This window comes from Neopsephotus bourkii, unplaced genomic scaffold (assembly GCF_033783945.1).
Source record: "Neopsephotus bourkii isolate Nb327-2 ecotype Australia unplaced genomic scaffold, CSIRO-AGI_Nbou_v1 NB_1820, whole genome shotgun sequence".
Lineage (NCBI taxonomy): Eukaryota > Metazoa > Chordata > Aves > Psittaciformes > Psittacidae > Neopsephotus > Neopsephotus bourkii.
Window position 1 is genome coordinate 5,038,165 of NW_026902293.1, and position 124,531 is coordinate 5,162,695.

General features: G+C 39.2%; 1 long non-coding RNA gene across 1 annotated transcript; it reads right to left on the reverse strand.

The window, feature by feature from the left end:
* Window positions 1–39,331: 39,331 nt before the first annotated feature.
* Window positions 39,332–105,254, reverse strand: LOC133206793 (uncharacterized). The gene is made up of 6 exons (XR_009723883.1): window positions 104,990–105,254; window positions 57,420–57,511; window positions 57,091–57,330; window positions 41,214–41,366; window positions 40,271–40,392; window positions 39,332–39,417 (listed from the first exon to the last, which is right to left on the reverse strand). It is a non-coding gene; the product is annotated as an uncharacterized LOC133206793 (long non-coding RNA).
* Window positions 105,255–124,531: the final 19,277 nt, after the last annotated feature.

The following is a 124,531-nucleotide window of genomic DNA, read 5'->3' on the forward strand; positions in this document are numbered from 1 at the left end:
TAAGCAATAAATATATCTCTTATTTGTACTTATGTTGGGAATCCAAATACAAATCAGCTGAAAGAATACTGCTGCAATATTGCTGATGAAGTGCAAAAAGTATCACACGATCACAGAGGAGCTGAAGTTGGAAGGGACCTCTGAATGTTGGCTAGTGCAATCACTCTTTGCAGGCAGAGTCAGCCATAGCAGGTTCTTCAGGATTATGCCCAGTTAGGTTAAGATTTCTCCAAGGACAAAGACTCCACAGCCTCTCTGGGCAGACTGTGCCAGTATTTTAACACCTCTACAAAAACATGGGAAGGATCACCTTCTTCCACCTGCTGGCATTGCTATGCCTAATGCAGCCCAAGGTATCAGACACCTTCTTTGCAGCAATGGCACATGGCTGGCTTACAGAATCATAGAATAATAGAATAGTTAGTGTTGGAAAGGAATTTAAGATCACCAAGTTCCAACCCCCCTGCTAAAACCCTATGACTAAACCATATCAACCAAGGCCTCGTCCAACCTGGCCTTGAACACCACCAGGGATGGAGCGTTCACAACTTCCCTAGGCAACCCATTCCAGTGCCTCACCACCCTTACAGTAAAGAACTTCTTCCTTACATCCAGTCTAAACTCCCCCTGTTTAAGTTTTAACCCATTAACCCTTGTCCTATCACTACAGTCCCTAAAGAATAGTCCCTCTGCAGCATCCTTATAAGGCCTTTGGACACTGGAAGGCTGCTATGAGGTCTCCATGCAGCCTTTTCTTCTCCAGGCTGAACAGCCCCAACTTTCTCAGCCTATCTTCATATGGGAGGTGCTCCAGTCCCCTGATCATCCTTGTGGCCCTCCTCTGGACTTGTTCCAAAAGTTCCATGTCCTTTTTATGTTGAGGACACCAGAACTGCACACAATACTCAAAGTGACGTCCCACAAGAGCAGAGTAGAGGGGCAGGATCACCTCCGTCTACCTTCTGCTCACACCCCTTTTGATGCACCCCAGGATATGGTTGGCTTTGTGGGCTGTGAGCACACACTGAAGCTGGCTCATGTTCTGCATGACCAGCACGCCCAAGTCCTTATCCTCAGGGCTGCTCTGAATCTCTTCTCTGTGCAACTTGTAGCTGTGCCTGGGATTGCTCCGACCCAGGTGTAGGACCTTGCACTTGGCATGGTTAAACTTCAGAAGGTTGGCATTTGCTCACCTCACAAGCGTGTCAGGATCCCTTTGGATGGCATTCCTTCCCTCCAGTGTTTCAACCGAACCACACAGCTTGGTGTCATCAGCAAACTTGCTGAGGGCGCACTCAATCCCACTGTCCATGTCACCCACAGAGATGTTGAACAAGACCGGTCCCAACACCGACCCCTGAGGGTCACCACTCGTTATTGGCCTCCAGCTGGACACTGAGCCATCGACCACAACACTTTGCGTGCAGCCAGCCAGCCAGCTCTTTATCCACTGAGTGCACCATCCATCAAAGTGATGTCTCTCCAATTTAGAGACAAGGATATCATGTGGGATAGTGTCAAACACTTTGCACAAGTCCAGGTAGATGACATCAACTGCTCTATCTCTGTCCATCAGTCCCATAGCCCCATCTCAGAAGGCCACCAAATTGGTCAGGCAAGATTTCCTCTTAGTGAAGCCATGCTGGCTGTCACCAAGCACCTTGTTGTTTTTCATGTGCCTTAGCATGCCTTCCAGGAGAATCTGCTCCAAGATTTTGCCAGGCACACAGGTGAGACTGACTGGTCTGTAGTTTCCCTGGGTCTTCCATTTTCCCCTTCTTGAAAATGGGGGTTATATTTCCCTTTTCCAGTCATCAGAATCTTCACCTGACTGCCATGATTTTTCAAATATGATGGTCAGTGGCTTAGCAACTTCATTCGCCAGCTCCTTCAGGACCCGCGGATGGATTTCATCAGGTCCCCTGGACTTGTGTATGTTCAGGTTCTTAAGATGGCCTTGGAACAGATCCTCTCCTACAGTTTGCCCAAGGTCTTCATTCTCACAGTCCCTGCGTCTGCCTTCCAAGACTTGGGTGGTGCGGTCAGAGCCCTTGCCAGTGAAGACTGAGGCAAAGAAGTCATTAAGAACCTCAACCTTCTCCAAATCCAGGGTAACCAGTTCTCCTGATAGCTTCCAGAGGGGGTTTATGTTGTCCCTAGTCTGTCTTTTATTCACAACATACTTCTAGAATCCCTTCCTGTTATCTTCTACATCCCTAGCCAAGTTTAATTCTAACTGGGCCTTAGCTTTCCTAACCTGGTCCCCAGCTTCCTGGACAACATCCCTGTATTCTTCCCAGGCCCCCTGTCCTTGCTTCTGCCTTTTATAAGACTCTTTTTTCCTTTGAAGTTTCCTCAGCAGCTCCTCACCCATCCAAGGAGGTCTCCTGGTCCTCCTGCTGAACTTCCTTCTAGCTGGGATGCAACACTCCTGAGCTTGTAGCAGGTGATCCTTGAAGACCAACCAAGAGTCTTGGGCCCCCCTGCCCTCTAGGGCTATATCCCGTGGAGTCTTACTAAGCAGGTTGCTGAAGAGGCCAAAGTCTGCTCTCCTGAAGTTCATGGCAGTGAGCTTGCTGCATGCTCTTCTCACTGTCTTGAGGATCTTGAGATCAACCATTTCATGATCGCTGCAACCAAGGCTGCCCTGGAGCATCAAGTTTGACACTGCCCTGGCCCACCAGGCTCTTCTCTGTGAAGCTGCTTTGCAGCCTGTGGCCCCCAGCCAGTGCTGGTGCCAGGGGGTTGTTCCTCCACAGGGGCAGGGCTTTGCTCTTGCCCTTGTTGAACTGTCAGGCAATCTCTCTAGCCTGTTGAGGTCCCTCTGTATTGACACATGAACCTCTGGCACATCAGCCGCTCCTCTCAGTTTTGTATTGTCTGCAGACTTGCTGAAGGTGCACTCTTTGTCACTGACTAGTTCATTAATGAAAATCTTATAATATTGGACCCAGTATCAACCTCTGGAGTACCCCTCTAGTGCTGCTGATGACAACGACTTGAGCCTCAATAAGCAGGTATTTGTGTTTCCTACTATTGCTGAAGGAGTTAACTCCTTAGCTTGGAGCTAAGACCAAGCAAATTTGCTTAGGTTAAAAATTACTGGATGAATTCAACAACTCTTTACTTGCAAAGCTTAAAGATTATAAACATATATAGTAACAGCCTGTATTATTTTTCTGTCAATGCTGTCATTTATGTTCTGAGAAAAGTAGCACTTTGGAAGCATGTTAATTCAGAAAATATAGGCATACAAAATTTGTCAAAACAAGTGCTATTTATATAAGCAAGAATAGTGATTTCATTCTCTTATTTCTTTTTTTATTTATTAGCCCAGTCTGAACCCAGATCAGGTTTATTTTCATTCCTTCTGCTGTTTGTTCTAGTTCCTAGCTGGATCTATTTGAACCATGGTTACAGGTACAAGGTACGATTCTCTCATCTTTGTACTAAAAATTAGTTTGCAGATGCAGCCCCACTGAAGCTAAGCAAAGCTGCTTGCAGAGTAAGATATTAATGAGAAGTCAGAGTGGCAGAATCTGCATCATTGCTAATAATTTAGGATTAGACTGTGCCAAAAGGATGCTGCCCATATGAGTCAGTGCCACATTGTGCCATCCCAGAAAATGAAGGTCTGTGTAATATAATGAACTTGCTACATATCTCTGAGATCAACAGTTCCTTGTGGACATGTCATTCCAGCAATATTCCTCTGTCTGGCTCTAGTAGATTGAAAAATGGAAGACAGCTTGTAAATTTTACACAGACCACAACCATTTGAATGCTGTCTATTCTCAGGAGGAAAACCAGTAAACCCCTTTTATTTGCAGCCATATGCTGCGTGCCCTCAGAATGTACCATGCTGGGATGCAACAAAGCTTCTAACTCACAGGGTTGAGGAACACTGGAAACATCCCATGTCCTGAATTCCACCAAAACGGATGTAAAAGCTAGCTCTACGCAAGTACATACTAGAATATCAGCTATCCGAAAGTCCATCAGGTTACACAGTCCACATATGTGACATCCAGGAGGACATAAGATGAATAACCTGCATTCTCCTCACTATTCCTTGCAGATATTTTTCTAATCAGTCCTCATTAGTTCCCGTGAAGGCATTTTTATTTTTTTTATTTTTTTTATTTTTTTTTTTAGTTGAAAAGCTCTTTGATTTCATCACTGTCAACCCATGGCAGTGTTTGGTTGTGGTAACAATCCAGAATGGGCTTCGCATGACACTATGTCCCAGAAAGCTGGATATGTGGCACTATCCTCAACAACTTCTTGTGATCTATGGTCTGCTCCAAAATTGACTGACTCATTTTATATTATTTAGAATAGACCAGTAAGGAGCAGAGAATGAATGAGAGCAACATACAAATCAGTCATGTTTCCTCTTCTTGCACCTTTGCATCAATGAGCAAATAAATTACTACGTCATCAAAAGGCTGTAGCTGTTAGGAGTGTGAAGAGAAGGAAGCAAACAAAATTAGAACTCCATGCATGATCTCCCATCTCGTGATCTTTTGAGGTCCCTTCCAATCTCTAACATACTGTGATACTGTGATACTGTGATCTCCACTCCCTGTCTTTTTCCTCTTCTGTGGAATGTTTGTCTCCAGAAGGCAAATCCAACTCAGCTTTCAGACAGAGGATCAGGTGCATCAAACACCTGTCTGTCTCAGAGACACCTGTGAATTGGGAAATGGTTCAGGGGCAGCTCCTTCTTTTAAAAACTGCAGGCTCCAGAAAGCTGAGAAAGGACAGGGTTAAAGACAAGGAAAATGGGGAAGTTCTACATTTTGATGATTGAGCATCAAACTGACATAAACAAATGTTTACTCAAGACAGAAGAGATAGCAGCTGCCTGAAGCATTTTGCTTGGGTTTCCTAAGTGCCTAAAAATAATGCTGTGTGTTTGCATTTAATATCAAGATAACTGCAAAGCACAAAACTGCAATTGTTTCAGCTGCTTTGCACATGCTCCTTCTTTACTTTCCCTGGCATAGCATCACTCTTTTTAGCTGCTTGCGGGTTCTTGAACAGGCTCTGCCTCTCTCCCTCCTCCCAGTAGTGTTTCTTATGAAACTTTGGAACTGTTTTGTGCCTCTGCAGCACTGCAGCCCATCACCTGCCCCCAGAACAGGCCGCAAGGACAGGCAGCCCTCTGAGCCATCTGGAAAAATGAATTCCAATTGGGTAAGGACTGAGGCTTCACTGCACAGCGTAAAAAGCTTTCCCTAACTCAAAATACAGTCCCAGGTTCCATAGAAAGCCCATTCCTCTGCAGTCAATTATTATTATATAACAATCAGCTGAGTGTTTCTCCTGTATATCAAACTCAGCTTTTAGAGATATTTGTTCAGATGACTCTGAACAATAGTAATTTACTGGATGTGCCTTGGCAGCCTTCCTCTAAATCAGTACAAAGTAACAGTCTCTCTCTTTTCTCAGTATGAGCACCACTGTGCTTTCGTACCACATAGTCATTTTCCCTACTTATTTTATATTGCTTTTGAATGAGTCCATGAATCCAGAACCTTCTACCCTTATTTCTTTCTGCAGCATCAGCATTTCAATATATTGCACTGACAATAATATGTTGGCTTTCGTTCTGGGAGCCTGATCGTGAAACCCTGGCTGTATTGATGAGGGTAGTCACCTTGAGAAGTTCCCCTGAAGTCTGACAAGGAGAGGCTGCAGAGTCTGTGCTGTACCACAGTGGCTGAAGAATTTGGCTGTCATCCTCTGTAGGGAAACAGAGGAACAGAAATGCTAAAGGACACACCTCAATTTTATAACTTGCTGCATGCTGGAAGTAGGACAGGTAAGGACTCTTTTCAAAATGGGCTGTATTTTAGCACTGATCTGTTTGAATCCTCAATAGTTTTAATCCTCAGCATCACATAAATCCTTTGTGTAGGATTCTACCTTAGGAGACAAAAATGTTATATCTGAAAGCAACTGAATCCAGGATGGTGCTTAGCACCTCTTTTGAAGCAGTAATAGCTTTGAGTTCAGCATCAGCTAGAAAGGATTTGCAAACTTTTAATAGCAAGGTAACTGAGATATTCAATACTCAGGTATTGAATAGGACAGATTCATCCTATAGTGGGAGCTGCAGACTTTGAATATCCTCTCCCTTAGAAAATACCATAGCCCTGGCCTGCACTCCAAAAAGCAGGTATCATTATGCCTCAGGAAGTTATGTTTTAAAACAACCTGTTCTGCCTAGCTTGGTATCTGGTCTTAGATGGTAACTGAAAGGTCTGTGTCCTAACTGGATGGAAATTATTTAACTTTGAATGGGAGGCAGAAGTTTCAGATGTACCCCTGTGCCTCCCGTTGTGTTCATTGATGATATGTGTCTGCCTGGTAGAATGCTATGGCAGGGGGGTTATGAATGAAGGTGCAGATGAAGGCAACTGTGCCAAAGCAGCCCACAGGGAGACTATCTCCCAGGTTTTGTCTTTTTGTGATGCCTTCTGTGTCCAGGGGCTTATTCTTTCAGTGCTTCAAGGGGAAGGCAAACAAACAATCTCTCTGGGTTTTTCCCAATTGCATTAAACATCGAAAAGCACAGAATTGTACTTATAAATAAAGTAGCCAGACAGGTTTATTCCATTTTTTTAAATTAAACATACATATGTAGCCTGATGCTGCTATGGAAATGGGAAGGAATTTTCTTTTTTCTCTGTTTTCGCTTATCCTTATGCTCCACTGATTTCAATAATATAGTGGAAAGAAAAAATGGCTTTACATCTGTCTGGTACATCCTCCTGGCTGTCTGTGACTTACGCATATACAGGCAGCTTTAAAAATGATCATGAGCAGGGTAAAATTCAGTATTGCCTTGAGCTTTGCCATGATGCAGGGTTTACAACTGTTTGATTCTCTCAGACAATCACCAAATGTTCTGGTAAACTGTGTATCATGTTTGTACACAAGAAATGACCAGGCATAAAATAAAGGGGGGAATGAATTACTTATAAAATAGACTGTTAGTCGCTGCTGTGGAATTTTCCAATGCAGCATGAAAATCCTATTTGGATAGTTACAGGGCCTGAAATAATGCAACTAGGAGAGTTTTCCACTGGGCAAAACAATCATTAGCCTTCTTTCCTCTTTCTTCATGTACTTAAATTTCAGCAGTCCCATTTCTGTTCTTCAAAGGAGGTGCTTAACTAGAAGTTGTGTGAGCAGGAAGACTTGCATAACAAGGATGTATTTTTTTATGGTTTAGGGTTGGGTGTTTTTGTTGTTGGTTTGGTTTTTTTTGTTTGTTTCTTTTCTTTTTTCCTTTTTTCTTTTCTTTTCTTTTTTTTTTTTTTTAATGTTCTTATTGCTTTGCTGACCTAGATACTAATTCAAGGGACTAAAAAACTGAATAGCTTTGTGCAATGAACCAGACTTGCATAAACTCATTTCACACAAGAAAGAGTTGAAGATTGCACAGTACACTGTGTGGATGCCCTACATCTTTGTTTAAATACACTTTATGTAAACTACAATTTGACTTCTCAGATTTGAACTCATGTTAGGTGACTGACTGGATAAAGCAAAGTGCTTTGTTTCGTGTTAGTCCAAAGACAATTTTCAAAGTTATCAGAGGTTAATGAGAAACAATTTTTACTCAGGCAAGGGGTTCTGAAAGGTAAAAACAACCAGGGGAAATAACCCCAGATGATTAGTAATTGAGATGGTAATGTTTCATGTCATGTTGGTATTGTAACAAATTAAAGTAAACAGCTGCTTATTTATTTATTTATGGGGAAAATTATATGCAGATTTTGGGAGAGAGAAACATTTGAACATAAATTTTAGGCTCTTGTTAACTAACTTTTCCTACCCAGTGGTTTTTTACTTATGTGTGAAAACTACTGATATTACATTTTCTTTTACTGCTTTTGGAGAGCAGTTATACAAACTAATAGGCAATTCAATAGAATTATTCTTATTCTCCTCCCATACAGCTAAAATTTCTCAGATACAGGCCAGAATTGCAGTATTCCCAGGCATTAAAGGTCAGACTATACCTCAGCAATGCCAGCCACAAAGCATAGTGACAGAGGTGTTTTTACAAGGTTTTCACTATTTTCAAAAGCCTGATGCTATGAAATTCTCAGCATCACTTTTCTTGGAAGCAAAAATGAAATTTAAGAAGGCGGATCAGTAAAACAGTGCTCTTCTGCCTAAGGTCTATCTCCTGGTATCTATGTGGCTGAGATTGAGTGGGATAATTGTAACAGTGATGGCCATTGTGTAAAATGTGGAATTCTCTGAGTGAACCACTGTTTAATTAGTCCCATGATATATTGAGAAAGATGCTTTCAAAGTACGGAGGGACAGGAGTGCACAGCCCCTCATCAGTCTCATTGAACATTAACCCTTATTGCTCCCACCCATGCCTTTGAACTTCCACCATTAATGCTTCTCCTTGGTTCCAGCTGAACTTCCTTGAAAACTGTAGCTTAGAGCAAATGTTGCAGATTGAGATAGGAATCCAAAATCAGGCTCAGATCTTTGCTCTCTCAAATCATCTATGTATTGGTGTATTTCCAAAACCACACTCATGAGTGTGAATTCTACAAATTACACTGTGATATTTCTGCTGAGAAAGTTGGGGCTGTTCTGCCTAGAGAAGAGAAGGCTGCATGGAGACCTCACAGCAGCCTTCCAGTATCTGAAGGGGCCTTATAAGGATGCTGGAGGGGCTCGTCATTAGGGACTGTAGTGATAGGACAAGGAGTAACAGGTTCAAACTTAAACAGGGGAAGTTTAGATTGGATACAAGGAAGAAGTTCTTTACTGTTAGGGTGGTGAGGCAGTGGAATGGGTTGCCCAGGGAAGTTGTGAATGCTCCATCCCTGACAGTGTTCAAGGCCAGGTTGGACAGAGCCTTGGGTGGCATGGTTTAGTATGAGGTGTCCCTGCCCATGGCAAGGGGGTTGGAACTTGATGATCTTAAAATCCTTTCCAACTCTAAATATTCTATGATTCCATGAAGGCTGTTGAAGGATGCTACAAAAAATATTTGGGGATTTATGCCTCATGAACTATGTAATCTCAAATGAAATAGATATTGTACTAAGACATCAAAGCAACAGCTTTAATTTGTTTTCCCTGTTTCAATAGTTCAAGAGCTGAGCCTTATCAGAAACTGCTGCTGCTAATGACAGCCTAACATTCACTATATATTTTCCATTACCTTTTACTCCTATATTTATCTCGGATAACCTATTTAACCTATTTTTAAAAAGTGACAGTTTGTCTGGTACAGGATGGGTAAGGAGTACAAATTCTCTTGTTTTGTACATCCAGGTAGCATATTAAAATTCTGTATTGTGGAAATGGTACCTGGTGACACTGCAGAAAAAGCCCCTGTTGTTTACCTGCAGTATGAATCAGATGGAACTTTTAAAATGACTCCTGTAAGCTCATTCCCGTGATTAACTATGCACATGGTTATGTGTAAATTTCTGTGTCTGTTTTCCTAGGTTTGGGACAGATGGTACTGAAATTCATATGGTTTCAGCTAAGTGTAAAAGCAGTCTTTATACCAATATGATTTTCCCCTGCCCAAAGAACTGGCAAGTAGAGAACTTTGCCCCACAGCACTCATTTCTCAGGGTAGGAGAGTCCTAATTTCTTGCTTTCTAATTTCCCTTAGTACACAGTGGGTCACACTCAAAACATTTACTGCACAGCTTCCGGAACACCTGGTTTTCTGCCCATTTTTGTGGGGAAGGCTGTATGGAATACCATGCAGAGTTCAGAGATGCAGAATAACAGGTTTAGGGGTTTATGCTTGATGTCTGAAATAGGTGAGCAAGTAAAACATATGTGGATATATGAAACAAAAATAAGTTTATGACAGAACAAAGAGATGCCACCCTTATTTGTGCATAATTTGAAGTTTATGCTGATGTATTTCAAACCCCAGCGTCACTTAAAAATATAAATGTTGAGACTGCATGATTAGAGGAGTAGAAGCTGCTTTCCTGTCTGTAATATTTCTTGTGTTAGGCTAGACTCTAATGAGGGTGAACTTTTGTTCATTTTGTTTTGATTCTGTTTTGATGGTGTTGTATAGTACCCCAAGCACCTCAGTCATGCCAATGGGGCTTTATAAATAAGTTATTAATTATTGTTTGCATGTATTAAAAAGGGGAACTACTTCAGAAGAAAAAATAATCTTCCCACTTAGAATTGCTTTCCTAGAAGAAGTCTGATTAATAAAATGTTTCATGAATTTTTAACTGCTTTTAAGATGATTTAACAGCAGGAATCAGGCAGATAAGCCATCATCATGAGATCTGTCTTCCCTCTAAAGTCTCTAGTAGCAAGCCCTCTGCAGGACACAGATGGACTGTGGGCCAAAGTTTCAGAACTGAAGCCCTAATCAATCAAGAGCAGTAAGACAGCATCATTAATCATTTTGGAGAGCTCGTTCTTTCATTCACAGAACTCTGACACTGGTTTCTCTTATAAAAGAATATCCCTTTTAAGAAACACTTTAAAAAGCAATCGTCAGTTGTTTCTCAGTAGAACAAACTTTCATATATCTTAAAATTTCCCTGTAGAAAAAAAAAAAATCACTTTTTTTTTGACAAACTGAGACCAGAAATGAATGAATGGAAATTCTGCTTTATAACATGCAACCTCACCACCATATGACAGCAGAGTAAAGTGCTAATCAGCTCAAGGCTCCTGTTTCAGAAAGCTCTTGTGCAAATCATTGTTTGGCTCATTAATAAATGAAAGGAAAGCTTTAAGAAAAAGTTGACATCCATTTTGAATTATCCCAGTTCAAGCCAGCCTATCACAATTATAAACCATGTGAAAAAGATTTGCAAAGGAAGAAGTAAGTGAGAGAAAAAAAGTTAAAAGAAATATTAAAGAATTCTTAAAAAATTTAAATTAGAAAAATACAATAAGGTATTCATATGAGAGTAGATGTAAGTTGTTGGGTTTTGTTTTTCAGAGACTAACCAAAATGTTTTAAGACTTCTTTTCAATAGCTTCTTTCTGTTTGGCCTTCAGTCTTGTTCCCAAGATAACTAGCAAGCACTTATTCCTCCATCAGCAAAGGAAGAGGAATAAACTGATGTGACCTGATATCATGGTGAGTAAGGCCGAGCATCTTGTGGGAGCAAAAAGTCATAGGTTAATATCTGCACTGCTGTTGGTTCTACTTCTTGTGTGAGTACCTGGCTTCCTGCTGACAGTGTTTTTACCCATATTAGACTAAAAGTGGTTCCAAGTGAATATTTTGAAGGCTGGGACACTTGACATATTATTTTATTTCAATTTTAAATAGCTCTTGCCATCAGAGTGTGTAAAGGGCACAAACCATCTAACATTTTTGGCATGCAGAAGTCTAACCTGATAGTCCAGATTAAGTGCAGGACAATTGTTTCCAAGGCTGTCTGAAAACAAAAGCGCCTGCCTCAGGCTGTCCATAGAGTATGGTTGCCTGTGACTGCTTGTTGCACATAGGTCTACATGCTGCCTGGAAGGGAAAATTCACTGTTTCTCCTGCTAGGGTCTCCTTTTTGCACTGTACTGTGAACTCTGACAGTCAACAGAAGTAGGGTATAGGAAGGTTGTGAGAGATTTACATAGTAAAGATTGAGTTTCCCAGACAACTGTATTTTGAGTTTCCTTCTTCTGGGGGAGCATCAGTGGTCTTTCTTCAGCATCATAGGAGAAAGCAGTTGAATTTGAGTGTCCATAGTAGGACGTAGTATTCAGGCTGTCTGACTGGGTGATCTGAGAAAAATAATTTAAAAATAACCTAACTGTCCCCCAAAAAGTGGTATCACCTCCTTTCCCCCACTCCTTCTCTCACTTCCACTCTACAGTGATCATGTGTTTTCTATAAGCTAACAACCCAGGCTCAATTCTGAAATATATATTTATGCTGAGGAAATATATATTTATTGCTGAGGAAAATTCAAATTAAAAAAAGAGGCTTATAAAAGGCGGAAGCAAGGACAGGTGGCCTGGGAAGAATACAGGGATGTTGTCCGGGAAGCTAGAGACCAGGTTAGTAAACCTAAGGCCCAGTTAGAATTAAACTTGGCTAGGGATGTGAAAGATAACAGGGAGGGATTTTACAGGTACATAGCAAATAAAAAACAGACTAGGGACAACGTAGGCCTCCTCTGGAAGCTATCGGGAGAACTAGCTACACAGAATTTGGGGAACACTGAGTTTGAATGACTTCTTTGCCTCAGTCTTCACTGGCAAAGGCTCTGACCGCACCACCCAAGTCTTGGAAGGCAGACGCAGGGACTGTGAGAATGAAGACCTTGAGCCCACTGTACGAGAGGATCTGGTTTGAGACCATTGTAAAAACCTAAATGTACACAGGTCCATGGGACCTGATGAAATCCATCCACAGGTCTTGAAGGAGCTGGCAAATGAAGTTGCTAAGCCACTGGCCATCATATTTGAAAAATCATGGCAGCCAGGTGAAGTTCCTGACGACTGGAAAAAGGGAAATAGAACCCCCATTTTCAAGAAGCGGAAAACAAATGACTGGGGAATTACAGACCAAATTCTCCTCAAAGGCATGCTAAGGCACATGACAAACAACAAGGTGCTTGGTCACAGCCAGCATGGCATGACTAAGGGGAAATCCTGCCTGACCAATTTGGTGGCCTTCTATGATGGGCCTACAGAACTGATGGACAGGGGTAGAGCAGCTGATGTCATCTACCTGGACTTGTGCAAAGCATTCGACACTGTCCTACACGACATCCTTGTCTCTAAATTGGAGAGACATCAGTAAGATGGATGAACCACTCAGCGGATAAAGAACTGGCTGGATGGCTGCACACAAAGAGTGGTGTCCCTCAGGGATCAGTGTTGGGACACAAGTTTGCCAATGACTCCAAGCTGTGTGGTTCGGTTGATACGCTGGAGGGAAGGAATGTCATCCAGAGGGACCTTGACACGCTTGTGAGGTGGGCTGATGCCAACCTCATGAAGTTTAACCATGCCGGGTGCAAGGACCTACACTGGGGTCAGAGCAATCCCAGGCACAGCTACAGGTTGGGCAGAGAAGAGATTCAGAGCAGCCCTGTGGAGAAGGACTTGGGGGTGTTGTTCAATGAGAAACTGAACATGACCTGGCTTCAGTGTGTGCTTGCAGCCCAGAAACCAACTGTGTTCTGGGCTGCATCAAAAGGAACGTAGCCACAAGGTTGGATGAAGTGATCCTGCCCCTCTGCTCTCGTGAGACCTCACTTGGAGTATTGTGTGCAGTTCTGGTGTCCTCAACATAAAAAAACCATGGAACTGTTGGAACAAGTCCAGAGGAGGGCCACAAGGATGATCAGGGGACTGGAGCACCTCCCACATGAAGAGAAGGCTGCGTGGAGACCTCATAGCAACCTTCCAGTATCTGAAGCGGGCTTATAAGGATGCTGGAGAGGGATTATTCTTTAGGGACTGTAGTGATAGGACAAGGGGTAATGGGTTAAAACTTAAACAGGGGAAGTTTAGATTGGATATAAGGAGGAAAATCTTTCCTGTTAGGGTGGTGAGGCACTGGAATGGGTTGCCCAGGGAGGTTGTGAATGCTCCATTCCTGGCAGTGTTCAAGGCCAGGTTGGATAAAGCCTTGGGTGAGATGATTTAGTGTGAGGTGTGCCTGCCCATGGCAGAGGGGTTGGAACTTGATGATCTTAAGGTCCTTTCCAACCCTAACTATTCTATGATTCTATGATTCTATTCTATGCTATTTTAAAGAACCCCTACACAATTAGAGTGCACCTCTGTATTCACAGTCTGTAATACTTTTCTCTTTGCCTCTGTCATGAATGGATTTTTCTTTAGATGCTGATGTTCCTCAATTTCACTTTTTGATTTACCTCAATCGCTGTCACTGAGAATATCCCAGGGATCAGAATGATCCCTGTAGAAAAAATGGTGTTCAGCGCCTCTTCAGTTTCATTGGGATTATGGTCCTAATCCCACATTGGCTCTGAATCAGCCACACAAGGTCAAAAACAGGGACTACACAAGAAAATGGTGGATTTGAAATATTTTCATTGCCTTTTTTTGAAGAAAGATTTTGCTTTCTGAAAACTAAATGTGGAGTCATTTTGACCTTATGGGGTTCTGCTATGCCAATAAAATTTTCCCTGGATTTTTTGTCCTGAAAGCTTTTTTCCAGGAGGATTTAGTAATCCAAATGTTTTGCTGTTATTTCACCTTCCTAACCTTAATTACCCACAGCAGAGATCCAGAATGTAGAAGGAAACCTTTGGTAGTTTTCCTAGGAGAGCCTCAAGAAGAGAGAGCTGAGCTTTGCCCTGATGCCATTGCCTGCTTCTGTATGTTCCCAGATCAATAACTAAAAGGGTGCAAAGCCAGTTGGCCACCAGGGCAGCAGCATATCTCCTCACTAATGAGAGTGACCTTTCCACCCACTGCTTCACATGACTGAAATCAGGGGAAATTAGTTTACACAACTCAGAACTTATATAACTGGTGATGCTAGGGCTGAAATTCTTGCTCATGGTGTGATGAATACATTTTGGATCTATTTGAAAAAAAATTGTAGAAATCAGACTGAAGATAAAAGGATTGCAACTGAACCAGCTAGATCCTCTGTAGTTTCTGACGGATAGGTGAAGAATAATGATGTCTCCGAGGTGTCTGTCCTTCCGTTTGGTGAATTACACATTTAACTGGAAAAATCACTGCTGCTGAACCAAAGGTCCTGCTGCTTACACCCAGTACAAAGGCACTTAAAATTATGGACAAGAACTTAGTTTTGTGAAGAGAGGGAAGCTGCTGTGTGGGTTGAAGTGTAACGTTTAAAAGCTTTACTCATCCTAAACAGGCTGCATCACTTCTCATTGGCTGTTATACTCAAGCTTAAAAAAGGACCATGAGATCTTACTTACATACTTAACTAGCTAGTTAACCAATCTAGTACTAAACACTTATAAAGTAGCTGACGTCGAATATTATAAATATTTTTAAAAAACCCCAAGAAGTAATTTTATGCTACTTATATATTATCTTATGAATAAAAATATATTTACAAAGCAAAAAAATTTCAGATAAAAGTGCTAAAAATATATTCCAAACTGAAATAAACATTTCTTACATAGGGCTAGCAATGCTGTCACTTGAAACATAAATTAATAGGTTACTTATTATAAATATAAAATACAACAAATGAAACTCAAGGAAAAAAAAAATCTTCCTTTTGTCATGTGGTATCGATGCAGTCATAATCGGTATAGGGTAAGATTTAACAGGAAATTCTCCACGACTTCCTTTTCAGAAGTTGTCTTTTCAAATTTGCCAAAAGTAGCAGATAATCTTAGTGCGCATAACTGGTAAAACACATTTTGGTGGGTCTTACTGACCTATTCGTTCTTCATTCTTCCCTTCAAATACTTGGGGAAAAAAAACTGCATGAGTATACAGTATAAAGTACCTACATTTCCTTAGTCTAAATCCTTTAGTTAGTTAGGGGACTATACAAGCAATAAATGGTGGGGTTTTTTTTTAACAGCTAGGAAAGTCCACTTTACTTGTCCTACAGCATTAAATTCCCCAAAATGATAATTTAGAAAAATACAAGAAATTTAGAGGCTCTGTACTTGTTTAACAGATGTGCCTTTATTTGGTACTCCTGAGACTTGTTGTATCCCTATGGCTTTAAATACTTCAGGCTTTCTAAACTCTACATATGGTAAAGCTGTGTCTGACCTTATTGGTTCATGAATAATTAGGATACATAACATTTTTTCCTTTAAAATTCCAGTCTGCTGTGAGTTCAACTTAACAATGTGTTCAGGGCACTAGAATACATTAAGGGTTATCTTTAGATGAATGTGTAAAAATATATCCTTATTTTAGTTAAGTACAAAATCTATTGTTTGATGACAGTATCTCCCAAAGCTCACTGTTAAGAAACAGACCTGAATGAGCAATTCAGAACAGAAAATTTTCAAGGGTCAAGGAATAAGAATATGGTTTTGAAATAGATGTTGGCAGTTGATGTATGTTTCGCAGAGTGACATTCTGAGATGTACAAGCCAGCCTTCCTTCAACTTCTATTGCATGGCCAGAAGCCCCCATGGAATCATCATGCGGTGTGTCAGGGTTTAAATGCAGCTGGCAACTAAGTATCACACAGTTGCTTGTTCACTGCCCCCTCCTGCAGTGGAATGGGGAGGAGAATTGTAAAAGAGGTAAAAACTGTAGGTTGAGATAAGAACAGTTTAATAACTGAAATAAAGTAAAATTAGAAGATCATATCTCATATAATATAGAAGCATAGAATCAACTAGGTTGGAAAAGACCTTTAAGATCATCAAGTCCAACCTTTACCCCAGGACTGTCAAGTCCACCACTAAACCATGTCAATAAGGGCATCTACATGGTTTTTAAACGCTTCCAGGGATGGTGATTCCACCAGTTCCCTGGGCAGCCTGTTCCAATACCCGATCACCCTTTCTGTGAAGTTTTTACTAATATCAAATCTAAGCCATCCCTGATGAATCTTGGTACCTTTATATCATCATATCATATCATATCAATCATATAATATCATGATATAACATAAGGGAAAGAAAGAGAGCAATAAACCACAAGAAATACAAGCGATGCACAATACAATTTCTTGCCATTTGCTGACCAGTGCCCAGCCTGACCCAAGCAGCGATCAGCCCCTCCCTCCAATTTATATACTGGGCATGACATGCTGTGATATGGAATAACCCTTTGGATAGTTTGGGTCAGGTGTCCAGTCTCTGCTTCCTCCCGGTTCGATGTGCCCCTCCTCACTGGCAGAGCATGAGACTGAAATGTCCTGGACTTAGGGCAAGCGCTACTTAGCAACAACTGAAACATTGGTGTGGTATCAAAATACAGCACTCTACCATTACTTATTAAGAAAAGCAAAGCAAAATAAAACAATCCCAGCTGAAACCAGGAAAATGAGAAACAGACCTCTATTCTCCACATCTGATTTAGAGTCCTGCTTCCTCTTACACAGCTTTCTGGACCCTGCAGCTTTCTTTGACCAAGATCTCCTGAGATGGATATAAACTCAGAAACTCTTAGAACATAAACTGTTAGACAGTAAATATGATTTTTCTTATAACATTTGATTACTCTTTATAAGTGGATGGTGTTTCCCTCTAAGACCTCTCTACTGGGTACTATGTTTTTTTTCAAACTTTCAATCAACTTTCTTTACATACAGTCTTACATGTAACGTAAAGACATTCTGCTGGCTCTTCTCTTCCTGGATGTCTAGGACTTTGTGACTTTAAAAGGACTGCAGCACCCATCAGTCTCTTTCTTAATCTCCTTTTCTTACTAAACTGCCTGGACCATACCAGATTCCTATCTTTCATTGTTTATGTCGTCCTCAGATTCTTCCGTCAGTAAGAACCATCAAAGTTACTCTTTGCTGCCCTGATCTGGATGAAGTACAGCTCAGCTCCTGAAAGCAGCTAAAGGAGGAATTTCAGATAAAACCTAGAATCCATAGCATTTCTGTACATTGTCTCAGCCATTATCCCACATTTGTAAGTTTCTCAGTCTGCACTCTTATGATTTACAAATCACAGGAGAATTTTGAGCCATTAAAGAGCTGATACTTCCAGGAAGTTGTCACCCAGCTCTGGCCTACAGACACCCAACTGCAGAAACATTTCGCAATGAATTTGGCTGTCTGGTCTCAGGACTGCTACATAGGTCTTATGAGAACTCATTAGTTAGTTATAGCCAAAATCTCTGAAGACCTCATAATGGAAAGCACTGAGAAATTCAAATGGAAGCAAATGTAGAATTATATAGGTTTCATAAGAGGTAACCCTTTAAATAGTCATTAAGTATTTTCTGCTCAGTAAAATCCAAAAAGTAGAAGTAATGTGCAGAGATGCAGCCAAGAAGAGGTTACAATTGCATTTCTCCTGTTGAGCCTGCAGATAGTGAGTCTGGCACAAACTGCTGTTTCTCTTGAGTTTGATAGACATTGCACTGTCACCCTGTAGTCAAGACCATCACTTCTCAGCCTGGAAGGTTTTGTGTGGACCATAGGAAAATGTCCACTTGTACCTGTTGGCTTAACCAATACACATTTAACATATGGGTTGTTCGGTAAGCACATGCAGAATGGAAAGGCTAAGTCAGTATGCTACAAACATGGACCACATCCAGCACTGAGTTCCTCTGACTGCAGGCCTCAATGGGGAGTCACCTGTCTCTGATGGCAAAGGTAGTCATGCTGCCTGACTGACAGTCCTGGTGGGCAGGCTGTGTATTGTTATGCTGCAGGGCTCCAGTGCGCAAGGTCAGGAGAGGCTGCGGGTACCCAGCCAGACCCAACAAACCTGGTAGGGTTGCTCTGGATGTATGGAACAGAAGGATGAAAAAGCCAGCAGTGCCAGGTGTATCACTAACGAAAAAAGCTTTGACAGCTTTGCCAAGAAACTTCCAGTCCCTCAGAGGAAAAGATGGAGTCACATCACCTACTACACTACCTTTCATCACATACCATACTACTAGAAGGGCCAAAGATTTACGACTTTGGGCATTGCCCTGAGATTCAGCAGTAGTAAGGTGATACAGTTTGGTCCTATAACTTGAGCCTTAATATAGCCTACCACAACTGCTGACTATGTTAAGTCTTCCTTATTTGTAAAAGCAAACCTAACTAAAAACAGTTGACAGCCTTACTTAAAATAGCCATTTAAAATTATATATGTTCTTTCACCTCAAAATTAAAATTATAAGGATTCATTAGTATAATATTTAGAAATTAAAGTAACAATTATACATAGTTTGGGCATCTCAAAAGTTTTTTGCAGACATTTAGGAAAAACACTATCTCCATTGTAATTGCACTTATGCAGTACAGCACTTTTCCTTTCTACATACATTCAAAAGAGATATTACAGTTATTTCAGGGTTTTGTTTTTTTTTTTTTTTTGTCCTTGGTATGGAAGAGTGACAATCTTCATACAACTGACAGTGAGTTTGATGTATCTTATTCAAAAACCTGTTGTCTGAGCCTTCTTACAAGAAATTTTAGCATTTCCAGCTACTTCTATCTCTTTGCTGTGCTTCATTTGCATCTGTCCTGGGATGGACGTCGCCGTGGACTGGTCCCTGGCCGTCCGGCTGCTCCTCACCGTCCTGGCCCTCGCCCTCGCCTCCGTCTTCGTGAGGCTGTGGGGAGCTGAGGGGGAGCGGCCCGGGGAGCCGGCGGCTGCTGAAACTGCCCGGGAGAGTGGCCCCGGGGACCAAGCGGGAGTGGGGCCGGAGGCCGCAAGGGGACGGCTGCCAGTGGAGGAGGTCAGGGCGGTTGAGGAGTGGAAGGAGGCGGCTGCCGAGCAGCGGGAGAAGGCGGCGGAGGAGCCGAGCCCCGCGGCCGAGCCCAGCCCCCCGACGGCCAAGAGCATTTCCCGGAAGCCGCCCTCCAAGCCCCAGGAGGATGCAGGAGACCCCGCAGCATTTCCCAGCAAGGCAGAGGAGAAAGAGCTGAACTCAGGAAAAGAGAAGCCGATGGTGGGAGAGCCGACAAGCACAGCAGCTACACCAGCCCCAGCGACAAGTACAGCAGCATCATTTGAGAGTTCTGAAGGTTTTGAATGGCATTTGGGTATCCTTGGGACCTGCCTGCTGACTCTGATAGTGTTCACCATGTTGGCACACACACAGAGTGTGTTTTACCCACCACCATTTTGTCTGATCTCGAAAGTTAAGCAGAGTCAGGTCTGGGTCTTGTCTGGGGTTAGACGATGATATGGGGGGACCAAGAGGTTTCCCCCAAGGCCGGACAGCCATGAGTGGCAGGGCATGTGGGACAATATGGGCAAGTATCTAGTCCACTGGGCCCCTCCAGTGCTTTGGAAGGTCGGAGTCCCCAGCTCAAGCTGCAGAAACTGCTGAAGGGGACAGTGAATTATTTTGAGCCTGGTGGGCCCATGACCCTTAAGGCCATCAGAGCAGAGATGCAACATAGAGATGGACTCATGATCGAGGGGTGGACTTAGCAATGGACACTATTGCCCAGGTTATTCACGAGTGTGAACACTGCACATAGCCTCTTGTGCTCTGAAAGACTGTTACAAGAGATGGAGCCTGACATCATGGACCAGATGGACTCAGCAGCTTTATAGGGACTGGTCCATGCACTAAGATGAGAGTGCACTTAGATAAGAGTGATGGTATATTGAAAATGTGGGATCTGAGCATGACGTGAATGGTATGGAATAAGGGGTGGATAATGTCCTGGGTTTAGCAGTAGCAGTCATTTTTCTCTTTCTTGGTAGCTGGTGCAGTGCTGTGTTTTGACTTTCGGGCTAGGAACAGAGATGAAAACGATGTTTTAGTTTGGCCAAGGATTTTGTGAGGCTCATGGTCTGTCAGGGAGGAGGGAAGCGGGGAGGAAGCAGGGACAGGACACCTGACCCAAACTGACCAAAGAGGTATTCCATACCACAGCACATCATGCCCAGGATGTAACTGGGAGTTACCCGCTAGGGCTAAGTGGACTGCAGGGTTGGAGGAGGTATCGGTCGTTGCTTGGTCAGGCTGGGGGGGCGAGTTATCAGTCGCCTGGTGATGAGGTGTTGTATTCTCTTCCCTTGTTATTTCCTTTATCATTACTATCATTGGTGGTATCAGTAGTGATTTGTGTTATACCTTAGTTACCAAACTGTTCTTATCTCAACCCGTGGGAGTTGCATTCTTTTCGGTTCTCCTCTCCGTCCCTCCTGGAGTAGGGGGAGGGCAAGAGGGGGGGGAGGAGTGAGTGCACAAGCTGTCTGGATGGGGTTAAACCACGACAGCACCTTTAAAAAAAATCCTAAAATTTTACAATGGATCTTGTAATGACATTCATATGAACAGCATCAATTGCAAGAAAGGTAAGAAAGTATGTATGAAAGAAAGTAGAAAGATTTATTTACTTACTTAAGAACATTAAGACTCAGTATTAGGTCATGTCTATACAGCTCTGTAGCAGATATGTAAGACCAGCATTTAACATTGTCATTATCATCTCTGCAGAAAGCCTCTTTGAACTTGAGAAAGGTATGGCTCCTGTTCAACATGTTTGTCAGTGCCAAAGAAGGGAATGACTTTATAACCAAGATAGAAGACAACTTGGTGAGAATTATAGCTGTGCAGATGGACAAGAAGGACTCTTGCTTCAGAGAGATAGTGTAGAAAGAATCAGAAAGTACAGTTTCTAATTGGCTTAGAGACAGCACAATATAAAGAATGTCCAAAGTGTAAGCCAGTTTAATGGTATCCATAGTACAGCACGTTTTATTATATGCATTGATACAGAAAAATTGTTAAGACAATTGGCAAAAAAATATGCTACTAAGCTTGAAGTGATTCTATATCATTCAGACTTCTCTTAGCAGAGCCACTTCATCCCAACTGAAGTAATTCATTTAAAGGGCAAGTGTCACAGATGGAGCTGACAGCAATGCTCATTTACGTAATATGATACAGACAAACCTATGTGTGAGAGTCTGAACTGGGGATACACTATAAAAGGAACTGATTTTGTTTTGTTTCTGTAAAGAACTTTGGGGAGACACGTTTTGCAGAAGCGGTCTGTAAATCACTAGAACAAGGAGCAATCAGTCTTCCTTGGCTTTGTTACTAGTTTAACAGTTTTGGGAATTCTGCAAATCAGTGGACTGATATGGAACTTAAATGACCTTAGTCCTTACTATTTGAGATAGGTAAACAGCTGTCTGGTCATATCTCTTGAGATTTTTTCTGTTCCTCCTTGTAAGTATGTGCATACCAAGATCAGGATTTCAAAGGGATTTGAGAACCTAATTGAACTTACACATTTATTTTTAGTCATACTGTATTTATATTAGGTGCCCTATCTGCATCTTTAGGTGACAAAATACTTCTTCAAATGTGAAAATACTGTCATGAAGGTTTTCAAGATGCAGTTTAGTGAAATTTAGTGAAGACACCGATTGATTTTGAAGCTCATATCCATTTGTGCTCACCCAATTAGTCTCAACAACGTCTGTAGAAAACGAACAAAAAAAAGAGGATACATGGGTATTCATTTACCTTTGAAAAAAGCAAAACTGAAGCAGTCTATTTATGGAGTGTTAATTGTTTTTATTTATCTTCTGCCCATGTTACCAAACTTCGTTCACATGTTCAGAACTAGATATTAAAAATTATTACATGTACCTACATGCCTACATTTATGGGCAATAGACTATGACAGCCAAGTCTATCTCATTTATGATCTTTTTGCTAGGCTAAATTTGTGCTGGAGCCTAATCTTTGAATGAGTGTCTGATCTGTGTATGTACAGAAAATATTTGGCTTTGTTGCTACAACATGTGTCACTCTTCTTATTGACTTGGTTACCAGTTGATCTGTCCTTCACTGTGGATGAATGGATGTATTTTCAGCTGGAATTAAATGAGCACAGGTACTATGAACCAAGAGAAAGTTGTCTTAAAGTGTGTTACTAATTATTTATGCACTTCATCGAGTGCTCAGTGCTCTTACTGTGCAGCCCATAATCCTTGTCTAGCCATGGCCCTATCCATTTTTAATTTTTCCTTTTTTCCCATAATAGTCTTCTAGATAAAAATAATTGGGTACTTAAATATTTCTAAAGCTAGCAATTAAAAAATACTTTATTGCAAAAATAATATATCTTGCAATGAATATATTATGGGAAAGAAGGCTGTCAAGCAGTCCACAAACTAGAATCCAAATACAAGTGCCATGTCTCCTGCATTATTGAAGCCACTGATGAGGTAGTGCATATATGGTCATTTACTGTGGATTCTGACTTATGTAAATGAGAGGCAAAAATGAGTTTAACTTGCATGAGTCTCTGTCACCAAAATATAAAAAACGTACATATCAGGGAAATATATTTTGTGTCTTCAACTCAGAAGGTAGGCATGGAACTGTTGTACTTTATAAGAAGTACATGTATTTGTTAGTTTTGAATCCACTAGTTGTATCATTATATATGCATAGCTGTATTCTGCATAAGCTCCTGACCTGCAATTACTGGGATATTTCAAACTGTTAAGGAAGAAAACTTATCCATCAGTGGTCTAAATTGCTATTAGAATGAAAGAGTAATTTGTGATAGGAAAGGATTTTGAAACAAGGTGAACTCACTCTCTCACCTTCTATAAATTGCAGTGGAGCAATTACAACAGGCCTAACTATCTGAGGACACAGGAAGGATTTATGGGAGATAATTAGTAATATGAAATATTCAGACTACATAATTCCCACTTAAAATACCTCAGGTGGTCTGCAGAACTTTTTAGAAAGGCTAACAGCTAAGGGCAGTTTTCATTTAACTAAGGTTACACTACCCAGAACCCTCTAAGAGGCCTTGTTATGTAAAAGAATAGCCATATTTAATGTTACGGTAAGAATATTCTACCGCAAAGATGGGGCACGACTCTGTATCATAGTTGCAAGAGCACCCAGCAAGCCTCACAACTTTTCCCAGGATTACTAATGTATTTTACCATTTGTTGCACATAATGTATAGGAACTGTCTTTGAAGCATGGACTAGACTCATGTCTCCAGGCCCTCTGCTTTCTGACCCTATGACTCTTTTCTGTGGAGCAGGTTAAACTGAACAGAAAGGAAAGACTGCATTCCCCTCCACTGTCTCTCCTCCCTTCACTGTTACCTCCACAGTAGCCTGATAACAGAGAAGCACTGCTGTGTGACTATTCTTCAGGCTAAGAGGGGGTATAGTCTGGCTACCTTCCACTCCCTTGGGCATGAACCACAAGGCTGCACTGTGAAAGAAGAGTTAAAACCAGCTCTGTTTCCTGCTGACATTGCACTGCAATGGAAAAAGTAATTTTTGAATGAAAACAGGTATCTCACTACCTTCAGGAGAGTGCATGAGGTACCTCTCCACAGCCCTGAATAAGTGGAAAGTTTGAAAATGTATGCTTTTGCTTAGAATTTTCAACTGTCAGACTTCAAGCACCACACATTACACAGTCTGCACATGTATCTGATGCTGTATCTTCTCTGCTTAGCTTCCTAGCGCAGTTTGGGTTCCGTCCTACCACTTTATGTACTTCCATGCACTGCCTAGAGACCTTAAATGCCTAATTGTTGGTTTCCGTCTACCACATAAAAAGCCAGATACCATAAAGACAGATACCTGTCCAAGTTAGCAGCCAGAGGCATTTTGTGCCATATCCCTAAGAAACTGTATAATCCCAATCCCTTAAATTCACCAGGACTGATCTCCTGAGGTTGCTTCAAGTATCAGAATTGGTGATGTCCTGTACACACAGGCTGTCTGGCTAAGCTGCCCCACTTGATACTTTAAGAAAAATGAAGAAGTTGGGTGTAATACTTAAAATTTAAAGAATTCAGAAAAATATCTACCTGCAATCTAGAAAAGATAACTTCTGGAAAAGTTGCTTTTTTTTCCTAATTGTCATTGGAAGGTTATTAGATTTTCTTGTTGTTTTTTTTTTTTTTTCTGGTCTCCACATAAAAGGAGAGAGTTGCTTAGCTGGGCACACAACCTGGATAGGCTAGAGCTGGTCTGCGGAGGTGGCTGCTAATTTTCCAAGCTAGACTTCTGAGGGCAAAAATTTGTGCAAAAAGGGAAAACACATTAATACTAATGTATCAGGACTTAAATATGCCATCAGAGAAAATATTGGGGGTTCGATAGATGTTTCATAATGGCTTCAGTTTATCTTCCAAAGGCTAAGCACAGCTTCAGGTATTTTAGAGGAAAGGCAGTGAAATGCTACCGTTAAGAACTCCCAGTATGATGAACAAGATGTTGGCAGTGTATACAGTGACTCCAAGGACATCTTCACCAGACATCCTGATACAACGCCAGTATCTTTCACATGTAATGTTTGGTTTCCTCAGATACCACTCATCATCACTTCAGGCATGTAGAGATCTTATCTGAAACTATAACATTTACTACAGTATACTATTTCACCTCACTAAAAGATATGTCAATAAACTCTTCATACTCAGCCATAGGAAGGATTACGGTTATAAAATCAAGCACACCTTTTCATGATTAGAAGGTTCTTACCTGAGTGGCTCACTAACTATGGGACATTTTTTATAAGACTGGGTAAAAGAACGTGACATTGGAAAAGTGATCTAAGGAATTTTTGGAGGTAATTTTCTTTTGCAGTTTTATAGTCAAGGTAGTTAGTGTCTTTGATGCATTCACTTAATTAAGCTGGGATTCCTGGCTGTCCACTTACAATTTTCTAGACTAAAAGACCTGGTAGAAATTTATTTTAAGCAGAAGACCTGGCATGTATTGCTTTGACTTGAGCCAGTCATTGGTATGAATTCATGGATTGAATTTGGTTTGGTGGTCATCACCCATCACACCACTCTGGATGTGCCTGGCATGTTCCAATTTAATTTCCTAATGTGAGACAGAAATAAGTATTACTACAGTTAGCAGTACATCCAAGTTTAGGAAAAAATTGTAATGCAAATTGTGTACTTCACTGACATATTTATCCAAAACCCTGTTAAGAGAAACCCGGCAAAAGAATTTCCATCACAATAGAAATCTGATGATGTAAATGAAATTATAGAGACTTAAATGAGAATGAAATTATAGAGACTAAAAATGTGAAGACCTATCTGGACTACTATTGACATTACATGCTCTTGAAGTATGATGTGTAAATGCAATTTGCAAATGCGTAAGTGTGTGTTTTGGTTCTGTTGTGTGGTGTTCTGTGTTTGTTGTCTTTTAGGGGTTTTGTTTGTTGGGGTTTTTTTAATCTAATTAAACTATTAACATTTTATGAGTAAAGTTTCTTGAAATTCTTTGATCTTTGGATATCTGTGGTCTTGAGATTTGCAACAATTTCCAACTAACTATAAAGCTGAATTACAAATTAGTAAAGATCCACAAACTTCTTGGATTAAACACTCATATATAGGTAGGTCCAGTAGAAAAATACAAGCTTGAAATTAAATATTTAACCATAGGAAATTCTTTAAGCTTCTAAAACTTTTTTACATGATAGCCTATTAAGCTTCTTGTCTGTAATTTAATGATGTAATCTTGAATGCTTGGCATATTACCTTGCTTCCAGATGACTGAGAGTGAATTTTCAAAGTGGTGCTTGAGACACAGGGACACAAATCCTGTTAGCAGTTAATGGGATTTTTTTACACCTCCTGTGCACCACACTGAGAGACCTAGCCTTGAAATTTTCATTATCTATATTTGTTCAAAGATGATGTCTTGTAAATACAGGCCCTTCTGAGTTGGCCAGATGACCTGTGTTTGACAGGTTAAACCCATAATTACTAAATTGATCTTACAGATACCTAGTGTTGTTCCCTATTCCTTTCCTTACCCTTCCCTACTTTATTTCTCTCACAAGAAGAAAATGAGATACCTACACCCATCACCATCAGCATCTTCAAAGGGAGTGGGACACAAGACATGTCAACTTGATTACTTTCTCTAATAAAAGAAACTCAAGCTTTTCATAGCTATGCTTAAATACACACTTCTCGTCAAGAATACAAGTAGTCCTATTCAACTAACAGGCACAGGGAGATGAGACAAAATGTGTAGAAAGTAATAGAAGTTACTTCAAATATTTACTGCTGTGGTAGATCTGGTGCAAGTGCAGGTAAATCTGATGATTTACCATAGGTATTTGCATTCTGTATTAAATCTGTCCACCTGTGTGACTCCTGCAGATGCTACAGAAAATCATAGGCAACAGCCATGTATTTGCTGAGGCAACTGAGTATTAGCATTATGTCTTCAGAGTCATCCTTAAAGCTTTTCTGCTTTTTGTTTTTCTAATTCTTGATATTCCTTTTGCCCTAAGAACATCCAATCTCTTTTATTTCTTTAAAAACTACCACATCATAATAATACCTTGATGAAATTGTTGTCATGGGTTAATTCATATCTCAGAAAAAGAAAAATAAATCTAGTCTATTTGTTTTAAAATGTTGTATGACAAAAACATGTTGGGAACATACAATAGCATAAATGAGTCACAGTTGTACCTTGAAAAATATGTAGGCAGGCTTACTTCATAGCTCTTGATGAAGAACATAAATTTTCAGATAAGATCTAAAAACTTCTCTGTGACCAAAATTATTGCTCCTAAAGTTGACAGTGGTTTAGTTTATACATTCAGAAATTCCTTGTTATTTTTCTACACAGCCGAATATATTTAAGTGTTTGCATAATTATACATATTTGTATTTGATTCTTTTAAGGAAAATGCAATTTTTTTTAACCTCATTTCATTGTCTTTAATAGAATAAAGGATTTTTTTCATAAGATTAGCTGTTTTATAATTTCATGTGCACCATTGTACACATTTTAAAGCACACTTCTGTAAGACATGTTTTGCTCGTGCTTTAGAAAATATGTTTATTAGTAACAGTGAAGTAAAACCTACTCCTTAACAGTAACAAAAAAGGATAATGATAATATGCATAAAACTTGTAACTGTAATACTTGAAGCACTAAAGTACTTCCGGTTAAATCAGTGTGCAGTTGTCACAATCCCCCATTTTTCAAGTTGCTAAATATTAGGTCTCTCTTTCCATCAGAAAACAATTGTGCTGAAACAAAGAGAGTATTCCTGACTGATGCAGCAAATCACTGGTAATACCACTTGGGATCTCCTGACGCTCAAACCATTCGTTCACCCTGACTAGACCAAACTTCCTTAAGAAAAAAAAATATTTTTTTTTTAAAGTTTATATTCTTTCTGAGTATCTTCTTAGGAAACTGATGAAATAAGATGACTGCTGTCAGTGCTCTTCTCTGTATTTTCAGACATTTCTTTATGGAAATATCATGATTGCTTGTATCTTGCCCTGTGGTTGTTTTCCCCCCAAAGTCTGAGGTGGTGAGGAAGATGTAAGAGAAGAGAAAGGAGGTGGCAAGCAGTTTAAAGTTCTTTCTTGAACCTGACAGTGACAAAAGGAAAGCTTCAATAACTTTGGCCCATTTGTCTGCTGTTGACAAGATGCTTTGGAATTATACATGGTTGCAGATGTTGGTGCTGATTGCCCAAAACAAACAAAAACCCCAGGGATTTTTGATAAACAAACAAACAAACAAACATTTATTTATTTTCTTATGAATTTAAACTTCAGAATGAGTTTAACTCTTACATAAACTGAGGGGAATTAAAAAAGCATTGGGGAAAGTGGGTTCAAAGCAATACAAAATATTTCTCATCAGTTTTGTTCTGTTCTCATGTCTCAAGAAAACAACCAGAGACTGTTTCATGGTTAAAAAGATAGACATTCTATTATTGTTGCATATTTTATCAGTATTTCAAAGCTTCATTCTGAATTCTGCCTCTTTGGGCACAAATTCTTGGTGGTTACAATCCTCTGAAAAGCATTTAGGGAGTTACAATGCCATAACAACAGTGCTCTTCTGAAGAACCAAGGTCTTTGAGTAGTCATCTCACTGCAAAGCAGTAATGTGTCATCCACCCAAATCTCACAGCATATACCAGAGGAGATAGATACTACTTGAATTGTTGCTTAAAGCATGGATTATGTTTTACGTACCATTCAAACAGGAAACTCTCAACATGTTCGTTTGCCTGTGCCATAGCTGATGCCTCAAGATAGACATGGATACGCACTAATAGAAAGTTAGCTATCTCTTAAAACGTGTTTAAAATTTGAAAGAATAACTTTATGAGATGTTATCACACAGGACTGCTAAATAATGCAAAAAGAGCCTGAGGGGGGTTAAAAAGATAAAGAAAACAAAATAAAACATGTAAAAATGGGGGGAGAGGTGATTAAATACGTATTAAAAAATACCCTGTGCTGGCAAAACTATGTTCTCTTGAGGACAACTGAAAATTTGTCTACTGACTAAAAAGATTGCAGAGTGTGTAATAGAGATAAATGGTCTGGAAATGTCTCTTTAATCAGTCTCCATCTATCCAAGTTCAGTTTTCATTTGAAGGAGTAAGGGAAGCCATGGTAAAAAGTGAGAAACATCCTGATAACTTGGTGACTAACGAAAGAATGATTGCAGCAATACTTTCATTTGATGATTACAAATTATTAATAGAATAGTTGAATTTTTTGTAACTGAGAATAAAGCCTGAGTGTAACTTGTAAAAAACTTAACTAGAATGTAACTACAATTGGAGAAAAAACTTTTTATTTAAGACTAACCACTGATTTGGAAGCTACAGTATAACAGATATGCTTGGATTCATAGGTTGTTTTGAAAGCCCACCTTTTTGGTGCTTCCCAAAGTACCTATGCTTTCAACACGTGCTTCATTTCAAAACTCAGAGCAAGCCTTCCTTTCAGGAGCTGCGCTGTGCTTGGTGTGATCTGGGACACACTGCAGGTGTGTGAGTTAGAAAGTTCAGAGCCACTGCATAAAGTGCAGGCACTGCTTCGACCTGAATAAAAAGCAGACTCAATTATCTTTGACAGATGATTTTATTATTCAGATAACGGATTCGCTTAATAAGGAACAGTTATAACAGAAAGTGACAGCCTCTTGATTAACCAGGACAAGTCCAAAACCATCAGATATTCTGGCTGTAACTGCTGCCTGAATCTTTTTAAGTCTGAAAACTCTCCATGCCTGACCAAAGGGCATAGCTTCTCCTAAACTATGTTATATCCAGAAGTTTCAGCTAAATTTTAAACTCTCTCAGAGCATCCCTTTTCTTATTCTGTTTTAATTTCTTTCATCATCTTCCAAATGAACTGAAGATGTTAAACTGCTATGTTATTAGTTTAAGAAAGAGTTGAAATGAAAAGTTTTTACTTCGAGTGTTAATTAAAGCAAACCAACATGTCAATGTTGCTTTGTTTATTGGTACCTATTACGACACCAGATCTGTCATGTACATAAAAAACCAATTCTGCAAAGGGTTTGGACTCGCAAGTCATTAACTTCCAGGTACACTTCAAAGGAAGATTCTCTCTTTCTCAAGGGTATACAGCTATCCATAACCACCAGTTATGTGGTGAACCCTTAGGAAAAGAGGAAGAAGGATCCCTGAATATGACCCACATTGTCATGAAATTGCTCTTAACATTAATATTCAATGAAGGTTATGGCGCATCTGTAATCAGATTTTCTGTGTTTTCTGTTACTGCCTGGTGACAATTAAAAAACTCAACATTTCAAGAAAGTGCATCTTAAACCTCCTCAATAATGTCAAAACAAAGGAGAGGGTTCATAAAACCAAACAAAAAGACAAAGTGAAAGAAACATGTCAAAACAGTGCAGTTTTCCTAAATTCTCTGCTGAAGGTGGAAATTGCCAGTCTGACACAACCGCTAGTCTGAGCTCTTTCGGTTAATAATCAGTTTAACCATAAAAATAACTCTTTAAAACAATAAGAAGGATTCTCTATCTATTCTGAAATTTCACTGCCCCAAAACTAATCTGTTCTCCTCAAGAATATTTTTTAACTGGTATTAAGAGCCATTATGGTGGTAAATTTGTACTTGCAAAATGCTAGAAGAATGTTTTTTGACTTTTTTTCTGGATTTTTGTTGAGCCTGACTTGAAGATTTCAGTTTTAGGGAAACATTTTAAGAGTTAAGAGCAGGGTTAGTTATGAATGGAACTGACTGCCCAAGGAGCCTGCAGTTTCTGGAAGAGATCAGGCTTAACAAAGGTAGCCTGCTGATAAATCAGAATACCAAGTACAAAATTCCAAGAGATGTCATTTAGTCTCTTCCTATGAGGCTATGAATTCTCCCTAACTATTGCCATGTTATAGAAATTACTGATAAATACTTAAGAAATTATTTGGTTACGGATTTTTTTCTGAGTGTTATGAACAGTCGACTAAGTAGGGCAGGTAAAACTGCTGTAGTGATACACTGGGTCTTTCAAGAACCCAGGCCCATCTAAGCTCCAGGGTCTTTTCAGCACTACGTGCCCAAACCTCTTCGTAACTTGTCTCAATACTTGAGAAGATCAGCTTGCCCAGACCTCTAATTTTATTCAATTTATTCCACAGACCCTGAGCAGGTATCCTTCGAAAGCTGCTTTAGCTTTCAAATTGCAGAGGTTTTGGTATCCGCCATTTTGCATAAGAGCAGCTACACTTAATTTACCCACCACTAGTGATACGTGAGAACACAAATCACCAAGTAATTTGTACAGCTGTTCCGGGGTATTAAAGGCTACAAGCTTGGTGTCATAACTTAAAAGCAAGCTGTTTAGCCATGCCTTACTGACTGGTGGGTAAGGAGCCACTGGCTGCTCAGAGACAGTTCTCTCTCCACAGACTGTGGAAGATACAGCAGGAGGTGCATGCATAATGTAACCAGAGAACCAAAGCAAGTTCTAGAGCTCATAAGTCTACAAAGAACAAATTAATTAAGGTAAATATAGTACAGTTTACACAGATGAAAGTCTTGCAATTTTTCTAGAGCTTCAAGAGGTGCCTCAGAGTTGCAGGCATTTTCTTGTGCACCCTAAAATTGTGCTTAGAAGAGATTCTCCAGACTGCATAGAAAGCACTCATGTATGACGATGGCCAGGAGCAGTTTGTGCAAGCACATTACACTCTGGAAATTAGAATAGGTTTTGCTGGAGGTTGTGGTGGAGAAAGATTTATATTAGCTTTATTTTAAAGCCTTTATGTGCTTCTTGTTTCTTAGCCCCTGCTCATGAGGTCAGACAGAAAAAAAATTGTTGATATATTTCTGCAGATCATATCTGAAGAAGAAAGAAGAAAATTCCCAAGCAAGTTCACCTTTGTCTGTTATTGCACAAATATCCATCTTGTCCTTTGATATGGCTCATTTCAAATAATAAATAGATGCTTTTGTCTGGAGATTGAGTCAATACACGCTTCCTTTTAGCTGTACAATAAAAAGATGTCATGCCATGAGAGTTATAGTGTTCCTAATTTTCCACAGTCCTGGCAGATATTGATTGTGCACATATCAATATTTACGTGAATGTAATCAAGCAAATGTAGTAGCTGACTACCATTTCTTGTGGAACATGTCCCATGTATATCTTATTTGAAGTATGTGACTCAATTTTAGGATTCATCTGATCATAACAATTTTTGGTGTGTACACCTATGAAGCAGTCAAACATGGTTTGTGAGATGAAAAAAATAAATCCAGAATTGAAAATCCAGGATGGTTCCATGGGAATCTCCCATCCATGTCCACATAGCAGAGGAGCCCTTAGCCATCTCCCAGTAGTTCAAAGTGTCTGTGTGCTTGTTGTTTTGTGGGGAAGGCAGTATGTGCTTCTTAGTGCAGTGGACCAGGCATGCCTCCAAAGCAGAAATATGGTCCTTGTTCATGTTCTACCTCATTCTGCTACCTGAGACAGATTATCTATTAATGAAAGGAAAAAATACTATTTGGGTTGGCTTCCTGAGTTCTGTGACTAATGCTCTGTGTCTCAGGTCAGTATTTTTGATAGTGAGTCGGTCTTTTTCAGAAATACTGAGCCTAAATTCAGGTAGTCTCATGGACACCTAAACATTCACTTTATAAGTTTTTAGTTTTCCTGGTTCTAAGAAGAAGAGCAAATTTAATCTAGAACTTCAAAAATATCACAAGGCAAGAAATCCTCCATTTACACCATTTTACTGCTTGTAAGTATGTATATTAGAAATCCTCTTTAATTCAGAAAATTTATTTCCAGAGTAGCTGTGGCTGTAACTGAGATTATAAAAGCTCACAAATATCTTTGAACATCAGACTAATTCTTTTTAATACAGACCTACCAATTAATGGACTGTAAAGATGCACAGTTGTTTGATAAAGAATATCTTGTGTCCTATACAACTTAAATCTTTTGCAGAAATGAGAGCATCATCAGCTACATTTTTGATGTAGCTTCTCTCCGATGATCAGTAAACAACCCCTCAAGAAACCTGCAAATAAAAATAAAGGTTATTTTGCACCATAAACTGTAATTACTTTAATTATAGGATGATTATATAAATAATGTGTTTGAACACAGACTTCGTTTTTTTCTTTGTTTTCTAAATATTATCCTCTTTCTGTATTTTCTGATGTGTAAACAAGAAACAGTTAAGTTCAGATGAAGAGCAGGTGAACTGCCTGCAATACAAACTGAGACAATCCAGTGATGATTAAGCTATTGAAAATTACCTGACTAATGGATAATTTTTAAGTCAGCAGGTGTACTTAGTTATTATAACTTAAAAACTGAAACTATGTTTAAGTTCTAACCCCCTGTATGTTGACAGGACCAGCCTATCACTGGCAACCATGCCAGAAAGTTCTGTGCAGTGTTAGAAATTCAGGTTTTATTCACAAAGTGTCAATGGAAGATTAAAAGACTTCCAGATGTCTTCCTTAGAGCAAAGATTTGGGATTATATTACTGTAAATATGTGTTTCTATAAATGGACTGTTTCAGTATCCAAAAGACCAGGAAAAAAATAAATATCAATGCCCAGCTAATGAAAGCTTCATTCTTGACCTTGATTTCTATACCTTTGTTTACCACCTAGTATGCTAGATGTGCAAATGTCACATCTTGTGTAACTCATGGTCCTTGGTATGATTATAATAGGTAAATTCACTTGCATGGCACTTAAATGGGTAAATCCACGAGGTGAGTTTCACACGCCTAATAGTGATTGATAGGTGAGCTCCATACCATCTAAATCTGAAATAGATAAATTTTGTTTAAAATGCATTTAGCTGTGACTATCCTACAAGCTTAATGTTGAGCAGAAATGCCATTTACATCTACTTTAGGCTTTGCTGTATCACATGTTAAATCATCACTATTAAATACAGTGCCTCTATATATAGAGATGCCAAAATTCCTTGCAACCAGTTCCCATTGATGTTCAACCCACTCACATTCTCCAAGATTTTGAAATGGGTTCTCATCAACTGTTTAGCAAACTTAAGTTGCATGTGCAGCTTACTAAATATCAATGTGCTTTCCTAAAAAGATAAGATAGAAAATTCTGATCAGTGATAATCAGTATGAGAAATTAATGTAAAGACTGAATTAATCCAGCTAGTGAGTAGCTGCTAATACCGCTAAAATTGCTGTAAGACTGTACTCATGCAATCTTCCTCTTTAATGGCATCAAAAAATATTTTACAGCATAACTGCAAATGTTTCATGAATATATCTGTTGGTTGTTATTTCTAAACTGAGAAAACTCAGTTTTATTACAGCTCTCAGTATCCGTATGAGCTATAAGCATATATGTTTCTGGATTTCTTTGTGAGCTGTATTCTATCCTAGACACAAAGTTTATACTGGGGTAATATCATGAAATTTTTTTTAGGTAAAGATATCTTGTTGGGCAATTGGCAGTGAAATCACTTCTAAAGGGATCATGTCAAAAGTCACATGCAAACAAAAGAGAATTCAGCTCCAATTCTGAGCCATAAACAATGGCTTATCATTTATCAGCCGTGTTTGGAAATCTTAACACTAAAACGGGGTTTTGCTGCTGTTTTGCACTCTCAGGGGTGAGATTCTGTGCCAACACACCCAATGCAAGTCTCCACAGATCTCTGTAGAGGTCACAGAACCCACAAGGACTTCTCATTTTAAGGAAACATGTAAAAATGCAGAATGTGCCAAGCAGCAGACTTCCTTGCCCTTTTGGAAAGCATCCAGCCACTCAAGGCACTGGTTTATGCTACGTGGTATAGCTGAAACAAACATTTACTGTTTATCTAGCAAATGAGACAACCGCCTATGACCTCCCTCTGCTGCTCTAATGTATAGCTACACACACTTCAGTACTTGCATACTGGTATTACCGCTAACATAGAACACAAACAGCAAAAGAACTAAGCCATCCTATCAGCAACAAGAATCTCTTCTGTATCTGAGGTCTCTTCATTCTTGTGAGTTAAAAACACAGAGCAATAAATATCATAAAGACAGAACTAAGGGCAAGAAATGCCCATTTACATTTAATGGGACTTCACAGATTTCCTTGATCTGACCACAGTGATGTAGTGTGTGAATGATGTCATTTTACTGATCTAAAAGGAGTTTCTTTTTTATCAGAAGCAAGCCATCATAAGCTCTGAAATCACCAAATCGCATCATTATTTACCAGGAAAATTTTATTCTAAAAGTCTGAGTTTATTCTTTCAAGCATAGTTAACACATATGTAGTCACAGCACTTCAAATTTTGCTTGGAGCATAAATACAAAGTTAGAGTACTGAAGAAGAGTTTTATGCATCCTTAAAATTTATGGCTTATACATCCCTAAAATTTATGGTTTATGCATCCTTAAAATTTAATAATCAGGAAGTGTTCCCATGTATGAAGATTAGGTACTTATTTCCTCTGCAAGCTGATGGTCATGGCTTTTCTGATCACAAACTGTGTACTTTCATTTTCACTCTTTCTGGTTTTATTCACCTCTCTATTGCTAAACAATTAAGTTGCAGAAACTGTTAATATTATGTTAAAAAATTCATCCTATTTCACGGCTTTTTTTCCAGTCTTGTTCAAGTATTTTCATGGGAAAACATGGATGGAAACATTTAGTAAAACAAAAGACATACAAAATATCAGAAGTAGAACATTTGCAGATAATCTTCAAAACTAATTGCCATATGAATTAAAGAACTGAAACCACCAACACACTGCAGGTTCTAAGATTTTTTTCTTGCAAATATAGAAACATTTGTGTTGCTTTAAAAGATGCATGTGCATGAAGCATTTCTCAATAAAAAGCATCAAAATCATGCCCAAAAGGTCATTCTGAGCTCTCTTATATGCATGGTATCATCTGCTACATGAAATTAGGTAAGCTAGGAGGATAAGCAGTTTCCTTTAATGGGAAAAGATGGCAATTTCTCCAACAAATAGCTCTGTATGATGGTAGTACCGCTCAGAGAGAGGAAAAAATTGAGGGGAATAATACTGCAGAATCAACATCTTCTCCAGCCCCTATGGGAAAGAGCTGTCCTTTACATCACTTGTTCTGACTGGATTTGTGAAGTGCAGTATACGTCCATGTCAAGGATAGATTTATTTATTTGATTTCTCCAAGATTTAGGTACCAGGTTCATTAAGATTATGATTTGCATACCTTCACTCAGTATTACTGTCTTTGTTTATTCTTTGAAGGGCACTTACTATACTGCAAATGCAGGGTAACATGCACTATATGCAGATTATAGCTATAAATAGATATGCTGTTGCTTGGTTTTTCTTTAAAGTTCCAAGAAGCTACTTAAAAGCATCAACATTGTACTGCAAAAATATGTCTAATGAATTATTGTGTAAAATGTGTGTTTACCTAAAGTATGACAATAATGCTGTATATTCACATGTAAAACAAGAGGCTTTTCAGCAGGTTATTAGTAAACATCATGCAATGATAACAGCAGGTGTACTCCTCCTCTGACCCTAAATTTTATTATGTTTATGGTCTCTTATCCCTACAGATCTCTAGATATGACCTGAAAATAAGAGTGCTCCCTCCAGGTAAATAATGGCACAATCTATTTAGACAATGGTAAAAAATCTTGCTTTTTCTTACTTCAGGAATTCTGAGTTAACTAGACTTGGCTGATTTAAATATCTGGATTACCATTTGGAAGTAGAATGTCATGACATCTCAATGTAGCTGTTCTGGAAAAGGAACTGCAGGATGCACCATAACCATCTTCCTCAGGAAAAATAATTAAATGTAATTGTCTGAAACCATATCTTCACACTGTTGTTTTTAATAAATGGAATCATATCAAATTTAAACTAGGGTCTCAAAAGTCACATAAATCAGAGATCATGCTAATGTCTTGTGGCGTTCCAAGATAAAACTTATGTCTTTATGTTTTGCTGATTCTTTTCATAATGTTTTTAAACTTAACCATTTTCTTTTCAGAAAACCATTTTCTTTTCTTTTTCCCCAGCTGAGAGAACTTGGGGGGGGGGGTATTCAGCCTGGAGAAGAGAAGGCTCAGGGGAGACCTTATCACTCTCTCTGCAACTATCTAAAAGCAGGTTGTAGTGAGGTGGGGGTCAGTCTCTTCTCCCAAGTAACAAGCAATAGGACAAGAGGCCTCAAGCTGCACCAGGGGAGATTTAGATTGGATATTAGGAAAAACTTCTTCACAGAAAGGGTGATCAGGTATTGGAACAGGATGCTCAGGGAAAAGGTGGAGTCACCATCCCTGGAAGCATTCAAAAACACGTAGATGAGGCCCTTATTGACATGGTTTAGTGGTGGACTTAGAAGTCCTGGGATAATGGTTGGACTTGATGATCTTAAAGGTCTTTTCCAACCTAGCTGATTCTATGATTCTATGACTCTATGTAGTACCTTTTTTTGTCATGACTTACTGGAGCCTTATTTGGAGTAGATTATCCATTCAATACCTTAATGCATTATACAATGGATCTCCATCAACTCTAGGAATTTTGGTCTTTCAAAACGCTGAGATATAAAGTGTTGAAATACAGCTAAGTATAATAAAATTATTCTTTAGTTTGAATTTGCATAAACATGGTAAGTTTAAATGTGTGACTAGAACTATGGTATAGAGTCAGATTCTCAGTCCCAGAAATGCCTGTTTGCATCTTTCAATCAACAAATAGGGTTTCTGCTAAAAAATGCTGGAAGGTAAGCAAGACACAGGACAAGATCCATTAGAACAAGATGGTACAGAGAAAACAAGCTAAAGAAAAATTAACCAGCAAACGGTCATAATAAAACATACGTAGGAGCTAATCCTTCTCCCACTAAAGGCAGTGGCAGTTCTACAGTTAGGTGCAATTGCACACATCACTGTGATAAGGTACACAGAAATAATATTTAAAGAAGGGAATGTGACCAATTCAGTGTTTTATGTCAAAACACTCATATACTAGGGATATTAGGACCCCCCAAATGAAATTGGCTTTTAGTTCACGACTCATTCACAAACCACTCTTGATTTGTGTCAACACATTCCTATTGTATGTCTTTAATAACTGACTCAGCTAAATGATTTTTAGTCACTGTTTTGTTCATGAAATGCTCATTTTGATTAATCATTATTTGTGGGATGTTATTGGTCATAGAGTGCATTTTCTGCTTCTTGATTAGATAACAAGCTTTAACAAAAGATAATGAGTTACAACCAACAAATAATGAACAATGAGCAATGAACAATGCATTTCAGGTACAAATTTGGAGAATACTGGTAATTCACAGACACTTTTTCATATTGTGAATACTGCCCCACAAATGTTTGGAAACATTTGTCATGGTGGCAAGAGTAACAACAAATCTAAGATCATCGATTACTGACTATGTTGTAAATGTATTTGTTGTATCATTCCACCAACTCTAACTCTATATACATAAGATACATAAACTTAATGCAACCTATTTAATAGATGCACAGGAGTTCAAACTGAGAAGCGATTCTAAATAAACTCCTCAGTGCCATTCTCAATTGGTTCTTTTTCCATCTAAAATCTTCCACAATTATTCTTTTTTAGACTAAATAAAAAATCTACCTCCACCTGAAAATAAAACCAGATACCAGATTTTTAAAATTACATAAAACAGGTTAGTTTTTAACAACTGGTTGCAGCTCCTGGATTGACTTTACTCTTCTCAGATTATATTGGTGACATTCCGGTGTGTTCGTGATAAATACAGAATGAAAGGCTCTCTTTGCTACAGTAGTTAACTTCTTACAAAATCTAATTAAGCCTTTATACTCCCTATTAACAATGTTCCTTTAATAAGCACTAAATTAGGCATTTATACCAGATATTATCAGGAAACCAAGCACAGAAGGTCAGGACTTTTATGACTTCTTGTTACATTTGAGTTACAGAGGCTACATTAAATTAGTCTTTCCCTGGTTTTTAATCCTTGATGGGGTATTTTGAGTTAAGACTGAAATAAGAGTAGGGTTAACTTCCACTAAATACAAGCTAGCTTAAGCATTGTGCTCCCTTATAGGAGAAACAAGTAGAAGAAATACAAAACTTGTTGTAGTTTCATGAAACCCATCAGCAAGCAGTGAAATTCTTTCTGTTTCTAAGCAGTCATCATGTAAGATGCTATAAATACTGTCTCTAGCTATGTTTTCTGGAGTTTCTGTGTTTGGTTTTATTTCGGGGGGAGTTTTATTATTTCTATTTTACACCATGGAGGCTATTCTGAAATCTATTGATTACAAGACAAAAAAACATTAAGGCATGCAGATAGAATCTCACATTGGAGCTGCAGCGTTCACTTATTTAGGAGCTGAATTTGGATAGCTCTATTGCAGGAATCAAGTCAGAATTTAAAACAAACCCTTAGAGTGGCTATGCTTTCTATGCTGGTCTTTGTTCAGTCAGGTAGATTTCATTCCTGCTCTTCACTTTCTCTGATGTTTAAAATGGCTCCTAGGAGGATAAATCAGTTTCTCTTTTCATACAGAAAGTTAACACAAACACTAGATAACTTGCAGAGACTTCAAAGGAAAATGATAAAAATGCTTTGCAGATATAAAAAAAACCTAAAAATCCTCAGCAGTCTTCATCCTCTCTGCATTTCCTCAACTCTACAATGAACAGACATGCTTAAGAAATTTTGGCTGAAAAAGGCCTACTGAATTTTCAGAAAGCATTTTGTGTTCAATTCAGTGCTAGAGAAAATGAGCATGGACGTTTTTCTAATCTTAGGATCAAAGTGAGTATCCAACTGTTTCTGAAATTTAACCCTGGAATTTAATGAATATAAATACAACTGGTGGCATACTCTGGTTTTGAAAGCAAAATTGAATGGGCTTTTCTTTATCTAATTTAAAAATCATTATTTCTTGCATATATATATATATGTATGTATAATATATATATGCATATATAGATATGGCATAATCATGCTTCTCCCAGACAAGGAGATTGAAAATCTAACATGACCTATTCTTTCTGTGTTTAACCAAAGCACCTGCCTCATTATAGAATTTATTATTCAGTTTCTTAGACATACTTCCATATCATGGCAAACAATTTTTATTTATCAGCAAGGTGCATTTAACAGTATATTTCTGAAGTGGTGAAAGATGTTTATGCTGCTCAGCCAGCATAAAGCACTCAATTCTTAGGATGAGCCAATACAAAGAACTGACTATAATTTTTTTTAAACTCAATATGTGACTTAGGTTAACCTTTAGATAAAATTTTAAAGTTTCTGTGGCTAGCAGGAGCAAAGAAATTTAGAAAGCAACGTGGGACACCTAATGTAGCTCTTCAGTACCTTGAAATATCCATGGTTTTGGATCCATGTTACAGTGTGAGGGCCATCCATGTCTGCATGAAGGCTATTTTCTCCCCATATACAGAAGATTTCTTCTCTGAATTTTTCTTATGGCCAAGGACCTGTAGATGGGGACAACGTAGAACCTGACATTTCTTTATCCTTACGTCTTTCAGTAATGCTGAAATTGCAAAATATGTTTATTTTTCCTTGTTTTCATTTTCTGAAATATGCTCCTCTTTTCTCAGCCCTTCACACAGAACCAATCACTCAACAGGAACAGAAATGTCTAAGAAGGAGCCCTGAGAAAGCATAATCCACCATTTTTTTCCTTCAGTCTGCAGGAAGATGCTCTTTGGCAAACTCTGGTAGCAGACAAGAGAAGTCTGTGGCTATGTCTGTGTGTTATTTATGCAAAAACTTGCTGCTGAATAGCTGCAAAATATATAAATCATAACTATTTGTAAAGGTCTGCCTCATGTCCCACATGGAAGGGAAGGTGCAAATTGCTCAGATGGAGGAGCTCTCTGCTGTAAAATGCTTTGCAAAGATGAGATGTAGAAGAAAGCTGATATAGCTGTAACTCACACACGTTTGTTTCCGAAAAGCCAAAGGACAAAACCAGTGAAAAAGCAACCCCACTGTGATTTTTGCTACTGCAAGGGAAGACCAGTGAGCAGCCCAGCCATTGGGCTTTCATTGTGAGTTTTGCTGCCTACAGATGTGAGGAAAATCCACTCTCTAGCCCTTGATTTTCTGCCTTCTCTCTCCAATCACTTGCTAATTTTTGCCTCATTTTTAGATTTTAATTATCCAATGCAGAAGACTTATTATGCCTCATTTTATTAAATTAATAATTAAATTAAGGTGTGATCCTTACATCTGCAAATGAAGTGTGTTCTATGGTACATATATAACTTGCATTATCTGCAACGGTCATTACCTACTTAACCATCTCACAGCTTGATGGAAACTAGGTTTCAGAACACCACAGTAAGCTCCTCCAAATTTCTGGTTTGCAGTGACACAAGGACCCTTGGAGGTTTAACCACTCATGGAATAGTTTTTGCCATGGCCTTGTGTGACACAAAGAAACCTGTGAATGAAGAGGAGGAACTAATTTCAGCTGCTTTGTTTCTCTTTCATTAGCTTTCCTTGTATGTATTTGTAAATGCATGCACATGTATTTACATGCATACCTCTGATCATACATATATGTGTATTCATGCATGGATATATTAGTGTTTATATTTATATTTACTTAACCCCCGATATTATATATTCATAATCATTGTGACCATTTAGGCTAATTCCAAAAAGCTTTCACTGAGATTCTGGTTTCTCAACTCCTAATGATATATTCATGCATAACTGAGCATGTAAATCAATGACTCACATTTAAATACGTATTTCTTCCCATGGTCTTTCAAACAGTAATTATTTTTTTTTAAAACTTGATATAAATATTATCTTCTTGCACTACCTTGGTTGGCAGTGTGTACTGAACTTACTGAATATAAGTCATGTTGGCAGTATTGAGTTAATTTATTTTAGACATTACAGAGTCCTGGGCCTGACAAATATTTGAGCTAGAGGCCATGTAGCAATTTCAGATACTATAGGCTCAAGGCAAATAATTAGAGAAAAATACTAGATTGAGGAAACAGAGTTGAAAAGCTCTATTTGAGCGATAGTGGATGAAGAAAAAGCAAACAAGAGGCTGAACTGCTGTGAGGTCTTATTAAGAAAGCTGGTATGTATAGACTGTCTGCCCCTGGCTAAATGGTGGGATCAGGGAACAACTCCCAGCTCACAGGCCCTGTTCTGTACTTTACATATATCCCAGCTCTAGATTCAGATGAGTCTAATTCGTACACTTTTCTCCCTGTCTTGATCTTCTGTAGGAGAAAAACTGAAAACCAGCCAACAAAAATGTAGAGCAAAAAACCTGAAAACTCTAGCTTGGTCCCCACTGGTGCCAAGTTGCACCAGCCATGCACCATACTGTTACTTTACATTCCTATATTGCTTGAGGGAGTTGCTTTATACACTGAGAGCTCCACAATTGAAGAATTTATCTGAAATTTACATAGCGACACCCTTCCCTTTGCATGGTAGCTATCTGTTTCCCGGTGTTATATTTAAAAAAACCAAACTTATGCTTTCCACAGCAAATACATGTCTCTAGCTGTCCCCCTTTCCTTTTTTTGAGAAATAGGTTAGTGTAATATGTATTTACCATTCCAAGAATGAGATTAAGGAAAAGTATGCTGTTATGTCTATTTTCACAGCCATATTGTGAGAAATGTTAATATTTCCATTTTTTTGCTGTAAAATTGAAACACCTAGCAAGAAAACAATCTCATGTAAAAATGTACTTTTTGCAGATCTGCTAAAAAGATCCAGCAAAACTTCAAACTTGGTCAAATTACATGACTTTGAAAAGCATATCTTAGGGTGCCTTTAGAGGTCCATTTTCTGAAGATTTTCCCTTTAATAAGGTTTGGTGTAACTGTGGAAAAACTACATCTGATCCCCACTATATATGCTTCATCACCACAAGCCATCAGAAATTTGAAGTTTGAAATCTGGAAGAGTAAGGCTGGGACTGTCAAAGTGGGCAAGAAGCTTGTGGCATACAGAATCATAGATTCATGGAATAATAGAACAGTTTGGGTTGAAAGGGACCTGCCGTGGTTTAAGCCCAGCCATCAACCCAGAACCACGCAGCCACTCGCTCACTCCCCCACCTTCCTCCCCCTGCTCCCGGAGTGATGGGGAGAATCAAAGGAATGTAACTCCCATGGGTTGAGATAAGAACAGTTTAGTAACTAAGGTATAACACAAATCAATACTGCTACCATCAATAATAATAATGATAAGGGAAATAACAAGGGAAGAGAATACAAACACTCACCACCCGCTGACTGATACCCAACCAGAACAGAGCAGTAACCTCACCCTTCTGGGTAACTGCCCCCAGTTTATATACTGGGCATAACATGCTGTAGTATGGAATATCTCTTTGGATAGTTTGGGTCAGGTGTCCTGTCTCCGCTTCCTCCCGGCTTCCCCTCCTCCCTGCCAGAGCATGAGACTCAGAAAGTCCTTGGTCAGAGTAAACATTACTGAACAACATCTAAAAACATCGGTGTTATCAGCGCTGTTCCTAGGCTGAAAGTCAAAACCACAGCACTGCACCAGCTACTAAGAAGGAGAAAAATGACTGCTACTGCTGAATCCAGGACAGGATCTTAAAGGTCATCTAATTCAAGCCCACCCCTGGATCTTAACCTAGATCAGGTTGCTAGACCTCCTTCCAGCCTGGCCTTTAAATGTTTTCAGGGGTGGGGCATCTACTGCCTCAGGAGATGATAGTGTAGATCAGTAAATAAAGTATTCAGTTCTAACCAAGCTTAGCCCATTAATTGACAGATGGTGTCAAGTTCTTGAGTCTTCATACCTTACTTTGCACACACTCAGTGTTCCTGGAATGTATATTAAGGATTGCATCTGGGCTTTGCTGGTGATAAAGTCTTCAGTTGAAAGAAAAGTTATAGTATCTCAGTGTGGTTGAATAAGTGGACTTACTCAACTTATGCGGAATTAACTTTTAGCAATAAAACACTGCCATATTATTATGAAATCAAAATGCAATTACACAGAATCATCCTGTCCTCCATACGTATGTTGCATCATGTAAGATTTAAGGCCATAGAAAACCTAGTGAAATTAAATTCTAAGTGCTTTTTCAACTCTCATCAAAGACAGAAAATGGTATTGGGGTTTGGCCAATGAATTTTTGCTATTCAGTCTTTGACCAACAAATCATAAAATAATTCTTTCGTGGCTGTGTTGATGTTTCTTGAAGCTACAGCTCACTGAAAAATATATGTTAATTCTTAAACTTCATGAAAAATTCCTTCTGAAATTTCAGACATTTCCAACATGATGTAATCTGTTCACTGGCAACAATTGCACAAAGACAGACAAAGTGTACCATGGGCATTTTTGTGCTGTGCTGAAATAACAAACAAGGTATGTGACTTGCTATACTGAATATGAGCTTCCAGTAAGTGTTGTTAATAGGTCAGTAAAGCCTCTGTGGTATTGTGGTATCAACAAGAATTCGAGGGGTAAAATGCATGAGATAATATCAGTCTGTCATGTTTTTCACACTCTTGGGTGAAAAAAGTCCTGGACTACTTGTGCCCCAAGAGCAGGAGTTATCAGCATTCTGCTTCTCACCTCCAAGGTTAGGATTAATTTCCTTTTTTTCAATACTTTTACCTAAGAAGAATGAACTAAATAAATGGAATAGACAGACAAAGTATTTTATGAATAAATTAAGAAGTCTCTCCCTCCTGTCATTGTCACCCCTTGAAATGACAGATTAGCTGCTGATCTGAAATCTATCAAATGAATTCTTGAGCTAACGCCCTCCTGCCCTCCCCAGAGAAACGCCTAGCTAAATAAAAAGCAACTATAAAAAGATCTTTCCCACAGAAGGCTAAAGATGCTGAACCTTGGAGCTGCACGTCTCACTCCACCACACAGACTCAAACCTTACATAGGTATTTTCTGCTAGGAGCAGTAATACTTCTCCTTTCAGAAAAGCAGGATTTGCAAATCCTGACAGATTCCACAGACCTCCTTATTAGTTGACATTCACTAAGTTTTAACTAAGATCTAAATCTATGCTGTTTATTCACACAGAATGTGCCTTTGGTCTTTATTGCTAATTAGTTCGCTTTACAAAGTCATCTGCCTAATGTTTTAAGTTGTTTTACAAACAGGAGGTTCAAAGTTGAGGCTGCCTCTTTATCTTCAGTGTACCTAGCTAGGTATACATGTTGTGGCACATATGGAATGTAGCATCGTTCATTGATCTAACACGCTCAAAATGTGTAGACACCAGGGAACAAATTAAGGGCAAAATCCTCCTCTCAGATCTGTTGTGCATGGATCAGAGATAAGCAGTACAAATTAGAGCTTTTCTCAGCTGCAATGCACCAATGTTCCTTCATGAGTTCCCTTCTAGGCTTCAAAAAGCGGTTGCACCAGTTGTGCAATAACATCCTCTTTGGGCCAGGCAAATCTCCAAGGGTGTGTGGTCTGGCCAAATAGAAAAGACCATTTTATCTTTCAGGCCTTTGCTCCCATTAAGCATTTGCACATACACACTTCACTGAACATGAGATCGAATCAATACATGCAGGCCTGCTCAGGAATGAAACATGAGCACTCAATAAAATAAATAAATAAATATATACATATGTCTACAGTCCCCAGCCTGATGAAGAATTCAAATTGCCTCAGAGTGGTTTTACAGGTTTATACCTAAAGCTTGTTTAAATTTCCTTTAATTCCCTGTGTTGTGTGCTTATTGCAAATTACTTTTACTCTAATTAAAATAAAATATTAGTCAAGGTTGCTGTGTTTATCCTTCATCAATACAGCCAGGAGAAAGCCAGTGCATGGGTTAATGATGGATTTTCAACTCACTTTAATGTTCACAGTGACTGTGAATTTAGATTTTCATGTGATTAAAAGGAAGGTTGTAGTGTATGCTGAAGTACATGTGAAGCACGTCTGCTCTTGGTCTCAGTGTTATACCATAGTTTGCTGGTCACTGAGGTAGTTTCTTGTCAGGCTATTGCTGCCTCGGAGCCAGTAGACAGTGGCTACACTTAGTGAGACAAATGCTGTGAGATTTGTTCCTATGGTACATGTAATGCTTGTTTGTGTCAGCCAGAATTTTGTTTCTCATGTATGGGAGGGGGGAAGAAATTTTGTGTTTTGTCTTTGAAATAAGATGCTCTGAAACAGCTGAATATATTGAATGCATTCCAGATATGGCATCAGCGACTGATACACTGTTAGATAGGTGTTCACAGTGTTTATGCTCTAGTAATCTGCTCCTGGTAAAAGATCCATCATTTCAGTGCTCTGAGGCATCTGGGCTTCAAGCTCTGGGAGGGATTTGGGACTCCTGTCTTGGAAATGGGTTTGATCGATATAGTGCCTAGGATGTGGGAATAGCAACTGCTCCAGTTTCTAAAGAAAATTCTCCAGCTCCTGTGAATATTAAGAATAGCTGAAAACCAAATTATAAATCCAAGGTCATGTATAAACTGCAAAGCAGTCTTAAACCTAGTTCCTGCTCTGAGCAAAAAGCTTTTCTTCTTGCCTCACTGAATATTCCTCATTGAAATAATTGCAGCTAGTCTGGATTCCTCCTGTTTTGCACATGTAGCCAAAATTAACTTGGACCCTAAGATTTGTATCTTTTGCATTTACAAAAAAAAAACAACAAACCCAGTATTTAATTTTAAAATGTCACTATTGTCCTGTACTGTCAGTAGAAGTCTTTTGAATACCAAGGTTGTTGCATTTTTCTCTTTCAGCTTTCAAAAATCTGTTTTTTTGCACAGGGACAAGTGCATGACTAGATAATAGTTTGATGCCTTTTCATGATAAAATACTCCTTAGCTGAGGACAGAAATATGCCCTTATCTACTGACATTGTTTATGAAAGAAATACAGCTATCCAGAAAGATAGTGTCTTTTGTGGGTTTTTTTAAATTGTTAGTTTAAAAAGACACTGATCCACTGATATACAAATAAATGTCCCATGCTGGCATCTCTTTACCTAGTTATCACTCCAATTTCTTGAAATTACTAAGCCAAAAAATAAAGGTGGGAGGCAGAGTTTCTGTGGGTGAAGCATAGCATTTCAGATATCATCACAGAGCCTATTCACCAAATTACTGCAGATAAGAGACTTTTCTTTGCATAAAGGGCATTTACACTCCTCTCAGAATTGTATTTTTATCCCCCAAGACTGAACAATACTATTAGGAGTACCAAATTTGGTACAATTAGGTGTACAAAGAGGAGGAGGGAGACAGGGAGACATGGCCTCATTCACATGCATTTGCTTCTAGAAATTTAGAGTGCACTGTGTTTTTGCAAACATGCACAGATATTAGATAGAAGACTATAGATTTGTCTTTGACTAAAAACTACTTGGAAGATCATGATCTTATCTAGCCCAAACTTACAAATACAAAAGTCATTTCACTCAAAATACTAGTTGTAAACAAGTTTTGTAAAGTCTGGAAACCAGCAGAGATTTCTGTAATTTGATATACTAACATTTTAATGGAAACAAAACATTTTGAAAAGAAATCAGCCTTAGCAGTGACAAAAAATGCTCACCTACAAATTGCTGAATTAGCAAAAATTCACAATACCCTCTTCAATTTGAGTGTCAGTGGGTGAAGAAGCCAAATTTTAATTACTTTAATCTGGGTTTAGAGTGCAGAAAGCATTTATAAAGTGGTAGAGGTACAAATATACATGTTTTATTTTAAAGTAAAATGAATTAAAACAAAAGAAGATAGTCTTACTCCTGTAGTTTCCAGAGTAGCCCCCCTCCCCATGTAAGGCAAGCAGGATGTGTATTACAGTTGACAAGAGGGAATTATATATCAACAAATGACAAGCATTTGAGACTGCAAGGAAAACTACTGTAAAAAGAGTGGCTGCAAGTATTTCCCAGTCTCAACAGTTGCAACAGGAATAGGTTTCTGCACTCAGCCTGATGTCCATCAGGGTCTACAATGGCAGATCTCTACCCCTAAAGATTAGTTTTGAAGCTTGATGACAAAGTTATCTCCAAATTTCGTTCACTCCATTCATAGAAATAGGCCTCCAAAGACAAGAAAGATGCTGATATATGGAGATCAAGCTTTGGACCAGTGTACAGAAGAAGCATAAAAAGTGAGCAACCATCAACGCTAGCAAAATAGTACCCTTAGGAATTATCTAAAGGTCATAGAAAATGAATAAATATTAATGCACTTATCATGAAGAATCTGAGAAATGTGCTGTTATGACTGAAATATTATTCAAAGACAAGTATTGTAATTAAGGTTTTTCTTTTCCCTAGGCAGTGATAAAGAAATGCTGGGTTTATCCTCAGCCTTTAGCAAGCAAGTGCTTTTTCCCCCCCCTTAATTCAAATGTGAGTTCTTAATGCAATAACCCTTTCAAATTGAATGAATAGCTAGTTAATTCTTCAAAAGTGTGGCATTCCTGTTGCTAAGCATTTAATTTCCCCCCTCCCTCCTTTTCTCTTACTTCCAGGTGCATTCCTGGGCTACAGTACTTGCTAGTTTGTGTAACCCCATGAAGTCAGAAGGCTTAAGAGCCCCTAGAGCTAATACAAAATATATGAGCATGCCATATCTCAAAATTCCTGCTGTCGGAAGTGCTGTCTTGGAGGGGAGACAGGAAGCCTGAAGGGGAGAGGCAGAGAGAAGTCCCAAAGGATAAGGAAACAAGGAGAGGCAGGGAAATTTAAAAAGAAAGACAAGGCAGTTGAGAGTGTAAAGAGCACAGAGGGTGGGGAAGACCAAAGACAACAGGAGCTAAGGGCTCAACTGAACGCAGAGATGCTGGCTGTAGGAAGGGAGGCAAACCTCGCTGAGTGATGCTTACCCCTCTTTCTTCCAAGAAATATACTTCTCTCACAGAAGGAAGCCTGAGCCCACCAGGGGATGCTGCAAAATGACTGCAGGTATTACAACTTTATGCTGTACGGTCAGGCTGGCACCAAAGAGTACACAAAAGTCTGTCCCTCCTCGCACCCAGCTCATGCTCAGAGGCAGCAGTCACACATACAATGCAGCCTGTAGGACACATATAACAGATAAGCCTTCTAACACAAAAGCATCAGCTGTATTGAACTATCCCATTTTGAATGTCAGTGAGGACAGACAGGTGCTGATGACTGCCTGCATTAAGTCTGGGCAAAAATGATGTGGCACATGCTTGAGGCCTCCAGGACTCTCATAGTTGTCTGGCCACCCTCTCAGATGGGGGCACTCCAAGAGGCTAAATAAAACCCAGGTCTGCAGCTGGCAGGCTCTAACGCTGCCTTCTGTAGTTTCTGCTTTCTTTGGTGCTTGCTTTGCCTGTCTTGCTATAATGAGGCAATTAATATTGGCTATGCATGTCATGTGGGCTGCAGGAAGGTTGGCAGATAGTGAAGCTATCACACGCAGAGGCAGCTTCAAAACCACGTTGGTTTTGAAATTTGCAGCATTTCACTTACTGAAGTATTCACTGAGATAGAGCTCAGATATATGTTGGCTTAACTCAAATCTTCCAGTGAGCAGCCAAGGTAGTAGATGAAAACACTATCTGTGTATACATGTATGGGCAGGAGCTATCTCTGAATGGTATGTTTTTTACCGTGTTATTGGCAAAGCACTGGGTTGGAAGGGAGAGAAAAAGTAAGGAAAATAATAGTCTACTCAATTGCTGAGGCCTTTTTGGGAAGCCGACATGTTACAGGAGGATTCCTAAAGGTAATTTTTAATTGTGGAAGTGTGCTGTTGTCATTAGTTACTAGGAAATTGATTTATTAAATTATCATCTTCCTTCTTTTTCACCTTTCTTCCTGCCTGCTTTCTCCTCTGTTAGTTAGACATGCTTCTTTGGTATGGGTTCAGATAGTAGTAGTAGGAACTGCTGTTTATTCAGGCAAACCACTTTGGCCTGTTCTGCTTTATGCTGATTTCTGGGAAAAAAAGACAAAGTGGAGGGACTCTCTGAGGTGCCCTTTTCCATGCACAATAGGACATCTGCCATCAAATCTCCAGAGACATGAGAAAACCGGGGCATACAGAGTGGCAACAGGGCATGCTCACAAGGTTGCTGCAGAGGAGCCAAGGGCTGCAAGGCTTTCTAGGGCCAGAGATGTGTGAGGTCCAGTCCCAGAACAGAAATGTCTGTGTGCATAGTGTTCCTGATCTGAGTTTTGATGGAGAAAAAAGCATCTTGGAGGATGATCTTATCCAGCCTGACCTGTGCCATCTATAGCTTTGTAGATCCTGGTCCATGCAGTGACCCCCAGGTTGCTGCAAGACCTAAATCCCATTACAGATCTTAGAAACAAAACAACCAAGAAGCAACGCTTATTTCTTGCTTCAGTGGGCTTTAGTGAGGACCCGGGCTATACCATGCTTGTGTGGAGGGGCAGAACTACAGAGGAATATGCAGCATGTTTGCTTTGTACCTCTTCTGCTGTTGCATTGCAACAGGCCAGAAAGAATCATTTGCTTTTATGACAGGAGTGATGTGGTGCATGTAAACAGAAAACTCTTTCCCTTTGCCAGAGCACATGGACAAAACCCAAACTCTAAAAGTGATAAACACGCTTTTTCATTCAACTCTTCCTTGTCCCAGATTTGCTCAGCTGCTGTCTTTGGGATATATGATGCATGCCCTGCTACTCCCTTAGCATCTGCTATGGGCCACTACAAGAGACAGAGAAATGGACTAAGGGGACCTCTAGTTTGAGCCAATATGTGCTTATGAGGCAGGTCCTGCTTGCACTGTAGGCAATCCAACATGTGTGCTGTCTGTGCAGCAAAATGAGGGCTCAATTAGAGCATGAGCTACTATAATTCTGCTAGGTCGTTGAGACTGGTATAGGTACAAAAAGCACTGAGAGTGCAACAGAACTGGCTCTACAAAATGCAAATCCAAACATATTGCTGCCGAGGACTCATTGTGCCTCCTCTGGTTACTAGAAAAGCTGATGCCCATGCCACTTTATGACCCTTGCTACTGCTCTTTGTGTGAGCTGAGCAGCAGATATGAGTCTGCATTTTCACATAGGTGTGCAACCTGTCTTCAGGATCTGTGGGTTTGCCTCTCTTGCCAGCCTTCTGATATGTGCGTACCTCAGCATTCAGTGTCCCTGGCTCCCTCAGGCTACGTCTGTACTAATAAAGCAGGCAGACACAGAGCATAGCCCCCAGCCTGGCACGTTCATGCCCATACACTCGGGTTGGCTGGCACAACTCCTGCTGCTGTTTTGGTCCACACTAACTGGTTCTCTCACAAGCAATTCCTGGACATAGCTGTGAGTCAGCACAGGCCAGAGATCATTCCCTGTTGACAGTTTGAGGCTATTTTGGAGGGTAAGAAAATACAGTTATATATATATGGTTTTGCCTGGTTACTCAGGGAAAGGGGAAATGCCCTGGCCCTGTTTAGTTTATTAGCAAGAACTAGCCTAAGCCTGGGTTTGGAAGAGCAGTCAAGTTCATGGGGGAAAAAGGTAACCTGGCTTTTCTGAACGTTAGGACTTATTACCCTGCAATGACACCTGCATTTTGCTTGCTCTTTAACCTTGCATTATATAATGCACAAATGATCAGTCCAGATGTCAGCATAAAAATATATGGTTTTGATAACTATTATGTTACCAAAACACAGAGAGGAGAATTGAAGGGGGTGAACAGGATAAGAAGTAACCTTGTGGAGTCTAGAAATGGCCACTCATAAATCACAGGCAAAATCTCAGGTCCATAGGAAAACACTTACCTGACACTAGCTGTCCTAAGCCACCAAACTCTTCCAAGCAGACTACAGGATTTCAGGCCTTTTAGTATAGAAGACCAAAACCTTTAAAATCACAGTATGCTCTAGAAAGGGAGAAACTGGACACTGCCATAACTGAAGGTCTCTGAAAGAAGAGGGAGGCAGTGAAGGGAAAATGCCCAGAAGACCTGAGGAAGAGCAGCTTAGTGCAACAAAGCTGAGGCAGAGGATATGAAACTCACAGATGTCAGACACTGCAAATAACGTGGAAAAGCCAAACCCTCCTTCTGCTTTCATAGTTGCAAAGTTATTCAGCCCCAGATAGACTCTCTGGGGCTGTGTTTTTCTTCATTCAGTAATTCTATTCAATGCAAGAGGGAAGTCTGGATGTGAGACTGTACACGCAGCTCTGCAGCTCAGTTTTTCAAACCCAGACCATCATGCCTGGCTCAGAAATGCTCTCCTATTTCTGAATCCTGGGTCTTCAGCACTGCTCAGAGGCAAGACTGGTACATTTCAAAATTGCGTAAAAACATGTTTTAAAAGTGATGGTGGGGATAGAGAGGTAAGTCAGATTTCAGAGGGTGTCTGACCTGTAGCAATGCAACAAGCACGTGATGGGATCCCCTTGCAGCACAGCAGCTGGCTGCTGCTGGAAGAGGCACAGACAGGATGGCTGCACTTACAGTGTTAAGCAACCTGATCCCACAAACTTCCTGCAAGCAGAACTGCTGAATAATGGAGCAGCTGCACCCCAAGAACTTAAAGACCTGGATGCAGAGTTGATGATGACAGCCTGAAGTTGAATATCTGACTGCCTGCTCAGGTAGAAAAGCAAGCAGGCAAGCAAGCAAGGGAAAGCCCGAGGAGCGAGACTACATGACTTACCTCATTCAGTGCACTGTGATTTCAGGTGTCACCCGAGTCAATACTTGGTGGAATGCAGCAATGTACTGGTCTGGTAAAACAGAGCCAAAACTCCTTAAAAGAAAGAAAAAGGGGAAGCATTGTTTTCCTTTTCCAAATTCATTATCACACAACAAAGAGGGGCTCAGCACAACAGAGAAGGAAGTTAATGAGCTGCCACTAGTTTCACAGCACTAACACTTATGGAGTGGGCACCTTCTTTCCTCTACATCCTTACCTTGGTGATAGTGGGGTGAAACTGCTTTTGTATCTTGATCGCTGAATTGTACTAGCTGTAATCAAGGTCATGACATTTCTCCCAGCACCACTAGTATCGATTCTTCATTCTGTTTTGTTTTGAAAATGTTAACTTCACACACTGGTTCCATATTAATATAGTGAAAAATAGAGGGATGCCAGGCAAAGATGTTTGTAGCATGCAGTACTGCTTCTTTAAGAGCCAGCTGTGCAGTGCAGAGAATACGCAGTGTGAACTAGTCTAGAATGAGGTGGACTACAAATGAATTATTAAGCTTTTCTAGGAGGCGGATGGGTCATTTTCACCTAGGCTGCAGTGCCTGTCATCACATACAGAGAAAGGATAAATAGGCTTGGACCAACTTGATGAAAATTGATAGTGACTTACACATGTTTATTCAAAACCAGTCATATCTAGATTAAGGCAGCCTTAGACAGCAATTTCCAGAATAATCCTACATAACACTTTCCAGGCCTTCTGGATGATACCAGTGATACTAATCATTAGTATGTGTTGATTGGAAAAAGGCTTAAATGTGCTGATTCAGAGATTCCATGTTTATTTGCTGAGGAACTAGAGGAGAAACATTTTCAAGTTTATCTTTTCATATTCACTTGGACCTGTACCCTATGAAAGTCAGAGTTGCTCTTGTGGAAATTCCCTGCTGTAGAAAGTCATCCTGTGAATTTTAGCTGGCTGTTTTACTCTGATTAGATATGTCTTTGCATGACGATATGATTTCATCTCTAGGCAAAATCTTCAAATACACCCATTAGGACTTTCTGAATAATAATTATAATATATATATATATTCGTTTCAGCTCACAGTCTGGAAGTTAGAGCATTTTATGCAGGCAATCTGCTTTGATCTTCTCACAGACAACTGTGAGAACAGTTCCCCTAAGAACAGTAAAGAAAACATCTCAGCATCAGGATATGTTTCTAAGTAGTGTTTCAGATGGACATTAAGCAGTCAGGAAGAATTCAGACTCTCTAATCCTAGGGATATGGATTATAAATCTCTTTCAGCTCCTAAACGTGCAGCATTTGCTGTCCTGGATCCAAACTTCTTGTCAAACTCTATGATGCCACGATATGGACAGCATGTTTGAAGCACATATGACAATAGATAATCATTTTTAAAGTTAAATTACTATCTTTACTTGCCATAGCAGCACCACCTCTGAATCTCCACTCTACATCTTTGCACAGAGAAAGGAAAGGGTGTAATTCACCCTTTAGAAATTTCAGTGTTGGAAGGGACATCAAGAGTTCATCTTCTTCATACCCTTTCAAAGAACAAGGATCAGTTATACCTAACTCACCACACCTAAGCCTAAACTGTCCTTAAAGATCTTCACTAATTGGAATTTAACTTGCATCTTGTTATCTTGCTTTAATGTGTTCATAAATCTTGTGACCAGATTTTTCTCCCTTATGAATAATTTAAATCTTATTTGTTGCAAAGAATGCTGATTTCTTCTGGGCCTTCCTGTCTTGGATTTAGTGGATAACTGACTAGCTCTTTTTTGTAACAAACTTTTACAACCTGGGGAGTCATTCAGGCAAACCACTTCTTCCTTCCTTTCCTTTTTATTAAATGAAATCAGGCTAGTTCCTCCTTTGCCACATTTGTTAGAAACTGATCAATCCTGCTGCTTTCCTTTGGATTATCTCCAGTTGGTATACATCTGTCTTTAAGTGCAATGCCCCACATCAGATACAGTACTTCCACTGAGCTTTCTCCAGCGGCAAGTAGAGCAGAATAATTTCATTCCTCTGTCTTACATCCAACAGTGCTCTTAGAAACATCCCAGAATGGGACTTGATCTTTTGCAGCAGCCTTGAATGCATTTGTGGCTCATTGTAAACTGCAGATTTTTTTTCTGTCCAGTTACTACCTGGCCCATTTTAAATCCTCATTCCCAAGTTCTGAGGCTTCATGTGTCCTTTGCAAATCTCTGGTTTGCTGCTTTTAGAATGAAGATGCTTACCCGGCTTTGAAATCCTGTGTAGTTTTTCAGATGCTTCACCTCAAGTAATACAGGTGCACTCCCTGCTTTGTTGGTCACATCACCAGTGACAGTACTGAACAGAACATGGTCAAAAGCAGATATCCCTGCTTGAAGTGCCCTCCCAAATTCACCACAAACCATTATTAACTACAGTTTATCTGAGACTTTTCATTGCGCTCAAGTACTAAAAGGAAAAGGAGCTCCTTTGACAGCAGTAAAAATAATTATAATTTCAGTTTTAGTATGACTCAGGCAGACTCACTACAGATGGAAGGAAAATTCACCCAGGCAGTTGTATCTCAGGTTGCCCTAATACAAGTGTTATTCTGAATAAATCTGCTGCTTCACTTTCACAGAAGGAATACATTAGTTTTAGCCTGGATAAACCACATTGTTTTTAAAAGACAAATGCTCTAAGAAATGAAAGCGTTGGAAAAAACAATGGATGAATTTGGTGTGTCGGTGATCTTGAAGAGCTGGACCTGGAACTGCACTGAGCGGCAGTCAGTTTATAATGGAGATATATGTAATGATATGTAATACAACTCATTCAAGAGAGAAAGAGAGCAGCTTTCCTATTCCTTGAGAAGCAATTTCTAGGGCTTCTGTGAGGCTTAAATCCCCAGTTCAAAGCACAATGAAATTCATTATTTTTTTTTCCAATTAAAATGTTGGTCACTGTTGGCCACCTCAAAAGGTTCCTTGGTTCAGCAAGGGCAGTCCTTCCCAATCCCGGTTTCTCCCAGACAGCCCTCTAAAGAGGTACAAACTGTGAAGCTGGGAACACCCTATCAGTGGTATTGCTGCATCTCATTCTAATGTGTCTTTTGATTTACCATGGAGGAGGCTCTGGATATGTCCATGCAGCTGTAAGAGAGGGTATGCTTCTCCCTTTTGAATCATATTGTGAATGAAAGCTGTACAGTGACCCTGGCTCATCAGTCACAGGTTTGGTCCACTTCAGTGAGTCTGGGACTACCTTGACTCCCACAGTATATTATAAAAGCACTCAGAGAGTCCCAGACAACAGAAACTGCTGCCCAGGTTTTTAAATGTCCACTCCTTAATCAATTCCAGGTTTTGGGTGTTCATTTTCAGGGAGCTGCTAATGCCCTCGGTTACCATTTGGTCCAACTGGCATCAAAGCTTTCTAGTACATTACAAAATCAGGATAAAAGTACTTATTTAATCTGAGTACATAAAATCAGTGACCACTTCTGGTCCTGATACAAGTATAGAGTTGTATTATTATGGATCATTATGCCTCCAGTTAAAGGCAAAGGGAGCAATTTATCAATGCAAAACAGGCACCTCTTTAATGGCACTTAAAAGAGCTGGAGTACTATCCTCTAGAACAGAGGTAAGACCAATATCCACATTGTATTAGACAAAGAAGCAGGGTAAGCTGTGAGCATAGGTTTTCTTACTTTAAAGAGATCCAGTAACCACATCAATACAAAATATTTAATAGGTACTCTGGGTTGAACAATGTTCTCTAATATCAGGTACTGACAAAAACAGCCCAGAGGGAAAATTTATCTTCTTTTACATTTATATTATGAAAGCCGAATCTTATTTCTCAATATCTTAATATTGCCTTCTTAAACATGATGTTCCCAGCTTTTTCAAATATCTGCATTGAAAAAAGAACCTCTCATCGAGAATAAAATACAGCAAGAGGTAGCTCAAGGGACACTCAGAGCTCTCCATGGCAAAGCAGAGGAGAATGAAACCAGTTTGGTACCTTGGCGTTGGCAGATCTGGAGTTCCCTTCATCATAAGCACTGTTTCACTTCACCTCAATGAGTCATGCTGGTGAATTATTAGGTTAATTATTAGATTATTCTAATACACATCAAAGGCTTTTGAAGGCTCCTGAGTCTTCACAGTTTAATATGTTCATTTATCAGGTGCAAGCAGGAGAAATTGAAAGTAATGAAAGGAATTTTTTTTTAAGAGTTTTCAAATTATCTATTATTTTCCAGTCCTACTCGTTGGACCACCTCTGTGATAATGCAGAAGCTGCAAAGTAGTGCTAAAAGGGACATCTGGGTTCCAAGAGTTTTCATGATTTGAAATCATGAATTGGTTGGCATTTGAGTTTTTTGCTTATAATGCTACAGCATCAAAAGTTACCTGGAAATTCTTCAGGGCAGAGCAAGCACTGAGGTCAATGGGTTTCTTTCCAGATAGCTTTAGAAGTAATATTTCTTTATTTCCAACAGGTCACCTACTTTCACCATTATTTAGATAAAAAAGTTTTTGGCTTTCTGTTCCAACACCTTTTCAAAGGTGCAGACCTCTGCTTTGAACTTCAAGATACATTGCTAACCACCAGCTACTGACAGTATGACAGGGGCAGAATTCAGGAGTACAAAGAAATTACTTGCAGCAATAGGAACTGAAAATTGTTCTGCTCTTTTATTACCGCAAGTCAGTGTGGGATTTTCCATCCTTTTTCTTCCAAGAAGAATATGCAGCTAAAAGAATGAATAAGATCAAAATTACCTTTACAGGAATGCAAAACACAGGTGTACACAACTGGTCCAAAATATAGCAGATAGCTTACCTGATCAGTGGGCAAGACCTGAATGAGAGGAAATACCCATAGTCCTGGGAGAGTAACACAAGACTGCAAAGCAGCAGGATGTAAAAGAACATCTAAGGGAAACACAGAAGCTGATTTCACTTTAGAGCCTATATTTTCACAGAAAAATTGGGTCCAGTTGGATTTTTCCTGAAATAACAGAGCACAAGTAGAGAACCACAGTGGTCCAACTGAGGAGCACAAGCCTCTGAAAAAAAATGAGCAATTGCAATGGATTGTTGAATCCGGCTGCAGTCTATGTAAGACCACTGAATTCTTCTGGTTTTTTTGAAGGAGCAGTGTTAAATAAAAGAAAATATTTCTTGGGGAAATGCAATATAACTACATTTCTTGTTGTTTGGTAAGAGCAAAATCAGTTCTGCAGTGTTTGTATTTTGTGCTATTCTTTAAAATGACAGCAGAAGGTTTTATTGCTATTTATTGCTAGTTACAGAGGAGGGAGTTAGTTCATTCACTAAACCTAGCAGAGAAACCATATGGTCTAATTCTTTGTAAGAAATTTCAGTTTAATACTTACTGCATCAGGGCAACTATATTGACATAACAATAGACTGCTTTGAGGGAACTGTTTTAAGCTGTTGCACCAGGAGTCTGTGAACTGAAGTCTCTCCTCAGCAACAAGTGGGCATAAATGGAAACTTTTATGGGCAGTGAGAGGGTTGTGAGGAGAAACTACTGACTTGTTCAACAAAGAAATATGAAAACTGACTGGAGCACTGAAGGTGGAGGGAAGGGTAACAACTCAGCATTTCTGGACACTGAATAATTACATGATTTCATCATAGAATCATAGAATGGTTAGGGTTGGAAAGGACCTTAAGATCATCAAGTTCCAACCCCCCTGCCATGGGCAGGGACACCTCACACTAAACCATCTCACCCAAGGCTTCGTCCAATCTGGTCTTGAACACTGACAGGGATGAAGCATTCACAACCTCCCCGGGCAACCCATTCCAGTGCCTCACCACCCTAACAGTAAAGAACTTCCTCCTTATATCCAATCTAAACTTCCCCTGTTTAAGTTTGAACCCGTTACCCCTTGTCCTATCACTACAGTCCCTAATGAAGAGTCTCTCCCCAGCATCCCTACAGGCCCCCTTCAGATATTGGAAGGCTGCTATGAGGTCTCCATGCAGCCTTCTCTTCTCCAGGCTGAACAGCCCCAACTTTCTCAGCCTGTATTCATAAGGGAGGTGCTCCAGTCCCCTGATAATCTTCGTGATCCTCCTCTGGACTTGTTCCAACAGTTCCATGTCCTTTTTATGTTGAGGACACCAGAACTGTACACAATACTCCAAGTGAGGTCTCATGAGAGCAGAGTAGAGGAGCAGGATCACCTCCTTCGACCTGCTGGCCACACTCCTTTTGATGCAGCCCAGGATACGGTTGGCTTTCTGGGCTGCGAACGCACACTGCCAGATCATGTTCATTTTCTCATCAACCAGCACCCCCAAGTCCTTTTCCGCAGGGCTGCTCTGAATCTCTTCTCTTCCCAGCCTGTAGCTGTCTGGGATTGATCCAACCCAGGTGTAGGACCCTGCACTTGGCATGTTTAAACTTCATGAGGTTGGCATCAGCCCACCTCACAAGCGTGTCAAGGTCCCTCTGGATGGCATTCCTTCCCTCCAGCGTATCAACCGAACCACACAGATTCGTGTCATCGGCAAACTTGCTGAGGGCGCACTCAATCCCACTGTCCATGTCAGTAATGAAGATGTTGAACAAGACCGGTCCCAACACCGATCCCTGAGGGACACCACTCGTTACTGGTCTCCAACTGGGAGGGGGGTGTCCCAGCTCAGCTTAGCAACTTTATTTGCCAGCTCCTTCAAGACCCACGGATGGATTTCATCAGGACCCATGGACTTGTGCATGTTCAGATTTTCAAGATGGTCTCAAACGAGTTCCTCTCCTACAGTGGGCCCAAGGTCTTCATTCTCATAGTCCCAGCATCTACCTTCCAAGACTTGGGTGGTGCTGTCAGAGCTTCTGCCAGTGAAGACTGAGGTAAAGAAGTCATTCAGAACCTCAGTCTTCTCCAAAACCTGTGTAGCTAGTTCACCCGAGAGCTTCCCGAGGCGGCTTACATAGTCCCTGGTCTGTTTTTTATTTGCTACATACCTGTAGAATCCCTTCCTGTTATCCTTAACATCCGTAGCCAAGTTTAATTCTAACTAGGCCTTGGGTTTCCTAACCTGGTCCCTAGCTTCCCAGGCAACATCCCTGTACTCTTCCCAGGCCACCTGTCCTTGCTTCCACTCTCTATAAAGCTCTTTTTTCATTTGAATTTTCCTCACCAGCTCCTCACCCATCCAAGGATGTCTCCTGGTCCTCCTGCTGCACTTCCTTCTAGTTGGGATGCAACACTCCTGATCTTGTAGCAGGAGATCCTTGAAGACCAACCAAGAGTCTTGGGCCCCCCTGCCCTCTAGGCCTATAGCCCATGGAACCTTACTAAGCAGGTTCCTGAAGAGGCCAAAGTCTGCTCTCTTGAAGTCCAGGGCAGTGAGCTTGCTGCACGCTCTTCTCACTGTCCTGAGGATCTCAAATTCGACCATCTCGTGATCGCTGCATCCAAGGCTGCCCTGGAGCATCACATTTCCAACGAGCCCTTCCCTGTTGGTGAGCACAAGGTCAAGTATGGCACCTCTCCTTGTCGGCTCCTCTATTACTTGCAGAAGGAAGTTGTCTTCCACACAATCGAGGAACCTCCTGGATTGCTTGTGCCGGGCCGTACCGTCATTCCAACAGATGTCAGGGTGGTTGAAGTCACCCATGAGAACGAGGGCCTGTGAGCGTGAGGCTTTTCCTATCTGCCTATGGAGTGCTTCATCCGCAGATTCCTCTTGATCAGGTGGTCTATAACATATCCCCACAGTAATGTCTCCCATCGCTGTTTTCCCTTTAACCCTGACCCACAAACTCTCTGTCAGCTGATCACCTGTCCACAGACAGAGTTCCATACTCTCCAACCTATCCCTAACTTAAAGGGTAACTCCCCCTCCCTGCCTGCCGGGCCTGTTTTATCTAAAGAGTCTGTAACCTTCCATTCCAACACTCCAGTCATAGGAGCCATCCCACCATGTTTCTGTGATGCCTATTATATTATATCCCTGTAGATATGCACACATCTCTAATTCCTCTTGTTTGTTGCCCATGCAACAGGCATTTGTATAGAGGCATCTGAGCCGAGCTCCAAATGAAGCAGGCTCATTGCCTGGAGCAGCTGGAATATCTCTACATTGCTCCGAGCATTTATTGTAGGTGCTGGCAACTGACTGGGTGTGTTGGGATGGAATGATGCTCCCCTCCCCCAACACATCTAGTTTAAAGCCTCCTTGACCAGTCTGGCAAGCCTCCTACCAAAACTGCTGAGACCAGCTCCACCAGCCCCCAGTAGACCTGGCCTACAAACTTGGGTCCCATGTTCAAGACACCCAAACCCCTGACTGTGACACCACCCTTCTAACCATTTATTAACCTGACTAATCCTCCTAGCTTCTTTTTAGGTCCTCCCCTGTATCCTGGAGAATGGACAAAAAGACTATTTGAGCTCCAGAGCCCCTAACCACCTCTCCCAGGGTTCTGTAGTCCTTCTTTATGTTCCCCAGGCTACTATTATCTATATCCCTAGAACCCACATGTATCACAAGAAGTGGGAATAGTCAGTGGGACTTACTAGAGTAGGCAGCCTCCCTGCAACATCCCTGATCCGTGCCCCTGGTAGGCAACACACCTCCCTTGAGACCGGGTCAGGCCAACAGACGAGTGCTTCTGTCCCTTTCAAAGTAAAATCCCCTACTACTATGACCCCTGCTTTTTCCTGGCAGCACCAGTAGAATTCTTCTTTACCAGTGCATCAGCTGGCTGGTTCTGGTGTGAGTGCATTTCCTCATTAGCCTCCAGCAGGACAGCAAAGCGGTTCTGCATGGGGACAACAGGTTCAGGAGGATGTCCCTTGCTTTTAATTGTCCTTTTCCTCCTTTTTTTTTTTTTTTTTAGTCACCAATTCCAAGCTTTGAGAGCTAACAACCTCCTTCTTTCCTCCATGAGCTACAGGGGAAGCTTGAGCCTCCCCTCTCATCGGCTGTCTGGGTGCCTACGGTGGCCACCGCCGGGGCAGCCAGAGCAGAGCTCCCAGACCGGGCCCTGGCGATAAGGCGAGTGCTCACCATCCCGCTCACCATCCCGCTCACCATCCCGCTCACCATCCCGCTCACCATCCCGCTCACCATCCCGCTCACCATCCCGCTCACCTGCCCGCTCACCTGCCCGCTCACCTGCCCGCGCGAACTGCCTCGACCCGCCCTGTCTGCCTGTTCGCTGCTCTCCCTGGGGCAGGTTTTTAACCAATCAGGGCTAGTGCGGTTCCTCCTGGCTCCGCCCCCTGTGAGTCAGCTGCTCGCGTCAGTTGAGCTGCCGGCTCCGGGGCAGGTCCTGTCGAGGGCTTGAGGCTCCCTCGGTGGCTCTTGTCGCTCTGAGTTGAGGTTCCTGGACGCTGATCTCCCCCCGGCTCCAGTGTTGAAGGCGTCCTCTCTCGAGCTACTCATTTCAGCAACTGACCATCCAAAATTGTACATCCAAAATCAGTACTCTTTATTGAACATCCTGGACTTAAAATGTAAGTGAAATTACTCAGACACAATATAGGCCAGAGTTATATATTATTTACTGCGTTACTGATTGGCCTGCATGCATCAGATCCATCTTATATTTCTTTATTCTGATAATAGATCTGATATGGAAAATTTTGCTTTCTTCCCTCAGGCATTCTCAAATGATACTCTATTTTCTGTGAAAGTCTGTTTTTTCTACGACTCCATCACTGTTGGCTCTGTAGGAAAGCTTTTTCCACCTGATGTCTTCACTAATTATCCCTAAGTACTTGAGGCTTATCAAGTACAAATATGATTTCCCTACTTGGAGCAAACACTCTGGATGTCAACTGTATTTCCTGTTAGTTCTGTGGTATGAACAGGTTAAGAAGAAATAATTCTTTGGAAAATGAAATCCAATTTCACTCTAACTTTTTTGGAGAAATTTCATTTTTCTTCTTTTGATTACAAGATTTTAAATTGTTTACTTTTGCTACCTAATAGGAAACTGATATAGCTGGAGATCAGCTAACAGTTGTGGCATATTTTATATACGTATGTGTATGTATGTATCTGTGTATGTATCTCAGGGGATTACAAACTTCAGTGTTGCAAAACACAATGACATTTTCCTTTAGCCCAGGGTTCAGGAACCTGCACTTGTGGGGCTGGAAATAGTTGGGTCTATTCCTTGGGCCAGATATAGGTTGACTGTTGAGCAGCTGTAGAGACACAGGTTTGAGGTGGTAGATTTATTACATGTAGTGAGTGTGTTCAGGCCTGCAGTGGGACCCTGGGACCTCAGCCTTCTGTGCTGCCTTTGTAAATGTATTACGGTGAACAATATCATCTTGGTTAGCACAACCTGCCCTCTATTTCTGTTGTATTTAGTTTTCTGTAATGATGTCTCTTATTTTCTTTCATGCAACAAGTTTCTCCCCATCCTGGCATACCACTGAAAGAGGCATCTGCCTGCTCTTTCTATACAATTCATTCCCAGAAGGAGCAACAAAAATTCATGGCTCAGGAATGGCTCTTTGGTCCAAAAATTCCAATTTCATCCCACAGTGACAGAAATATAAACTAGTTGCAAAACGTATCAGATTCCTAGATCACCAAGGTATTTTGGCATGATATATCGCTTGTTAGGACACTCAGTATGTTTCTTATATTGCATAAGCACACCAAAACCCATTACAGCTTTGTGTTCAGGCTTACTGAAATAAGCACAGGAACCATCTCCTCAGTTGAACAGGCATAAATATCCATCAATACCTCAAACATTTTTCAACTATTATGCTTCTGAACAACTTTAAACTTCTGGATAGTGTACAGATAGGCACTTTATAGACAGGTAGGCAGCTGGAAATTACTAATGTGTCCTTTCTACTGATCAAACCAGCAAACAAAATATGTTCCTACTCAGCTGGCAATCTACTGCCTGAAAGAAGCATTAAACTCAGTTTCTAATTCACTTCCTCAGTGGGTGTTTCTCCAGGTAGAATTCCCTTCTTTCTCCTTTTTCCTGCCAGTTATGGCAATATGCTCCTTTTTTACTTTTAAATCTCTCACTATTTGAAAAGTGGTTTAGTTATGCTGAAAGAATAGATTATTATTTTATTTTCTTTTTACAAAATGCTCTTCCTTATTACTTTGTGCAGTAATCTCTGAACTATGGAAGAAGTCACTGCTATTGCTCTGACTAATGACCTAAATGCTTAGCCTGAAAAAGCACATTGGCAACCAGGTCTGTGCATTTCTTCTCTTACTGTAATCATTGTGAAGGAACATCTTGTCCAAAGCTTCACAGTGTTCCAGGGCTCTCTATTCCTGTACATAAAATGGAAAATATCTGGGGAAAACACTACATCTCAAAAGTAAATATCTTACAAATGCCCAGTTACCAGAAACAATAATTTGGTCCTTACCTGACATCTTTGTATGTGGAAAGTGAACTCCAGGAAGTACCCAAACCTCTCATAACTGCTTCTATTGGGCAACAGTGATTTGAATGACATGCCAAATGATCTACAGGGTGGGGAAACAGACTGAAGGCAAAAGTATCTGTACCAACAGAAATTGATTTGATGACTATGTCAATTACTTTTGGCACTAAGCTTCCTGTGGGTTATTTCTGATTCATCCTTTGGCCATCTGTAACTGTTTCCTTATCCATGCTTATTTTGGGAGAGATTTAAGGAATGCTTTGGCTATCATAAATGGTTCAGATTTTTACCCCATGTGGAATATCTGCTTATACTGTTTGGATCAGCTTTGATTATTTCTTCTCTTTCTCAGGGAGTAAACGCTGTTGCTGAGCAATAACATCAGTCACAAAAGAGCTCCCTGAAACCAGTCTTGATCTATAAGATACCAGAAGAGAATGTAATTTGCCAGAAAAAAGCCCAGCCCTTTACTTTTATATTTTTGTGCAATGTACTTTTTTCTGAAGCATGTCTTTGAACTCCAAGTTTCTTTCAATTCTGTTGAGTTACTCATGCTAAATAAGCTGCTGCAGCAGCTTTTGCATGCTAATGTGTCAGATATTGATGTTATTTACATGAGATCTCATTTAAGAGCTTAAACACACATCTTTTAATGTTGTAGCATTACAGATTCAAAGATGGCAGGGAGAATGGCATTATGTCACTTAGCATCATTTCTTGTTTTGCTGTGTGACAACACAGTGGCAGCTTCACACTTATTTTATACTTATTTTTTGACTAAATATACTGGTAATATCAGGTTTAGTTTTATTTTTCTCAGCGACATCTGTGGAATATCCAAAGAAATGGATTTGGCTTTTTTTTTTATCATTTTGCTGTAGAACTGGAGGTGTTGGATTTTGAAAGAGATGGAAGTAAAGGCTCTAAGATAGGAGATTGGAATTAACTAGCTGCTAACAAAAATATACATAAACCCCCCTCCAAGAGTTCAGTGGTTTTAGTTTTAAAAACCATGGCCCTTTTCTTTCCTAACTCAGTATTGTTTCTGTGGTATAATGTGGGGTCATAATTGTACTTTCCCTCTAATCTGTTGTAGAATCATCCAGGAAAGCAGGTCATACAAAATGTGAAATGTGAGAATGGGGGGAAGAAAGTTTCAGGACTTCTTTAGTCATTACACAGTGAAAACAGTATAATACCCCTTTTTTTCTGTCTTTGCAGATCACCTTTAAAGGTTCCTATTGCCATCCATTCACATCAGTTGTGAGCAAGCTGTTATCTTTATGGACTCAGGATGCTGGTTTCAGACTCACAGTCCCTAAGCAGTGATGCACATCAAGTAATCTTTTATTTATTTATTTGAATGCTTCAGCTCCTGAGACTCAAGCCTGCCCAACATTCTGACAATCAGAGTTAATTACTGTAATGCTTCTCTGGCAAGTCTTCCTTAAAACATCTTAGGAATATTGTAGCTCGTCCAGGATGATGTTGATTGCTACCTGTACAGGACTTTGCCAGCATATTACTTCCACTTTATGCAGATTGGGCACTTGTAATTTGAAGTGCTCAAAGCAATTTTTAGCACAGATAAGCAGCTTGAGAGACAGGTTCTCTGACAACAATCAAACCTCTGATCCGTGGCTTTCTCAGGTACTTTCTTGTTTGTTTAATGCTCAAAGACTTACCTCTCTGAATACCTTATTGCTTCATCAGTCTGAAGGCAGCACAGCACAACATCTAGCTTCTCACTTTGAATATTCATTTGAGGTAAGTCTTAGTTTGGCTGAGTTTGTCTAATTTTAAATGCCCTAACAAGTTGTAGACTGCTGACAAGAAAGATCTTCCTGTCCTCCTCACTGTTTTCCATATGGGTGACTTACTTTTACTGTGCCCACTTTGCAGAACTCCTCTACAGAAGAAAAATGACCATTCCTTTGCTATCTTCATCTCTTGCTTTGGCCATGCAACATCTCAGATCCCATGACCAGACCCTTAGACTGAAACAAATCCTGACTGACAGTAGATAAAGTGAGTAAGATATAGATTTCCTAAGCACTGACCTACCAAGGTATGTAGCTAAAGCATGTAAGAGTCCACCTGGCTGTGAATTCACACACCAAGAAGTGCTCAGAGGATGTACTCAACCATCCCTGAGTTAGAGTGATAGCTTGCAGCTGAAAACAGAGTGTCAGTGTTGTTTCAGCTAAACACACTACAGGACTTTCAGTTGCAGGCTTAGCAAAAGAAATCTGGGTTTCTTCCACCACAACATCTTCAGCGTCTTGACATCAACAGCCCCAAGTTTGACCCTTTAGCCTTTTACAGGTGGGAATAATTTGGCTTTTCAGAATAGGATCTGTGTAAGCCAGCACGACAAATGAGGATCTGGCTAAGCTAATCAGCGGGGAGTGTTGAGCAGATGCCAAAGAAAGTCAGGTTGTTAGAGGTCAGAACAGCCCATGGGTTGCTCTAAGTTGTGATCTGTAAAAAAAAGCGTTTAGGAAACTCCCTCAGCAGCTGGTAATGGTTCATTTTATCACTGATTTACAGTAAAAGTAAGTTATTGTTAACTTTTTTAACTCGTTCTATGGTAGTCACTTTTATTTAGGGAAATTCCTGTCTATTTAGTTGCCTGCATGAGTGCTTTCTATCAACAGTACACACAGACTGAAGATGTGATCCAGAAGTGTTACCACTTTGCACCTCCAACCCTGTAACTGCATATTCAAGCTATTCACATAATTACATGCAATGTAACACAAGCAATGCTATCAATTGCAGCTCAGGTGACTTCGTTATGCTAAGCTCTTCTACAAGAAACCTATGAGTAGTCTCCATACTTAATTCCTTGTTTATAAAATTAAGTTTGTTGCATTCAAATAAAAGTACAAGAAATAACAAATTATACCATTTTGCCAGCTGACTAAATAGGTGTTATTATGCAGCCTTTCAGTTAGAATCGTAGAATCATAAAATCATATAATCAGCTAGGTTGAAAAAGACCTTTAAGATCATCAAGTACAGGCAGTCCCCAGGGCTGCCAAGACCACCACTAAATCATATCACTGAGGGTCTCATCTACACAGTTTTTGAACACTTTCAGGGACAGTGATTCCACCACTGCTGTGGGTAGTCTGTTCAAAGCCTGATCACCCTCTCTGTGAAGAGATTTTTCCTAATATCCAACCTAAATCTCCCCTGGTGCAGCTTCTAACAAGTATTGCTTGTTACCTGGGAGAAGAGACTGACCCCCACCTTGCTACTACCTCCTTTTAGATAGTTGTAGAGAACAAGAAGATGCCCCCTGATCCTTCCCCAAGCTAAATAACCCCAGTTCTCTCAGTTGTCCCTCATAAGACTGATTCTCCAGGCCCTTCACCAGCTTTGTTGCTCCTTTCTGGACCTGCTCCAGCACCTCAGTGTCCTTCTTCTAGTGAGGGGCCCAAAACTGAACACCGTATTTTAGGTGTGGTCTCACAGTTATGTCAGTATACTAGGTCAAGACATTCTGTCAACTGATAATTCGATTTCAACTACATTTAGCTAGCTACCTAAGGGCATAGGAATGAACAATGAGGAAGATGAATGAGAAGTGACCAAATATATTTGTGCAGGCAGAATCATATACATCAACATCTCAGTCTAAAGACAAATGGTTGTTCTAACTGAGAACAAAGGAAAAGTTCATTTCATGGTGCATGTCAATTTCTGAGGAATTAAATATCATGATGACTCATTTTTATGCAATAAAAATAAAATTAAAAAAAAACAACAAAAAAAAAAAATTTTTGAGCACAGCTATGATGTGGGAGCTGAAGAATTCAAGCTGGAATTCTCAAAGGAAGGATCCTCTCAACGCAATGCTGTTATTCCCAATAAAAGTCCAAGGGCTACACATGCCTAAGTCTTTCATGTTTCTTTGAAAATACAAGTTTTAAGGTCTAGAGACAGTTTTGATTTATCCTGAATAAAAGTGGGGTGATTAAGTCCCATTTGTAGCAAACGGCAGGTAACCAGAGCTATGCTGAGGAAGTACCTTGGTACATTTTAGACAACTTGAGAAAAAAAATTTAGAATAGGGCACTCACCTCAGGTCAAACTACCTTTTTAAAGAAAAAAAAATTTACATTTTTAACAGTTGAAAGTTCAAAATAGTTTGCACAAGGAATACTCAAAGATTTGACACACAGCTTATTCTGAAGTAACAATACACAAGAGCATTATGCATAAAAGTCACATGCCATGATAAATGAAGTTAGATACATTCTAAGTATATAAATTACCAAATTAATAAAGCTGATTCTACCAACTGTATTTCATATCCAGGAAGACACTAAAATCACTGTTTTCTTTGGGTCCCAGTTGAATATGTATCATATTGAGCTGTTTTAAGGCATTCTATATCAACCTGAGAGAACCATAAAATGTTTAGGGTTGGAAAGGACCTTAAGATCATATAGTTCCAACCCCCTGCCATAGGCAGAGACACCTTACCCTAGACCACGTCAGCCAGGGCTCTGCCCAGCCTGGCCTTGAACACCTCCAGGGATGGAGCATTCACAGCTTCCTTGGGCAACACATTGCAGTGCAAGGGTGAAGCAAGACTTCTGTTTACATGAAGAAACATAAGCTAATAACCTTCTTACAAAGTTTGCAACAGCCTATCAGTTGCTGCAGATTAGCTGATGTTTGGTAATACACCCAATTCTTGCCCTTGTGTGTATTTTTGAATAAGGTCTACTATGAAGAATTTCAATAGAAGTTATATTTACATGTAATAGGAGCTTGGGAACAAAGCAAAACATGGAAAGGAAAAAAATTGAAAGAGAATGAAAATGCATTTGGGGAACTAAGCAGTTAAAAAAACCTGGCAAATCCCCTCATCTGTTATGAAATGAAGAATGAAACTTGTGTTACCTCAAAGTAAACAGTGAATGAAAGTTAGTATTTTTGGCTAATACTTTGATCAACACATGTCTGCTTACAGTTCCTGCCTGTAGGAAAGCCTTTAAGAGCAGCCTGAGTATGTATAAGTGCTTTGGTGAAGTAGCCTGTAACCTCCCTAAAAAGCTGTTGAAGAAATAGGATCATAGAGTACTTGAGATTGGAAGGGATTTCTGAAAGTCTTTAGTCCAATCTCCTGTTCAGAGCAGGCTCAGCTAAAAGATCAGGCCGCATAGAATCATAGAATAGTTAGGGTTGGAAAGGACCTTAAGATCATCAAGTTCCAACCCCCCTGCCATGGGCAGGGACACCTCGCTCTAAACCATATCACCCAAGGCCTCGTCCAACCTGGCCTTGAACACTGCCAGGGATGGAGCATTCACAACCTCCCCGGGCAACCCATTCCAGTGCCTCACCACCCTAACAGGAAAGAATTTCCTCCTTATATCCAATCTAAACTTCCCCTGCTTAAGTTTTAACCCATTACCCCTTGTCCTACCACTACAGTCCCTAATGAAGAGTCCATCCCCAGCATCCCTATAGGCCCCCTTCAGATACTGGAAGGCTGCTATGAGGTCTCCACACAGCCTTCTCTTCTCCAGGCTGAACAGCCCCAACTTTCTCAGCCAATCTTCATATGGGAGGTGCTCCAGTCCCCTGATCATCCTCATGGCCCTCCTCTGGACTTGTTCCAACAATTCCATGTCCTTTTTATGTTGAGGACACCAGAAGTGTACACAGTACTCCAAGTAAGGTCTCATGAGAGCAGAATAAAGGGGCAGGATCACCTCCTTCGACCTGCTGGTCACGCTCCTTTTGGTGCAGCCCAGGATACGGTTGGCTTTCTGGGCTGCAAGCACACACTGCAGGCTCATGTTCATTTTCTAATTGACCAGCACCCCCAAGTCCTTCCCCACAGGGCTGCTCTGAATCTCTTCTCTGCCAAGCCTGTAGCTGTGCCTGGGATTGCTCCGACCCAGGTGTAGGACCTTGCACATGGCTCAGGTCTTTATTCAGTCACCTCTCACAAATCTCCAAGGTTGGAGGTTGCATGAGAACCCAGACTGCCTCTTCCACTGCTTGGCTGCCCTTAGGGTGAAAAAGATTTCCCTTTTATGTAATCTAGCCCTCTTTATTTATGTATGCTCAGTCTTTTTTCCTTCTGCCACACACTGCTGTGAGCAGCCAGACTGTTTTCCTCATGACTTCCTCGTAGGTACTAGAAGGCCCTGATTAGGTTCCCCAGAGCTTTCCCTTCTCCTGGACAAACAAATCCAGGTCCCTTTGTCTCTGCCCCAAAGGGTAGCCTCTGAACATCTTGGTGGACCTCCACTGAACTTGCCCATTTGATCAATGTCTTTCTTGTACCAGGTGGGACAAAATTTGATACAGTACAGTAGGTGTAATCTAAGGAGTGTTGAGAAAAGGGGAACGACCATTCCCCTTGATGTACTGAATGCTGCTGTTGATATAGCCGAGGAAGCTGTTGGGCTTGTTGGCTGCACAGGCACACAGCAAGCTCACAGCAGACATGCTCCTCTGCTGGAGCATCCACAGCCTATATCTCTACAAGGAGTAAACAAAGTGCCTCACTGGTGACCCTGCTTCTGAATCAGGAATCCCGAGCTCAGCCCTGAATTCATCTGACAGCTCCAGACAAAAAAAAAAAAAAAAAAAAAGAAGATTATAATTATCAGCTTCTGAAATGTGTGGTCTTCTTTAATAATAGGGACAACAAGGTGACAATTTATTTCCTCTGCCAATGTGTTATACTTTATCCTAATTCATCTCACTTGTATAGTTTTTTGTTTGCTTTTTTTCCTGACCTGGCAGATTGTAAGCAAGGCACTTTTTAGAAGTTATATCACATGAACTCTATATCCAGGAAACATTCAGAGGTACCTGAGGCTAAAATAGAACTTGTTGAGCCCAAGAATAGAAATCATGCATGCTGCCCTGAGATTATTAGGGTTTTGCTTGGAAGAAACCGGATTCTTTTCACAGGTTCAACCACAGGAGTTACAGCTAAACCAGCTTTAACTCAGTAATAGTCTGTCTGGGATGTAAGGTATAATACCTCACTTTGAGCTGTCACAGCTCCTGGTGCCTCAGCTGTCCCTACAGCATACTGCAGTCACTTCTGTGCGGTGTGGGCATATCAGTAGTTTGTATGAGATATCTCTCAAGTGTGTTGTAATGCCTTCTGGGTAGCTGCTGTAACTAAGAATGAGCTAATATACTCTCTCCCTCTGCCAGACTTATTAGTTTAGAATGAGTGTTGTGAGAACTACAGCCACACGTCTGCCAATACAGAGCTTTGGGTTTTCAGTTGGCTCAGGGAATGAGCACGGTGAGATCAAATCTGCCTGAAAATATACTCTGTAGTTGTACCCTACCACTGTCTCACAACTAAGTTGAGCTATGCCGGCTGCAATATTTTTTCCCTTCCCAATTAATTGTAAGTTTTTGCTTATCTTAGAGGAACAAAGTGAGTTTTTACACTGAGAAATGTACTCCTTTAAACCAAAAGCTTATTCTGTATTAGTTTCTATTTCTTCTTTTTACAGACCTTTAGAGAGAGAACTCTCTGAGCTAAAAATCACGAAGTCCCCTGTTAATGTGAATAAACCTACAGAAGAACTTAAATTTCCTGCTGAAGACTGAACTCTTCCTGTGCTTGCATCTGTGCAAGTATTGTCTCCATCTCTCAAAACCCACAAATACCCACCCACTTGATAATGAACTGTACCTTTCGCCTCCTCACATGTACAGGGACATGTCTAGCTCTTGGAAGCTGTTAGGCAGATTGAAAGGAAGTGAGAGAACTAAGAAAGAGGCTGGGTACAAGTTAGCTTGTTGCGGTAGATCGCCTACACCACATGACAAGGTGACTCATGAGTAAGCAACTGCTTCATACTGGAGGAATCCTTAAAAGTATTTTGCAGAAATAGTTTATGGCCTTCCGCTCCTGTTGTGGAGGCTCCTCATGGCTTAAGCCTGTGCCATGTCCACACAGAACTGCTAATCCCTCAGAGCACTGTCTGAAACACAAGCCTGATGTCATTTCAGTATTTGCTAGAAAGAGCATGAATCGGCTGGTACCTAACCCTAGCCTTGTGTGAAAATAATGCAGTGTATCTTTTTCTAGGAAGAAAGGGTGATGTGAATTTTAACTAAAAAATAAAAAAATAAATAAAAATTCCTGCTTCTAAGCAAAATCCCCCAAATCTGCCACCCAAAATTGGGCAGAAATTTCCTTTCCCTTTAGCAATACAGTTGCTGTCAAAATCCACACTGTTTTCAGTTGATTTCATTCACAGAAAATTTACTGCAAATTTCATGAATTCTGCTTTCTGTCTTTAGAGAGGAAGAGCTGTAGATTAGAATTTGTTGATGAAATAGGACATGCAGTGAATAAATGCTGAATATTCAGCTGAATAAGTGTTATTTCACGACCATAAAATCTAATTATGCCAACACAAATATTTTAGCACCAAGTAAAAAGAAACCTTAATAAAATTCAAGTAGCTCAATGGAAAGAAAGTGACATTGAAGTTAAAGGGCATGGAAGTTGAAATAAGCAAATGGAAAAAAACCCTACATATTTCAATGCAGTTCTGTTTTGATTTTAAACATGCTATTATTATGTGTAAGGTAAGTGTAATTTCAGAAAAGAAAATAGGTATTTGCCTTTTTCAGTGTGCAAAATAGCACACAATGCACTTGCCTAAGAGTTTTTGAAAGCTGCCACTTCTTTGTTAAATCTTTCTTCCTCTTTCTAAAAAAATTCATTGATTCTGGAAAGTACTTGGCAGCACTTCAAATCCCACTCCCACTGAGTCCACCCAGGATTTTGTCATTGACCTCAATGGATGAAAACTTTACTTTGCTTCTGAAAATCTTGCCTGTGATAGCAAGATCATTTTATCACAACATGTCTGTAATCAGCTGTTTATTAAAATTTTCAGTCTTATTTGAAATTTTTAATACCAGGAAAAGGAAAAATAAAATAATTAGCCAAGCTTCTATACAGCCACAAATATTTCCAATTTGTAATTTCAAGTGTTAGCTCTGGGAAGAGGTTCTAATCACGCTCAGCAATCTTCTTGGTTTACATCCAATCACAGGTTTGACGCTGAAACACAGTGCTTGCAAAAGATTGCCGAGAAATGATTGAAAGACGAAGAACCCTGTGTGGGGTTTTTTCATTGTTTTGCTGGTTTTTTTCCCACAAAACTTCTGAATCAACAAGAAATTTCAGAAACCCATGATGCGTTTCATGAGCCACAGTGCACAGGGACATATCTTATCAAATTAGTTTTTCTGAATTGTTTTATTAGCTTGAGACACAAACAGTACCAACCAGAAAAAGTAGATGGTGTGGTTGATGATAAGTTTTCAAAGATTTTGGAAGGAAATGGGTGATGCTTCCCATACAAATAAAGATGTCAAAATGTTTTAAAGTATTACTGAATAATAAAAATATAACCAGCAAGCAGCTCTTCAGAAACTTTCCTGACAATGAAAAAGGAAATAGAAAAAGCAAGATTGTGAGAATTTGTCTGCAAGTTTCCCATAGGAATACATAAGCAGTAGTTAAAGAAGAGCTTCTTCCTGTTACTGCCCTGCAGCTCGATTAAATTGCTCTCACAGGGGCTGGGTTAGGTTCTGCATTTCCTTCTTTTTCAGAAAAATCATCTTCTGCATCTACACTGAATCTAGAATTTCCATTTTCACTGGTATTGTTAGAAAATTGATTTTGCATTAGTAATTTTGGACTTGTACCCTAAAGTATCAGAAAAGCTTATTAGGAGATTTAACATCCATACTGAAATGTAAGTATGTAAGTTTGTTTTGCTAAAGGTAGAGCATAAAAAAGTAGCACAGTTCAGGAAATGGCAGCCTTTAGGCCATCACTCCTGCCTTCTCTATTTAAGGTATTTCTAGCAGCAACATGTTTTGATCATAGTTGGATCTCTGGGGCTAAATACCTGTTAATCTATCTGTCTTATTAATTTGGGAGGGCAAGAATTCTGTTATCCCTATACCCAGATGTTGTCACTTGACTTACTGTTCAGCTGAATGTCTTTGTAATTTTTCTTCAGAGCGGCACTCTAGATGATAGTGAACTATACTCTATTTACATTCATCATTCTTCCTTTTTGTGTCTTCTGTCTGTGCTGGTAAGAACTGCAGTAGTTCACCTTGAATTCAGCCTTGCTTCCAGATTTCATAACCTCAGTAGGATCAGCTGTACTACTCCAATGAGCTAAAATTCACGTCTGAGTCAGCACATGGAAATTCCCTCTGAACTATGGGATTCCTGCCAGCATTTTCAGTATTGCTTAGCAGCTTCCATCAAGCAACTTTAAATACAAACAGCTGCTTCTACAGGCTCTATCTCTCTGAGTTTTTGCAGATTTTACAATTGTTCTACACAGTCAAAAAGCCAATGAGCTATAAGCGCTGCTGAAACAAAATTCTGGAGCAGACATAAAGCCTGTTTTTTTAACAATGTGAGATTTGCATTCCTGTTTTTCCTTTAATGCTTCTATTCATCTTAGATCACCGGCTTTGCTTTCTGTCCTACCCATTAGTCACACTGACTTGGCATTTCTAAAATGCTCACATACAAAAAAATATTTCCACTACCTTCAGGGCTCATCCAACCTCTTTATATGCAGTGATAACTGCTGGAGGTAAGCAAGAAAGAGGATTCACCAAACACTTCCCTTCCAGGGAAAACTCTCTTGTGAATAAAAGCTGCCAATTCCCTTAGTAATGTTTGCAGCCTTTTTTATAAGCAAACCAGCTGAAAGCATTGCTATTTGAAAAATATTCATAGAAAGGAAGAAGCATCTATTTTTAATGGGAATAAATATTCAAGAGATTATTCACTCTGTACCAGTTTTAAGAAGCCTTTTTTATTATTCTCCAACTAAACTGTAGGTGAGACGTGGGGAAGGAAGAACATGGTGTTCAGAGATAACATGAATGTAGTTCATCTCCAAAGTATGATGTTCATGTCAGGTTATCAAAAGAAATAATGCCACGTGATCATTCACATGATGAAGGCAAAAAAATGGCTACCCCTGCTATGAGTACCTTTAGTACAAGTTAGAATTTATTTTTGATGATACAAATATAGACTTTGTATGTCAGTCTAACATTGTCTGATAAATAGCAGTTGTGTCCAAATATTTATCACAGGAACATTAACCCTGGAGTAGACATAATGTGTGCCTATTTGATTTATACGGAGCCTTCATTTTTCATTCTGGCTCCATACGGAGACTTCCCAAAAGAAACTTCCACAGAGAAGTATTATCTCCCACTCAGGTGCTGATTCTTACACATCACAATAATCAAACTAATCTCAGGGGGTTCATCTAACAAAGGCTGGAAATTAGATGTGTATCCATGATTTGATTCCCTTCTTTATTAAATAGGAATCAAACCCATCCACCTCAGAAACTGCACCCTTATAACAGGATCATGGGAGAGGTACTTTCATAATTTTTATCCTTAGAAAGCTATAAATAAAGATGATAAGTAAGCCAACAAGTATTACTTTCTAATCTAGTGATCAAGACAGCCAGTTCAGTGGAGTCTCTGAAATAGAGGGATGTACCCAAAGGTTCATATATTCTATGTAAAACTGGTCATAAGGCAAAATGCATCTTGACTTAGTGTTCAGTTTTCATTGCTCACAGAGTGAATAATCTACTGAATATTTATTCCCATTAAAAGTAAATGCTTCTTCCTTTCTATGAATATTTTTTCAAATAACAATGCTTTCAGCTGGTTTGCTTATAAAAAAGTCTTCTCCATCAGCTTCGTTTCCTTAGGCTATAGTATTATGGGCCACTTACTCTGTTCTTATAAATTTTCAGAGATTGAATAGATAATGCAAGCAAAAAGGATTGGAAACAAACAGGAGTGCTGGCTAATTCTCTTTATTGTCCAGGAATATGTTCTAGAATGGAAGGGAAAGATGGACTCCAAGAACAAAACACACTACCACTTTTGCTTTCAGAAGTGGCTGTAAATAAAAGTGGTCTTGGTCCATTGTGCCTTTTTTCAGCTGAAAATCTCTCCAGAATGCTGAAGCAGGCATGTAAGTTTTTGAAGAGGCAGGATTTCAGAAGTTGGGTTAAGAAAACTCTTCTCATGGGCTGCTTTTTGTGGATCTCAGTCTGAAACATGTAACTGCCCATGAACTGACTCTGCAGTCATCACTGAGCACAAGGCAGGGTAGACTGTTTTTGTCATCACCAACAAAATAATGTATTCCTCCTGAAACTGAAAGGAAAAAATATGATATCTGAACCCTAGGAAAAGTACAGTACCTGAGCTCTAGAAAGTGCACCCATACCCATATGCTCAGGTCTGCTAACAAATGAGTATGCATCATATTCCAATAATAAGTCAATGAGTCAAGGGACAGAAAGCTGCAAGAAGGTATTTCTACCTGAGAAAATGAAGGTGAGTTCTCACTGGGCTGGGGTGCAGAAAGGGAGGAGTCTGTAGCAGGAATCTGGAATAGTGTAATGACGCTGCCAGACTGAGCCCTTTTCAGCAGGTTACATGGCATGACAAGGGTATAACTGAGGTGCAGAGCAGGATCTTTGAACAAAGCAGCTTTCTTGAGCATTGCCTACTTTTGTGTCAGCTCCTGCAGTTGTTTTTTTTCTTCATATCTCTATTACTCTTTTTATTTTTAGCTGCCATTTCTCCTCTCCTCTAGAGATGACCTTTTCTGTACTCCTTTCACTTTTCATGACCCAGAGATTTCTCCAGGCAGACCATATTCCTGGCTGCTGGGTATCTGCACAGGATGGAGCAGCCGAGACACATAAGAAGTGGTTATTGTAGTGAGTCTAATCACCACGGCAACCACCTCACAACATCTCCCTACTCTTGGCTGAGCTTGTAGATGTTTTTCCCCTTAAGTTCCCTCTGTAAAGACCCCCAGAACAAATCCTGTGTTCTTTAGTAGTAAGTGTTACTGCCTAATGCTTGTGCCCAGGCAGATGTCTGCTATTGCTTTGAGTTATTGACTGCAAGCAGTGTGCTGCAAAAGAAATCAGCTGTGACAGTAATGGCTCAAACCCAAGAGGTTAATGATGCTGAGGTAGAAACTTGCCAAATACCCTATAGTCATGCATACAACCCAGAAAAGCAAAGGTGGTTAGGAACCCAAGGCATTTCTCAATCTGTGCAAAAAATGTTTTTGCATAGATCATTTCCATTCTGTATCAGTTATTTTAATAAGCATGTTTGAATGTTTATTCGTTGCAGGTTTCATACCGCCATCAGCTTGAAAATTTTGAGACCTGTAGCTCTTGAAGAACAGGGCACATCTGAACTCTCTGGTGGCAGTTAGCTGGAAGGGTCATACAGCAGCCTAAAAAAAGGCCAGAAAAAAACGGTTAAATGGTTTTGTGAGAGGATGTGGAATAAAAGTTTTCGAAGTTTTCATTCTAGAAAAACAGTCCACATAAAATAGATTTCTAGGTGCATGAATCCCATTTTGAAGATGGATCAGTGGTAGAAAACAAGAGGGCTTAGACACACTAAGAAGTCTAGATGCAAAAAAAGAACAGCCATTTATTACCTTGAGCAAAATGTGCATGATGCTTTCATAGACCACTGTGTTTTTAGCGCAGTACAAATGGCTGTCAGTCATGTGTCTCTCTCTCTTTCTCCATCTCTGCTACATTTGGGCATCTTCATGCTTTTGCAGCTTCTACCCCTTGTGGGTTGCTTTGGAGTTTGTGCGGGAAAGGGATGCTAGCCCTTCTTGCTCTTTCATCTTCTCTGGAATGACAGCTTTTAGTGTTTCTGGGGGTAGTCCTGTGGAGCAGTAGCAGAACTTCCAGTACTATAAATTCTTTGAGGGAGCACTTTTTGTAGCTTTGGAAACTGTCCTGGGAGTTTTATCTCTGCACCACCTGCTTTAAGAGATACTTGTCCACGCTAATATTTCCATGTCAGTCACTGCAGCTGAACCAGTCCATTCTTTGTCTGTGGTTTCTCCATAGTTTCTGCCAGGCTGTCAACATAGCTTTTATAACTTGAAGTTACAGGATGAAAACTATGATGTATCTGTAAGGGCATCAAAATTTAAATGGGATAATGAGATGCCATCAGCAGTGTCTCAGAACATTAGAAGTCACTGTAGCAAAGAGAACACTCTATATGTGCCTACCATAAGACGCACAAGGATAGAACAAAGATCTATCAACATTGCTATGCAGGGAACGAGCATTAAGTGCAAGACAGCTAAAAAATTAGCATTCTCAGTTCCAGAAATCAGTGGTTTAAAGACCTCCTGATTCAAATAGCAGCGGGAGAAATGCACAAATGAGGACAAAGTACCAACCATCTGCTTGTATTTTGGTAACTACCATGTTGAGATCCCATTTCTAAAAATTATGTTCATCCCAAAGCATGACTTCTTTTCAAAATAAGTGTTCCAGCTCTCTAAAGGTCCACAGTCTTTGACTTTTTTAGGAAAGCACAAAAGATGATGGAATTTGGAAAGTTTTTAATTTTCAAAAGAATAAACCTGAAATTATCTATGTAACCAGCTCATACAGCATCCTCAAATACTTGTGGGACTCCCAACTCTCAAATGGAAATTAATCCCATTTGACTGAGGGTTGTAGCTACTTATTACTTCTTCAAAGTAAGTGGAAATTTGATCATAGCAGTACATGGTCCTAACAACTTGCCTCACATGAATGGCAAGTGTCTCCAGACTAATATCACAAAATTATGTTATGATCATATGTCTACTCAAGTAGTAGAGGAGGAGAGGAGTATATAGACTTAGGTGAGCCATATGCAGTCTAGGCATATGAGATGCCTAGGCATACACCAGTAGACACTACCTCAGTACAGGATGGTAGCCCACCAGCTGCCTAAAGGCCATGAGGAAAGAGAGTGGTGGGTAATGGTATAGACAGGATGAATTGAAAGACATGGGGCCCTTCAGCTCCTCACAGGCTATTGCATACACAAAGTAGAATGAATTAGTTAAAGCTATCAGAGCATGCAACTCCGGCTCATAAAATGAGCATTCATTCTTCTGCAGTCTCTCTGGCTGCAGAGCAGCAGCTTCTTAAGATATGTTATCTTGATCACTTGAGATCTTCTATCCATATATTTAATCTATATTTCTAATATAACCAGTAGTGTTTACCTAGTTCTTTGTTTCTAAAAGAAGAAAATCAAATGTCCCTCAGTAAACTGCATGGCTGTCTGTCTCCAAATTAATATTTTTCAAAAAAACTAAATGGAATTATTTTAATAGAACTCCAAAACTTCAGGAAAGGAACTGGATTTTAAGAATAAGCTCTTTCATAAGACATTATGAAGTCTATTTACTCTTGTCATTTTAGAGAACAGTTGTTCAGATTGAAATTGGAGGTCACAGATTTGTTTTGCATTTGAAATGGAAAAACAGATACTGAACGGAACCCAAGGCATGACTGAATACATCTCATATCAGAAAGTTTAAAAATTCAAAACTTTTGAAAGTTTTTCAAAAAAATTGCCTTTTATATTTTATTTTTATTCCAAGCAATCAACGCTTATACCTCAACAGAAGACCAAAAGCTGATGTGAGCCATCACAGCCGGTTTTAACATTGCCAGACTACAAGAAAATACACTGTGTACATATTTTATCTCATGATTAACCAATCTTACAAAGAGGATAAACATAAAGGTTTCATTTTAATCACTCTGCTCATTGACATATTTTCTCATCATTTTGGAGACAAAAAAATAGCAGTTTATACAAGACAAAAGTTGGGATTTTTTTCATTTCCATTGAAGAAATTCATGTTAATTATTCTTCTGCACCTGCCTAATGGGGCTGAAGTAATTCTATTGTCATATTGTTGTAGATTGTTGCTTTGTGTAATGTATCACCCCTGCTGTTTCACTTAAAAAAAAAAAATTCTATACTCCTCCATTATTCAGCAAGGGCTAATGATTATTCCAGCATTTATACTAGCTGCACTGTTGTTTTGATTTTAATTGACTTCACTTTTTTAATTAAGTACACCGGTTTTAACAGTGTTGTTGACATGCATGGTTTTGTCTTTATCAGTATTTCTTTCCATTTGCATTCTGTATCTACTGACAATTTACTTAGGTCCGTTCTATGGCATTATACAAATAAGTACTCTGCAAGGTTCATCATCTCATTTCACATATTATATTTATCTAATGGCCTGAAATATTTGAAAGTATTCTGAAAAAAATAACTTCAAATATACACTGCTTTTAATTTTAAACATTATGTTCATAACAGAAAATCTCTTAATTGCTAGGATAGGCCTAATTTATCTTTTATGCAAGTTAAGCAAATTATTTTTTAATTTTGAGTCTACCATGAAACTTCACAAATATACTTTAGAAGTTCACTTCAGCTGGCTTTACTTTACAGCTTAAGAAAAAAAATTAAAGTCTGTGTTTTTAGAAGATGTTAATGCAAATACCAAATGGGCTTCTAAAATCAGATCAGTGTTGCTTAATTCCTACAATGAAACAGTTTTATTTTTCCAAGGAGTAATTTTTCTTCTAAACCTGAAGCAAATTCCTATTAAGTCTCTGGACATTGTTCCTGCAGCCTTTCAAAGCAGCTCAGTTAACTGATTTGTCATAAACACTATCCATTATAAGCACAGCATTAAGCAAAGTCATCCTGCAGAATTCATTCCCCTCTTCTTCTCCTCTGGCCCCAAGTCTTGAAAGTTTGGTTCATCACTTATCACAGCATAGGATGATAATAATAAGAAAATAATAAGAAAATGGACCTAAAAGGAAATAATTTCTAATTAACATTATTTAAACAAAAGTAGTAGACATTGCACAGGCTGAGAAATCACTCAATGCAAAATTCAAAGTAAATCAGAATAAAATGACCCTGTTACATTGCTTATACAGGTTTTTAACCCAAACCTGACTGAGTCCCACTGGCAGATGCCTTATTTTAGTGAGGAATTTGTGCAAGGCATGGTATGTCTGTTTTGTCATTGAAAGTGGTAGCAGGCATGCTAGAGAGAAGAGCAGTCCCCATACCCTCGTTTCCTCAAAACCCATTGACCCAGCACTGTCTGTGAATGAAACATGACTTATTTCTCCCTGGAGCTGTATTCAGACCTCATGGTACAACTGTCTCAGTGCTGTTTGCTGAGCTTTCATTCTAGAAATGGAATGACTAAAAGACAACCCACAAAGTACCCACAAAGCATCTTATTAGTAAAGCAAGAAGCCAATTTCTGAGTACAGATTGGGCCATACACCACTGACCACTAAAAAAGTAAAGAGAAAGGAAGAATTTCTGTGTAAAATAAAACCCAAAGCATACAACTAAGAAAATCATAACAGCCAATGTTTCCATACAGCTTTGCTCCTCTTTATTTATGTGCATTCAGCATCGTATTTTATACATGAAAGGAGCCTACCAATTCCAAGTATTCACAAGCCATAATTCACTTCTTTACAAACTGCAAAAATAGCATCCTCTCCCCTCCATACATGTGCATCCCTCTTCCTTGGGATCCTTCTTTTAAAATGTTTAAGTTTTGAGGCTTTGCAGTGTAATTTCTAAATTTCTGTGTCACAAAAAATGTTTTGGGTTTCTTTAACTGTTTGTGAAAGTTTGGATTCTCATCTCCTCAGGTGCATAGGACCAGGTGTTTCATTATAAAGATTAAAATCCATGCAATTATTGACAAAAATGTGGGCTCTTGATATGTGTGATCACAAACATGGAAGCTTTCTGGACATGATTTCAGTTCTACCAGCAAAACAGTGTATCTCTTGAAGAGGTTCACTGGCAAGATAGTAACTGAAATGAGCCACTGCTAATATACACATACTTTAAAAATGAGCCAATACACTATTTAAAACTGCAGATACTGAAACATTTATTATACAGCAGAAAGGACACACAGATAGCAAGACAACCGAAAAAATTCTCAATTGGGAATGAAGTTAACTGGCCAATAAAAACCAGCTTTTCTTGGCAAGGGCACTAATACCTAACTTGGGAATTTAGGGAGAAACTTCCATGTATTTAAAGAAGCCACAGCAAGGAGAATGGAAACAGAGCAAAACTGGTCTAGAGGCTGAGGGGGAAATCTCAGGGAATTACAATAAGAGGATCTGTGAGAGAGTTGGAAGACTTGAGCAAAGCTGAGAGACCCCACATTCTGCTGAAGGAGGAAAAAGGAGAGCAACAATTGGCTTCCACTAAATACGCAGAGGAGTTAAAGTATTCTTCGGTCCACCATGTCAAGGTCAGTTCCAAAGCCCTCTAGGGAAATGAAAAAGAAATTAAAGTATTTTTCTCCTCCTACTCTTCCCTCTGAGAGTTAAAAACCTGGGGCCTCTGTGCAATCATTTCACACTGCTATTGCAGGACCCACCTTTGCAACCACTTCTGTGTGTTTTGTTCCAGGAATGTTTTGAGACAGAGAGGAAACAAAAACTCTACTGTCATTGTGCAAATGTTAAGGAAATGCTGTGATTTGATTTAACACTCCTCCTGGAGCATGTAGCAAGGCATGGGTGATAGGCTGGATTCATTTCTTTCATCTCATGGCTTGGCAGTTTCTTTGGCCTTAGGAATATGAATATCATATATTGGCCTGCAAAACCAGACACTGACCTGACAAGCCTAAATATTAAAAAAAAAAAATACTTAAGGAAGTAACAGTTGTAACACCATCAAGAGCAGGACTTGAGGCTTTCTCCTTGAAAGGCTGTCCCTGCAGCAATGAATTACATCAGGCAAAAATAGAGAGCGCACTGTCAGTTACAAAGGTTGTTGCAGTAATCATCTTGTACTTCTGAAACATTTCTTCTCATTTGCAGTTCAACGACTTGACAGGGCTATTGCGTTTTCATTCTGATGTCAGAGATTCATGTGCAGAAGCAGGTGGAGATGTGGGGGATAGTCAAGGTGGAGCTTTGCATTAGCACCTGAGGAGCTATCAAAAGTCCATGCCAGGGCAGGGGAGTCAGCAAAAGCTGGGGTGGGAGTTCTGCCCTTATGCTCCTGCCAGCAGACACCTGATTCAGACTGACCCACAGTCACCCCCAAAGGGAGCACCACAAGCCACTGATGCACGGCAGGATAAGGTGGGAATGGTTTTTGAGGTCGCTGCTCTCCCCAGCCAGAGCAAAGCCTCTCAGATAGTTCAGTGGGCTGGGTCTCACCCTAAAGCTGGTCCTGCTTTGCTGCACTGCACACAGGGCTGTGCAGGAAGGCCAGGGCAGACAAGTGATTTTGAGCCAAACTCCGGGTGAGCAAGCTGCCACCTGAATCCACAGATCAGAGGAAGCTCTGAGCACATCTTTACCTTGATTTTGCTCACATGCAGTGAGCAAATGGAGTTTTCTCTTTCTCCACCCCTAAGTACAGCTCCAGGTCCCTGCTACCAGGCCTCCTTGTCTACATATATGGCAAGACTGTCCTTACCCCTCCACCCTTAGTCCTGCTAGTCCTTCCCAGCCCTTGAACAAATTCCTATTTTATTCAAAATCTGTCTTAAGGAACATTCTCCCTTCTCTAACCTCCCTGTGCCACCCGTTGGATTGCTAGAGCACTGCAGCTCTCCCCCAGCTTTTCATCCACACCCCTATCCTTCCCCTCACCATCTCCATCCTCTCAGGGGCTCCTTGCTACCTGTGATGCTGACACTGAGCTTGGGAAGAGACATGCAGCATCAAAAACCAAAAAGGAGGCCCATGGCTCCAAACCCTCCAGGATAAAGAGGACAAGCCCTCCTGTGTTCAATAGTAAAATGCCTGTGTGACTTCTGGCTGAAATACCAATTCAGTGGGTGAGAAGTTGGATCGAGGGTATCCATCCAGATGGACTTGTCAGGAAAGCAGACCAGCGACCCAGCAGCACAGGATCGTAGGAAAACTTTAGTAGACGATTAAAGGAAAAGAAAATCCTATCCCATGAAGATTCATTCTGCAGGACTTGCAGATGGAATTCAGCAAATGCAGTTTTTTAAAACTATTTTCATACTGCTTGAAGTTTAAATTACAGCACAAACTTTACTGTGGAATTGCTCTTGATATCTAGATAATTATATGCTGTCTGCGTCCCTCATATTTTTGCATATTGATAACTTACTACTGGTTTGTTGTAACCTGATAATTTTCCGTAGTTTTATTATTTATAACTTATAATGTTTTTATTTCATATAAAAATATTATACTATTACATGCTGGACTGAATAATATTTTTAAGCTTCAGCAATTTCCAGTGCTTACAATTAATTAAATGCAATGTATTCAAATAGACAAATTCCAAATGGTACTGAATGATCTTTTAATGTTAACTGTATGGTTTATGGAGTTCTTTTCCTTGTATGCACTTTAAATATTTTATTGTTTTATTAGTGCTTTTATGTGATTTCAAAACAATAGATTCCTTAGCCCATTGTCTTATAAATTAGATCAGCGTACTATTGGTAGAAATATTGCAAGCAAATACTATATCTCAGTTAATATAAATACATCAATATTTCATTTATAGTTTACAATTCTATTACCATCCATTAGACTTTTAGACGTGGAAAATTTTATCTCAGACCCATTTTTTCATCCATTCAACTAAGGAAACCATATAAATATTATGCCATGTTCTTCTACATTATGTTTAAACAAATAGGTTATTATTTTTTCAAACGACTCATTCTTGGTTGTGTTTGCTGTTCCATTTTCATGTGTTTCTGTAAGCAATAATGTATTTTATTAACTTTTAAAATTTCTCAAATCCTCATAACTCCTACTGCTTGCTTTTAAACGCAACCAGAATTATTTTTAAAGAATGATAGATACAATCTATGTATTATTTAACTTATTTAAAGTCTATTTGTAATCTTCTTCAAGGATGAATCACATTTTAGAAGGATCTGGCATACAGAGCTTAGTTTTCAAGAGGGCCACGCAGAACAATTTTAGGGATATGTTCCTGGTCCTTGCTGCCAAAGCCAGATTTTCTAGAAACCTCACACTTTGTCAAGCGGGCTCATTTTCCAAAGCACATTGGTGTATTCCTACATTAGTCACCTCCCCCCTTTATAAAACCCTTAGCCAAAACACATTTTATATAATGATAGCATGCATGGCTATCTTGTGTGATGACCTCATTTGGGCACTTATTTTGTTGTCTAACTGAGAACAGGGCTCCTTAGCAAATTCTGTTGAGCTGTGTAAAGTGTGCAGCTAGGCTCGTCTCCTCTTTAGTGAGGTCTTCTAGGTCACAACTGAGTGTTTGTTTTCTCCATCCAGTGGGTAATTTGGTTTTTAATAATGTTTTTGACCCCATTTGCGAATTGCGTGCCATAACTAGGAAGGGATGGGCCCTGCAGTAAGCAATTAAGTCCTGCAGGAGTAGGGCTGCTTATTTTTCACTGCAGCAGATAATCAGAATGCTATTGCTCAAGTGTAAAATGCAGAAATTAATGATCCTATATAATACAGATTAAAGCTTTCATTTTAAAAACTATCAGTGCAGAAGAACAAAAGTAGGGAGCCCTGCACCCACTTTGGAATTTCAATATGTGATATCGCTAACATATTTGAGAAAGCTGCCTGAATACAAACCAGAACAAAATTCAGTCATGTAATAGTTTAAATAAATGATCAGATCTGAACTCTAACCGTGCAGTCACCCTCACTGCTACTTAGGAAAAGGTGTTGTTGAGTGTAAACATTGTCCAGTTCATTTTGTAACTTTCCCGTTTTTATGGGCTTAATAAAGCAAAAAGATCATTTTCCATAAGTAGACTAAAACTGTGTGTTACAAAAAGTAAAGAACAAATACAATGATTTTAACTCCTTAAAAGGCTTAGCTTCAGAGAGAAATAACGTTTTTCTAAAAGAGCAATATATTACTCTAAATCCCACGAAAATTCTCTGTGTATGTATACAAGCATCTAGAAACTAAATGTGTGGCTACTGCATTGTAGTAAGCAGACTTACAGCATGAAAGCAGATTGGGATCCCATCTTGCTGGTTGCTGTAGAGGAAGGCAGCATGGTGACATAGTATAAATAATAATTGTATGGACAAAAGGATCACGCTGTATTTCTATTTGTTCTGGATTGTGTACAGATTGCACACAAAGGCTGTTAATGGGGGAGACTGAAAAAAGTATATGATGTACATAACCTACAGGTGATAAAGAATTAAGAAATACAAAATACGGATTTCTGCATATTTTTTTTTCAAGCCATGAAGAAAAAAAAAGAATTTAAAATGTTTTATTTACACCTAAGATTAAATATTCTCAAATAGCTAAATCGCTCAGTCAGTATCACAAAGTGCCTGTAATATTCCCACAGTCTGGGGATGTGACTGAAGAAAAGATGTTTTTTTTTATTTATTTCCTGTGTTATTTAAACACCAGTAGTCATAATCTGTTTTTCTGGGCATCATATTTCTAGACTCTCTTTCACTTCCCTGACTAGGCTGTCTGGAACTGCTTTCTTCTATAAAGTCGTTGTCTTTTCATTTCACACACACAAAAAAAAAAAAAAAAAAAAGAAAAAAAAAGAAAACTGACAGCTTCCATTTTTCCAAACATCAAGTTGTGGTCAATTGCTCAAGGTGGCTCAAAGTGGAGACCAGTGTCGAGTGGTGCCCCTCAGGGGTCAGTTTTGGGATCAGCGCTGTTTAACATCTTTGCATCTTTGTCAGCAACATGGACAATGGGATTGAATGGATCCTAAGCAAGTTTGCCAATGAAACCAAGCTTTGCAGTGTGATTGACATCTAGACAGAAAGATAACATCCAGAGGGACCTAGACGTCCTTGCGAGGTGGGCCAATGCCAACCTCATGAAGTTCAACAAAGCAAAGTGTAAGGTCCTACCCCTGCGTCTAGCCAATCCCAAGCACAAACACAGGCTGGGTGGAGAATAGATTCAGAGCAGCCCTGTGGAGAAGGACTTGGAAGTGTTTGATGAAAAGCTCAGTATGACCCAACAATGTGTGCTCACAGCCCAGAAAGCCAACTGTGTCCTGAGCTGCATCAAAAGAAATGTGGGCAGCATGTTGAGGGAGGTGATTCTCCACCTTTACTCCAGTTTTGTGAGAACCCACCTAGAGTACTGCTTTCAGCTCTGGGGCCCCTAAATTAAAAGGACCTGGACTTATTGGAGCAAATCCAGAGGAAGGCCATGAAGAGGTATAGGTCACCCCTCCTGTGAAGACAGCCTGAGAGAGCTGGGGTTGGTCAGTCTGGAGAAGAGAAGGCTCCAGGGAGACCTCAGAGCAGCCTTTTAATGCCTAAAGGGGGCCTACAAGAAATATGGAAAGGGTCTATTTTACAAGGGCATGTAGTGACAGGACAAGGGGGAATGGCTTTAAACTGAGAAAGAGAACATTTAGATTAGATATTAGGAAGAAGCAAGGGTGGGAAGGTACTTGAACATTTTTCCCTGAGAAGTTGCAGTTGCTTCATCCCTGGAAACATTCAGTGCCAGGTTGGATGGAGCTTTGAGCATCCTGGTGTAGTGCAAGGTGTCCCTGCACTTGGCAGGGGGGTTGGAACTAGATGATCTTTTCAGCCCCTTGCAATCCAAATCATTCTATGATTCCAAATACCTGGATAGTCCTTGGTCCTATTGCCCTGATGCAAAGGGGATTAGATACAATCCTGATGTGAGCCAGCACAGGCTTTTGCCTTTGCAGAACAAGGAAAAGCCCAACAGGAGTCTCCCCACTGAACTGAGTGACCTTTAAAGTAAGAAATTTCATGCTTGTCCCAGTCTCCCTCTTTTGTCTGGAACTACTTAGGAACAAGAGAATAAGAGAACCTTAAATATAAAAATGGTTTGTAAATGACAGCCTACCCTTTTGCCATGTAACAATTTCTCAGTCATAATAACAGTACGCATCTTTTTCTTTTCCACCAGAATAACTGCATTTACCTTACCATTAATAATTCACTACATAATCACTGCGGATTTGAAGAAGAGAGGATGAACCTTACCAAGGAAAGAATGTGACATCTACAGTCATGTACTTTCTTCTCACCAGTAGACATCATAAATGGCAGATCATGCTACTTTGCTGTATACACAAAGAAGAAAAACCTGAAGAATCAAATAAGTAATTTTCACCTGTTCCCAATGTGATTTAATGTGTACTTTGACCAGTTGTTTCTGCTAAAAATTGAGCAATCTGCCTATCTCTGAGAACCTACAAATCTCTTAACAACAAACTCTGCTGCAGATGATCAGATGAGTAACAGACAGAAACTAAATCTGGAAGCAAGGTAGACACATATACTTCTATGCCTTTTTTTTAACTTTAACTTTCATCTTCCTGATCTACTAATGGTCATTTTGGTTTACATAGTTAGCTGGTGGCAAAACTGATAGAAAGTGATTTCTCACAGGGACTATCTCTCCCACCCCGCTGCACCGCTCATTCTGTCACAGTAATGTCTGAAATTGGTTTTTGCCTGAAATTCACCATGTCAGTACAATGCTGAACTACAGTGTGAAACCATCTTAACACATCTAGAATAGTGTTTCTTGAACACAATGACCCTATCTATATCTATGCTGCCTGACTCACGATAAGGACAGACATCTCTTCCACAATTCCTGTATCCATTTTACTATCCCTGAAAGGTCAAGGCATTGGTCTTGGCTTATATGTCAAAATGTTGTGAGTTCCATTATACTTATGTGGTCTATCATGAGCTCATGATTTTGCCGTAATGAACTTGGTAGCAAAAGAGCAGCAATACCATACTCTTCAATTTTTCCTTTAGCAGCAACACTGCAGCAGGCTTTGCTTTGTGCCGCATGATCGATTCAAGGGATTTGCACACAGGGTTCTGTAGGTCAAATTCAAGTGCTGAAATTCCAGAGTGTTGAGATGTCAGAAAAGCTGCAAACCACATTTTGAACATTACTAATGTACTCACCCTGAACACTGGGCAATCAAAAATGTATGACTACTGGAAACACATTTTGAAACTACTATTTCTTTAAAGAAGATTTAAAACAAACTACAGAATGCAGCACTTGATACAGAGTGCATTGAGCCAAATTCAGCTCTGTTTCAAATCTACTATGTTGCAGAAAATGTGGTTTGCATGATATTTTCAATCAAATTCAAAAGGAAAAAAAAAGAACATAGAGTTACACAGTCCTGCAACATCTGTGGCTCTGACCCAGACTGTCACATACATGAGCTTTGTCCTGAGCAAAAGCTGTTATCACCTGCCTCAGGCAGTATCTGTTTTTTTTTTATTTTGAAAGCAGACCTAAATTATCTCAAAAATGTAGAATACCTAGAAGACCTCTTCCTGAGTAAGCTGTGGCATCCTCACATCCATGGGGAAGGCACCATCCAGAATATGGCAGAACTGAACTTTCCCATCGCATGCTATATGCATAGTATGGGAGAGGAACTGCTTCCTGAGGGATGTTCAAGATGAAGGAAGTGAGCAGCTTGAAGGAGAAAGAAGTCTGGGAAGAGGAAGGAGAGGGAAAAGTATGTGGAGAAACTGAGATTCCTGTAACCCAAGGAAATGGGCAAGGGAGATGGAGTGTGGGTTTGAGGAAGGAGGAGAGAAAAGGAGATATCTTAACTCATATTTCTCTCAACTATCACCACAAGCACCATTAATCTCACTGACTCTTTTGTTTCACCAGTACCTGTCCACCCAACTCAATTGGACAATCAGATCTCTTTGCCTCCAACTCTGTCACCACTTCTTGCACTGAGAATCTGCTTTGGCACCACAAGGAAGTTAATTTTACCCATACCACCGAGAAACCTAGGAGAAGCTTCACTGGTAGGGAAAACTCCTTAAATATTAGACAGCTATAGTTCTGAAACACTGAGAAAATTTCAGAAGGCTTTTCAGAGAGTTGGGAAACAACTCATAAAACTGCTGAGATCTTCATTCTGGATGCTCACAAGGCTGCAGCCTTTAGTCCCACTTGCAGGTGTTCCCAGAGCAGTTTAAGACTTAAGAGCCTCAGAAGAGTCCGGACGCTGCCCTGACTTGGAATCTCTCAGTGCAATTTTGTGTGAGGAGGCAATTCAGTAAAACCTTCTTGGGAAAATGAAATTCCTATTTCATAATCTCTCCTGGATTGAGCACAGACCCCATGGACCTCCTTATGGCTTAACCCTGCCATTTCCCCAGGCCAGGGGCAGGAAGGTCCTCTGGGATTCCCTTCTGACTCTGTACAGGCAACTGACAGTGCACCTAGGCATGAAAATGCAATTTTGTGCAGTGTTTTTAATACCTTCCCCAGACCATACTCCCCACAGCTTTGCTCATCTTTCCCTGGTGGCCTACCGAAGGTGGTTTTGTTTTCAGGAAGGCAGGTCTCTTTCTGCTTTGTTTCCCTTCAAGGTGAATAGCACAGGTACCACCTTTGAAAACATCTGAAACTTAATCTGTTGCAGGATACCCACCATCAACCCCTCGGGTGGCTCATATCTGTAGCTGTGAGATTGCCTGCTTCGTTATCATTCCTCTACAGCCTTGCTTTTGAAAACTGGCTTGCTCTGGGTGGAAAACATTTGTTTGTCCACAAATGGTCCACTTGAGGATGATTAACAGCCCTCTGCTGTTACTCCTGGGTTTGGATTAATTCAGGATACTACAGGGATAACTCAAACAAGCAGAGCTTGCAGACTGAGACCTAAATCACAGACAGCCCAGGCAGATATCTTAAGCTGCAGGCAGCACCTCCAAACCTCCCATAGCTCAGCCTGTGGTGGGAACAGGAAAGGGATGAGGAGCCTGGGAGCCTGCCCAGCCACCTTCTGAATACCCTGCAAGCCAGTAACTAGAGCACCAGAGATGTGAGCATCAGGGGCTTTTGGCTGGTGGGGTAGTCTAGGAGGAAAAAACCCTTGGAGTTTCATCATTAGATACCACATTAGGTACCATTAGATTCCATACGCTTGTTTTCCTGTTCAACTAGTACTCATTCTTCTTAGCGTCACCCAGAATTGAAGCGTAAGGGAGTAGAAGAGCTGTGTTTGTGCCTCTGCGCAGGTTGCCAATGCTCCACCAAAAATCCAGTTCTTTCATTCAGTGCCATCAGGCCCAGCAGCAGCTGGGGTCCCACTAAGCACAATGTCCTCACTGCTCTGTCTGCAGATAACTCCACACATGCTCTATCCTTTATTTTAAAAGATGGATTTATCTGTCTCTGCCTCTTTTTCTTCTCATTTTCCTTTCTTACCTTTAAGTGCTTTGAAAGGAAATCCAAAATAATTTGCTCATGCCTATTTCTTACAGTTTCTGCAATGACAATAATGAACTTTTCATTAGACCCATGAATGGAAGGTTATATTGTTTATATTTTCAATATAGACAGAGGATGGCAAATCAACCTTTTTCAATTTTAGTTGGAAACACGATCTAAATAGAGGGATTTGCTGTTTGGTTTTTTTTGTTTGTTTTTTAATAATCAGACTCATTTTTTAAAAACCTTGGGGGGAAGAAAAGTAAACTCAGCTTTTCAGCTAAGGGGTATGGATATCATGTGCAAAGATGAAAAGAGAAGCCAGTTCATAGAGCTCACCACCCTACACATTCATAAAATGACCACCTTAATAACAGTCAGTGTTTTACTTCGGTAAAATTTCATGCCAACAGACACACCATATGTGAAGGGGATTTACAAGAGATAAATCATTCCCTGTGCACTGACTAAAATTCAACACCTTTCACAAATATTGCAGGTTGTTTAAAATTGTTCAAATTTCCATTATCTTGTACAGTCACAGCATTTAGAAACAAGAAAGATTGGCGTAAAATACAAAGGATGTTAAAATGTCAGAGGCCCCAAAACAAAAGCAGTGTAAAACAAAGAATACCAAGCAAAAAATCTCAGTAAGCTTTCTGCACAGCTGTTACAAATGAGGTTTCATCAGGCAGTTTATCTAGCCAAAGATACTTTTATCACCTGGGGTTTTATTTTTGTTTTTATTTTTAAAGAGCTGGAGACCAATCCTAATTCTAACAAAGCTTTAATGTGTAAGTATGACAGTGAAGGTTCTGTGCATGTTGAGTTTCTTTTAGGCAGTTTCACCGGCCTATTAAAGACAGAATTTCTCAATTGTCAAAAAGATGCCAGTTTCGGGAGTCTTTAGGATAAGCCAATCTTTTCAATTAGGACAAAACCCACCACTACATAATAGTCTTTACAGGCTCATAAACCACCATACCACCCAAGATGTTAACAAGCTGGCATGTTTTGAGCATCAAAGATAGAGAGGAAACTGTGTTTACATGTTTGGCACAAAAACTAATGAGGAAAGTCAATTGGCCCTTTGTCTTGAGGGTCTGAAGAGCTGCGCTCTAATGTTTGGTTTCTTGGTTGGCACTTGTTCAAGTAATCACTCGTGGCCTGACAAAGCAGCACTTGTGTTTTATTAGTGGCCATGCTGAACTCTCCTGCCTGGGCTGTGTTGTCTCTCAATAGAGCGTTGCACCAGAGGGCATACTTATTTGAAAACACTAAATCAGAGCATGATGATCTTTGCCCGACAAATACAACCAAGAGAGCAGGCAAAAATGTTGACAACAGTTCTTTTGTTACAGAAAGTGAGGAAACAACAACTGGCGTGTGTGCGCATGTAAGAACAGTCCTGAAACATCAGTGACAAAAACAGCAAAACGTTGCTGCAATGAGATGCTCAGAGCCAACTGCATTCGCGCCATACTTGAGAACAGCTTATCAGCAAGGCTAAAATTTGTGTTGATCACAGGTGGGAGAGCAGACAAAGCATTTTTAAAGTATCGGGTCAGTGTGGCACAGGTGACAGAGTTACAGGCTTATGAAGAAGTAGTATAGTCCAAAGAATTTGAAAGTCACTCTTTCATCTCCTTGTGACAAGTAAAATGCAAACCCTGGAGGCTTGGTCTTCTTTATCTATCTGATAAACTCACCTTCAGTTTTCAAATACTTTAAAAGGCACAAACCTGCCAGCAAAATTGGGCTGCGATTCGTGATTTGGGAAACTGGACTTTCTTGTGAAACTGTTGGTACTCCTTGCCAAAAAGATGATGAGAGCAAACTTGCAAACTGACTCACAGCAACAGTCCCACTGACTGTAAGAAATAATTGCAGGGAGACAAATTAACTGTTCCACTTACGATGTCTGTATGTAGGAACCTTTACCAGTCTGGAGGTGTGGAAAAAAAAGTCCAGTGGGATTTAGAAATGAAAAATAATGACTAAATTGAAGATCCTTTATCTTGAATTGTTTTGTTTAAACCATCTTTTCCTGACACTTAGAATCTCCTATGTGGGATATATAGAATACATACAAGTTTTGCTACAAAGTTTTACATGCCACCTCCATTTGAATTCACTAGTTTGACAAGACTGTACATTTCTAATGAAACTACCTATAGGTACATTAGACATATGTTTAAGAATCTCCAATTTTGTAGGTCTGATTTCAGGGGTTTTCTAAAGTTGTGAGAAGGGTGAGACAAATAGCTTCTGTTTAAAATACATTTTTAAAAGACAAGAAAAAGATCTTATTAATTTTTGTTTCAGTCATAATTGAGTCTGAAGTAAAATAAATACAATATTAAAGTCTTCTATATGAAAAACTATTTTTATTTTTACATTTCATTATATGGAATATAATTTTGAAAATTTTCATGTATTAAATCCATGAATATTCACAGTCATACTGCAATTTAAATTATATAGGTAGGAAAAAAGGAAATATAACATGGACAGAAATTGTGTCAGGTAAAACAAACAAAACGAAGCAAGAATGTGGACTCTGAGTTTTCCTAATGGAACAGAGATGCAAAGACTATCTGATGGGTTAAAACTCTCCCATCAAGATCAAAAAGATCAAAATATCAAAATATGGCTCACCCTGCCCTTTCAAAATAACTTGTGACATCTCAAACAAGCTGAGTATTATACATATTATAACTGAACAGTCTCTAGACTTGTTCTGCCACCAAAATCATTAACCAATCTGTGAAACCCTGTAACAATTCTTGAATTGTACCCAAAGGACCACAAATTGTTTGCAGTAACTATGTGCCTGAAAAGTCGGTATTTTCTTAATTTTTGCATGATAGCTGGGCACAGTTTTTTGTTTTCAAAGACACTTTAGTTAATAAATGTCTTTCCAACTGAGGATGATTGTCAAATTACAGCAGGCTATATGTAGCATATAATACTGCATTGCTTGTCTGAAAAAACTCCAGTGCAGTGAGTATAGAAAAGCATTTCTGCATTCAGTTAGGTCTTGGCAGATGCCTGTTATCTGTCCAGAGACTTAACTCTTCCTCAGGAGAATACCTTGCAGGATTATTTCAGGGCATTGCAAAGGATGTGATACTTTGACACAAAATATATATTTTCACTGTAGTCTTCAGGCTCCTTGGCAAGCTCCTCCAACACGCTCCCTCAGGAGGTAACTCAGAGTGAGTGCTTGTTTGCACTTTTTAACCTGTCCTTTGTTGTGTACTTAGGAGTTCAGGATTAAAATCCAGCTTTAGCAGGAACCAGTATCTGCCCAATGAAGATGCAAATAAAGAATTCCATAGCTTTTTTTGTGAACTGAGCCCAATATAACCCCATGTGTATATCCCCTTAAAACGTTAAAATGACAGAATTTTTGTATTTTACTCTGTTTTGGAGAACAAAATAGATGTTCTTTCTCTATAGCAAAGTTTCTTTCTGTCACACAGTGTCAGGAATCAAGCAATCGCCTCAAAAGTAGTATGGGAACTGAATGAGTAAATGCAATATATAGCTGACACTGAACCTTTTGAAAAACAGTCTCTATTAATTCAGACCTCTCAATACTTAACTTTTACTTTTTTTTAACTTTTTGTTTTCTTCTCTAAAATTTTCCATTCATTTCAGCAATTACAACACATTTTTTCCAAACATTTTACAAGCTTTTCCTTGTCTTCAGGGAAACAGCATAGTACACTCCCTTGGTTTAGGGATTATTGTTAACTTCTGCACTGTAGTGGTGTGAATTACACTTTAAAACATAAATAAAGCATGTAACAGATAAAATAGCATAAAGAAATTTTCATTATTTCCTCCAAATTTTGATACAACAGGTACTCAATTTCTTAAATTTCTGCAGGTTTTTTTTCCCCACTATTTCTGTGTGTTGGATGATTTAAAAATTATTCTAGTGATTTTTGATAACTATACATCACAGTTACTGTTTGTTGGTTTACAAAAGACTAATTGCATAGTGTTTCATATGGACAGCTTAGAAGCATTTCTTTTGCAAACAAGAATTATACATTGATTATTGTTTCATTCTAACAATAGTAGTCAGAATTAGGTCGTGCATGTAGAGGCTTTACTGAGAAAGCTGCAGACTAGAGCACAGACAAAAAAAAGAAAATCAAACGTTTTTACCTGGGCTTTAACTAATATTTTTTAAATATACTCATTTCTTATTTCCCTACTGTTTAATTTTTTCCAAACATTTCCAGGGAAAACACTGGGTTTCTATTTTTTCATTGAAAAACAAATCTCTTATTTTCAACTGGTGCGTTTATAACCCATTCATCTGGTATGAGCACAGACACATGGAAATTATCTGCTTTTTAAATTAAAATACATATATATATATATAATTGAAAGCTAGTTTTTATAGGGCTTAAAAAGCAATGTCCTCAGCACCGACACCTATAAACATTCCTTGCTAGCAAAAAACCCAAGGTTTTTACCTATAAAAGAAAGAAGAAGAGTTGCCCCCTTTCAACGCAAAGCTTGTAACTTGAGTGTAGCATTTTGCAATACAAGTTATTTCGTGGAAGTTAAATTTATGACATGCTGAGCTAAAGTGAGCAAAGAAGTGGTATCATACTATCACACTGTGACAAGGACCTATAAAGGATGTGATTCTACAGTACTGCCAGTAGAATTATGAAGAATAGGATATGTTTTCAGGAATGGCCATTTTTACCCTAAGCCTTCACGGAGTTAAGAAACACAGGAATTTCAGTGCTAAGGAAGTAAATGTGGAAAATGTCTATTTTATCTGTGCTGTTTATGCCAGTGGAAAGATAGGTACACCATGACAGTAGAATTATAGCAACAAAACTCTTTCCTTAGAATTTCTTTGTTAGAAATATCTCTGTGCAGAAGAACAGATAAATTTAGCAACAGTATGTTTCCTAATAGTGAATCTTCTGCAACAGGGCTCTAACCATTGTTATAAATATGAATGCCTCTATGGATATATTTGTTCTTGGACACAGCTGGTAATGTAGTGCCTGAATCAAATGAAAATAAGAATAAAACGTAGTTATATCACCTGAAAATCAATGGCACTTACATGATACAACAGCAAAATGGAGAAACTCATGAAAACACCTCCAGTGTAAAACATTACCCAATTTAATTGACTTCCACAAATATACAATTTAGCCCCTTATTTTGCAGAAAATTCCTATAAAACTTAGAAAATCTCTCTACACTTTTAAACCTACCTGGTTTTAGAAGATTAAAAAAAAAAAAAAAAAAACCAGCAAAAAACCCCCCACTGGTTTTCATCTAATCTTACAAAGACCAATTTCTCATTATCTTAATTGAGAAATTCCCATTAAACCATAACTAAACTATAACATCTAAACATCTAAACCAGTGCTAAAATATAGAATACTAAATCTAAATATGGAAACCTAACAAAAACAACTTGATTTTGAGACTGTATCAGAATCCTACTGATACAATGGATATACTAAACTATAACATCTAAACATCTAAACCACAGTGCTGAAATACAGAATACTAAATCTAAATATAGATACCTAACAAAAACAACTTGATTTTGAGACTGTATCAGAATCCTATTGATACAATGGAAAACAGAAGTCAGAATCTACAGATGTGTATGTTTTATGATAATTCACGTTCCTAGTTTCAAGCATTCCCATTCCAATGTTTTGAACAATTTCTGTGTGAATCTTTCCTCACATCTTTTTATTAGTTAATCATTTTAATTTAGTCCTTAGCTTTGAGCTTTTTAAGCTTGAAACATACCCTTTACTTAGGCGAATTATTTTTCCTGTGGCAGCATACTGACTCCTATTCTTAATGCCAGGGAAGCAATACAAATAAATTACATTTAGCCATTCACAACTAGTATAGACATGAGAGACGGACTTGCTGAAGTATGTGTTTTAAACCATCTTTTTTTTTTTTGTCTACATGGCACAATCAGAGCTTTTAGATTGAATGACACTCAGGACATGGCTTATCTACTTTATTCTGCCTTTAATTTTCTAACAGAGTATGTGCCGGTGGTAAATGAGAGATATGTATGCATTCAGAAAAATATGTATCTACAATGAAGACCTGGAGCAGTGGCTTCGGTTTCCTCTTTCTTGCAAAACGTACGTACTATATCCATCCTGTCCCTGAAAAGACCTGACAATGAGGCCCTGGATACAGTAAGCAGAGTGAGAATCCTCTGGCCAAGATGCTTTCACAGAGTTGTAAGGATGGGCACAAGCTGACAGAGGCACTTTGCTTCCAGCAGCAGCTGCTTGGCCTTCTCACTCCTTCATCATAATCACCCTGCCCATAGAGCTCCTCTCAATGCAAATCCTGGTCCTATAGAGTGTGACGTGGGCAGCTGAGGTATTTCTTCCTTGCAAAAAGAAAGAAGTCTGTTTGTGAAGGGTCCCCTCTACACTGGGATGAATGGATAAGCATCATCCCTACACATATATTGCCCTCAGTTAGACTGACTGAACATCATGATTCTGTTAGTCTAAGAAAGTGGGTACCTGAACCCACAGCAGTTGGTTGATCTGTCTGATCTAAGGCTTATTACTGCACAAGGTATGACTCATGTTTCAGATCATAAGGATTTCAGTCTAAAATATGAGCAAATGAGACAGGAGCGCAATACTATGGGTGTCACATGGAGCCTTAATACTTACATTCCCAAAGGTCCTGTACATAAAATATAAGCAAATCAGACACAAGCACAATACTATGGGTGTTACATGGAGCCTTAATGCTTGCACTCCCAAAGGTCCTGTACTCTTTGAGAACAGCCCCAGTAGACAAAAGCTCTAAGCCAGGTTTCTGAGTAGAAAATCCACTTCCTGCAAGTTCGATTAAGCTAGCTAATTTTCAGACAAACACACTAATTTTCAGACAGGTTCTTCTGATGTTTTCCGTCTGTTTGCAATTTGCATCATTAAATAGCCTAGTGTTTCAAAGCAGCCGTGGTAGTAAGGTCAGAAGGTTTTATGTTAAATAGCAACATCCTCAGCTTTTTAAAGGAAAGCAGCTGATCTGATGGCGCATAATTTTCTTTCTTTTCCTTTTCTCTTTGGGGTGAGAAAAAAAGTAAGGATTGGAGCTTCTTATGGATCACAGACATTTTACTCTGGAAGAAAGAGCAGATCTATAGGTCTTTGTGCTGTGGAAAGCAACACAGAATCACAGGTGTCTGTGATTATCAAGAAATCTTCTTCTTTTCTAATGGTTCCCCTTTCTCTCCCTCTGAACAGCAGGTCATCTTTCGGGCATGAATATCTCATTTTAAAAGGCACAAAATTCAATCATAAAAGGAAAAAAAGGTACATGCTGAATTTGAAGATTAAAAAAAAAAATATGCTTGGCAACATTCAGTATGCCAGAAAGCAGGGCTGTGCTGACCTATCCAGAGTAAACAGATGTTTCTCAATTAATTCTGCCTGGGCTCTGTTTCCATATCTGAGGAACAGTGGTAACAACACAGCAAATAAAGTGTGACACAAAGACACCTTCATTCAGTGTTTCTCCCAGTAAAATTGCTCCCCCCACACTTTTTTTTATTTGTGAATTTGTGGGCTATAGCTACCCTGAAGCTTTTTTTTTTTTGTGCCTCAGGAGTCTGGCTGGTCACTGGGATTGGAAAAGGCTGAATCTTATAGCTCCAAGCAGTTTTGACAGTAGCTGAAGACACATATCAGTAAATACTCTAAACTGAACTTAGCACTGCATCAAAGGCTCCTGAGCTGAGCTGCCCTGACAAAGCTATTCTCAGCCCATCAAGGCTCTGAGACACACAGCCCCATAATGGAAATGCTATTTCTGAATTGTTGTGTAGCTCCGCATTCACCAGATTTAAAACCAGTTTACATGCTTTTTTATCTCACAAACATAGACACAAATATATTTGATAGAGTTGAAATAGGAAATGCTGAGTATCAGAGAAATTCACTGAAATCAATGGCTTTTGTATAATTACAGGTGTTCATACATGTAGATATGAATGTACGGACAAGTGAATTTGGGATGTATACGTCAATCCGTAAAACAGTAAATGCAGCATTGCCTATACCTCACATTGCAGCTAATACTGTGAGTGATATATCTAAAAGGAACATGTAGTCATAAGGTAGCCAGTTTTAAAATGCTGATAGGTAGAAAAATGACAAGGTACTCCTAGAGACAGGGATAACATGCTTTACCACATGCACAGGGCAAGATACAGATGTTCTGACCTATGTGGAAAAAGATAAAATATAAATCTCCATTTTGAAGGAAATACAATTGTAATTTTATCACTGAGGCCTCTCTGGGAAAAAATGTAGTTTATGATGCATTGCACTCCTGCTTTGCTTACAAGTCAGCATCTACAATTAAAAGAATTAGAAAATTTAATTCAGTTTAATTCATTATGTATTTTTCCCCTTCCAGAGAGCCATGTGATGTAGTAGGAGATACGAAACCATGTCTTGTCATTCAATATTTATTAAGCAAACTAAAATAGCCTGTTTTGTAGAAAACAAATTTAATTTTGCCTGTCATACTAGAACCTAGTGCCAGTCTGATCTGTTGTATAGTGTCACTGAACCTGGTGACTTTGAAGTACATTGTGTATACAAATGTCTTGCTGTAAGCAGTCCTGTACTATCAGCATGTGTGGAGACCATCATGAACTTGCCATTCAGAGAAATACAGGGCTGTAAAGAAGGGGAGAGAAATCTGATATCTTTTCTTCCTTATTTAGGTGCTGCAGAAGAATATGAAAGTAGTTCAATAAGGCAAATGATCCAAGAACAGTTCTTTTGAATATGTTCTGATGTGTGCAAACATGACATATTTAATTAGTATTACATTCCAACTGTTATAAGAAATCCAAGATTCAAGGTAGGATAATTATCTTTTAACAACATACATCTATTAAACTTCTCAGGAATATGGTACCCAACACTGGTTCTTAGAGCACATCACAAATAACCACTTTCATAGCAGAACATTTCTAAATGTCACGTAATGGAAGAGCAAAGCTACTGTAGAAAAAGGGAAACATTTTAGTTATTTCAGATAAAGCAAGGCCTCAGAACCACACACCTATGCAGCAAGTAAATGTGATTAAAGGCAAGAAAAAAATCAAAAACCTTGTATTAAATAGATCATGAATTTGCTTGTGGGTCTGTAACAGATGTGTTACTAAGGGTGCTTTGTTTATCCAGTTGCAAGACTGTCGAAGAGAATCATTCCAGTGATGCTGCTTATCATGCTTTTAATTCAGCTCAGGCAAAACTGTTAGCTTTGAAAAAGCAATTTTTTTTTGGCCCTACTCTATCTGGCTGCACAGAATTTTCAAAGCACCACAATGTTGTAAAAAATGCCCTTTTAATCAGATTACCCTTGGCGAACGTCCCAAACTCAGGCTGAAGTGCAGTGCTTGTGGTTTCTCAACAGCTTACACTAAGCCTGCACCATGGAAATAATCTACTTTTAAAACCCAGGAAACAAATCGACTGCACTAAGGACATAAGTCGCTGTCATTAGGGAGTGATTAAGCTAAACATTTTTATACACTCTGGTAGCCCAGTTTCATATTGTATACTTCTGTGCCAAGAGAAAGAACGGCACCCCAAATGACTGCTTGATTCAGCCACCCCAAAAAAAAACCCTGGTCTTACACAAATTAAACTTAATTTTCCCTTAATGATCACAAAAGGAAAAAAAGAGGGGGAGAAAGAGAAAGAGATTTACATTTAATAAATTAGAAAATACAGTAAAATCAGCTTTACAAGCAATAATTCAACTGAGGATCATGAGTTTGATTAAAGACTATACACGATATTTTTTGACACATATTAGCCTCCCCTAAAAATCCTGTCAACTTATATTAACTTACTGCTACTTGGTTTATGCAAACATATTTCCTTTAATACATAATTTATACTGGAAATTCTGTATGTTTTTGAAGAGGCAGCTACCATTTTTACAATTTACCATTATAATGCCATGTCTTCAGCTTTCTGTGATGTCGCATTTTTCATAGTGGGAAAATACGACATCGAGATGTTTGAACAGAAATTACTCCACCTCCCCCCATTTTCCTCTAACAAAACTGTAAAAAAAGGATATGGATCTGCCTCTGTCTAATCAAATTATCTGGTGTCTGAGGCAAATTTGCTGTTTCGGTGCACGCAGATCCTAAAGCAGAAAGGATCTAGATGTCAGATCCTGGTGCATGAAGAGCAGAAGGTGTGTTTGCAGGAGGGAAAGAGGGTTGTTTTTGTTTTCTGCATAAGTCTGACACAGATGGGATGTTCAACTGGTCTAAGGTACAAATCAGGTCTGTTCTTGATCCCTGCTTTGGACGTTCCACCGATATTTCATTTCTAATTTATAAAACACGTCATTAATACTCAATCTGTCAGCCTCTTTTTGACAATAATTTAGTCTGACAGTTGAAGGATTAATATTTATTAAACACCCTGTACTTTAGAAGTCAAAGAAATGCTCAATTCATTTCCGCGGCAAAATCCAACTCGTAGCAAACACTACCCCCAATCCCTTCGTGCTTCCTAAAAACCAAACAAACCCAATCGACAACACAATAGCAGATGACCAAGAGAAACATGAGAGAAACAAAACAAAATGGAAAAGTAATTACAAGTAATCCTTCAAACGACTTGGTAGTGGATTCATTTAAGGTATTCCTCTGCCCAAGCATATGTTTTCTCACTCTTCTTTCCCCTTCCAGCCCTCCCCCTCCCTTCCCCACTCATAAATAATTCATAACCTGATAAATATGCAATTTCAAAAAAGTGCAGACACGGCAGCACTGCATTAAAAAAAAAAAAAAAAGCTTGTGCTTTTCACACAGAAGACCTGAGCTGCACTTAACGGATGACAGATTTTCCAGTATTCAAAAGCTGTATTATATATATGATAGGAGTGAGACACTATTTCTGGTTTGATTCCTTGCTAGACATGTTGTGAATTGTCTGTGGAAAGCTGTAACATAAAACAAATGGTGTTGTTGGTTTGGTTTGGTTGATCCTTCTTTCCCTTTTCTTTCCGTTTTGAAAGAAAAGATGAGGTGAAAATCAGCGATGTTCCCACCATTTAAAGTTTGGATCACCACATGTTTTCAGGTTTCTATAAAATTAGAGAGTGAGTACAGCTGGAGGAGGAGCGCAGCCACATGCTTTCTCATGTAGAGGGTGCAGAATTTGCAGGTAGCGCACGTGCCATACGTAATTCTCTGGTGATCCCACCGGGAAGGTCTCCCTCCTCCCAGAGTCCCCCTAAGCGGTGGCCACTTATGGGCCATGGTGCGAACGCTCTTCAGGGGCCGATTTCACAGGCTCAGCGGCAAAGTGCTCTGCCTGCTGCTTGCACGCAGGTAAAGCCCACCCGAAGTAAGATGCAGGATGAAAAGTGGCGTACCTCCATTTTGTGGGCTAATTGCTTGATTACCAGGCTGAAACAAAATGGAGGAAAGACTTTTTTTTCTTTTTTTTTTTTTTTTTTTTTTACAAAAGCAGCTCTGGGCTGACGTGACAGAAAAGACAAAGTATCGGGAGAAAAATGGTGTTTAAGGAGCATCAGTCATAAAATCACTAATATGACATGGAATATGAGAAATATAGGTAATGTGTACACATTCCTACAGCTAATAGATGCAAAAGACTCACGTACAGTTGATCTTTGGGTTTAGCAACAGTTAGAACATAAAAATGATTTCAACCTGTGAAGTGTAACCTTTTGAATGAGCATTTAAATTGGAAACACCATGGGTAAGAAATAGACCTCAGCATTTAATTTGGACTGGCTAGTTGGAAGCCTGTATTTACTGTACAATAATTTCAAATTTAATTAAATAACACTGCTGATGCCAGTCATATCAACACTGTAGAGATGATTAATTGCATGCTTAAATGAAATATAAACTTCCTTAAAAGTAACATCAATGCAGAGCCCTGTAAGCAGACACCATATGATAAATTTAAATGCACGAGCCTACCTGCATCCCTTAGAAGCATGCCACGGTTAAAAAGACAGGCCCTACATCTGAATGTAGTAACTGCACCAGGAACAGAGCCTTTTATGAGTTTCTGTTTTTCAAGGCAAGTCTGATTATTTTTTTTTCCCCCCTTCTTCACATGATTTTTTTACTTTGCAGGAGAGCTTTCACAGGATTTGCATTGTCATCTCATGAACTGGCTATCGATAAGCAAACAGGGGCTAAGGCACTGTAACGTGGGGCTGCCCTGTCACAAGGCAGCTGGACTGTTATGTATTCCACTTTGTTTCCATTGTATTTCAATCCACAGAAGCAGCAGGACAAAGGGCCTGACAGAGTTAAACATGGATTGTCACCTTGATTTGTCCAGTCTAGCAGATATGCAGAAATGAATGATATTCTGCTTATAAACAAAATGCAGAAGCAAGTAAGCTTGCAAACAGCACTTCCAAACTGTACTATCTTAAAAAAACAAACAAACAAACAAACAAACAAAAAATAGGGGATATAGTGGAAAAAAAAGGCAAGAAGAATCATCAGATTAGCACACAGAAAAGCTCTTCTCCCATAACATCGTCTATTGAAAACAGCAGAAGCGAGCTCTGTGGCTAAGGGCTGGGTTGTCTCTGACTTATCCGCATCATGTTGGTTTATTTTTCAGTGCTTCCATATGGAAGTTTCTACCATAAATGTAAACACTCGGGCAGGAACCATTCCTTCTGTGTGTTAAACTTATTTGTGGGACGACGCCCTTTATGTTCTTCAGGGAGGTGCAGTTATACATATGTGGAATACAGTAAACAAAGCTATTTATGGAAAGATATACCAAATTAAAATCCTATTTCTTATAAGAGTAAAAACAGTGAATGCAACTCGATTTCTACTCTAATATAGTACTGAATTAAATATAAAGAATGTCTTATTTAACAACTCCTACATAGAAAAGCAGCAAACCAGGAAATTGCTATGAGGAAATTCAGTGGTGAAGCAAAAGAGTTATAATTAAAATCCAGAGCTGTCTTTTTCAGTTTGAAAAGTCTCAAATTTTAACAAAATCATGTACATAAGAAACAAAAATTCCAACTTAAAAATTGAAGGAACAAGTTGTCTTTTACCTTCTTTCTAAGGATATAAAAATTCTGCCTTATACTACTGATCAGTAAGGCAAATTGAACTGAAAAAAGGGAGATGACTCAACAGAGCAAAGGTCAGTTCTGAAACACCTTAATTTTTTATAGAAGATGAAAACAACCAGCAAGAAACCTCATTGTGGTTTCTGACAACCACGTGTTTATTAACTATATGAAAGACATAATCAAACTCCCATTTTGTTTATACGACATACCTCAGCAGATTGGACAAAATACTTGCCTCTGAAGAAAAACCTTTCAGAAGCACATCATTTATATGTCTTTTTTATTTATGAGATAAGGCTTATCAGAAGATGCGGTATTACACAGCACAATAATGTATTCACTTCTGAGCATGCCGTATTTTAAACACGCATGAAAAACTAAATGCATCTAATATTTTAGGGTTGTTATTAGTTTTGAATAACAGATTGGATGATTTTTGCATTTGTGTATATATTTCGTTGTTCCACTCAGTTTGTACCCAACCTTTTAATAGTGCAAAAACTCACACTAAAATATAACATGCCATCATACCATCTTAAGCATCTACTTGAAGCTATATTATGTATCAGAAAAAGAAAAAAAATATCAATCTTACCCACATACTGGAATGCTAATGTGCATCCATCAGAGAGCTACACATTCATAGTAAAGGTTTCAGCCCAGATAAAGCCCCTAGTATTATCGTATACATATAAAAAATAAAGAAAAGAATTAAAAACTAATTAATTTTTTTCTTTACCAAAATAGTTCAGGAAAACCTAAAAGCACCAAAAGAACCATTTTTTCTCCAAGGAGAAAATTGCACAGATTTGTCTTTCCTCGGAATTCTATGCAGCCAACCGTAATAGCTCTTTGACAGTTCACCTGACTGCAGCAGAAATGAGAATGTGATGGTTACAGTGGATGACAGAAAGGGGCCATTTGAAGTGCTATTATGCAGTTTACATGAGAAGATTTTCACAGATTTTGGCTTTATTTGGTTATGTTATGTACATTTTTGGCTGTTTTGCTTTGCTTTACTTAGGAGTGTATGCCTTACAGTAATAAAGGACACATTCTTTTCTGGAGCTGCCATATAGAAATCCACACCTTAAAATTTAAAATTTCATTAGTATTTCCAGACTAGCTTGGGCGAGTCACTGTGCTCCACTACTGGAAATAAAAATGAGTGCATTCTCATCTCTCTTTCCCATGATCACATTTTAAAAGGCTGTTAAGTATGTTTTATTTCATCCAGTTTAACTAGCAATTTCAAGCAGAATAATGCAAACCAGATACTCTATGTTTATACTTAAGTGAGAGCAATTTTTTTACACACATTATGGCAGAATTGGAAACCTTTAGAATATTAAACAATGAAAAGAATATCCTATAAACATTGCACCCTAAATGAAAAACAAACAAAAAAACAAAACCAAAAGTAATCTTGCTAGAAGGACCCAATTCTGCAAGCTCTTATTAGGGTAAATTGTCTGAATTAAGCTAATAGATCACCTCGTAAGAGTAAAGCCTACTCACATGAGTCAGTACTCACAGTGCTGAACTGTGACGTTTAAGCATTTTATGAAAGGAATTGTGGTGTCTCAACTTTAAAGGACTACTATGCTGTGGAGATCTCCCTGTTCATGAAAACATGAGCCTAAACCAACAAATACAAATGAGATTTTTTTATATGCTGATAGCATACAGAAAAAATGTGACGGTATGCTGGTCGTTTTACACAAAATTATTTAAAGGAAACATTACATTTCCTGTGTAAGGAGAAAAAGAGGACAAAAGTAGTAATGGCTGAACTGTACTGTCCTAACTTACTCTGCATTTGTGGGTGATTTATAGATTTTACAAATCAGAGAAAATAAGCAACTGCACCCTTGATATATTGTTAAGCAGGTCTTCTATGTTTCTGTTTTCTGCATAGTGTCAAGACTGTTGACATGGGATTAATCAGCTGCTCCTCCTAAACCATGAATCAGGATAAATTGTCCAGTTTATGCAGTACAGTTGCTTGAAAATAGAATTAAACGTAGAAAGTACAGAAACATGTGAAAACCAGCAGAAGTTGCAGGTATGCACTACAACAGATCCTTTCTTCTATGCATTTTGAAGAATTCCAGCAGAAACAAGTAATAATAAAACAATGCTTAATTCCCCACACACACACTTTCTGACAATGCAATGATTCTTTGCACTATGTCATTCTCTCAGTTCATGATTTCTTACTGAAATGTAAAAATTTTGCCTCTGTTCCTCTAACAAGATCTCTTCATATGGGTATTTTGTCTGATTTACAAGCAAAAAACCATCCAATTATCTTCTACTTATCTTCTAGAGAGCATACACCTACACATAAACGTAGCCTTCTACCTGCATTGTTGTCAGCTTATGTGTCAGCCTATAGCATTATAGGATTTGAGAATATTGGGTGCAAAGTGTCTTCAGGAAAAGGGAAAGAAATCATTCACCATTAGAGATAAGTATGACAAGCTCCTTTTTACACTAGGATACACTTGTATTAAACAGAATGGCGGGGTGCCTGACTAAGATTGCATCTATTACCAATGATGACATGAAAATGGACGCTTATTAATCACTGTTTTGAAAATAATTATCCATCGCTTTATAAATGCTACATCTCTGTCAGGATTTTTTTCCCCCTAAGTGTTCCCTAGTACTCAAAATACTGTTTTCTCATTACAGAGTTAGTTAGAACTTAATACTTGCTTTACCAAATAGATTAAGAGTGTGCAGCAAATATGTCGGTTAGTAATGGTTCGGATGTTAATACAAAACAGGCATTGTATAGTTAGTTTAAAAGTAAACAGGTTATGAGTATTCAAAACAGGTCATAGTTGTTTGAAAGCAAACACTTGATCTCTGTGATATTTCATAAATTTTTTTGGAAGCCAAAACATCACATATAAAGTTGTTTGATATTTAATTACAGAATGGGTTTTCTGTAGGTCACAAATAAAATACAGGTTATTTCACTAAGAGAGATGTAAGACACAATTACCGAATGAAAAGGTTTGGGGGATTTTTGCCAGTGAAAACACTTTTGTAGATAAACAGCTTTTATGTGTTCTGGTTTTTATTTCTTTTCAGCAAAATTGAATGCAGAGGTTAAGCATCTCACAGTTTTGCAATCAAACTATGTAGAATATAGTAATAGTAATATGAAAAACTTTCGTAAACTTCTCAGACACTCAGGCATTATAATGGCCTGTATTGCAGTACCTCATATGCACAAAGTATATTAAAAAACATATGTTGCACCTAATATTCATTACGTGTATAATTTATATCACATATATTTGCACAGTATTCTGCTGTATCAACATTAGAAAAAGGTATTATTTACGGGACTCATTTGGGGAAAATCCACGATCTTGACTAGGTGCATATACGATGCTTTCTTTTATGAGCTTTTATAGTTAATTTAAAAGTTAAATTTCAAAGGAGTAGTCCCAGTGATGGAATAACAGTTTCAAATTTAAAAGGAAATGACCATGTTGCATTATGGAAAAGTCTATATATGTTCAGGAAGCATATATGCATGGATGAAGAAAAATGCTTGCAGTGTTTTAAAGTCTTTTTCAAAAGTAAATACTTGGATTCTAACTCAACTCCAGTAATTTCACTTCTTGCCCAGCTTCTTAGATTTTACTTTATAAATTTATTTTAAACTCTAATTAGGTACAATAACAATCTGCTAATCTAATTAAAAGAATACAGAATGAAATGCCAGACTGCCAACATACAATCAGGTAGCAGCCTTAAAATGTTGCTGTATTGTCTAAGCTGCATCCCAAAATAAATAAATTCTAGAAAGAAAATAAGTAAATTTTAAAAAGTGCAAACCAAAATACAGGGATATTGCCTGGATTTGGAACACTATTTACATATATATGCCTAGGAAATATATGCATTTCTGATTTAAATACGATTTTGGAGCATTTCAGTATTAATGAAAAAAATTAATATACCAACAATTGTTTCCTCAGTGTTGCTATAAATAACATTTACCACAAGCTTCAGTAAATGTTTTGACACTGATTTATAAGCATGTCTAATCAAAATATTGTATTTTTTTCATTCTAGGAGACAGCTAACTATTTTATAAATATAATTCAAGATAATGTATTGGTTTGTTTTCAAAAGCTTTTTTCCTTGATTTTTTTCACTTAATAAAATGCCTCCGCTCCTGAGAATACTTAAATTAAAGCAGGTGGTTTATTTTTGTTGTTGCTGCTGAGGTAGGCTATTGTTTTTCTTCCACCAATATTAATTTGATAACTTTAGCGGCTCTTGAATGCTTACAGTATGTGTTATTAAGGATTAAGCCTTAAATTTATTTGTACAGGTAAAGAACCTGGTATTGCACAGGTCAAGCGGGTTTGGCATGAAAAATAAAGCATTAAAGAGGTGTTAGTATCTCTTTCCTGAGTCCCTTTTTTATTTCAAAGTGCAAATATGGTTATAAATCACATTACCCAATGCATACAAATGATCTGAATTGCAAAACAGGCTGGAGTACCTGCATCTTCTGTTTAACCTGTGGAGATGACTCATATAATTGAATTGGAATATAGATACTAGTATACAAACTTTCACTAACTTGTCTTAAAGATAACTGCTTCTTGAAGGAATGGAGAGCATGTCTAAGCTACCAGCAGTGTTAGCTTTCCATAATGCAGCTAATCCAATGTCTCTCCTAAATTTCCCAACTGATTTACACAGAAGTCTTTATCAAAAGGATAATACAACCTCTGGACGTATGTATCAAATTTACATTTTTACTTAACAGAGAGAAAGTAGATCTCTGTTTAAGCATAATTAGGATTAAATACCTATTTTAGAAAGGTTATTATCATCAAAACTTATTGAAGTACTCTTTTTCCTTTATGCATGGTTTATACCTACCTCTGTTCATTAAAACATCTCTTTATAAATATATTTATAAACGTATTAACCCCAGAGTCCATTGGATGTAGCCAGGAGGTTACCCAGTTCCAAAAAACCCAAAATGCCAGGGGTCTGAACCATTATTGATGCTCTCTGGACCAAAGGAAAACATCAATGTGCAACATAGGCACCCTTTTTTTTCAGTAAAGACAAGCACCGACTGTATGCATTGGCAGATGGGATCTGAAGGGCGAACTGTGACAGTGACTTCTTTTTAAAATGCATTTTCTATACATGAGAGGTCAAAAATGAAAGCATGTCCCACTTCATCCATGCTAATTTTTTTGAATGCATTCAAATTATGATTTTTGATACATGGTATACAGCACTTTTTACACAAAAGGCATGCAGAAACACAGAAGTTTTGGTGCCTGTTGCTGTACAGGAGAGAGCTACCCATATTTGGAACCTGGTACTTTCCTACTGAAATACTGGTCCAGTTTGGAGGGGAAAATCATTGTGATTCTGTGACTATTTGGCAAAATAAAGGTACTGTAGGATTCAAAGTACTACTCAAATATAAAAGAGTTGTGTACCAGGTATTAGCATGAATCTGCTGCTCAAGAACCATCTCTGCTTACTTCTGGCTCTCGCTTTGCTTCTGTTGCCTCCTGAAGTGTGGCAAAAGTAAATTCCTGCAGGCAATGGCCTGGAACCTGCTCAACACTGCTAACTTTCCCCATTTGTCAGTATTATAGAAGCACTGTCACGTCATTTTGAAAATATTTTATAACTTATTTGCCTGTGATGATCCAGCATTGTATACCACACTGCAGCAAGGGGGACAGAAAACTGCCTGAAGATGTCTTGTGCAGACCTGCTCAGAGATACTGCTTGGCAATCACTCCCATGCTTCCTTGTGAATTCAGCAGGAAAGTCTGGTGGGTGCTCTCTGTTGCCTGGGGGTCAGGTTGGGGATTCCCCAGCCAGAGGGAGTGCTGGGTGTGTGGCTCAGGAGCTGCTTCTACCTCTTTCATCCTGCTACCACATCTTGCCATCACATCACAGGTCCTGCTGTGCCCAAACTGGGGAAAACCAGATCTAGCACACTGTCTGGCAATGTGAATTTCTTAACAGGGCAAGAAAAAGGAAAAGCTTTTTCTTTGTGAAACATTAGGGTGGAAAAAAGGAGTGATATCAGGATATAAAAGAAGAAGGTATGGCATGGAACATGTTTTGCACCCAAATTTCTCCCATATTAGACCCAGACAAGGTGGTGTTACAAGTGTATGCCACCAAAGCAGTCCAAGAGCAGAGAAGGTAACACAGTCAAGGCTGCTTCCACAAACCTTGAACAAACTTTTTTTGCCTTTTATAGGGAAGAAAGTTGGGAGGAGAAGTAATGTCCTGTTTGTGACTTTTCTGAGGCCTAAATAGCTGCAATCTCTATGTAGAAGTGTCTTTAGGTGTGGGGGTGTGGGGGTGCGTGCGTGTGAAGGAGAATAGGGTCAGGTTCTTGTTTATGACTTGTGAGAGACAGAAACAAGTGTATTTACTTGCAAGTCTGTAAAGGACATCAGTGGAAACAGGATTAGGCCTGTAATATTATTCCTTGGCCAAGATCTGCTCTACCGAAGGTCACTTTGGTGAAAAGTGTGTGAAACTGTTATGACAGCTTTTTATGTGTTAATTTGATAAATGAGATACAGCACAAATGAAATGGTACACACTGTAAAAGGCTTACAGGCTGATTGAAAGTCCTTTTAGTAGTAACCTGAGACTCTCCCAAACACTGAAGACCAAATAGTTTAAAATTATTTGTAGAAAGAACCATGCTTTATATTTTGACAGGAAATTTGTGAGCTTTAGAAAGAAGTCCAAATGTATGCCAGCTGCCTGATACCATTCTCCCATCTCAACCTCGGATTGCCATACGTCTCTGGAGTCTGGTAGGATTTATCCATGTTCTGCAACAAAAGAACAGGTCAGTTCTGATGTCTGAAAAATAATTTTCTGCATTTAAGCTTTTAATACTTACTTCTATTACTGAGAGAGAGAACAAAAGGATGTTTTAGGGACAGTGGACACTGTAGAGAATTTTTTTAAATTCCTTGCCATGCACCACCACCTTCTCCACCCCCCATTTTTTGGATGCTAAACTTGGTATAATTTCCTAAGGAAACTTATTTTCAGAGCTAAGTGCCCTACCCCTTGCTGGGAGCCAGCTGCAACTCCAAACCCAAAGGCATCTTAAGTTGTTGCGTATTTCCAAAAATAGCCCAAAGCTGAGAGTTTGCTCTAGTCATTATCAAATAATTCTGAAATAAGTCCGGCATTCTGAACTGTGTCTTTTTTTCTGTGTTTTAAAATACTGAGACCATTACTGCATACAATAACTACAAGCTTACCCATAGGTTCAATTGTATTGCCATAATTTTTCTTTTCAAATCATAGAACATGAGCCCTTCTCAATGAAAGCTTTGCACAATACTCTTTAAAGTATATCATTGCTTTAAAAAGAATGTTAAAAAAATGATTTTGCCTATTTTGTTCAAATGAATATGCCCTAAGTTATGCTTCTCAGTTGTCCCAATTTATTTTAATATGAAAAAATCTAATCTCTGCTTGTAAAGCAGATTATGCATGTATTAAATTCTTTAAAATTAGAATATACTTAATGCCACATTAGTTCCAGGCATGCAAAGTGGAAAAAAGAATTATACACCTAAACAACAAGAATGATTTTTAAGCTTAAATTTCTACTTTGGCCCAGTTCTCATTTGTTACAATAAAATGAGGTAGACTCTAACATTTAATGAGATGCAATAATGGATTTTTTTTTCCAAGCAAATCAGAAAACAAAGGATTTAAAACAGCCAGTATTTTTAACTGAGAAAAAGCAAGGCCAATGCATCATTTTAGCTGTCTATAAGCTTGATACATCCAGCAATTTTTCCCAACCTTAAGTTAAATTTTATTTTGCACTTCTAGACATGCATTCAGCTTTTGATCTCAGCAAAATATTGTTGACTCCCCTCTGTCCAGAAAGAGCTCAGAGCTCATTTGGACTAGTGCCTAAAACATAGATGACTGTAGACCTTTTGGTACTCAAGGTCACAACTACAAGTTCATTAATGGCACCTCGCCAACAGAGTAATTGTGCTTTGAGGTTGTTGGTTCTGTTTTAATGCCATGCCATCAGAGGACTACTGCCTCCACAACTGCAAGTGTGATATCTTCCACAAGCATTGTTTTTACCACTAAGTCCCCAACAAATCTTGTGCCCTTAGGACTTGGAATATAAAAAGTATTTTTCCCTTAGTTATTATTATCGCTACCCAAAGTTGACAACAGTTTGTGACTAAGATAGATAACTAACTGTTGTGAGGACTGGTACATAAAATCTTAAATAGTAAATCCAACAAAAAAGAAGGCAAATGTGACAAACTACCATTCTTTCATCAGAAAGGGCATCTATTGCCGTAACAGGTCTCAGAGGCTGTGAAAAAGACAACAGATGAGACCCAACTGACTAGGTAAAAATGGAAGAAAGAGGAAGAGAACCATCCAGAAAAAGAAGACCAAACTCAAGCATACAACCCAGGCACTCCACCTGTGCTGCCCATCTGATATCTACAACTGTGGTTGGATGAAGTGCTGCACATTGAGCAAAGGTCAATGGATGAAGCAATTTCAGATCACATAAATGCTTAAGGAGTTTACAGCTGAGTGCACTGAGGTTTACACTCTGCCTGGAGAAGCAGTGAAAGGGGATGTCATCTATTCTTCTATTCTACCATGAAGAGTTCTTGAAGTATGAAAAAATATTTAGCTTCACACAGAGAGGGCAGCCTTGCCCTTCAGGCAAATCTCCTTCTGACCCCCGTGGAGATACTGTTTGGTCCACCCACCAAGGTCTGGTTTATGGGATAATGCTAGGAAAGTTCTTCCCATTGCCCTTGTGAAGTGGTGAAGTTGTGGCCTTTTCTATCTGATCAATGAAGTGGCAGCATTTTAAAGGACACACTAGAGGATAGGATATAGCAAACAGACAACTCATCCTGAAGGAAAACCAGAAAGCTTTCTTGAGTGTTTGTTGTGTTCTCCCTTATTTTGAATTCTGTTTATGTTGTTAAAATTTGCATATATTCTTTTTAATGAATACTACACAGCTGAGAGACAGTGAAAGATGTGGAATGTGAAGCTTGTTAATACTAGTTCATTAAATTAAATGAGACCTGATTTTTCTCAGCCCTCAGCATCTTTGGCAAGTTTCACCAGGTTGTCCGAAGGCAGGTGGTCTGTGTCCAAACCCGTTACATCTCCCTGCAGCACCAGGTGCCATGCAAAGCCACAAGTGCCTGCTTCTCCACAAACATCCATTTTCTGAGCTCTGAGATTAATTTCATCACAGGACAAATGTAGATAATATTTTATATCAGCACACTGGATTGTTTGCCAAACCCTTCACCTATGGAGTCCCATAAGACTCAGTTCCCTCTGTCATGTGTTTTGACAGCCATTGAAAGAGAAGCCAGAACTAAGCTATCAGGGCTGCTCAGAGGGACCTCTTGCAGATATCTCTCTGGCCACCTCTGAGAATCATCTCTATTCCACCTGAACTATAGGCTAAACCTGAACTTTGGCATAAATAAGAGGTAATGGAAAAAAAGTGAGACACTTATTTTAATAACTTTAATAACAGTTATTAAAACTACCTTCCAGTGGTGAAAGATACCTGTCTCCCCATTAAGCTAGTTGGCAGCCTGGGATCTTAAAGATTTTGCATCAGGATGTTTGCAGGGCCAAGACAGAAATCAAGTGTCATCAGCTTGTGAACATCTAACCAAGTTTTGCTTTTGTGTTTTAAATTCTAGTTTTAATTATGTCACATCATTACATCTAGGAATAAAATTATTTTGTACAAAAAAGCTCAATCTAGAACTTTATGTACTTGCCAACCCAACAAACTAACCATGTTCTTCACCACATAAAGTTAGAACTGGAGTTCCTGCCCTGCTACTCAGAGCCCTCTTCCTGTGACCATCATCTCTCATGATGAGCACCTTCTGCAACAACAGCTAATCAGTGCAAGAGGCTCACACTAGCAACAAAACAGCTGACCTGCATGACAACAGGGACCTCCTTTGCATGCCAAGAATGGTAAAAAAATCTTACCTTATTCAGAAATAGTCTTTGAGTGTAACTCTTCCCAAAACATTTGTCACACACAAGACACCCAGCCACATTCCCCCTAAACAGACAAGAATTAAATGCGCACCATGATCTTTGCAGATCCCTTTCAACTTGGGATACTCTGTGAATGTGAGCTTTCTAAAGCAAAATGCCCTAAGATATGAATTTAAACCTACCCTGAAACAGTCTCCATGTTTTCAACCATAACACTTCTAACTGATCTTCCACAATGAGAAAAAACAAAAACAACAACAAAAAAAACAACTAATCAACCAACCAAAAAATCCTTCAGTGTTAATTATAGTATTTTTTGTTTTCATTAAAACTTATGAAAACTGCTTTTAGAAATTAACTATTCACCTGAAATAAGGAGATGCAAATGCTTGGCTTCTTATTTCACTTCATAAAATTAAACGTATGCACTCTGCCTTACCCATCTTGAAGAAAGTGAAGGTGAGACTCACCTTTATTTTATTTATGTTGTCAATAAACCCATTCAGAAACATAAACATTAGAAATACTCTACTGTGCAATCTGAGGATATTCAGCTTCATATCTGTAGCGTCACTAGAAGCCTGCTCTGCCTTTGGACTGTGCCATACCATGTGCCTACCCCTACAGCGTAAAAGAAAATAATACTGCAGTGTAAGACAGAACAACCAATTCAGTCAATCTTTAGGAAAAATATGTTTAAACTGAGCTATATTATGTGTCTTTCTAATTAGTAGGATAAACAAAGAATACTGCTGGATCCCATTAGTGCAAATTATTTTACAACTTGTATTCCATGTATCAAAAAAATTTACTCTGATACGAGAAATAGCTATTTCTTCTCATTTCTGCTATGAAATCATAATAACCTCAGCAAGATGATGCAATATGGCAAGATGAGGATGTACAGATTAGTCCTTATTTCACATATTTTTCTAATTTCTATTTATGTACTTCTTCATGTGTTTTCATATTTCAATATGGTTCCAGAAAAAAAAATATCTATATATAGCCATAAATGCTCTCCTAACACAAATTCTAGAATGGCACTGGGGAATACAGCCTTTTGCTGACTCAACAACCATGGTAATATCCCAGAAAAGCATTGTGATTTACCACTAGTTCTTTTTTTAAGTCTTATTACCTCACAAATGTATACAACATCAATGAACTATAAACATCAAGGGGAAAATAAGATAGTAAAAAAATGCCAGCTGTGGACAATAACAGAGGAAGCTTTGTTGACTAAGAAACAGCAAAAAACCAATGGACTTTTACAAAAGAAAAATGGAAATGTCTGTACGCTATTCTGTACTGCAGGCATTGTTTTAAGAAGAGAAAATCTTGGTAGAATATCTTTGTTTAGGTCTGGTTCAGCAGGCACATACACATTAACCTGATGCATGTCAACAATCCTGTTGAATTCAATGGAACTATTCAAATTCACACAGTCACTTACTTCAGATCTGTTTGCAAACCAAAGCTATTTGTAGCGATTCTAGGTAAATTTTTCAACTTGACTGGGTTGTTTAGGACCTCACAACATTTAGAAACAGCCTGAGACACCAAAATTCCCAGGGACACACACACACACACAAAAATAATCAGATTCTCAAAACATTCAGCGATCCCCTGAAGTCTTCAGCCCCAAAGTAGGAACTTCTGCTCCCATTTAGAGCAGAGAGAAATTTAAACACCTTGGGGAAAACAGTGCAGTAAGAATTCACTTGGGATAGCAAGAACTAAAAGACATACTGAAGGAAGTTTGGGCACCTACCTCTAATCAGATAGATTATTCCTCTTCTCTGCACAAGGACTCTAGCAGTGCATGCTTTTCTGAAAGGTTTTTCCAGTTTTTACATTGCCAAAAAGCTAGAGGAAAAAAAAGACTTACAGAGAAACATTAAAACTCAGCAATTTAGACCAAATTTCAACAGAAGAAAATATAGGCTTGGGATCCCTCTTCTACTTCGAGAGCAAGGTCTTGCACACAGATCTATCATGTTCCTGATTATGGTCTTTTGGGGTGGGGAAGATGGACACAGTTACAAAATGTCTTCTTTCATGCAGACTCCATTTGACCTTCACACTTTCAGAACACATCTCAAACACAATAACAGTAAATCTGAGAAAGCTGACTCAGGCCTTAGGACTAAGTGTTGTAAGTAGTTCATTCTCTGCTGCAACATGGATGTCGCTTGGCAGCAGTTTTGTGGATGTGCACTAAATGATGGCTTAGGCATCTGAAAAAATACCCTTTTTGGAGATCAGTACTAAATCTCTCATGCTAACTATACGAAGAATAATCTGGATTTCGTTTGCTGTGGTTCTCCCTTTGACTTCAGAAAAAAAATATCATCTGACGCATTATATCTAAATACCTTTTGCATGAGACAGACACAAAAGTAATAAAATAACCCAAGTCTGAAGTAACTTCCTGCAACTGGCCTTTCAGCACATTAAGGAGTAAGTCAGATGAAGTATAGAGGTAGTGAGTTGTTCTGTGCATGTTAAACAAGACAGGTTAACATTGAATTCCTTGTAACTTAAGCAGAAATGTGAGTACTAATGAGCATCACCCATGTAAGGACGGGAGTCTGTTCTTCATGGAAGAAGTAGTGTAAAATATAATTTGTCACTTGTTTTGGAAAGCATTGACCTAGCAACTTGGTGGGAAGATTCAGTAAAAAACCAATTCACAATGAGATCATGTTCTTAGAAGAAACATTTCAATATACATGTACACATGCACACAAATTTTTAACTAGTTTGCTAGGGGACTGAAGTCTAGATAACCCCTGAGGACCTCTGCATATTTAGTTGATTTGGAATAGCTTGTAGTGTTTATGAAATTTCTGAACTTCTTTCCTTCTACCTCTTTTCTACCTTTCCTTGCTGAAGCAGATCCATACAAAAGAGAACAGTAATAACACGTTTAAACATTTATACATACATTTAATCTCCAGGATAAATCCCACTACTTCATGGGTTCAGTGGAATTTCCTGTCATTTCACTAAGGACTAATTCTGGTACAATACACTTACATAGAGTTAGACTGTTAAATGTTTGTATGGTGCTGGACTTCTAACAATATACATTTGTGTCCACAATAGCACAAAGATTTATTGTACTCAGCATGTACATTTACTTCTGCATACCTTTTGCCTGGTTACAACCAGCCTGCTTGCACAGTAGCCATTGCTGCAGTATCAAAGAATCGTCCTTTGATGCCAGTACTGCCTGTCTCATCACCTTTCCTCTTCCACTAGGTGCTGCAACTGAGCCTTCATTAGTTATGCAACATGCATCAGCTATTTTAATACACTGTATTTAATTTCAGCATTTACTACTTTTTAAACACATGTAGATGGAAAGATAAGCAGCAAAAGAGGCTGACTGCTGTCATATGAGAGCGATGAGTGCTACTTGATGGAAGAGGGATGAGGAGATGAGTGATGATGAACAACAGAAAACCTTTACCCAACTTTCCAGTACTAATAGCTTGCTTGTCCTTGCACCAGAACATTTTAAAGTGTCTTGAGAACATAAATCCCTTCATTTTACTTGTTAAGAAACTGAATTGCAGAGAAAGAAGGAACTTTCCCCAAAATGAGACAGTTCAGTGCTCTCCTTTATTGTCTGAGATTGAGAAGTCACTATGAGAGCTAAAATACCAACCAATTCTACCTTAGATGGAGTAATATTCTTAACACAGCTGTACTGGTTTTAGCTAGGATAGAGTTAATTTTCTTTATTGTATCTGGCATGGGTCTGTGTTTTGAAAACAGTGGCAGTCACAGGGATTTTTTAGTTACTGCTGGGCAGTGCTTACACAGAGTCAAGGCCTTTTCTGCTCCTCACAAACTCCACCAGTGAGCAGGCTGGGGATGAACAAGGAGTTAGGTGGGGACACAACCAGGACAGCTGACCCCAACTAACCAGAGGGATATTCCACTCCCTATAGCATCATGCTCAGCGTGTAAAGCTGGGGGGAGAAGAAGGAAGGGGAAGATGTTAGGAGGTACAGCATTTTGTCTTCCCAAGTAACCGTTACACATGTTGAAGCCCTGCTTTCCTGGGGATGGCTGAACACCTGCCTACTGATGGGAAGTGGTGAATGAATTCCTTGTTTTGTTTTGCTTGCATGCACGGCCTTTGCTTTACTCATTAAACTGTCTTTTTCTGAACCCAAATCATGCTTAACAAACCTGTTAACCTTCTAAGACCAAGTAACCTGCTCAGATGATGCCAAGCAAGAGGTGGACATTGTCTATATGGATTTCTCCAAGGTATTTTGTGTGGTTTTCCATAGCATCTTCCTATTGAAAGTGACACATTACAATTTTGATGAGTCGTCTCTGTGGTAGGTGGGAAATGGCTCACTGGTCACACCAAGAGGATGATTGTGGATAGCCTGTCATCAGTGGGGTCCCCCACAGTATGGGTCCAGTGCTGTTCAATATCTTCATAAGTGATCTGGATGATGAAGTCAAATGTACCCTTATGAAGTTTGACAGTAATACTAAACTGAGTGGGGAAGTGAACACTTTGGAAGGGAGAGCCACCCTGCAGGATGACCTGGATAGGCTGGAAAAGCAGCATAACAAGAACCTGATAAAGTTCAACAAGGACAAGCCTAAGGTCTGTTCAGTGCTAATAAAAGAAATTTTATTCTTTAGAATAGTTGACTATTAAATTTCTTTTTCTGCAACAACAGTGTAGAATATTTTACTGGTTTGCACACCTGACAGCTATCTCTCCATATGAAAATAACAGTTACCTGTTTGTACATACTGGTGTGCATGTGTGTACAAAAATTAGAAAGCTGCGGCTTTGGATAACAGCTTTATGTGGATTTGGATTAGTAGATTTAAATCTTTTGCACATAAATATTATGTGGGCATTGTGATATTAAATATTTAATGCATTCTGGAAACAGCTAGTGCTAAAATGAATAGTACATAAAGAAAAATATATGAAGTTACAGCTTAAACATAAAGTCATTACTTCCTATCATTAGACATGGCTACTTTGTATCTCAAATGCAGTATATCACACTTGTATTTTCAAAACCGGCTTTATTCTTATCATAGGGTTACCAAGAAGAGGGAGGTAAAAGTGCATGATAGCTATCCAGAAGTTTTATCCACACCTGTATTCTTACGCTAAAGTTGGCTTTGTTTCAAATGCTTTTCTCACTTACAATATGCAAACTATTCTGCAGCCAGAAAAGGAACTCATTTCCTCATGGCACATCAGAATAAAAATATTTTTTAAAATGAACTTACAATCAATATAACTTTCCTCTCCAAAAGGAATCAGCAGGTTTTTGTTTATAGTTTCCACAAAGAGTGGATGTTGTTTTCGTCAAAGACTCCTCAACACATAGAAACAGGCAGTACAACAGATGCTACTGTGTATTCATATTGCATTTAAATTTTGAAATAAGAAATGAACTTTGGTTACACATTTTTTCATGTCAGAAACCACCCCTCAGCTCTTCCTCTGAGCCTCCCCTTCCCAGCCCTCCCAGTGAGGCAATGGTTTTCATTGCCTCAGGGAACACTTACTACACACATATGAGTAACCACCACTTAGAATGGCTCATTCCAGTATTATGAACTGGTACTACAGGCCATTTAAAAGAGAGAATGACACAACAACTTAACTGTCAAACAGAGAGGTATTAGTAAAAACTGTACAATGCTGTGTATTCCCTCACAGGTACTAGGAAGGCTGACATAAATACTATTAAAAGTTCATTTATCTGGTACTTCATAAACCAGACCACTGTTATTTTCCCTGTACTGTCCATCGAAAGGACACTGGAAAGAAACTATAGTAATAACCTATGGTCAGACATTTTTCCACTATACAATCTAAACACTGTGCTATACTGCCTCAAGCCTTATTTTGGGTGGTGTCAAATGTTACGCTTTGGTCTAACAGTAACAGAAGAGGCAGTAGAGATGTTCAGTGTGAATAAGCAGGGATGAAGTTAATTATGTGTCTTGTTCTGCAGATCTTACTGACATTTCTTCTTTTGCTTCTTGCAAGTCAAAATGGATTATGCACTGCACTGTGATTTGATGAAGACTTGGACCACAGCAAGGCTGGCCAGGTCAGGTAGCCAACACAGTTTTAAGCAGGCAACTGTTATGAGTGCCCTGTATTTCCAGGGTAAAACTAGGTCAGACAATGGGATCTTTCCCAAAGTCCCTGCTTTCCTCCTTTAGTTCTACCCAGCCTCCAAACACATGACCTGGGCAATATTTGTAGTTGTGTTTCCCTGTACTTCCATCTCCTGCAGTTGCTGCTCAAGGAGTAGGTCACATTGCTTCCTCTCCCTTTGCTCAGAATTCCCCCCAAAGCTTCATTTTCTTAAAACTCTCATATTCTTGCCTAGCTTTGGATTATGTTATTCCAACTTCCTCTCTTGGTTCACCAAGTTTCCCCTTGACCCGCACTCCATAACGGTGTCAAAATATAGTTATAGGCATTAGGTGATGACTGCAGAGAGTGATCATTTGCCCAGAGGCAGGACACCTGTCCCAAGGAAGAGGCAACTTCTACTTAAGGTGCCAGGGAATTTAGCATCCAGTTACAGGGGACAATCTCTCAATTGTCCTCTATTTCTCTCCCTGAGAAGAAGCAGAAAGGACATCTCACCCCCTGTCTCTTCAAGCAGAAGGATGACAATCAGCAGTTCTGCTGCTCCTCCTTGAACAGAGGTATGGCACTGGCTGGGCTGACTTTTTTCAGATGTGTTAGTATGTGTGAACTGTGCTGTGTAAGCACTCTACTAAATAGATAAACCAAGATACAGAAAATGTTCAGTAACTTGCTCAAGGCCATATGGCAATTCAATAACAATGCTGGGGATTAAAAACCAGGTTGAAGTTTTTCAAACAGAAATACTTCCTCAGAGGAAAAGAAGGCCTTTATCGACACTCCCGGGGAAAGTGAAAAATTATGAGCTCTTGAAGTTCTTCATTTTTGTAAAGTAGCTTGCAATGATCAGCTTAAAAAACGGCTTGTTCCAGAACTCAAAATTATTACCTAAAAGTGGAAACATATTGATAACCAGTTCAGCAGTATTATTGATTAATTTAAGCAACACATCAGTCAAATACTGGACAGCACAATATGAACATCTTGAAGTTTTCATGGAAATATTTTGCTGTTATTGGTGGGTTGTGTTGGGTTTTTTTTTATTTTCCTAAGAAAATGGCCCAAAACCACAGAGGTCACCTTGTGGCTTGACTCAAGAAGAGAGTATACAAATGGTTTTCCTCTGGATGCACCTGCAGCCTCAGCAATGATGGCTGGAGTTTGTCCTGTCTTAGTCCCCACCCCAGTCTCCAGTTTCTAGCCTGTACACAACATTCTCCAACTCCCTCATCCAATTTTTAACAAGAAAACCGTAATCCTTCGTATTCACCATGGCTACTTCACCAACAATAAGTCTGGGAAACAGGCTCTACCTATTTTAGTGTACTTACACAAGGATGAGCTCACATAGCCAGAACAGCAAGCAACAGGTTTTCCCCTGCTAGGGCAGCATGTGTGCTTGCTTGAGAGAGAGAACATATCACAGCATCTTCTTTTCTTTTGGGGTGCCTCAGGAGGCCCATCCCTTTATGAAGCTGACACCTTCACCCAGCCATAAGAGGCTGTTCCAGACAGATGTTTGACAGGCACAGGCACAGCTGTAGAGCTGTCAGGGAAAAACTCTGCCTCTGATCCTCTCCAGTAAGGGAGAGAAGCTGTTCCCTTCTGACATGGTTTCCCTCCAACATGAGAAGAGGTCTGGCTCCCTGGTAAAGCTAATGAGAACACTCTGTGGAGGACTGATAGTGATTTAGAGCTTGCCTTTCTACTGTAGTAACATGTAAATAAAGCCAGAGCCTTGATGTTTCTCCAGTTTTGTATATTGACAAAAGCTCTGGGTAAAGGAGCATATAATTTTAAAGAAAAGCCTTTTTTTTTCCCTTTTTAAAAGGTAGCAAACCTTTTAAAGATACAACACATTTAGTTCCATTTTAAATTAGAACTTTTAGACAGCATTCTTCATCAATTATAAGTATAGCAACAGGCTTAATCCTTTTAAAGTATGAAACAGATGCATTCTTTACATTTGGAAATAAATTACTGAACAAGCTTTATATCGAATATAATTCAATTCAACATTACAGCTTAATGAAGAAGTAGCAAAAGAAATAAATTGAACATTCTCCAGTTAATTTGCAAAGAAAATATACACATTTTGCAAAGGTAGTCTCCTCACTGACACACAAACACTTTGTGATAAGCTTCACACTGTAAATTATATTTAGACAATTATGATGGCCATTTCTTTTCCTTTCAGTGTGGACTTTACTGTATATGGCTGCGCTTTAGCATCTCACACTTGGATTGTTGCAGTCCCCTCTCAGCAGTGCTCTGACACGCACTCAGGAAGGCCACACCTCCATCCTGGGTTGAACCCCACTATCCTTATCGTCTGCACCATGTAACAAGTGGCCTGCAATGCCCAGAGATATTCAGGCTATACTTATATAAGAGGAGACCACTCATGCCCATTTTGCTGGCATGTCTGTTCAGATCTCTAGTGCTCATACTGACAGTTTCTAGGTGCCTGTCAATTAAGACAAGGTATTTTCCTGACTTCCGTGAGCAGCCAAACCCCCCAGCACCTTGGCCCTCCTAGCAATGGCGGTGCTCCATGTAGCCTGTGTGGGATAAGGTGACTGAAAAAGAATTTAAGGGCAGAAAGTCTGATTAATAGTACTAATAAGTTGTTTATAGCTGTAAGATCTATAGATTCAGTCACAAATTAGATACTGGGAACTTCAGAACATTGGATAAATACACATTTGGTGTTTAAGAGATTATGCTGGCATTCAAGAAGTAAAGAATTAGCTTTTCAAGAAAAATCATCTCTGTGTGAGGCATTTGAAAGAGTATGTAGATAGAAGAAATTACATGGATGGGAGGTAAAAGAATGGATGGACAATAAAACTTCTGGTATTGACTAAATGTAACTGCTTCTGTCTATGTGGTTGTTCGTAACTACAGCTGGACTGTGACCTTCCTTACACACACCTCTGGATACTGTAATGAAAGAAATTTCTTTAGAAAGGAAGCTGAGATGAAAACAGGGGTGAAAAATGGTGGTGTGGCCTGGTGACTTTGAGAAACGGTTTTTTATTTTCTAAAATATTACCGGTTCTATAAGTTGAAAGAAAAACAAAAAAATCCCTTAAGTCATATTCCTAAAAAAGTACTTACATCTTTATATTTATCAAACCATGTCTACTTTAAAATCTTCCTTTAATAAAACTTCATTCCTGTACATTGTTCTCCTTCCATAACAAACAAGTAGATACAGTCAAAAACTTGAGTCTTTCACAATAATAAAATTGACAACCAGATTTGTCTGAGAGAATTTGACTCAGGGGGAGCACAACAGTGTCACTCAGAGCTATCTTACATGATGCTGTTTTTCAGAATATCTACCTTCTGAAAATTAGGCAGGATCACAATGTTTCTAGCTTTCAAGCAGAATCTGAGCCATGGGAAAAACAGAAATTAGTTTATATGAGTAAAATATAAAAACGGTGCCACTCCAGAACTCAGAAGAGCCTTCTGAATAGAATTTAGGTGTTTAGTTTTATGCTTTATGCATCTCTAATAAAGGACAATTTATACAAAAGGATTTGGGCAAAGCTCACTTTCCCTGGAAAGCAACATAGCAACAGGAAAGCACTTCTCATAAGGGGCATACACAGGCTGTAAATGTTTAGTGGGTTATTGACAATTATCTCTTTAAGACTGGGATTACTCAATGAGTAGTTCAGAAAATTTTGCATTATAACTTAATTGCTTCAGTATCTAATTCATTTTTAAAATACCCTGAAGATGAAGAAGATAGCAAAATAGTGGATGCATGTTTATGAATGGGAATCTTACTCTAGCTACCTTCTTTTCATTGAAACGCTTCATGTGTGTTTGAATAAACAACAACAACAACAAAAAAAATTTCTA